The sequence below is a fragment of the Falco cherrug genome, chromosome 7, assembly GCF_023634085.1.
Source record: "Falco cherrug isolate bFalChe1 chromosome 7, bFalChe1.pri, whole genome shotgun sequence".
In the NCBI taxonomy this organism is placed as follows: domain Eukaryota; kingdom Metazoa; phylum Chordata; class Aves; order Falconiformes; family Falconidae; genus Falco; species Falco cherrug.
Genome location: NC_073703.1, coordinates 39,665,286 through 39,809,464, shown reverse-complemented (window position 1 = coordinate 39,809,464; position 144,179 = coordinate 39,665,286). Strand labels below are relative to the sequence as shown.

Below are 144,179 nucleotides of genomic sequence, written 5' to 3'. Positions count from 1 at the left end.
ACATTTCAGTGCAGCTCGGATCTTATTTTTGAAAACACACAGGATTTTGATATATGGACAACAGGAGAATATGTATTTTAGATATAATGCCATAAGTGCTTAAAAGTTATTTCTGAGCTGATTTAACATGGAAAATCTCCAGGTAGATTAATTTTATAGGCTGCTTTTATGGGTGTAACATTTCAAGATGAGAAAGCCGTGCTTCTGAAATTTAGTTTCGGCAGATTTCATTGGCACCTCCATCTCCATCTTTTATTACCTTAAAGTTGAAATTTAATCTCATTTTTTTTCCTGATTTTTACTTAATTCCTGAGTGAAATGGCTGGGGCTGTATTTTTGTGCTCAGGTTCTGTTGCTTCTATTGCTGTCTCATTATTTACACTCCCAAGCAAAAAAAAAATCATTACAATAGAGGTACTTAAATAACTATGCTTAGAAATTACAAGACCTGCAATGCTGATGATTTTTACTGGGACAGGCAGCTATAGAAGGAGGTTAAGCAGATGTCCCCCAAAAGCCTCTTTCCAAATGGCTGAGTTAATTCAAAGTGGTAAGAGCAAGCTGCCCCGAAACCAGTTGCTCTATTGTGGTGAAGGCAGAGCTTGAAGCTGCAGTTCTTGCACAGGCAAAACTTCCGACTGAAACACAACTTTTTAAAGAAATACCTCTTTCTAACATTGCCCACAGGGGCTGAGTTGCAATAAAAGGAGAATGTGGGCTATACAGAAGAACGATGCTTAGTGATGTTTTTGTATGACTCTTAATATGGATTCAGCACACACTTCGTAGATGTGTATAGCGAATGTCTATGAACAATAGTACACATTTGTGTATTATATAGGATTTTGTATTTCTGAAACATACTCCAGAATGCATTGCAACTCCGTATGAAAAGTGGCTTTTATGCATGTGTTAAGGATGCTTTATAAATCTCAATGTCTTAGCCATTTGGTGGGTAGTTTGTTTTTTGTTTTGTTTTGTTTTGTTGTGTTGTGTTTTTTTTTTTTTTCCTTTGACTGTACTGCAGAGATAGTCTGTATTCTGGCCTGATGGCCTGCAAAATTGCTAAAAAGGACAAATGTGTGTTTAGATTTCAATAGTGTAGGTGAGGGGAAAGAAAAAGGAATTATTTTAAATCAGAAGCTGTGTGTGTGGGATGTGTGTCTTTGTGCATGTGTGTGTATGTGTGTTTGGAAATTCACAAACTAACACTTTCAGGCTATGGTCTCAGTTTTTGCGACTGAATTACATACCTTAAAAAATTGGTCTCGCTAATATAAATGCTGAGAAACTCTCAACTATTGTGGTGCCTGCTGTAATAAAGAAATTCTCTGGGAGAGAATGACAGAGATACAAAACACTAAAGAATGATGATTTCTTCACTACCAATACGATTGCATAAATTAGGCGTGCATAAGTTCCCAATGATTTATAGCACTTGAAACTTACAAAAAATAATTACATTTGATGTTTCCTTAGAAAATACAAAAAAGCTGATGCTTTTTCACAGAGTGGATAAAAGAATCAGGAGTTAAATTCAGATTATAGCAGCTGTCTTGTAGACATCTTTGCATACCTTTTATAGAAATTATTTTCTGCAAATTTTCCTTGAAGACATATTTCATTAGCCAAACTTGCATATACTATTTGTTAATTTGGAAAAAAAAATCCTTTTAGTTTTTCTCCTCTTGCCCTTCTCACTGTTACCCTATCAGTGGAAGTGGCATTTTATTGATTGGACATTTAATACAAATATTCCTGTGTATTTGCTCCAATATTTAACTGTTTGCATGGTAACTGGTGTGAAAGTCCCTTGGAATGGTATGGCTGAAATGGGAGAATGAGGAAATGTATTGGCTACGACAAGAAGAAGTAATTGCTTTTCCTCAAAGGATCAGATGTGGTATAGTTGTTTGAAAAACAATCTAAACAACATTTTGTTCACCATTGATTTTAAAAGCATTAAAATTAGTTTTTATGCAGCTATACTCATTAAGCTTTTATGTATACTGTGTAGGGTGAATAGTTAAGAAGCAATAAAGCATTCTGCAGTAAAATATACTTTGCCAGTTGTCAGAAGAAATAAAATACATAGATTCAGAATGTTTGTTTCCTGTAGAATATTGTGATATTTACCATGTTAATTACAATCCAAATAAAGCTATTTTATTTGTGTATCTTAAACAGCCTTGTAGCTGTAGATGACTAATACAACTGTTATTGAAAGTGTTGTGTTTGGAGGTTGCATGTTCATATTGATGAGAAAAAAAGCATCATCCACATCTATCCCTACAATTCTTGCATTTTAAAACTTAATCTCCTCTTAGAAATTAGTGTTCCAAAATCTTATTGTAATTTTTAACCTCAATAATCAGAATGAAAGTGCCATTCTGTACAGTTTTCTTCTATACTCCCTTTAGTTTCTCATGTCAGTATCTGCATTCATACACAAACTGATTCCTCTGATTTTGCTGAAGTAGTTAACAGTTTATTAAAAAAAAATAATCTGCAATACAGCAGCAGACTAGTGCCCAAGGAAAGGAAACTTATTTGGTTATTACTCATAAGAATGTAAGCTTTTATTTTGTATCTCAAAAATGAAGAGAGGAGTATGTGTACAGTGCAACAACGTGCCATCAGAGAGAATAATGCATATAAAAGTGAATTCCTGTTATTGTGTTCAGGTGTGTTTGTGAATAAAAAATTGAATTTTTAAAAAGTCAATTAAAATGCATTTAAATTCTTTAACACCAGAATTCTTTAATGTGAAATTTTTTGCTAGACAGTTTGTCAGTACCGCTGTAAGCACTGTGCTGTGATCATAACTAGTTTCCTCCACCGATGACTGTTAGATGGCTCAGGAATGCATTGCAGCTTCCTGTTGCAAAAGAGAAGACTACTCTTGAAAACGTGGAAGTACTTATAAAGCAAATAAGCTTTAATTAAATATTGTTGTCTAGCATTAATCGCTATAGCTCAGTTCCCTATGGAAATAAAAGTGGGTATTCAATTTGTTTTGATTATGCATGAATTTTAACAGAAGCGTTATTTGTATATTGTTGTGTTCTTCAAGACAGAAGCATATTTGTGTCGGCATAAGCCATTAAGAAGGGTCCTCATTAATGTGAAATAAGAGTGACTCATTTCTGTTGTATATAAATAGATTGACATTTAGAAAAATTAAGTATTACTTTAAGAATAAACAACAATTCATATGTGGCTGGTGTAAGTTTCCCTTTCAGTCTGAAATTGCAGTTATTTTCAGAGTTAACTATGAAGTCGAATACAAGGTGTTTCTACTGTTGATTGGGTATTATTTTTGGTACCTGCTGATTTCAAGGATCTTTGGTCCCACAAGTCAAGATATATCCTTATCCTAAACTAAGGTCTGCATAGTGGGTCTGTGTGTACATGCACAGGAGGGATCAGGGGCGCATCCTGCTTTCATGTATCTTGGAAACAAACTCCAGTCAACAGGGTATCTTCATCCTCATGAAATTTCACTCAGCTTTACCAGCTTAACATAGGAGAATTTCGTAACAACCAGGTCAGGAAAGTCCACCAAAGTCTAGCTCAGAGCTAGGGCACAGTGCCAGACTGCATCCCACCTCATCAGACTCTTGCAGCACTCAACAGGTCCTCTGCTTTTGGCAAAGGGAAGTTAATTCACTTTTGGTAAAAATACACCCTCCAGTGCTGAGCTAATGGTGCCCCCCCTATGCTAATTATTGCTGAGGGAAAAACAAAGAAGAAAAGGGTGGCCTTTCCAACTCAATATTGAAGAACAATTTATGCTTTGGCCTCTAGCAGTGTAGTAAGGAAGGCAGTTTTAATGATGAACGAGGAGGTAGACCATAATCTCTATAATAATGAAGTTCTGCATGACATGGTTTGAGGATGCTTGTCCTCAGTGCAGTAAACTGGTTTTTTTTGGTTTTTTGTTGGGTTGTTTTTTTTTTTTTTTTGTGTGTGGCTGTTCTGTAAGACACACTTTGCCACTACACTACGGCTATGCATTTACAGGAGATGTCAGAGAGTGTTTAAATAATGTGTAATGGCGTGTTGCTCTTTCATCACCTTGGGAAGTGGCTCTCCCCTGTGACAGTCATTATATGCTCAGTGCTGAACCTTAGAAAACATTTTTAATCCTGTCTGTTGTGCCCGCACAGTTAGGCCAATGCATATGTTCAGCACAGAAGCATTATCCCAATGTATAACATGATATTTAGTGCTGAAGCCTGGAAAAGCCGCACCAATACAGACCCTGGGAAAGGTCTGTGGCGGAGGCAGAGCTGTGGGCAGCTCCATCAGGGTAGAGAATAGCCCCAGGCATGGAGCTCTCTGCACCAGGGCAGGCACCCGAATGATTCCTCCCTTAGCCTGGTTTTCTACTCTGCAAAAAATATGGAGGGAGAGGAATAAACAAGAGAAGTGAAACAACAGATACAAGGAAGGACACAGCAGAACATGATTTTTAAAGAGAAAACAGAGTACCATTCCTCTCATTCTTTCACATACAATTTCCATTATGGTTATGGGAAAGGAATAAGGGCTGCAAGACAGAATGCTTTTAGATGGCTGTTCATGCCATCACACCATGTATGATCAGGATCTCAGATTTCACGTACAGTCTACAGAAAGGTACAGGTTTTTAGTTCTGGTGGTTAGACTTATACTTCAGAAGCCCTACTGTGTAGGAATCCTTGACACTGGCAGAAGCTGGACAACAGTGGAAGTACTGTCTTACTAGGTAGCCATTCAGTGACAACATTCCCCTGATAGTCCCTCTTTTTCTTTCACTTAATGGAAGGTAGAAACTTGGTGCTGGGGATGTTGGCTATGTAGTGACTAGGTTGGGAATGTCACATCCATGGGGCACAAGTGTGCTCTCCACAAGTGTGGGAAGAACTTCAGGAATTGTTTTCAGAAGCTGGTAAAACCAAATCTAAGACTTCATCTTCATATCCCAGACTACAGATCTTCCCTAGATTAGTTCTTGCTTCGAGTCTAACAGTTGTGGTTGGATAAGATACGTGTCAGCTTTTTCAGCTAACCAATAATGCTTTTACTAGTTGTAGTGGGGGAAAATCCACCTTAAACCTCCCTGCGCTGTTTCAATGCTGTTAAAACTGTGCATCTGATTTATAGCTTTAGACTGTAGCTATTGATTTTTGCAATCTCTGTTTTTTTGGTTTTTTGTTTTTTTCTTCTTCCTGCTGGATGAAGATTCCCCTTGTATTAACTTCCTATTATCTCTAGAGACATGCCTAAACCATAATCAAGTTATCACTTGCGTTTCTCTAAACTAAATAAAGTTATTTATGTCTTTCACTCTAAGTCCTGTTCTCCAATCTTTTAGATGGTTCAAAGTCTTTCCTGCTCTCAAGTCTTTCCAACCATTATAGGACTGGTCCCAAAAACCCATGTAACTTTTCTGCTTCTGCTCTTTTACTGTATTCTCTTGTTTATTTGTCTAAGGACCAAGCTAGTCCTTTTAGCTACAATGTCACACATTAAGCTCATGAGCAGCAGATGAAAGGGATTAATGGATCTAGGAGTCAATTTTTAAAAGTTTACACCAGAGTGAATGCTATTAGAAAAGTCTTTAATGAGAATGAATCTGTGCAAATATCACTGACAGCACCTCTTCAACATTTGTTTTACAGTAGAGACGGTTGCACGTTATATGTCTTTTGGCAAGGGACTTAAGGATTCTTCTGGGAGCAATATAACATCTACCTTTTGGTATGCTATTCCTTGAGAGATCATATTGTTTCCTACTTGAGTAAGTCTATCGAAACCTGCCCTTGCTCTGAAAATGGGTTATTTTCTTAACACTCATTTTCAATCTTTCTAAACTTGCCAGTAAAATATGTTTCAATGGGTTTGTTCAATGTGGTATGAACACAGACAAGAAGATAGTTAGCCATGGCTGGGGAAAAAAAAATAGAGTACAAACAAAAGTTGAAATTTGCACTGATATGAAACTCAAAATGTTGATTATTTGCCATGATTTCTTCTCTAAGTTATAACCAACTGGTTCTATTACAGATGCTGCTTCCCAGTGTAAGTGAAAGTCTCTGATGAGTAGTGATAACTCAGTGAAAGTATATGGAGGAGGGGGTGAAAGAAGCACAGTCAAGAGGATGTGGTGAGAGGAAATGATGAAAGGCCATAATAACATAGCAGGAAACAGCAGAACATGTGGCAAACATACTGAGGACTGCATGCATTTTATGTGTCAAATTACCTCCAAAGAGGTTCTTTGGAATTTAAAGCATAGTAAGAAACTGTATTGCAAAGCTCACAGGACCTAATTATGTGGGACAAATTAGTCTGCAAGACCTTCATAATCTGTCTAAAGATGTGGGTGTAGTGGTAAGTTAACGAGCAGGTTATTATGAGTGAGTGTCTGAAAATCCAGTTGTGCCACATGTAAAAGAGCTTATGTGCAATAAAGAGAAAACTGCTGGAGGTTTTAATGCATACCTGAAACAGCATAGTGACATAAGGGGGTTAAGACAAGAGGAAGGAGTTCACAGTTGTTCATTTGGGCAAAATGGGCTTAAATGTCTTTAAAGACTGGTAGCAAGCATTATGGGACTATAGTTTAAGAAAGAATAATCAGCAAATTTTATATCATCATAATCAAACACATTTTCCATGGTTTAGATGACTCACCTACTGCCTCTAAATAACTTAATATTTAAAAGACCACAGAAGAACTAAGATCTAAGAGCAGTTAAACCAGATGCCATTCCTGTGATGGTAGCCTTCAGCTGGGAAATTCAGTTGTGAGAAATTTCAGATGAATGGGAATAAAGGTGTCCGTGAGACACACTTAGCAAGGACCCTCACAACATTGTTATGTCAAGAAATGTGGGAGAGAGGCAAAAGCTATAATATGGTTAAAGTAGTGATTTCCTGCAGGAGCAGGAAAAAAAGAGCTGTGGGATAATGGTTGCTTCATATAGTCAGAGTCAAGGGTCTGCAGCCACCATGCAGAACTTGGGATGGACACAATGCTGCTTGAATCATGAGTTTGTACTTGTTGTCTTTGGAAATATTTATGAAAATGGTGAAGTGGGTTGTATGTACCCTTAGCCATCCTTCAATGGCTGGCCCATCTTGATAGTGGTAGATTACCATCAACATTAATTTCTCAATGAGTTCAAGTAGTAGAGCCCCCCCTCCCCACCCCCCCCACCCCCACCCCCAGTAATCTAATCACTCTAGAGAGGCATGCTGAGGATAAGGTTATGTTAGTTTTTCAACATTTATTTAGCCCAAGCTAGTTTAAAGCAGATATTGTTCTGGTTTTGCCACTTAAGCATGACAGGGTATTGCAAGGGAATACCAAACATCTGTCTTATGGTACTGTAGACGTGTACACAGGTGAGGTAAGCAGGGAGATGATGGAATGGTTGTAAATGAATTCAAATTAAGTATCTTACAGGTTAGATATTAGGAAATCTGATTCTTACCTCAAGCTGAAAAAGTGTTAACAGCAAACTTTGAATCATTAGACCTTAGACCAGTGATCAAGCCAATCTGCTGCATGGAGCATTTAGTGTGTTTGAAGTTATGTTTAATTGTAAAGACAGTGAAAGGTAGTTGAAAATTTCTGTTCTCATTGCGTCTGTCTTTTTCTTGTTTTCCACTACCTATTTTTACTGCTTCCTTTAGTTCATGCATCTGGAGACGTGACTGAAATATGGCCCTTCAGTAAATCCAAGAAATTTTTATCTGCTGGGTCAAGATGTTTAGCCAGCTTGATCTAAGACATAAATAGTTTGTAATTCAGCCTGACACACTGTTACATCTCCAGAAAAGCTCAGATGGCATACTCTTTGAAGAAAAAGTTTCACAAAATACAGGGACTAATCCCCAGCATTAGTCCCTGTCTGGCTGGAAGCGTGGTAGTGAATACAGTCCTTGTTATAATTAAGACAATTTCCTCCTGAACAACAAATATAGGTTTGTGTGAAGCATTGCTATCCAGAGAGGATATATCTTGAGAGGTGGACTGTAGTAATTTTTTTGCTTACAATTTTTCTTTGTTTTAAATATACAGTTGGTCATAATTGCCTTAGAAACAATTTGTAAGGATTGTAAGAATGTCCCACTGGTTCAGAAAAATGAGAACAAAATGTTCTTTGTTCAAACAAACAAAGTGTTAATCCTCATTCTAGCTATTGATCCTCCTCAGTGATCGCACTTCAGTCCATTGCCACAGAACCACCTGTCAGCTGGGGAGGCATCATTTTAAGCTTTTTTATCTGGTTTTAAATTAATGTTTATAGGGAGCATACTTACGCTCAAAATGTAAATAGGAGTTTTATTGGAGCTCTTAAACCTCTCATAGTGTCAAGGTAACTGTACACCGTTCACCTGTAGTGCACCTTTCTGTTGTGAAACCTTCTACTGAAAAGATATTTCATTTAAGTCAGACAGCAAGTATTTCTGAATTGTCATATTATCTCCAAAATTCTAAAATGTGTCTAAAATATTTGGACATTTTTTTCATGTGGGAAAACACAAATGTATACATATCAAGTTGCTTGTCTTTTCTTTCATTTCTTAAACTGTCATTTGATTGGGCAACAATCTAGAAATATAATCTATGTTGAATTTTGTAATGTTAAAATAATAAATAAAAATTGTATGGGGTATAAAAAGATGCATTTAATGAATTTGTGAAGCTCTTACACAGCAGAATTTCCAGTAAGTCTGATAGCGATATGAACGTACCAACCCACGTGTACTTCAGGCAATTGCACAAGAAAGTTAGTAAATAAAAATGGAAGCTGGTTTTATGAGTGAATATTGAAAATGATGCTCTCTTATGTAGAGAGCACTAGTGCATGTGAAACCCTATGTGCTTTTTACATAATATGCCTCTAGTTAACATATAACATAAAGTGTCACAGATCTTTTAGAGCTTGATTCACTATGAAAGAAACACAGCCATCTGTAGTGTGAAAGTTTGTGACTCAATTGTCCGCACCTTACAAAGTGATTCAGCAAAGACATATCTGGGCCGTGGAAACTTTTCCTTCCTTTATTCCATTAGTTCTTGCTTTCAAAGAATAAAAAAGATCTATGAAATGCAGTATGCATTTTAACTCTCGCATAGTAAAACAGCATGTAGCTTTAGAGCATGTGCTTTTAATTATTATTTTTGCTTCAGAAGGCCATTTCCTGCTTCTGAGTCATATTTTGAATTTTCAAAGGTGGGTTAATAAATTGTGAAAAATGGCAAGCCATTTTCAAATTGATGGGCATATGGATAGATTACATTAGACAGAAATCTGGACAGACCATTGGAGAAATGTTGTTAGACAAAATGGGACTTCTGCAATTACTTCTAGTCCAGTTGTGACCCATTTTGTAGAGGTTATGCAGTGCTGTTTTTTAGCTTTCTTTTTCTTACAAATGCAAAAATATTATGTAGAGCCTGTGTTAGTATCCCATCCTCACCCCCTCACACAAACTGTGAGCTAGCGTCCAAAGTCATTAGGTTTGGTATTATGGATAACATTCCTTTTCTTTCTTTCGCCCTCCCTCTGTATACATAACACACATAACCTCCCTTTTATGATAAGCTGGTGTAACTCAGCTTTACTTGTTGCAGGCAAACAGCATTCATGTGGATAGGTCAGTAGATAGACCAGCTGATACACAGTAACTGTAAGGACTTCTCCATTTTCTCTCTTCATTTAGTGTTCTCACTCAGCTTAGTTGTGTGAAGACTTTCCCTTTAGGACTCCCCACTTTTTTTTTTTTTTTTTTCTTCTTCCTATTTCTTTTTTGATTGGGGTAGATCCACACCTGACATTGTGAGCATCTGAGCTTCAGTAACTTTAAGTCCCACTTCAAGTCTTACTGAGTTCTAACACTTCTTGACAGATTGGGGCAACCCTGTTATATACCCTCTGGAGAACTGGTAAATTTTTTTGCCCTTCATGATAGCTGCCAAGTAGAAGGAGCTGAATGCACATCTAGCCTCACTTTGGAAATCACCTTGCTTCAGGAACATGCTACTTCTCTCATTTGATATTAAATCTTTGCCAGAATCCAACAGCTTCAGATGAGCCAATTTTCTGAGATAGAAGAGCAAGAAAAAGTCAAAGGTATCCCCCTTTTTTTTTTTTGGTTGTTTTTAATCTTGGCATTCTGTTCATGGAGAGATCATTGTTGCCAACATGTCTGCTGCTTCTCCATCTCTCACCCTTCAGGTTTCTTAAAATAGCTAAGAACACATAGTTTCTAAGCCCAAAAAACACACTTACTGGGAAAAAGGGTCTGTATGAAGTTAAAAAATATATATTTATACTGTAAGCCCTGCAGCCTGGCTTCCTGCCTACGTTTGGGCATCTGTGCTATCTCTGGATACCTCAACTGACACATGCATGCCAGATCCAAAGAAGAAAAAATAAGGGGCACTGCTGGTTCAATGTTGAGCCCATGAACACAGTGCAGTGTCTTTAGAAAAGTAGTTTTTGCCACCATTAGGGTCTGTTCATTATCACAAGCCTCTGGAGGGTAAGGTTCGGCCTTTAGTATCTGAAATTAAAACTTCTTTCATAATACATACTGTCACTTTGAGCAGAACTCATTCATTCATTCATTCTTTTCGTTCTCACTGCAGACAGTCTGGAGTACATTTTGAGGTGAGTGCATCCTCAAGTGCTAATCCAAAGGAAGACATGCAGGGCGTGGCAAGAGACAGACCGATGTCTTAAATTATCATCTAAATTCAGGTATCTAGAGTTAGTATTGAATTCATGGAAATAGAAACAAAAGTTTCAGAAGGGAGCATAGCAATTCCTCAGGTCCAGGTGCAGAAAAGCAAATTCTTCTCTGAAGGAAGGGGATGGGTTTTGTGAAGGAAAAAATCAAACTTGAAGAAAGAATGCTGGCATACGAATGGAAAGGAAAGATAGGAGGATAAATTCTTGATACATATGATGAACTTCAGAAAAGCACAGGGAGTTTGGAGGGTTGAAGGAAGAGTAACTGAATTCAGGATCCAAGATGTGCGCTATTTCATTTCTCTGAACTACTTCTGTCTTCTCCTTTTGAAATGTACATAGATTTCACAAAGGATTTGTGGTCAACAGAGATGAATATTCAGCAAGAAGCAAAGAGAAATTCTTCCCAGATGGAGGTGTATGACTAACTCTCTTGATCACCCTAACAGACAGTCCTGAAAGCCCCCAACAGCAAATGACACTGTGCCAAAAAGATTTCTAGTAGTACTGCTTGCCCTTAGCCCATCCCTTGCTACCTGGAAACACTTGGTGATCAAGGCTTTTGGACTTCATAGGGTTTATGCAACACAGAACTGTAAAAAATATAAAGGCTGTCAGCTCCAGAGATATTTTTATTCTTTCTGCAGGATTCAAGGATATGCAAGAAGTTAGAAAATTTATTGTACTGAGTTAGGAACCAGTTCTGCACTGGCTGGAGAGCTTGTTGAACTTGTGCAATGCAGAGGGTACAGGCTAGGTGGGTTGTGCCATCTGCTTAGAAAGAAAAGGCAAGGGAGAATTTAAACAGCTGTTTGTTGAGTCAGATACTCATCCCTGATTGTTTGTGCCACAGTGGCCGATTACTGCCAAAGAAATGCATCCCCTGTTGCTTAATAGACCTGACCTGGATGTTATAGTTACACCTGCTGGAAACAAGCCTTATGATGTACTGCTCATAAAATGCCAGTGATTCTACTAGAGAAATGTCCTGAAATCAGCATGTTGACTTCATCCTTGTTCCTTTTTGTAGCTAGTAGCAATATAGCAGGAGGCAGCGGGGATATTTCCCAGCTAACTCTGCAAGGTGATTAGGGCCTGAGCATGATACTCCATATTATACTCAGGTTTTCCCCAGCTATTCTCAGTTTTGTTGATATGACATACTACGAGTCACCCATATTCTGCATGAGTAGTGTGTTGAAGGGTGAAAGCAATGCCATATCTCTGCCATTGATGCCCGTTGCTCAGCTGCTGCCATACGGCAGAGCTCAAGCCAGTTGAGCTCACCTTCCCAGTCTGAGCCAGCTCTCATCAGCTGCCTGAGCCCTTTAGGTGTGTTCCAAGGTGTTGCCAATAGATAGCTAACATGAATGCCACATGTGTTTGGCTTTGGGCATTGTGTTACAAGTCTGGATTAGAAACTCCACATGTTCTTCTGAAAGTATTTTAAAGTGTCCAGGTAACCTGTAGGCATCTCTAAAATTTATGTTAAAAGGGAAAATAATTTAAGTAGTCTTTTATAACACACACATCTTCAGCACTAGGTAGCTAAAGTATATTTGTCTTCCTCATACATCCAACATATTAAGACTACGATGACTACACCACTTGTTGTGTGTTAGGTGGCTTGCTCAAAGGTCAGGTGAACCAAGAATGGTTCACACCTTCAAAGTCTAAAAAACTCTGGTGTAGTCATACCCTGGAGGTCATTATCAAACATGAAACATCCATTTGTAGAGTAACGGAAGTGGGTTTGGGTGGTTTTTTTCACTGATGAAAAAGTAGACCTTTGGTTTATAGGTGAGTGTCATGTCAAGAAGTTGTGGAATTGGTTTTGGCTGCAGCCATCAAGCTGTTCCCTGCTGTGGCTATGGTCATCACATAGAGCCCTTAGTTATTTGTGACATTAGAAATTTTTTTCCAGTTAGGTGGTTATTAATGCTTCTGGATTAAATCTGTTTAACAAAGAATACAGAGTACAGTTATATTATACCTGTCATTTGCAAGTGTCCAGTGATCCTCCAACATTGTGTGATTCATGGAGCTGAAAGAAATGATTTGCCTAAAAAACTATTAGTGCTCATTCTGCCTGCAGAACCCCTTAATTCCCGTTACACATGTCAGCATATTATGACTGGGAGCTGTCAAATTCTAATGACTAAAATTTAATTTTTCTGTCTTTTCATGCTGTGTTTAAGAACTATAGGTTGGGAATAATTCCCCAGCTAAATTTCTTCAAATGGTAAACTCAACTGTTTGTGTGTTCTCTCTCCCTCTCTCTCTCTCTCTTTCTAAATTTGTGTTTACATTAGTGCTTTTCTCTTTCCTTATGTTTCTCTAAGAGAAAAAAAATTGATTTTCTTCCCAGAACCACTGTCCATTTTAAAGAACATAATCTAAGTTGACAGCAGGCAGATTTAATGCAAAAATATTTTTTTACCCACTGATTTGATCAAAACATGGATTATTTAAAAGAAAGAGGAGGAAGAAGCAAGGTTAGTAGAAAACAAAACGCACAAAAACCTCTTACCATTTCATGTGGTTAAATAACCTTGACACTGGAAAATATTTTTGCCATCCTCCTTGAAACAGGAGTTTGTTGACACGGTGTTCAATAATAGAGATACAGGACTAATGTTAACATACTGCAAATACTGCACCAAATAGTATCTATTGATCCACCTGTTATTATGCTTGTTATTGAAATGCTGTATGTAAAACAAAGGAAACCAGTTTCCAATTTAAGTCATTAATAGATTGGTTTTGAAATTTATGTTACACATGTCCAACAAATCAAGAATAAAAGCATGTGAAAGGCTGTGTAGTCCATATTGAATTACTCATTCTTTCCACAGTAAAAGCCTTTAGCTAGAGATTGACCAAAGAATTTTAAATATCTCATTATATATATGTCATTGTTCAAAGTGTCCCTAAATGGGATTAAACAATAGTCACTCAAGAGTTTCCTGCAATGCCTATTCCCCGCCTTGCCCCCCTTCCCCTCCTCACCTTGACTTAAATTAAGGCTAATGATGTGTTTTCAGTGTAAAGGTAAAAGAAGGATTTTCCTTGAATGACTTTCCAATATTTTCAAATCTAATTCATTATAAGTACTTCTATCAAATGATTACTTATTTCATCTCATTGTCTTAGAGGATTTAACTCTAAAACACACATGTTTGATATGGACTTAATGACCATGTTATAAAGTGAAACCAACCGCAGCAGTGTTCGCCTACAAATTTCTGTTTGTGCTCAGAATTAAAAATAATGCCAGGATTATTTTTCAAAGAATAATAGGATTTTTTTTAAAACTGCTGTTTCCCCCCTTGTGTTTACTAGTTTGTCTTGGTTGCTGATTCTTCAGTAAAAGGTAGAAAAGAGCCTTATGGGCTGCAGGGGAGAGGGAGGAAAGGGGACAGCAGAAGGAACAGTGGAGATAAGCTATTTTTGGATAAATGGCTACTTTTGACTACCAATTCAATGACATTACACATTTTTTAAAAAAATCCCTGTTACAAAAAAGGTCTCTTTTCCTGATCCTGTATAAAAAATATTTCCACAACCATAGGCATAGTAACACTAAATATCTGTATAAGGAGGGAGGCAGGAAATAGTTTTGGTTTTTCTCACACACACAAAAAAAAAAAAAGAAGAAAAAGTTGGGATAATTAAGGTAGCGAACATATTGCGCTGCTATATTGGTTCAGTCACCTGATCTGTCTCTCCGATCACTATTTGCACGATATACATGGTTTTGACGGGCTTGTGATAGACTGCTGTCTGAAATTCTTTAATCTGGGTCTCCTGTTTGGCAGTGCAGCAGACTTTGCTATTTTGGGTTTTTGAAACAGAGCCATACTCTGGGAGGATAAAAGATAGCTGTGACTCTGTACTGACTCATCAGTATGAAGGAAAGCCAGGTAAACTTAAAACTGACAGTGGTCCCCTTTGTGCTGCCAGTCATGCAGATGTGCAGCAGAAGCGGTCCCACTGAGGTCTGTGGTGTTATACCTGCATGCATGTCTGGACAGATCTCAGAATCAGGCCCATATAGTTTAATTTTAAGGATACCATGAGAATAAAATAAGCATTTAAGCCTGCAGAAGGTATTTGGGGAAATATGACCCTTCTGAGGCTTTGCTTCAGGAGGTGGAACAGCTGAAGTCCCACACTGAGGACATCTGTGCTGTTGCATCAAGGAATGGCTTCATCACTGGAAGGTAGATGCTGCTGAGTCTGTCTTTGGCCTGTGTAGGAGAAGAGAAATTCATTAGCCATTTACACACAACTCGAGTTTCTCTGGTCCTAGATCACTAAAGATAGCAAGGAAAACAGAGTTTTATTAAATAATAATAAAAAATAAACATTTTCTGAGCTTGTACACAGAATAAGGATGTGAAGAACAGTCCAAATATAAAATACAACCACTTCATCTATTCAAATCTATATTTTACCCAGTTATTTGTATTCTGACTGTGAGTCGAGTTGAATGTGGATTTCTTCTTAGTGATCCTGGCTGTACCAGTTGTGGATAACTCTCCAGAGCTCAGACAGGACGGATGGATAGCAGTGTACAGAGGAGGAGAACTCGGGCAGGAAGGACCTTGACCCCATGACCCGTCTAGCTGGGTCTGTGGACATTTCTTCAAAACTTTTTTTCCTGTTTGACTTAAGGATGGAAACTGACCAGCTGGCTTTCGGGGCATGGGTTTGCAGAGGTGTATTGCTACAGGTAGGTAGCATTTAGGAGGTGGGAGCTGCCAGTTCCCTGTTGCTTTCATTTACAGGGATTTATCAGGTCTCTCCTCTGTACTGCACAGGGGTTTTTTTGTTGTGTGGGGTGTTTTTTTGTTTGTTTTTTGGTTTTGTTTTTTTTTTTTTTTCATCCAGAGCATTACAAGAGTGTTTTAAAACCTTAACTTAGCTCTAGGATTTTTTTTTCAGATGAAGAATGAATCTACATCTGAAAGGGCAAGTGCAGTCTGCAAAGTTTATACAAACTTGCTATCAACAAGAAAGATCTCTATATCAGCCTGTATGTGAAAATTAACTAAATACTGTTTTCCTTACTTTGGTTTGAGTCTGTTAGTTGTGGTTATCTCCTGCTTGTGTGCAAAAGGTATGTGAAGAACCTCACATCTTTTAAGGGGCAGGACACAACTGAAGTCCTTGGGGAAGATCTTTTTCTTCAGCAGTTACGCTGGATCTGTCTCTGACATTCAGCTGAGGGTCCAGCAACTTGAACACTGTTTTGATGGCAAAATCCATTTATGATGTTCCCCATTCCTGCTCTGTAGTTTGCTGCATTCTAGGTTGAACAAGACCGATTGTGAGGATGCCCTGTGAAGTGACTCTTTGGCATAGCCCATCTTTAATCCATGCTTGTCACCAAAGAAAAGAACATATTTTCAAGGCCTCCTTCTTGCTCACATCAGAGAAGCCTGTAGCTAATCAAAGCTTCCCCCCTGCCCCTTCTCTCTCTTGTATAGAAATCCAGAAAATTTGTCACAGGATTTTTCTGATTACAGACAGAATAAGAAAAAGACTTTCAAAGGCTGCCTCTATAACACTGGATTATCCAATACTTTATTCCTATAGACTTGCATTGGGTTTGTGTGGCAAAGGGGGGGGGGGGGGGGGGAGGGGGAGCTACAGAGGTGTCTTCTATGAGATGCTGCTAGAAGCTTCCCCTGTGTCTGATGAAGCCAATGCCAGCAGTCAAATCCAAGATGGACCCACCACTGGCCAAGGCCAAGCCCACCAGTGATGGTGGTAGTGCATTTGGGATAACATAGTTAAGAGGGAAAATAAGTTCCTGTATAACTGCAGCTGGAGAGAGGAGTGAGACTATGTGAGAGCAACAACTCTGCAGAAACCAGGGTCAGTGAGGAAGGCAGGGAGGAGATGTTCCAGGTGCTGGAGCAGAGATTCCCCTACAGCCTGTAGTGAAGACCATGGTGAGGCAGGCTGTTCCCCTGCAGCCCATGGAGGTTAATTGTGGAGCAGACATCCACCTGCAGCCTGTGGAGGTTAATGGTGGAGCAGATATCTACCTGCAGCCCATAGGGGACCCCATGCTAGAGTGAGTGGATGCCTGAAGGAGGCTGTGATCCCATGGGACGTCCACACTGGAGCAAGGTCCTGGTAGGACCTGTGGAGAGAGGAGCTCAGGCTGGAGCAGGTTTGCTGGCAGGACTTGTGACCTTGTTGGGGACCCATGCTGGAGCAGTCTGTTCCTGAAGGACTGCACCCTGTGGATGGGACCCATGCTGGAGCAGTTCTTGAAGAACTGCAGTCTGTGGGAAGGATTCATGTGGGAGAAGTTCACGGAGGACTGTCTCCCATGGGAGGGGCCCCATGCTGGGGCAGGGGAAGAGTGTGAGGTGCCCTGCCCCTGAGGAAGAAGGAGCAACAGAAACATGTGATGGATGGACCACAGCCCCCATTCCCTGTCACCCTGTGCCACTGGGAGGGAGAGAAAATCGGGAGTGAAGGTAAGCCTGAGAAGAAGGGAGGGGTGGGGGGAAGGTAGTTTTAAGTTTTGGTTTTATTTCTCATTATCCTACTCTGATTTGATTGGTGCTAAATCAAGCTAATTTCCCCAACTGGAGCCTGTTTTGCCTGTGATGGTAATCAGTGAGTGATCACCCTGTCCTTATCTTGACCTGTGAGGCTTTCATTAGTTCCTCTCCCCGTCCAGCTGAGGAGGGGAGTGACAGAGTGGCTTTGGTGGGCACCTGGCATCCAGCCAGGGTCAACCCACTACAAGACTCCATGGGCTTTCCCTTGCAGGTTACAAAGAAAGGTATTAGGTCCTAAACCAGCTTACACAGATTGTTATCAAAATAAAAACAATAGAAAAAAAGCCTCAGACACCCCCCCCCCCCCCAGATTTTGTACTGTATATCTCACAAATAAACTGTGAATAAAATTGCTGATTTTGTTTTGTAGGAGACAATTTGCTAGCTGTGAATATGTAGGGCAACTGCCTTCTTTCTGAAAGCGCCTGCAAAAATGGAAAGATTCACAGAGTTTTCAATGAACATTTCTCAAAATTTGCATGAGAGTGTGCAATTTCCCTCTTGTTAATCGTTATTTTCCTTCTTGAAATATTTCAGTCAAGTAACAGCAATGATAGTATGACGTGGATTAGCTTTACATATTTGTTTACATTCAGTATTTATATTGCAGTCAAGCATAGCAGCTCTCCTCAGGAACTGATCTCTATTCACTGCCTCCAGAGCAAATTGCTGAGTGCTTTTGTCCTGATCTGGTTCTTATAGCAGAGCTACCCTCACGCTTGGGGTTCTCTACTGGATGGGAACACAGATGATCAGCACCTTGCAGCGCAGGTCTGGGACTCCTTACCCTAAAGACTTTATAGGAGTTGGTCCTCAAAGGCTGCAGTACAGCAAAGATTTCCATGCATTCTGAACAACCCATCTGAGTTCAAGCTAATCTTTTCAGGATTAAGATCCTGAAATTTAAGTGACTAGCTCATGCAGTGTGAGTGGCAAATAATCTATATAACCAGTCTGTGAACAACCTAAAGGCTGAAAGCTCTTGCTCGTGGCCTGTGGATGAAGTAACAAACGCAGAAGAAGACTGGCTTCAGTTCACAAAGAAAGACTCATTAATCATAAACAAGATGGGGGGAGGAGAGGACAGGCTGGTGATGGTGAGGAGAAACAAATTTTCTTAGCAAATAGTTCTGTTTGCTCAAATGTTCCTTTTTTTTTTTTTTTTGTCGGGGTGTAATTTAACTGCATGGAATTTAAAGTTTTAGAGAGGTTGTACTACAGAAGAAAACATGTGCATGTGAGCTCCAATGGCAGTGAGGAATTCTGTGAAGAAATCATAGCCTTAATGCAAAATTTATAGGAGCTTATTTCCAAGTAGGTAATAGTGTACAAATTCCTCAGGACCAAAGATGAGTTAAAGGAAGATGTCATGTGGGAGGACACTGTAGAAAACAACCCATCAGCTGCTACCCCACGTGACAGACCCAGAGGCAGCTCCAGAGCCATTAACACAACTGCCTGGGGAGTTTGACAAGGAAAAAGATTCTGACACTGGAATAATATCTGCCAGGACTTGGCATCTGTGCCCTGTGATGGCCAACCATCCTTTATGGGTACTGAACTCCACTACTGGAAAAAGGAGGAAAGGAGAGCGGTAGCAGAGAATTATTTCTCATGTGAAGTGAAAATTTTCACGGAAATTTAGAGTTTGGACTTAGAAACACAAACAGTTCTGGCTATGCATATTTGTTATTTTTATTTACAAAAAAGGAGGTATCAAAAATATGTATTTGAAAAATATTCTAGGAACTTTTGATTTTATAGGTATAACATAGTGAGTGACAACAATCATTGAAATGGTATTTTTGCAGATCCCAGTCTTCACAGAGCATATGTGACCTGACCCTGTGCTAGCACTAGTTGCTGATTTCTAGGGTGAAAATTATTCTTATCTAAGCAAAGTGTTTGGTTTTCATACACATTTTTCCTGTTTGCAGTCAGACCGGTAATCTGAACATCAGACAAAACACAGTAGTAAGAATGAACTAAATCTTGGCATTTCCTATGCAGACATCACTGATATTTGGGAAACGGGCAAGACTGGAAGCCATTTCCATTTTGAGAAGTGACTTTTCAGCTGAGATGTTGTGAACAGCTGAAGCTTGCACATGGCCTGGTATTCTCTAATACCTCACTTACTGTGGACAGCCTAAACCCATTGGAAGTCTGATCACCTGACAGTTTGAAAATTGCAAATTTTGTCTCGGAGTATGTTGGTTATTTGAAATCTTGATCCAGCACTTAATTCCAATGTCAAAGCTTTTTTGGATGGTGTGGGTTTGTGTTTTTTTTTTTTTTTTTTTGCTACTGAATCAGGCCCTATGAACTCCCTGAGGGAAACAACTGGGTGCTTGTGCCTGTGGTGTCTGATGGCTGAGTGAAAACCTGGTCTGGTAGGTACAGCCTCTACATGCCTTTGATTGAGCATGTACTTTCATGATCTTGTTGTGCTAATATTTCTTGCGAAAACCAGCAAAAATGCTTGTGAATATCCTCTGAACCAATCTACATACAAATGCCTCTGCAGCAGCAGCAGCAGCAACATTTGTCCAGCTCTCACCATCCCAGCAGGACAGCCTGAAGAAAGGGAACGTGCAGTACATGTCCTCACTTGAGCCAGCATCCTCTTTGCACCTTACATTTTGAAAATGACCCCCCCACACATACACTTCCAAACCATTTGTTGTATTTCTCACTCTTGTGATGCTGAAAGAGCTCCCTGCTCATCTTGGCTGCAATTATCATTATGGCTGAACCACCAGCACTGGAAATAAGAGTCTGGCCCTTGAGAATAGAAGGCTATAGCCTCTAGCATGTTGTTCCAGTCCACTGCTGTCTTAACAAGACAGCGTTAGTTTTAGCATAAAATCCATATTTCTAACCTTATGGAGGGGCGAGGTGGGTTCTGTTTTCTTTTTCCTTTTACCAAAACCATCAAGCAGCCTGTCACAAAGTTCATGAAATTAAATGGTGTTTTCCTGTTGCCTTTTTGCCTCTGCATCTGTGTCGTTTACCTGTATCCTGTGAAGGGTGTGACTCACTCTGTGACAGCAAGAAGTACTGAGAGAATAAACCTATCCTGAGAATAATCTGAATAATTTATTATTTCAATGAGATTTTGTGAGGTAAAACGATGGATCCAGTACAGCCCCCTTCTGAGTTTTAAACATTGTTTCTTCGAAGGCATAAATTCGCTTTGCAAAGGTTTCTTGACCTACTGTAGATGGTATTCCTACTTATGCTACGCTGTGACAAAACCTAAAGAGGGAGTCAGATGTGTGCTCTACAGTACTTGAGAATTTAAGTTAAATCTGTAATTTTCCCCCCTGCATTTCCTCAGAGAAATTAGCTATTCTATTCACTGCATAAATTTTCAGGTTTTGCTAGCACGACACTCAGGGTGTTGAATTTTTTATGACAAAAATGCTGTAATAATTGTTGAACAGATGTAAGTGTTGGAGAGTGGGCTCTGGCAGACCTCATGAAACCTCTATTAGCAATTTAACCCTGTCATTACTTGAATGAAATGGAAGTGGAAAAGGACTGAGTTTTGAAGTGTTTCATTCAGACAATCACAAGGGGTTCCCAGGTGGGGCTAAATGACCTTTAATTAGACCTATTCCTAATGAAAGCAGAGACTAAAAAATATGTTAATGAGCAGTAACTTTATACTATAGCAGTATTAGGAGTTTTGACTGTGATGTGTGGAGCTAAGAATAATTCTGGATGGAGATATCCCTGTCCAGTGATCTGTGCTGTCTGAAATGTTCATAGGACCTAATCCTCCAATTTTAGGTCAATCACTGTAATACTCCCCCTGTTCATTATGGCTGAATTAGCAAATGATGACAAGACAAAAAATTTATGTCCAAGAAACTAGAGGAGCTTTAGATTTTTCCACACCTGCCATATAAATAAATGGCTTTTGAAACCTGCAAGGCAACATTTAGCAGTTACACCTTAAAAAAAAAAAAAAAAAAAAAAAAGGGGGGGGGGGGCACATTTATGGAAATACCCTTGATTTTTCTGCCTAAAAAGAGAGATGTCATTAGGGATTGCCCAGGAACTTTGTTGCAGATGCTTCTGAATCAAAGAAGGGAATTAAAAGAAAATAGCATCCCATCAGTAGCGTAGTCTCAGAGTAGGGCTTGTGGGCACTCCAGAGTAACTGAGGTAACTGCCTGTGGTACCTACTCTACAGACAGATGATGTCAAAAGACAGCATTTTTCTGTAGCTTTGTACCTGAAGCAGAGATTTTGTGTATTTGTGTGTGGAAATACAGATACGCACAGACACACGCTTATACAAATATCCACATAAACACACCCATTCCTAAAAATATGGCTGTATTTAAAGCTAGTGTTGGTAAAGAAGCCTTATCTTGAAATAATAACTTATATTTGATAGAAGATAGTAACTAGTAAATTATTACCTATTACTATTACTAGAACCAAATTGTCTGTGTGCTTGGTGGGGAGAGTCAGACATGTACAACTGCACCACACATGGGCAATGTGAAAATATAACATTGTTTTGAGATATTTTGTGATATGCATGTATTATGAATTTTTCAAGGTAGTGGGTAGTTTTGGTGTAGTGAATCCCACTTTGCTATCACAATTTCAGTTAGGAAAGGAGCTTAGCAAAAGAAATAATATGTTAGGATCTAGAACAGAAGTAAAGATGCAGAAGCCTATTCTGAGTGATGTTATCTATCTCAGGAGTTTACTTGCTTTTGGCTTGAGTGTACAAAAGGCTAAAACTTATTTGGGTTTTTTTTCTGTGTGTTAACATATATAAAATCTATGTATGTGCCTGCTCCATCTGCTTTTGTTTTACATGCCCCTGTGGTGCTTAGTGAGGCATGGGGAACTTTAGTGCAGTGGCTCAGAAGTTTTGTGGATAAAACCAGGCAAATTATATTCTGGCTCTAATTTATGGCACACACGATAACATGTATCTAATAGGGCAAGTTACTTAAAAAAAAAACCAACAAACCCCAAACACAACAACAACAACAAAAAAACCACAAAAAACACACCACCACATAAATTTGTCCAAATCTGTGTATGTATGAGATTTGCTAACTGCAGTTCTCTGGAATGGTACTATTTTCAAAGGCTGGAAGGATGTTTGAATGCCTGGCTTTTTCTTTATACACGTTTACCCAACCATTTACATTAGTGAGTATAAACAGAGGTATTTCTGGTGCATCTACATTTTCAGGAACATATTAAAACATCTGTAGGTGGACTGCTTCAGAAACATGCTTTCACAGCCCTTCCCTGTGTGCAACTTATTTGCAACCTGGCATTTTTTCTGCTTCTTTTTGTTGTTCATTCCTATGCTGTGTTCTTAGAGCCTTATAAGTAAAACAATCTTAAACAGGAAACAATGTCCAGTAGAAGTGCAGCAGAAAGATAACAGTCTAGAGAAAATGTCACTGGTGGATTTGATTATGTGTTCAACTTACCTGCTGCCTATTACCTACATAGATATAGCGACTCAAAGAGTTTGTTTTGAATGATTTATTGGAGAGATACTGTTCTCATCCCCAGAACACAGCATTTATAGTTACAGTTTCATTTCAGATTTAATGAAAGAATTGGTGTACTTTGTAAGGTGCTCAAAGTGGTGGCCGTCCATAGGGTGTCACACTGTAAAGCTGATGTGATGCCATAATTTATGAAAGAACACATGCAAAAATTGCTCCAAGTTGAAATCCCCTCCCCCAAAACAAAACCCAAACCACAAAATGTGAATTCTGACATTGCAAGATATCTCATGGCTTTTGCAAATTTGGATGATCAGGTCTTCTTAGAAAGGGCTCATTTGTTTTGTTATCAATTTGTCAGTCAGTATTGATACCTGTTCTTATTTCCCAAGCTTTGAGGAAGCTCTTTCTCTCACCTAGATTCCTAGAGAGACCCTTTGCACATATTATGGCTATTTACGTGATTTGTTTAAACAGGAAGAATATTTAGGAAAGCATGAGATGTTTACAGCTGTCTAGCTTGGAAGAAGTTGGATACCTGAAGAATGGACTTGCAGGTTTGAATCCATAGCTTCTAAATATGAAAATTCTTTCCTCTGATTTCTTGGCCCAGGCATACTTTAGCAACATGGTGGAAGTGCATCAGGCATTGAGCTAAAATTACAGTGTCACTTACAGTACATTCCAGCCATGTAAAAAATGAAATCTTGTCTTCAGTAACTATCCCATATCAGTAACTGTCCTGTAGAACTGGCAGCATGGAAGCCTATGTACAAATGTTTTTATTGCTTAGCACTGCACTAGAAGAGTTAAGAAAAGGTAACTTTACAGATGTATTTTAATTCTTCTTGTTGTCAATAATCAAACAATGTATATTGATAAGAAAGAGCTCATATTATTATCTGTATTGAGGTCATTTTAAGTTCACAGCTGGAAACTGAAAAACCAGAAAAAAGCTGGTGAGCAAACATACTTGCCACTGTGGCAAGGGCTGTATAAAGACACTAGAGAGCAGATGCTGTTGTATGAGCTTATGATGTGAACAGATGAAGAAAGACTTGGTTTTGCTCAAAACAACAGTGCCGTGCAGGTGCAAAGCCAAAACTCTACCCTCATGCTTCCTAAAGAGGCTTCCAGGTCATTTCTGTTCCCTCAAGTATAGTAGTGCACTTGGAGACCTGGATGCCAAAGCAGCTTGTTTGTGCTCTAGAAATTAACCTTTAGTTAACAGCAGTGATGGGCAGCGTACTCTCTGTAAGGAAGGGTGTAGGAATGTGCTACAAGAACAGGGAACAATTAATGAGCTGGAGACCTTTTGCCAGTGACACTGAAACCTGGACACTTCCTAAGCAGCTGAAAGGACTGCAGGTGCGAGTTGACCATCAAGCACTCTCAGTAGCAAAATCCTGTATCTCATGTGCTCACAAGCTGGAAGCTAAAGTGAAGCAGCCCTTTTCCTTTTCTGAAAAGCCTGTGTGCCCCTTGCTTGAAGACTGAAGGAAGGGAAATATAGCATAATGTGTCCCTGAGACCAGGTCATTACAAAGCTGTAGATTAGAAACTGTAAAAATAAGAGTCCTAACGAAATGGCACTTAAGTTAATGAAAACTAGAAGACTCTTGTCATAAGTCAGAGAATTAATCTACAGAAAAAGTTCAAACTTCATTTTAATCATGTCATCTGCTTATAAGGGTTGACTGAGTGGTTAATACAGAAAAAGAATATATTCCCAGAATTTCAGTTGTAATTCAGTCCAGCCTAACTGGAAAGTGGTTTGCATTTTGAAAAAGTTTAGTTACAGATTTTCAGTGTTTATCTTTGTGCTACAGGAACTAAATCAAAGTAGGTTTCTTACATGTAAAAACCAAGGAGGAAAAAAAGACCCAAGTAGTTGAAGACAAAGCTCAGGCCTCAAAGAATGTTGCCAGTAAAGTCATATACACAACTGAAGCATGGCGTGGGGAAAATCCCAAGATCAAACCCTTTTTCCTGAGACCTTTGGCTCAGTACTCAAGTACGAGACCCATTGTCAAACACAACATTTGCATTGCTCTTTGTGCTGGTATGGTCAAAGAAAAGGGCATGTAAGTAAAATTCATTGGTATTTTTGTTTGGGGGTCTAGGTTTTACCTATTTCTTTTTCTTCCCTGTGGTGAGTTTACCATCTCTTTTCTTTGCTGTGATATGATGGCTTTGTTAATTATGATCTTGAACTTTGTTCTTCCATTGCTTCTTGCCAGTCACGCACTGACTTTTTCTTTGGAAAAAACACCTCAGTTGATATGAGCACAAGGGCAAAAAAAAAAGCCAATTTTTCTTCAGTGTATGTGAATTGTGCCTTACCTAAGCTCAGTATAAATCTCCGGTCAGTTGTACTATGTGTAAAGCTCTCTTTATACTGTTGGAGCATGTCTGCATTAGAAGTTTATATTGCTGTAGTTACAACAGCGTAACTTCACTGGTGCAGGAGTCAGTGTAATTAACGCAGGGGGAACAACAGCCCTATTGGCTTTATTCATAATGAAGACTAAAGATGGAGCTTTCAAAAGTGCTGAAGTGACTTACAAGTGCGACTTTCATTGTATTGAAGGTCACGGAATCATTAATCACCCTTAAACAATGACTACACAAGGAGATTTTATCCCCACTAGCCAGAGTACTGTAGTCATATGGCTATGTAGATCCATGGTTTCAGCTAAGAAACTCTATCAAAAGTTATTTTTATGAGATGTATCTAAATAACATAGGCATCCATATTGCAGCAGTTGCACCCCTTGAACTGAAACATCGCAACCCTCCCTGTGAACAAGCACTAGGGGATTTTGATATTCCCGCACCTTGACATTGTTGTTCCTTCTGCTAAACAGGGGTTTAGATCTGTTCACATTTTGTTGGGTTGTTTTTGTTTTTTTTTTGACAGAGCTGAGGGAAGAACCTATAAACCACTGGTGTCTGAAAGAAGATCTGAAATCACCCAGCTTACCGGTTTCCTCTACAGACTGACATGCAGTTGGTCAGCTCTGTCCTCATCAGCAAATGTCACTCAAGTTACAGGGAATCCATGTCAGGTTTCAAGGAAAGGGAGAGCTTTTCCAAGAAGATAACTTTATTTCTACAGGTTACTGTATTTCTGCTAGCAGTGCTAGAAAAGCAAGATTATGGTGTGTGCGTATTTAATACAAAAAGTAGATTTGCTGATATAACTGTTATTTGCACTGTTTATATTCAAATGTCCTTTAAAAAAAGGCATCATCAAAATTTACGGATAGTAAGAGTGTGCAAATCAGAACACTTATCTTCTTTTTATAGACTAAAATCAAATTATTCCTCACATTTTTCTCAGTTACAGAATATTAGAATGCAGTGTGTGTAAATTACTTGGTTTTTTGAGAAAGGTATATTCCAAACCCAAAATTGAATACCACATCAAGACTTTTTAATGTTTTTAAAAATTCTCAGCAATTATTACTTGTCCTACTGTATCAACCTAGTATCATTCCTCAACCTACCCATGGGTTTGGAGAGTAGCTCACATCACAATCAGATTCTTAATTAATTACCTTGTAGCTGGCTATCTTAAAAATACAGGTCAAAAACCGGTATGTTAACCTTTTATTTTTTTTTAACCTAATAAAATAACCAACTTGTTTTGTGACCTGTAATTCTGAATCTGATTGAGTTTTCAATATACTGTAATTCACAGATTTTCTCCCCTCTAGCACTAGGTTTGTATCTGTCACATGGTTTTCAGTGTTCCTAATGAGCTGTTAACAAGCTGTCAATTACCTATGCAAATGAGGCAAGCAGAAATGGAGGGGTTGCTATACCTAGAGTTAAAGTGTGCTACCTCGGATTGTTACGAAATAAATCATTTCAGTTTTAATAGCTGTCTGTACCCATGTGGCTTGTGTCATGTAGGCACTTTTTCATTATATTATTTACCCAGCAATAAAATGCTGCAGGGGACTTTGGGGGTGATTAAAAAGTTGAGGGGGAGGGGAACTCGTACAAGCAACTTCATTCTTTCCTGGTTTGCACATTCTGCTCTTCTTGGGTCAGGCTACAAGGCTGCAAGCTGTCAGGTGCCCTTAGCCCTGCTGAAATCAATGACAATTCCAGAGTTTAGGCCCGATCCTGCCAGAATATTTAACAAGTGTCCTTTGCAATGGAGTCTCACAAGCGCGCAAAGCTAAAGGGAAGATCTAGGAGTTGAAATCTTGAATTTTGGAGAGAAGGGTATGTTTTTTTAGATGTATTCTCAGCCTTCTAAAAGCTTTCTGCAGAAAGGTCTGGCAGGAGAAATCTTGTGCTTTTAGCTGTGTTATCCTGTAAGGAATTCTTTCCCCCTTGCTAAAGTCCATGAAATTTTGCCTTTAAATTCTCTTTCCTTTTGCTTTAGCTTGCAATTGATGCTTACTGTAAAACATTTTGTGATACTTTTTATGAAGAATGTTATATAAAATGAAATTGCATTGTATTTATGACCAGCACTATAATAACGGCCTATCAGTGTTTCCATTATAAGCTCCTATTGTTGAGGGCTTTAAAACTCACCCATAAAAACCCACTCAGGACTGCAGCACGGTCTACAAAGGATAAACAAACCCCTATAGCTATTTTTAAGTTAGAATAAGTGAAATCAAGAATGGAAATTAGGCTTTTAGAGGTTTCCTCTCATTTTGGTATGCGCATGTGTGTATATATATAATTACATTTTAAAAGATGGGTTAGAAGCATGGTTTCTATTATTTAAGAAAGTGTTACCAAAAAGCACCTAAAAAAATTAACAGATTGCATTGTTTTGCTCCAGCCCATACCTAATTAAATATGCTAAATCTTCAGGCAGGATCAGGCTTAAACTCCCAAATTGTCATTGATTTCAACAAGGCGAAGGGCAGCTGAAAGCTGGTAGCCCCAACCCAAGAAGAGCGTAAGGTGCAACCCAGGAAAGAACGAAGTTGCTTGTGCAATTTCCCGTCTCCCCTCAACTTTTTAATCACTCCCAAAGTCCCCCTGCAGCATTTCATTGCTGGGCAATTTGCACACTCAGCTAACTCAGCTGAAAGGTCATTGGCATACATACTTTTCCTCTGTCTTTAGGTCCATTATGTTTAAGATTCAGGGACCTGAAATTGTGCACGCTGAAGCCAGGAGGCCTGGGGTGAAGTAAAGAGAAGTGTTCTGGTAGGAAGCCAGAAGAAGAGGAATTTGAGAGATACAACAACATGAAAACCAGGAAATAGAAATTAATTAAATAAAAATCAAGAATGCCTTTTCAGATGGGCGAAACCCCAAAGAAACAGTCAGTGGGGGAATTAGTAGGCTAAATCTTTCACTGATCAATCCTGATGGAAGCTTTCTGGTCAAAATGTCAGTGGTAACTTTATTTTCTGCTGGTATGTACAATAATCCTTTTGTTCCATCTGCAAACACTAGGGGGTAAATTTTTAGCGTGATGCTTAGGGATTTAGCTGTAGGACTCCCATTAACGATAATGGGAATCATGTAGCTTGAGCACTCTGCATCGTGCTGAATATTTACCCCTCAGTTCAGAGCACTCTCTCGTTGAATTTTTAATTATATTTACAGATAAATTCCATAACCAAATATCATCAGCTCTCAAGCAGATTGTTTTATTAAAAGGTGCAGATTTCCAACTTCATTTTGAGCTGCAACCTACAGTGATTGGTTTAGCAGCTGAGTAATTTTTTTAAGTGTCTATTTAATAATGCTTGATTTGTCAGCTTCAGAGCGTTTGGGAGACAATAAATATTAGAAGCATCCCACCCTGCATGCATACGCCAGAGAAATGCAAAACGTGAATATTCTACCTTGTACCGAGCTTTCAAAAGGTGTATCACGATACAGCTTCTCTACAAGCTCTTTCTGGGAAATACTACTTCTGCATAAATCTGTGGTTAAAATCAGTAGTGGTATACAAACACACAGCACTAATATGACATAAGCGGTATAGTTTTATTTGCATTTGTGAAGATAAATAATAGCAGTCAAAAAAGTTAGGAGATTTGCCCAAGGCCAAAGTGTTTCATGTAAGAAAGGATATTAGAATTGGAGGATCCCTCACTTCTGTGCTCTATAACCTAGACTTACACCAAAATCTAACACCGGTATAAGCAGATATAGAAGAGGTGGTATGCATACTGATCTGCTTAGCTCCTCCCCAAGGCATACTTCCAGTTGCTTTTGCAGCTTTTAATTCTTGAAGTAACTACAACCAGCTCTGCTGTGACCCTGTTGAAGTGACCTGCAAAGTAAGAATGATTCTGCTGTTTTAATTCATGTTTGTCTAGCTGTGATGGTAGAGATACTCTTTGTTTTAAGATAGAGATTAATTTCTTTTCCCAGGTGTTTCATAAAAGAGACTTAAAGGCTGCTCAGCTAGTCATGGAGATCTTGGTGTGGTTATTTTTCTGGTGCAGCTATTCTAGGGGTCCCCATGCTAGTCCTCAGCTACTGTCAGCAGAGATGTTATGAATAAGAACACAAATTGTAACAACTTTTTAGTGCAACTCATGACTGATATATTTCACATGTCACTTTGGCTTACACTAGAGGACTAGACTGATAGGGAGAAATCCTGAAATAAATAAATAAATAAAAAACCCACACAAAGGTGTTTTGCCTGAGCCTTGTTGCCCCCTTCAGTTTTTTCGCATATGATGACTAATTGTCCTCAGTTGAAACAGCTGTTTCAAAGTGTGTGCCGATAAAAGCTTGTCTGCACAGGACGTTGCCTTTGAAGATATTTGGTACTTTGTAAATGGACCCAACAAATCTATAAACTTAAAGTTTCTGCATCAATCAATGCACAGTAACTGCCCTCACGCGAAAGTGTATGCCTTGGCTCCTTAGGAAGTGCGATGTTTTCTGTGAGGGGAATAACTGCATTCGAGCACCTGACTTGAGAGCAGAGACCCTCCCAGGGTATGCTGATACTTAATCCATTCAATATATGCTACAACCACCAAAGTTCAGATAAAATGCATGCTGCCTCCTCACCCTTTGCAGTAACCTACCAGCGTGTGAAGCTGCGATGCAGCACCTCCGCGTGCTCCCACAGCTGGGATTTGCAGTCCCACGTTCCCTCCCCACCAGAGCGGGACTGATGGAGTATCCATTTGACTTTGGTAGAACATAACTGAACACCCACCTTCATTCATGGCAGCAGTCTTGAATCAGGATTGATTCCTTCTCAAAGTCAGTGGAAATCCCCATTATGGTTGATAGCCTGAGATCAAACCAGAATATTCTTTGGGGAAAAAAAAAATGAATAGTGATCAGTCTCTCTTCCCAATGTTGGTGATTGACAGTACAAGACAATGGGAGAACCTCCACAATATTTTCCTCAAGAAAACTTATTTTTCGTATGCTAATCTTGTATCTGAATATATACCCTAATCCTAGTATTCATATCTCTGCCCTCCGTAATCATGAGCCCATCTCTAATGTTTCTTTTGTTCAGAAAAGGTAAACTCTTCTCACTTTTCAGTAGCAGATTACACAAAGGGAACTTTATGGTATATATTACACTCACAAAGCAGTTTTCTCCATCTTGCAATCACTTTAAAGAAAAAAAAAAAAAAAACAACTTTCTTCTTATCTCATCTTCCTTCCTGCATGAATGTCTGAGATAATCAATGAAGTTCCTGTGTAGAGAATAAATTGAGCTCGAATGGCTCCTCTTAAACTGTACAATCAAAGAAAGTGGAGGGTTTTGCTGATGATTTTGATATTCAGTTTAACTTTCTTCACCAGGCTGTCAGCTCAGTGAAAGTGAGGTCAATCTGACCACACTCTTCCTAAAGGATCCTCTTCAGAACCATCTACTTGAGTATACATCTCCTGACAAATCAATGGCAGAATCGAGAGGTATGTACTTCGCCCAGAAACCTGGGGGCTGATTGTCCATCTTACGCAGCCGTTTCGGTGAGTGCAGCATGGGCGCAAGTCAGTACCTGATAACAATAGTAATGTTTAGCATATGTATCCCGGTGATGTAAATGCCTGCCTGAAGGTGCAGGACAACAGAGATGCAGACCTCTGTCCTACAATGTAGAGAGATTCAGATGATGGGAAGTATGTGGGGATATGGGTGCACATGTGCACACACACACACACACACACAACTGTTTCTGTGAAAGGGTGGTAAATGAGTGACACTCGTAAACTAAGATTCTGGAGTTGCTGATTCAGAAATCTGAGTTTTTTACAGGGCAGATATTGGGAGGGAAAAAACTAAGCAAAATATAGGAGCTTGCAGAGGCCAAGAAACCTGCCTTTCCCTCTTTCAATGTGATTTTGCATTTCTTGGCCAGGAACACTTGCTGCGAGATCTGGGGTAGGGGTTGTTGTGCTCCTGAGAAGTTATAGAATGGTGGGGCTGCTGCACAAGAGCAACACAAGTAAGTGTAATGAACGTGACAAAATCCCCCCCAAACATCCTTTTGCTAAATTATCCAGATCCAGACAAATTTCTCAGGAGCGATCAACAGTTTTTTGAACCAATTTGGATCTGTCTCTAGGGTTACTACCCTCAGACATTTACCAGCGTGGGACTTTCCTGCTCAAGATGAGAAGGGAGCAAGGAGGTGAGAAGAGAGAGTAGGAACAAAACTCAAGGGCAGAGATCTGGAGTGCTAGAAAACTGGTTAGCTTGAGAGTTCCTTAAAATTCACACCTGGTGTCACTGAATCTGTGCCTTGCACTTGGGCCTGAGAGGTTTCATTGGTGAATCAGTTTCACCTGATCATGGACAAACCCCCATCACTCATCCTCCGCCTTTCCTCCCATAGGTTCTCTTCTGATCTTGTCTGCATCCTGATGTGAAATGAAGTGGTATGTATGAGAAAAAGGGTATTACATCCTGGGTAATATCCATTATGTTGCTCTCTATTAGCTCTCAGTTCTTGGGAGTGCATTACTGCATTACTTCTTTTGTGCCAATGCTATTCCATCGAGGCCAGTGCTGGCTTACTCAGTTGTATCAATGATTTCTTCTAAGGTGGCCTAGACAATATGTTGTAATATATATTATACTATGTGATTTTTAAATCAGCCTTCAAATGTATTCTAAAAATTTTGCAGCTCTTCAGCCAAATCCTGCTGTCCATCATGTGTAATGATGATTGCTGATTAGCAGAAAACAAATATAGAGGTGATTTTTAGACACATAAAAAAAGATCAGCTGAGTGAAGACAATCCTTTAGGAAGCTTAGGAATGAGAATTCTGCTTTGACCCGTATTGTAGAAAGCTTTTCATTTGTCTTGTAAAAGAAGAAACAAAATACATTAAATAATTTTGGAATTGTATATGGTACAATACAAAAGTGTCAAAAAGTTAAATATGAATTGAGACATATTTTCACTTATTCTGAATTACAATTGTATTCAGATAATTTTTTCAGCTGCATAAATGAACTAAAGTTTATTCCCTCAATTTTAAGAGCATTTAAATAATGCTACTTTTCTGTTTTGTGAATGCATTTTTAGACAACTAAGATCACATTTCTATTCTGGAAATGTTACAATATTTTAAAATAATTTTGATATGTAGAAACATTTAAAAGCTTTTTTTATAAAAAGATTTCTTACCATGCTTATGTTCTTCCCAGGAGAAGTTGTCATTACTGCAATGCTTTTAATATTCCTTTGTATCCCATATTAGCAGTGAATGATGCTAACATACAATTGTTTTTCTTAGCAATGTATATTGTATAGTCAAACTTTCTGTGAATGGTGATTGATATTCATTAACCCCAAAAGTCTTTAGCCTAATGCGCGGTGCAGCGTGATGCAGACTGTGTATGTAGCCAACCTGTCACAAGTAGAGAGGGCAAAGCTGCTGTGTTCCTCAGTACAACTTAGAAAGAATTGCAGTAATCGGCTCCACTTGCACCATTTACAGCTGCCTGGGGGTTGCTCTGGTTTGTGCTAGATAACCTAGAGCATGTACTGTGGGCAAAACTATATCACATTATATATTCCCACAGAGAAAAGTGCTGCCAGCACCCTGTGGGGCAGGAGTGCTGTCCCAGCAGAGGGTGCCTTCTCTGGATTGCCTTACGCGTGCTCCATGCACGTAGGCAATGCAAGGGGCAGGCACAGGAGAGGCGGTATTTCTGAGTGGCCATGTTAAACGAGGCCAAACTGAGGATATGCAAGACTCAGGCATGATTCCCTGTTGCCAGCCGTGCTCCATCCCTCAAACCTGAGCAGGCGATGTTTAGGAAGCTCCCTGCAGTCAGGGAGTCCTGACCTCTCTCTCACTATGACCACTCAGCTGGCCCAGATTTTTTTTTTTTTTTTTTTTTTTTTTTTTTTTGGTGTGTGTGTGTTGGGGACACATTTCTACCCAAAGGTAGGGCCCCACCTGCCTTCTCACCCCAGATTTTCAGTGTTTCATTGTATACTGGCCAAACGATGCTGCCTGTTTATCTGAGAGATGAAGTTTAAGAATAGAAGTATGTGCAAGACAAAAGAGAGGAGAGGGGTGGAAGGAGACAGTACTGATGCTGGTAGGGGTAGGTGAAGAGCAGGAGGGCTGCAGGATGTTGATCAGAAGGACCAATCTGGAAGGCACGTAAATCCATTTAACAGCTTGAAAACGGGTAGCCACATTAAAGGAAGTGGAAATAAAGTCAATTAGAGGCAAGAGGCATTAGTTGGGAGTGTCAGCTGGTGAACGGTGCCTAATTTGATATAGTCTAATCACATAGTTTGGCTATTTGATTACCAAATTGAGATCCAAACACTGCTCCTTCCAAGCAATCACTTCAGAAAAGAGGGTAGCTGGAATCGTCATGAGATCTGATCCATTCCTTAATTTAAATTAATTTTAAATAGCTGTAACACATGGGATGTAAAACCCAAGAAGCAAATAGTTGCTGAGACATGTGAAACATGGCTTTTCAGGGAAGCTGAGGCCACAGGGATAAGGACTGGGAGTTGGGCTAACCTGTGAATGTGCATGTGGAGTTTCACACACGTGTGCACTGGGAATAAGCCTGTAGAGACACTTCCCTGGCTGCTGTGCTCTTACTCTCTTACTCTCTATTGATAGTTACTCCTGTTCAGATGAAATGGGTCAAGAATGCCAGGAATCAGCTCACTTCCCAGTGATTATCCAGTGGAGATGAATTAGACACACATCCGAGGGTTGTATGTACCTTGTACACCTTCATAAGAGCACGGGCAACCTCTCTAGTGCTGTTTACTATCTAGCATTAACAGAAATGGATAGCTAGGGGAAAAGCAGAGGAAACAGGAGACTTATAAAGTGATTTTTTTTTTCCTGACAATCAATGGTTTAGCAATTTCCTGAATCAGAGGTTACATCCAGACTTAAGAAGCTATCCTCTGTGAATTTGTCCAGTCTCTTTAAATCTGTAAGTATTTTTGGCCTCTTATACTGCAGCAGAAAATGTGCACAATTATATGCTCTGAGGAAAAAATGGCTTCCTCTTGTAAATGTGGTGCTTGCTCATTTCATTGGGTGCTCCTTCCTTCTGACACTGTGGGAAGAGTACCAACTATATTCTGGGCTGCATCAAAAGAAGCATGAACAGTAGGTCGAGGGAGGTGATTCTCCCTCTCTACTTTGCTCTTGTGAGATCCTACCTGTGGAGTGCTGCATCCAGCTCTGGGGCCCCCAGCATGGAGGAAGTCCAGAGGAGGGCCATGAAGATAACCAGAGGGCTGGAGTGCCTCTCCTATGAAGACAGGCTGAGAAAGTTGGGGTTGTTCAGGCTGGAGAAGAGAAAGCTCTGGGGAGACTTTACAGCAGCCTCTCAATACCTAAGGGGAAGTACAATAAAGCTGGAGAGGGACTTTTTACAAGGGCCTATAGTTATAGGACAAGGGCGAATGGCTTTGAGCTGAAAGAGGATAGATTTAGATTAGATATTAGGAAGAAATTCTTTACTGTGAGGGTGGCAAGAAACTGGCACATGATGCCCAGAGAAGCTGTGGGTGCCCCATCCCTGGAAGTGTTCAAGGCCAGGTTGGATGGGGTTTTGAGCAACCTGGTCTAGTGAATGATGTCCCTGTCCAGGGCAGAGGAGTTGGAACTAGATGATCTTTAAAGTCCCTTCCAACCCAAAGCATTCATGATTCTATGGTATGATTCTAAGAGGAATAATCAATGCCTGCATGCTTCTGCTGGGCAGTTTGTAGCCTTACACATCTCTGTCAAGTCCCCCTCAGTTCTCAATCTTGCTCACTAAAAAGTGTGAATTTCTTACATTTGTTCTCAGCCATGGTGCCCTTCCCTCGTCTTTTTCTAGCTCTTTTTCATATTTGATGACTGGGTCCAGGCATATTGTTCAAGGTTTTCCTTCCTCTGTCTCATTTGCCTGTCCAGTCGTTGTTATCCGTGTTGCAGGAAGAGGACTTCTCTGGCAATTTTGCCACTGTATTCCTGGAAGTATTTTGCCCATTCTGAAGCTTATCTGAAGGCTGGACACAGAAAGAGCTCTGCCCATATTATAAGCAGTATTTCTAGTGTCTGTGATCTGCTAAAGTGGAACAAGACAGTGCAGTGTGTATCTCCTTTAAAGGACCTATTTGATGTTACACTGTGTCTGTAATCAAACGGGTCATGATTCAGCATGAAATTATCCATCTTTGTGCAGAGAAACAGCCTTAGTGAGATGCTTTGAGTTAGACATGTGCTTAACTATGCAAATTGTTTTAAACCACTGATGTAAAAGGTGCACATGGGACCAGAGAGATGTGAAAACTTTGATTCCTGCTTGCTAGCACATGTAAGTGTGGACAATGCCAAACTTATGCTTCAGAGAAACAGAAAATCACCCCTACAAATGCCTCCATGTATAAGGGAGCTGCTCCAATTTGCACGAGAGCTGAAATGTAATCTAAGTTCTTCTGAGCAGGTAGCTGTGAGTATCAACTAAGAACAAAAGAACAAGTGAAAGAAGTATCCTAGGCAATTTTTGCAAAGAATTTCTGTTTTTAGGTTGGTCTGCGGGATCATCAGGATTGGACCTTAACACTAGCAACCTCCAGCAGACTGCAATGGCTCTGCCTTCAATACACTTCCACCCCTGTGTGTTATACAGCTGTAATACTGAACACACGAGACAGACAGCTGCCCTGAGGCATTCTCTGTAAAAACTTTCATATCACAACAGAACTGAACGTACCATTATAACGCCACGTCTCCTCTTCTTCGTGGTAAGAATTGTTCTGAAAACCAGAAAATGTCATGGAAGTGTTATAATAGACACATTCAGAATATATGGGTGAATTAGTTGTCCCCAATGATGTATTTAAGCTGTTCCTTCTACTATACATAGAGCAGGTTAAATATAATTAACGTTGGTCAAAGGGTCTTTTTTCTTTACATACTTTATGAATGTATTACCACAATTATCAGGAAGGAAAAAGGGAAAGTGTATTTCTTAATATCTGCTGGTATAAGCTCCTCTATGCCATTTCCATCGCAGCACATTTTTGCTCTCAGAGAAGCATGAATATTTTCTCTTTCCCTAAATCCCATAATTGTTTTATTGCTACATTAAAAAATGTAAATAATCATTCCCCTCCCCATAATAAATTAGACACAACCTGTCTAGCTCTGAAAATGAACATTTCAATATCTTCAGACACACAATGACATCATATCAATATTTAAAATCATTTTATGCATGTATTCCAGGTTGTCCAACTTCATTAAGGGCATTCATCAGCCCTCAGGCTACAGTGTATTCCCATCGGAGTTGTAGGCCTCAGGCCCTACCAAACAGAAATTTAAACTAACTTGCCTTTTTAATTCACATTATTCTCAAATATTCTCTTTTTTAACCCCCTGCCATGACTAAGGCATTTAGACCTGGCTATGATTTTGTGCACATCAACATTTAACAGACAAAATCCCAATTTTTATGTCAGAACTTGAGTACATGAAAATAATAGTCTTTCCCCTTTAATATCTCTTCTCTTTCCCCATCTGTCCCTGTTTCCTGGGTGCAATAATAACTGTGCTTCTTTTAATGTTGTATGCCAAGTTAGTAATTTGAGCTACAGGTTGATAGGGATATGGGGTTGTTGGGTTTTTATGTTTAAAAATTTACAAACATTTCAAACATATTAAGTTTCATTCTTTTTATTTCTCTTTCCAAAATAATTAAAAAAAAATCCTCTTGATCTATTTTTTATTCAGCTGAGGATGCACAGCATGGATAAATATCCCTGCTAGTGGCATCAAACTAGTATAAAAAAACTATTTTATTAGTATAAAATTTCCCCCTACCCCTCCAAAAAACCCAATCAATCTTCCCATTGTTCTGGTCTATGGGATGACTGGGGATCTGCTCCCCAAGATGTTTAATGACCTCCAACATTCCCAGGTAAAACTCACACACACTGCATGACACAGGAAACAAAATCATATCAAAAAAACTTTCTTTGCTACTGGCCAGACAGTGTAGATTTGGCTGCTGATTTAACCTCCCAGATTTGTGTGGAAAGGATTTAAATGTCCATAATTTGTTACAAAAAAGGATGGAAGCGTGTAGAAGTAGCCAGCTTAATATAATTTGCATCTGGGGATGGAACAAGCCTGAGAGAGATATTGGTGACTGAAAACGTAAAAGTTGATGCAATATATCTTAGAGTTAATAGCTCTTCTGACCAATATGTTCTGACCATGTTATAACTTTGTACGTGGCCAGAGACCTGGCAAGTGTAAAGACCAAGGAAAGATGAAAGAAAGAGAAATTAAAAGAAAAGAAAAAACCTAGTGACTGCAGGGCCAGCTTTTGGATCTTTTTTCATAAGTAGCATTTTTTTAAACAATGGCACTGCTCTCGATTTCCTTCTGCCCTCTGCATCTCTCTTCCCTCTCCCTTCCCGCCTTGTTTCAGTGTTCCCGAAGCCACTTTTTTCCTTAGTCACTCCCTTTTTTTGCTTTGTTCCTCTGGCTTTCACAGCCCTCTGGATTGAAGACCTCTCTTATGGCACACAATGCAGTCTGTCAAAGTAAGGGAAGTTCAACCTGCCCCGCTTGCCTGGGGTTCCTTTGGTGGTGGTACAACTAATCGTTGTCAATGCTTTATCCTTATAGAAAGAAACAGATACTGTCTCTCCTGTTGAGGTCCTGGATACAATTCCCATCCAGCAAAGCTCTGAGGTTCAGTTTCTCAAAGACATAGAAATCCACAAAAAGATTCAGCCTCCTAAGGCCAAAGTTTTCTGTCTGAAAACACTATTCAGCTCAAGGCAAATGGAAGTGAGTCAAAGGCTTCCATCAAGCTGTACCTCACCACAGCTAAGCAGCAGCTTGAAATATTCCCACTGCAGCCCAGAAAGCTCCACAGTGGCCTTGTTTGTTTTTTTTTTTTTAACCTAATTATTATCAGACTTACTCCTTTAAAAGTACCCAGAAAAATGTCCCGCTGTCCAACCATGAGGTGCTCTGAGTCATTTTGCCTCCTGTCCCAGTGGGGATTATCCTTATTGTGGTGGGGTCTGCTGTGCCAGGCATGCCAAGATATCTTCACTTTCAGGGTTCACCTTGAGGGCAGTCCTAGGGGAACGTGCTGCTGGTGACAGCCGCCCAGTCAGTGAAGACAGTCTGCAGCCTGCTTGTTTTCTCTCTACAGTCACCTGCCAACCTGATTATGGAAGAGTTGGAGTTGCTGGAGGAGTTTGTGTCCTTTGAAACTACTGGCAAGTACTGTGCAATAACTGAGTTGGCTTTCTTCCTGGAGATCTTGTCGTGGTGTGGCCCCTTCTCCACAGACTCCAGGGCAGACTGACCAACATACTGCAAGAACAAGCTAATCCTAACATTTCCATAGCTAGCCAGACCCTATCTGCACATGTTAAAAAAAAAAAAAAAAAAAGCTCGAAAAGAGAAGATGCTTGAGACAGGGAACGACCCTGACTGTTTAAGTAGATCACTGAGAAGGGAGAGGGTGCTGGTGGGGGTGGTGAAAGGGCAGTCAAGATTAGATCTCTGGGCATTATTGCAGTAAGTTATATAAATAATAATAACAACAGGACAAGAGAAAGGGAATGGAGGATGTGAAATAATCATGGTAAGGATCAGGGTGTGAGAAGAGGACTTTGAAACAGAGCTGGGAAGGAAAAGAATCACTATTGCATGGGATGAAGACAGAAGACAATGGATAAAGAGGAAGAGATGTAGGGAAAGTGCAAGCACACAGGCAAAGAACAGAGAAGAGGAGATGTAGAAACACAGATTAATCAAAAGAAGGAAAATATTAGAAAAACTGGAGAGAGATTGAAACCTCAGAAAGTCCAAATTTGAAGCTAAGTGAGGACAAAGAGGATGGAAAAGAAAAACATGTAAAAAGAAGGCCCAATAAAGAAATAACTGTAGAAAATATATTTAAAATAAAAGAAAAAGAAAGACAGAAAGAAAGAAATTCTGTGGAGATGGAGAGAGAATATGAGTGGGAACTAAGGGCAGTTTTCTTTTTTCTAAAGTACTGCAAGCCTTCCCATAAAAAGGGCTATATAAAAACTTGTCATTACTGTTGGTTATTTATGGCTCCTTTCTCATCAGGCAAGCTACACTGATGTAGTTATGTCCAGGCCTTGGAAAAGGATGGTGCCACTTCTGATGCTAGTTTAGATAAAAAGGTCTATGTTTATGTTTGCAGAGAGAATCTTATTTTCCTTGGTGGTGTGGCATCCTTATAACAGACCTGCACAGTGCAAATGAAAGGAGTTTGCTGGACTGGTGAAGCAATGTTTTCCTCTGGGTCTGGGTCTCCATGTCCACCCCCTGCCAGGACAGGTAAATCCCACACATGTAGTACCTGTACATATTGTTGACAAGTCTCTCCCTCTGTGAGGGATTGTGGGTGTCATGGGGATAAACATTTTGGGTCAGGCTTTGAGGTACCTTGGGGGAGGAGTGTGCATGGGGGAGGTTGCAAAGTGCCAGACTGTGCTGCACCTGACTATGGCCAAGGCATTTTGCTCTCTCATTTTCATGAACACATAATTCATTCATAAATTTTTAAAGGGGAAAGAATCATTGTTTAATGAACTTTTGTGAAGAAAACAGAGCGAGAGAGAAAAGAAACACTGTGGGCTCCTTACTCCCTAGACTTATGACCTGCATAACTTCAATCATTGTGTTATTTAGACAGCTTTCCTATTTAGCCAACATTAAATTTGTATGCTCCCACATGGTTGAGTTGCTACTTTTATTATCCATGCAGCTGAGATACTCTGAGGGAACATGATGGGTTGGGAGGAGGAGGGGAGGTGAGGACAGCCATCTCCAAAATGCAGTGGACATGTCTTTCTGGCTCTATGCTGGTTGCACTCCAGCAGGTACAAGCTGACGGGAATCGGCAGCAGCAGCCATGCGAACAAGGTCAGTGTTGGTTATTCTGTGACTTTTTTATTCTTCTGAGCACTCTGAAAATGTGGGTGTGCATGTTAAAACTGCCCTATGAGGCAGCTCTGACATGTGGGGCTGCCTGGCACAAACACAGCACATAATAACACAAAGTATTTGGCAGCATTACAGGGCTAATCTTTACGTAACTGTTCCCGGACAACTTCTCTGGTGTGCTGAGCACAAACAAGCTTTCCATCAGCCTTCGGCTGCATGCAGATTGTCTTGTGTCACCTGCTTCTCTGCTGAGCAAAGAGTGGCTGTGGTCATCTTTTGCATTCATAACTGACTCTCCCTAAATTGCCTCCTTGTTTTCCAAGGCTATTTATGAAGAGGTGTGTTTGTCAAGAACGTCCCCTTTTGTAGAATTTTTCCTCTTAAACACAGATGTATGCAGGAAATTATGTTGTGGATTGTTTTCAGGAGAGCAGTGGGAAAACATAGTCTGATTTTTCAATGGTTGCTCCCCTGTTGATTAAAGTCATAGGAGGAGGGATATCTTTTATAGTTAAGACTATAAAAGTCCCTGGTGTGGGACTTTGGGGACCTGAGATTGGAATTATAATGTTGCATTCCTTCTACCCTTTGCCCCTCTTGTCAGATTTCAATGTAAGCTCTTTATGATTATCTCCTATGGTTTTGTTGCCTGGTTCAGTGGGGCCTGGTCTCCATTAAGGCTTTTGTGCTGCAGACAGCAACACCAGGGCGCATACTGGCAGTAACAAAATCAGGGAAAGAAAATAATGACTAGAGCTTCCCAAGCACCTTTGATGGTAATGGGTTTCCTGCTCTTGCACGAAGGTGATCAGGCACAAACCTTTTCTTTGGCAGGCAGAAGATGAGTGTTTCTAGCTGTCCCCTGACCTCAGGTACCGCCATGCATGCAGCGCCACGTGGTGCCAACTCCCCACCCACAAAAGTCCTTGATTTGGGTGCTCTTTTCACTTAGCATTATGCAGCCACAACACATGTGCTGCTGCACAGCAAAGCCATGTGGCAAATATATAAAAGTATGTACGTTTCTGAATGCTGGAAGAGAGCCCTAATTTTGTTGGCAGCGAAGCTGACTCTCCTTCTTTCCTCGGAGTGGGGCCTGCAGCATTCCTCAGTCCCACAGACATAAACCCTCCCTGGATTTCTCCCAGTGTGGCGGCGGGCTGCCAGGCTGTGTGTTCGCCCTCGGCAGCTGCTCTGGAAGGGGCAACGCCTCTGCCTTGATGCTCAGGGAGACCGAGCTCCTGGCTCTGGGCTCGACTTGCTGCCTCCAATTCGATGCAGGTCAAATCCCAGACCCTCTCCCGGTTCTTGATTTAATCTTAGCTTGCAAGGAAATGTTGCATACCAGGAGGGAGGCAAAGCAAAGGGAGATTGCCAGACCCAAATGTTCCATAGCCGCAAAGATAGTTTCTAAATACTGAGCTTTAAAAATCATTTGGTTTCTGTGGGGAGGGGTGAGAATGGGGAGATCTCTCTATTTGCCTGCTGGGATTTGGAGTCTATAGTTTCCTGGGGATCCATTTCCAAGTTTTTATGATTAACTACAGAGGCTAGAAAACACACTCTTGTTTAAATGAAAGCTGAAATTCCCCCTAGTCCTACACACTGAAGATCTGGAGCTTTAACCCTGACTAAATCACAACAAAATCTTTAGAATTGGCCTGTGCAAGGTATCTCTCACCAAAGAAAGAAAAATCCATACAAAAAAAGTTGTTATGGAGTCCTGGGCAAGTGCAACTGTTAAGGGAGCAGGCACTCAGATACAACCAGGAAGGAGAGGAGGCATTTTCTGTGATGTGAAGGAAGTTCATGTAGCTAAAGGTGAGGAGATAGGGTCACCATGGTCTATTCCCAAGACCATCCTATCGCTCCAGTGGTGTATTGATTTGTGGATCTCTGCAAAGCATACAGACCAGGTCAGAGATGTCCCTATAATTCTTTTGAATCCCTTGAAGGTATGGATTTTTTTCTTTTCTTGCCTACTTTTTTCTCCATCTCCCTTTCACTTTCATTGGATTTCAGGATAGGAGGTGGTTAGTGTTATTATTTTAATTATTCTCCTCCTTTTGTTTTACATAGGGTTCAATTTTTAAATCATTCATGAGTTTGCCTACACTGATAGAATGCTTTTTGATTTGCTTCCAAAAAGAAGCGTATGTTAAAAAAAAAAAGAAAGAAACTGAAGTGTTCCATCCTTTCCAAATGCAATGCTTAACTTTTTTTTTTTACTTTTTTTTTTTTTTTTTAAGAGCACTTCATTTTGGAAGTGAATAGAGTGCTCTGGGCACGGGGCACTGCAGACCAATTTAGATTTCCTAGATTGCTTCAATAATCTGAAGAGTACTCCAGCCATTTTTAACTATTCTCCACCACATGCCTGCAGACCCATTCATTTTTTGACTGAAGTGACTATACTTAGGATAAACTCTGCCGTTCGTTTGAAATTTTTCTGTTCTGCATACCCATAGACTTAAAATTCCAACACAGAAATTTAATACAACATTTTATTGTAAGAATGTGTTAACATTTCAAGCCATAACATTATTGGTCAACATTTTATATGCCGCACTCCCTGTCTGAAACAGGCACATGTCATCACTGCCAGTTTGCTGCAGGAGACGTTCCCATAATTAGGCAAGTGAATGTTAACAGTTTTGGGTTTTTTCGCTCCCAGTGTTTCTCCTGTATTCAGCCCTGAGATTCAGTTTCTTTTATGGGTTTTCAATCCACGGATTAAAATGCTTTTGCAGATAGTTAAAACACTCACTACCTTTATGGCACACATATTTTATTTTCAGTTTTGGTAGGAAGTGACGTGCATGACTAAAGATCTCACAGAGCATCAGTGGCAGAGGCAGGAAATAGTAAAAACACAAGCAATTTTAATCCTTTTTCTCTTTCCTGTTGCACACACTGCACTTGTGTCATATATGGTATAACACTGCCTGGTACTTATACTGTTGTATCTAGACTGTTACTTGTTGCTGTTCTTCAAGGAGCACTTATATTTTAAATAGCTCCCAGAAGAGAAAGTTTATGAGCTGTCCTTGAGGATTTCATGCAGTAATTCCCTCCCCTACCTTTACCTTGCATATAAAAAAAAAAAAGTTATCCTTAATTCATATTTCTGTAAAAGAATGTCTGCATTTCTAAGAAATACAAGCATCTTGTTCCAGGGAGGGTCTGTGCTGCTTTAACTAATTAAGGCTTAACAGTAGGGCAGTGTCATGCTATACTTTACAGTCTACCTGATATCTTATTGGATTGTGATCTAGCATTAAAATTATTGGAAGGCAGCAGTTTGCACTCATCTGCTGCTGGCATAACTTTTTGCTAAATGAGTGCCCGTCTTTCACAAGAAGCGTTAAGAGGGCATGGAGGAGACATGAACGTGCTCTGGACTGTGACCTCTTGGCAGTCTTGTGCTGCTCCTGGGGAAACAGCTGCCCTAAGGCTGGTTTTGTAGTCTTTCTCCTGCAGGGAGAAGCTTTGGTGATGCTTTAGCAACTCTGTGGCTGAGACACTATAGATAAGACCATGGCTTTTTTTTTTTTGCTTTTGTTTTGTTGCAGGTGCAGGAGGTGCAGGGCACTATGTATGTGTAGCCTTAAAGGCCAAATACTTGTACGGATTAAAGACTTTTTTGGATTGTTATGGCATGAGCCCAAGGACAAACCAGAACTGAGATTCAGGTTCCAGAAAATGTTCTACATCAGTCTGAGCCTGTTCTGTGCTTTTCTTCGGCTGATTTTGCAGTTCTCAACTGTTACTGAGAATTTTGATGAGAAAAATAGTCTATTAGAACATGAGTAATTGATGGACAGTGAAAAATATGGTAAACATAAAAATGCTGTTACTACTTAATATTTACTGAAGCAATCTGCATAGGAAACTCATGCTGTTTTCAGGAATCTTGCAGGCCTAGGATTAATTCTTCTGTACTAAACACTTTATTTTCTTACCTTACAAGATTTCTTTCTAAATTTAGTGTAGCTCTAGGAGCAAGAGAGATGGAGAATCCAGAACCTGAACTTGTGTGGTATTAGGATTTCAGCTAATGATGGCTTTTTCCTCTGCATGGCTGTCTCTGCCTTTTTGGAAAGACTATGCTGTTTGCAAGGTAGCACCTTTTGAATGAAATGTTAACTTGGTCCTAGCCACTTACAAAACCTAAAGATCTCACAGCTGAAAAAGTGGTATCTTAATCAACTTCTGGCTGGGTGATTACATTGTCCCTACTTACTTTCCCTGAAATTTCAACTGGGTACAATCTTCTTCTTCACTTAGAGTCATCCTTTTTTATGTGTTGCTTGCTCTGTTTCACCTCTGATGAAGCTGATTTTCAGGAGTAGCCAAAGAACTTCCATTGCCTACACAGAGCTTTGTGGTCTTTTGGAAAGAAATTCTCGAATGTATATATATTAAATATGTGTTCTTGCTGGTTTGCTGCAATACTGTGGCATAAGTAACAGAGAGACAGCAAAATTATTTTACATAGTTGATTAATTTTGAAGAAGAAATCAAGAATATTTTCCTTACTTTCTCAAATAATGCTTCTAAAGTTAGGTTCTGGGTAATGCTCAGTCAATTCTTCATATAAATACTAAGATAATGTTATTGTTAAATCATATTTACTACCCTTGTACTTTTAATACCAAAGACAGTTTCAGAAACCAAACCACAATATTGTTCTCTTAGGCTTAGCTTTGCAGAACTCATTTTTCTTTTAATTTGCCTTTTTGTTAAAAAAAACCCCAACCCAAACTAATGTAACTCCATGGACATCAGTGAAGTGCAATATTTAACTCCAAAGTAAATGAAGAATCGTTATAGGCCAGAGCTTCCTTCAGAAAGTTATATGTGAAGGCAGCATTTGCTAATATAATGACGTATTATCATTCATCCTTGTACCTGTCCAGTTAGGCATAGATCCATCCAAGCATAAGATATAGTGTAGGAGGATTCCATTCTGCAAGATTAAATCTTCAGTTAAATGAACCTGAAGTGGCTTAGGGTGTGTCTAGGAAGCTATCTCACTGAGAGTAAGTTAAAGAGAAAAGAAGGAGGAGGGCATAAGCATGTCTTCATAAGGCTATGTCTACAACCTAGAGACAACTCTGTATTTCATACTGATTTCCTTGTACTTCTAAGCCATTGGTATATTTTTCAGTCTAATATATAAAATAAGAACAACCTCAGTCTACTCAATAGAAATACATGACTGTAATGCAAAATAAGAATCAGTCCTTCCTGCTAGACCTGTTAATTTCCCCTAAAGTATCAGTAGATTTAAACTTACTAAGGGTCAGGTAACAACCTCAATACATAGAAACAGAGGACACAGTCTTCCAGTCACTCAAGACTATGAAGAAAAATAGAGGAACTACAGGGAATTATTCAGCTTTAACCCTCCAAATGACGCCTGCTTTTAAAATGTATATTCGTTCATCAAAATAGCACCTCCAGTTTTGTTTTCTCCCCTGTGCATGTTCTCTGTCTGTAATTGTCTCTCTGCCAGTTATACGGTATTGGAACTAAATGAGGAAAACTTGCTAGAGTCTGTGTAGAGTCTAGATGTTTTCCATGGGGGAATGGTTTATATGATGCTGGTTCCAACATGGCGTTCCTCATTGCCTCCATCCTTGGAGATATTTCAAACCTGACTGGAAAAAATCCTGGGCAACCTGCTCTAGCTGACTCTGTTTTGACCATGGGTTGGACCGGATGATCTTCAGAGGTCTTTGTCAATCTCAGCCATGCGGAGATTTGGTGACTGTCAGTGGTAAGAATGACAAAACTAAATGGTAATGTTTCCTTGCTTTCATTTTGACAGGCTCTGTGACAGTTTGCACCAGGGTTTCCCAACCAGCAACTTCAGCCAAAAGCAGAAGTGCCGGGAGATATGGGGTGACCATGTCTGCGTGACTCTAGACAGAAACAATCCCATGAAGAGGAGGGGACCCAAGAGGTGGGAGGGAGACAGGGGGGCATAGAACAAGTGACAGAGAGATAGGAAGCAAGAAAAGGGACACAAGGTGGAACTACAAGCCCAGTTTGGGGGAAGGGAGCTGGATACAGAGGGGTGTTACAGATCGCCGATATTCTCAAGCAAGGCTTAACTACAGAAAATTTGGGATTTGTTGGTGAAGCCGTAATCAGGGGAAGAATATATATTGGCAAAAGGAGTCTTTTTTCTTCTAACTACCTTTTTGAGTGACATAAGCCATGCCAGTAAAGGGATTCTTGCATCTATACAGAGGGTGTTGCTGTCGTATCTATATCAATTAAGGGTGTGATTTTTTTCATGCTTGTGACTGAAACAGCTTTGTCAACAACACTTTATAATTTAGACCTGGCTTGAGAGCTGTCCTGGCTCTTGAGCAATTGCAGAATGTTGGGGATTTTAGAGTGAACTCCTTTATTGTTGGCAAAGAAATAAAGGGACACAAATGCAGCATAGTAATTTTGAATAGGTTTTTATATATATATATTGTTATTCACAGCACACACAGAATTTCTTTTTTGTCTGGAAAGGTGGTGACTGAAGAAGCAAAAATAGCACCCTCATAGCAGTTGTGCAGTTTCATGGCAGGGCATCCACTGAAATATAAGCTCTCTTTGTAACCAAAAGCTGAAAGGTTCCTGTTATGACCATATCCTAGCTAGAAAGGGCTTCTGATATAGCTAGACTGTCAGACACTTCCATTGGAGGCTAAGTTTATACTGGCACAGAAAGCTGATAAACTGATACAACTTCCTGAACAAGATAAGTATAGGGCAACAGTACTCTTTTGTAGATAAAATGGCATATACATCAGGGGAGTTGCTGCCATAGCGGTGCTGGTTAGGAGAGGAAAGTGCGGTTTCCTTGCTCTTTGTCTTTTTTTTTTCTCTTCACAATCTTAATCAACATAGCAAAGCCAGCAAAACTCAACTGCCAGGCTGGTGTCTTTCTCTATGTAATTTATTCCACCCTGAAAAAAGCCAGCTGTTTTTGTGCAAGTCTTGCCTTTTTTTCTTACCGGAGATCCCTGTATTCGGTCAGAACAATAGCTCTGGTGTGGCTAAAGTGATAACTCCAAGTATAGTGACATAACACTGTTTAAGGAGGTGGTTTCCCCAGAGGACAATCCTAAAATCCTGCTGATACTGAAAGAAAACAACCTGCCTTCCTCCCTCCTTCTTATGCTTGCTCTGGAGCTTGTTTGATGCCCCAGTAAGCTATTCCAGTTCACTGTACAGGCAGAAAATGAATGCAGCAAATAATGATGCACATTTTTCTGCCAGTTTAGTGAACCAAATTGGTTAGCATGGAGATCAGATGAGCACCAGTGTCTCTGCAAAGCAAGAAGCAGCAGCGTACATCTGAGATCAAGGGATATGAGTTGAAACATTCTTTTTTTCTTTTTTTTTTCATCAGCATTAGATTAATTTAACTGTCTTGCAAAACTTCCTAATGCTGGCTTAAACCTGGGTCACAAAATGATAAACCAGCATAAGAATGTCCATCCACACTGAAAAGTGCATTTTTCCAGCTCATTCTGAATATCAGGACTCCTTAAGCCTGTCTGCACTAGAAAGTATTTCTCAGTGTGGCTTGACTGGTACTCTCCCATCTCTCTGAAGAGATGCAGTTTATGAAAGTCACTTGCTGAGGCAGCTCAAACCCAATTCCAGGAAAAGGACTTCCTTTTGATATCAACATCACCAAGTCTGCCTTAGGCTCCTTGTTGCCACAGCCATTTTGATCAGAAAAGGCATTTCTTTTCAGGCTCGTGTAATCAACAGGAATTATTGTTGTACTAGTAAAACAGTAAAATGGAGACCAAGTTAAAAGCACTGTACTTTGAGTGCTTCTGCTGGATAATAAAGTAAGTGTTTCCTTGATCATACAGAAAAGGGACTGTTGTCTTTAAGATGGTGTGCTTAACATTTATCAGTGGACCATGCAGCAGTTTCTGTTAGAGCGGCAGTTGCAGAAAGTGATGCCTCTTTTCCATGCAAGGTATTCTCTTTCCATAAAGCTATTAGCTTTGTTTTTTTCTGTAAACTGATAGACTGTCAACCTTCACATCAGTGAATACTTAGGGATTTTTTTAATTGCATGCATTACTTTGCTGCTACCTTGTTTGTTATGTATGCAAAATCAACCCTCCTTAAATTTTAATTGGCGAATTAAATGTGTTTGGCTTGAAGTCCAAATGGGGGTAAAAAAAGTCTGAACAGAAAACAGTTTGGAGAGTAAATAATAGAAGGTTGATTTTTTTGTTAGTCCCAGAAAACTCTTTGGTTGGAAATATTCAGGCAGCTGCCCCATGGCAGGGTAATATTTGTGAATGCTGGAAGTTGCACAGATATTAATAAGAATCACTGCACATCTGCAAACTTCCCCCTAACAATATACAGTCCATTGGTTATTATTAGTTGCTATGTAATACTCATGCATCTAAAATCATCCAGCATGAGTGGGTTTGACCAATTTCTCCATAACAGCAGTGACTAAATTTGGTGGATGCTGTGCCTGTTATGGAGCAGAGGTCAGGGTATTCCTTACCTTTAACTGAGGGGCTCTTTTTAATGGTACTTTATGTGCCACAAATGCTATGTGCTCAGCACCAGAATAAGAGTGACTAGCGAAAAGGTGAAGCAAACAACCCACAGTCTGAAGTGGCTGGGTGAACTATTCAACAAATACCTATAACAAATAAAAGCAAAATCCATTTGCAAATCATTTGTTAATCAAAACGAACTGAATCCTTAACTGGCATAATTTGTAGCTAACAGTTTGTGAAGCTCTAACGGGCAAACAAACACTCGAAAGAAATGAAATACCATGGCTGATTTTAATTAGATTTTTTTTTTTTTTTACTATTAATGCACCCAGAGATATTAATTTGCTTCTCATTATGAGTGAATTAACTGAAAAAATATGAGCTGTGAAACTATTTATTTATTTATTTATTTATTTATTTATTTATTTATTGTATTACAGAAATGGGAACAGTCACCTACCAGGGCAAAACAACCCACTACCCATCCCTTCAGCCACGTGTAGCCTAAACCAGCAGTTCCCAGGCTGTTGTCATTGCCCAGTGGTTTTACACAATGGTATAACAAGATGTCTGCAGAGGCTAACTGAAGGTTATCAGCTTACTAAATCTGTGTGGTTACTCTGATGGCTAGAAAGTTGGGTTCACAAGTTTGGGAAACAGTAAACAGGAGACTTATTTCTCAACCTTCCTGAAATGTGAAGAGTGCTATCACAACCACCCAGTATGTGTATGCTTTTAAATGCTTGTATTGGGAGTCTTAGAGGTGTGCTAAAAGAGACATGAATGCCCTTAATAATATCAACTGCAGGTGCTGTTTGAGCAAACATTTATGTGTTTCTCTGGCAACTGAGATCTTTATGTGAAAGCAGAACTTTTATTCAGGTCAGGATGTTAGGACCAGAACATGCTCTTTCCAGTTTTATTGAGTAGTATGTGAATCACTATATTTCGGTCTTTAAGATTTGCCCTGATCCACTATTGAAGTAGAAACCCAAGTGGAGTAAGGCTCATTGTAACTTATCATCATTTTATTTTTCACAGTCTCACAGTGTTTGCCTGCTTGATGTATACCCCCACTGTCTTTCCCAGACGTGGATGCAAACTGTAGGTAAGGGTGTGCACACTTTTTTTTTTTTTTTCTTATGGCTGCTGTGAAGTTACAGTAGCAATATAAAGACGACAAGAAGTTCATGACAAGATAAAGGACCCTCGTATGATTGGACACTGAGAGGTGTACCAGACTTTCTCCTTTTGCTTGCCACTTCTCTTTTTATTCTTTGATTAAAGTCTTTTTCCTTTACTTACATCCTCCATTAAGATGTCTCAGTGTCATTTAGGGTGTTAATTGAGAGGAGGTTTAAGCTCATCAAGGCGATTATAAGTGATAGTTAAAAATTTCTATATATGGCCTATGCTGGAATCAGCACAGTAGGATGCCATTTTTCTTTTATCTAACTGACATTGGTAATAATAGATGAAATTATTACTAAATCGCAGCTGCAGAGATGATATCATGATTTTTTTGTGTAATCTTTGATGAAAAATTAATTTTTGAGAGGGATAATTTAAAATGATTTAAATAGTATTATACTGAAGTCCTTACTGGTAATTAACACCAATCTTGTCAGAAGTGAATCCACTTTTGCAGCTGTTTCTAAAGATACCTACAGTATTTGTAACTTTTCTGGGAATGAAATTATAGTGTTTGGACTTTATTTTTACTGCATAAGGACCATTAAGAGAAAAGGATGCTAATAGAGAAGGCTTTGTTCTCCAACAGGGCCAAATTCTATTTTGCATTTGCACTGTTTCTCTATGTGTGCATTTAATTAGCTATGCTCAGCATGTAAGCAGAGCTTAGTATATACAAAGTAGACTTTACATGGTATTTATATGTATGTGTTCGCATGCCAGTGTACACATAGATATGTATATCTTTATGGGTTAGCTATATACGTATACACAACTTTATTTGTGAGGGGTTTAATTGGTTGAACAGATGGCTGATCAGAAATGCTTCTTCATCTTCATCAGTGACTCGTCTTTCTTTCTTTGCATCGACTTTCATCACAGTGGCAAAAAAGTGCTCTAACGAGAAACAGCTGAAAATAGATTTTTCTTTGTACTTTCATCATGCTTTAAATGACAGAAGTGGATTTTTTTGTCCTATATATAAAGACCTGCAGGAGAAGGTTAAAAAAGGAAATATAGTGAAATCTAAATAGAAAAATTTGAATGAGAATATGGGAGAGCCTCAGATTATTCCTCTTATCTTCATATTTTACTTTCTTCTTTTTTAAAGTACATGCTGATTTTTGACAAGATATATAGTCGTGGTTATTCACACCAGCTACAGTACCTGCCAATCAGTTTTTCTTTTCCTTGAGTTTGGTGCAGAAAGGGGGAGGGAGGGACAGTAGTTGAAAGATGACACAATGGCTTAGAGGACTGTTACTTTAGGTATTCATTAAAATAGGAGTTACATGGCCAGCTTCTGCTGTTTCTGCAATTTTATTATATTCAAATCAAAGTCTGGCTTCTGTAGGCTTTATAAAGGAAACGATGTGCCTTATAAACACAGTGCAGGGTTCATGTAGGAGTGGTTCACTTACAAGCAGATTCACGGCTTGAGTTTATGTATAGATAAGTGAATAACCTGTCACATTTTTAATTTGAAAGAACAAGTTATCCAATATTTTCTTTTGCCGGTATTGAAGTATTTTGCAAACAGTTGCTTTTACTTTCTGTGTTCCGTTATTGTATCAGCTTTGCAAATTGGTAAACTGAGGAATGCTTTGACTGAGGGAACTGAGAGAACATGCAGCTGGTGGGGAGTCACATGCAGGAGTAGAACCTGGGGATCCTGGCCTCCTTTCTCCAGCAGCAGACCCAAACCTTTGGAAAAGCTACTTTTTGCATTTTTAGATCTGTTTGAACTGCAAAATGGAAGAAAGACCCCTTGGTTTCACCGTAGTAACCTGATGGCTTTCTCCATGTAAAGGCTAGTTTTTGTAGGCTTCCTCCTCATAAACTGGGTCAAAGATCTGCCCTTGTGCGCAGTGCAGCTGTGGAGGGAGCACGGCCCACAACGAGAGTATGGGGGCCCCTGAGAAACATTTCTACTGCAAGATGTGGTGAAGCCTGGGGCTGCAAGCAGAAGGCTTTTCAGCAGAGGGAACAGCAACAGAGGAAGACTGCAGTACTTCAGTACTGCTAGGAGGGGTCAATCCAATGCAGATACTTTCAGGTGAAAGGGAGAAATGTGTAAACAAGGAATTTCTGGAGGTTAAGGATGTGTAGGGAGCAGTAAGTATCTTACAAGCATGAGATACAGGAATAGGCAACTTCTAATTTCTATCATTAAAAGACTTTCTGAGAAAAAGAGAGACTGGGGTTCAGGTACAAGTGTACATGACCACCATCTGCCTCTTTAGTTTCAGTTCTTTGGACCAGGACAGTCGGGAGATAAGAGAAGATATTATTAGAACTATCACCTCACAGCTTTGATGTGGCTGGTCGTATGCTTAAAAGAGCAGTCAAAAATTGTGCCAGAATTTTCTTTTTCCCCCTTAACAATTACTGCAAGATGAGGAGGATGTTTGTGTGCTTGAAGGAAAGAGAAAAGATGCTGGGAATAAGAACAGCAGCTTCAGATTTTCTGAGCCTTTCTTTTCAGATTGTGACCCCTTGTTTGCAGGCTTTGAAACCCTGATAGGAAGGGTGTGGGTTTAGGAGGAGGTAATCTTGGCTCAGGAGGTCCAGCAGATGGTGTTGGCAAATGGCACTGTGGGCTCCTGCAGTGTGGTGCAACACTCTGGAGGTGGGTAGGGGAGCAACGAGGTTGTGGGAAGCAGCTGGTGGCAAATACACTCAAGATGGCTCCAGTGAACAACCACAAACAGCTTGGTAGGGTGGAGAAGGAGCAGCATATAGCTCAGAGTAAGTGAACCAGTGCTGCGTTTCTGTCCTGCTTCAGGAGGATGTGTGAGAGGCAAAGGTGGGTGGCTGACAGAAAGGAGGGTAATGCATTGCTGTCCTTTCCACCTTTACCTTTGTCGTGGTTTAACCTTTGTGGGGTAAATCTTTCTTAATGCAAGCCTAAGGACTTAGAACCCAGAAAGGCTGCCATTAAAAATATGTATCTTCATGACTGGCAGCACTCAGTTCCCTTTCATAATGGCATAAATCCATAGGCCTTGCACTGAAGACTGTCGCACCCTGAGGAACCAAGTATAAGTGAGAGCTGGTCAGGGGACTGAGCTGCCTTCCTTCTCTCCCTCTTCTCCCTCTTCCCCGCCCCCCCCCCCCCCCCCCCCTTCTTACCATCTCTTTTGATGGTAATGAAAATAATCCAGGAAATTCACATCAACCGCTTCTTTCTTCAGAGAGATTCGTAGCTTGGAACAAGTAGCAGGCAGTTCTTTCTAATCTATTGATGCTGATATGGCTTCAGCTAGAGAGGTTTTTAGGTGATACTTGAGGATAAAGCAAGAGCGTGGGACTAAAACAGGCAAGAAACATACACTTGTGTTCTGACTTGTTCAAAGCACTAAGACAGGTAAGAGGAAGGGATGTGCAGCATTTGCACAACAGGTAACACCAGCTAGCAGCTAGGATATTACAGGCGTGAGTTTATGCAAAACAGCTTCACACAGCTTTGCCAATGTATCTCAATCCAGAGCTGCAGTATTTGTCGCAGCTGTGGACCTTTATCTGCAAAGCCTTACAAAACTGATTAACTTAGTTTTATATATATATATTGCAAAAAGATTTTCTACAACAGTGAAAACAAGCAACAAGAATGCCACTAGTCCCCTGCATTTCTCACAGGCTCATGATATCTCTGGATGTTGTTTACCTTGCCTCCCTATCTCATAATGTTTTTCCTTTACTTCATAAATACATAATCTTAAGTAGTAACTATGAAGTAAATGGCTATTCAGGCCTGGTGGTCTCAGGCTTCTGGCTGCAGATATGGGGAAGGTACACAAAAAACACTCTTGGTCGGCTGAATAAGACATCCTCATTACAGTCCTTGAACTAGGGTCCATGCCAAACATTCTGTGCTGTTGCTTCCAAGACGGACAGATGGGGACCTTATAAAATAAGACAGGATGCTCCTTCCTTGCCAATGTCTAAGCATGCTGTCTCCATACCTGTTCCAGGTGTTGATGTAAAGGAGCAAGGTGACTCTCTTGCACATCATGCATAACATGCTCGGTTAAACAGAATTGAATATGAATTGTCACATCTTTTGCTGTTGCAAATCAGTGCCATAGTCCTTCAGTCCCTCCCTAATTAGAAAGGAGTATTCATTTAACAACTTAAAATTGAACTTCTTGACATCATATCTCTATACTTTAGGCTGTAGGTTTGGGTTTTTTTTTCAGTGATTTAAAGATAAACAAGGAAAAAGTGAATGTCAGCTTAGATTACATTTTGGGTACTTTTTTAGATGTAAAAAGGCTTGACAGTTGTGGATTGTGGTGGGTTTTTTTCCCCACTTTCTGTACCTTCTTTTCCCTGTTATATATCCAATTCCATTTACTATCATCTATGCCTGAAATGCTGGTGAAATGATGACATCATAACAGTCTAAAAGATAAAGAGAGGAATCAATCAAGGAAAGTAAAGGAGTTTTACTGATAATTTATGTTACTTTTTGTTTTTTTCTTTTGTTAACACCACTGAGCTGTACTGCAGTATAACTTTTTGGAGAAGGTAAGTTTAAATTCTTTCTTCTTTCAGCATCCTCTTCAGTCATCCTGATATGTATTTTTAAATCGCTAATCAATTCAGTGATTAAAATACAGGAAAACCAAAACTGACATTTAAAAATACCTCAAAGAAACAAAACCCCCAAACCTCACTCAAGTAACAAGAAAAAAAATAAACTTTTTGGCATTCTTCATTCATTTATCATGAAGTATGAGCTATATAAAACTAACTCTGGGTAAATTATTCGTAGGTCACCTTTTAAAGAAGCTCCTGAGATAGTAATGCATCCCCTGAAATGAAATGACAAATACATTTTCTGTGTTTTATATGAGGCATGCTTATACTTTAAAAACATTTTTACACTGGTTTTAAGGAATGATAAAGATACTTCAGTGTTACGTGATGTTCAGTTACTCAGCATTTTCTGGTGATCTTAACTACACACACACACACAAGTGCAAAAACAATCCTGAAAATGCTTTGGCAGACTTCACATGTTAATCACTGCAGCATGGTTTCAAACTAATGAACGGAGTGCAACTGTTTCTATATAAATGTCTTGCTCTGGAATATAAGTGAAATAGAAATTTAGTGTAGTAGTTTGGAAGACTGATTAATATTTACATTTATCAGCTGAAAAGTTGCAAAATCTTATAAAAAGGTAACTTTTACGGAGTACTTGTTTCCCTGTTAATGGGCAGCACTTAGCCATCTAAACTCAGTCTCTCCTTCTCTCCCCTTCCTTTCTTACCAGAACAATTGTGTTGCTGACTGTAATGACAAATTCATGTATGTTTTTTCTTATTGTTATGCCATTAAGATGACTCATTTGCAGTTAGACTATATCGCTTCCTCCTTTTGAAATGTATTTTGTTATTTCACAGTTGCACTTTACTTTTTAACATAATTTACTTGTTTTGTGTATTTTTAAACTCCAGACGTAGTGCTAAACCCCCTATTTATTCTAAGCTGTTCATGAAGAGAACTTATATGCATCACGGGATAGGTAGATGTACCCAAACATTCATCACCAAATACACTCCAAAGTATTGTTGTTCATTGTTCCCTTCTACATATTCAGGAGATATTTGATCCAAATGTATAACAAATATGAAAACATATAAAAGCTTTCAATTTTCTATAAGGAAAAGAAAATATGGAAAAATAGTATGGTGTACTATACTTAGGGGCAGTGGTTAGGGTATCTGTGCTGGAGAAAATAGCAAAATGCAGTCTGTCTCGTTTCTTGGAATCTTATGTTTAATACTTCTTCAGTATGAAAATCATGCAAAATTACTTGAAAATGGCTGTCAAGTGTTTGATCATAGCAGTGTAGAATCCCCAAGAAGAAAGAAGAAAAAATATTCCAGTAAAGTTTTGAGAAGGTTTGAATATCAAGTAACAGACTGGGCTGCTGTCTTCATACTTCTGGTGCGTTTTTAACTAGGCTACCTTGTGTTCTTTTCTTTCCTTTCCAAACCCAGTATTTAAAAGTCCCATATGGCAATAGATATTGCTGGAATAGAATGAATACTGTTCTGGAATCAATTTGATCTGACTTAACTTTCTATATTTTAAAATGCAGCTGAAATATTTTGCCTTCTCTATATTTTCTTTTGACCTGATCCTTAACCCCTCTCCATCCTTCTCTCATCTGCAGCCCTCCATATGGCTGTTTATGTAAAATGCAAAACTTTCTTTTTCAATCCTTTACTTATGGGCGGGCGGGGGGGGGGGGGGGGAGAGGAGATAGTATGAGTTATTCTGCCCTATGGCATATGTGCTTAGATGGCAGACGGAGGGAGACTGGAGGTGACATATTCTATATGTGATAATACCAGACCATTAGGTGTGTGCCCTTCATTAATAGGACAACGATGAGAAAGAATGTGAACAGAAAAAGACCAGAATTTTACTTGGAACTTGTTGATGCCAGAAGCATTATTTAACTTTTGAAGAACAAAGTTGATATTTGAGCTTAATTTTCCCTTGTGATCTGGACTGATGACTCTGCCTTTTACTGGCAGACCCTTATCACAGGAGTTAACTCCTGCTCAAGGTCAATAAAAATCTGAGCGGCGATACTGTTAGGGAATAATCCCAAAACGTGCTTGTTTTACTTCATATCCTGCTTAGCAGAGACTCCACTGCTACTGACTGACAGCTCTTTTCAGCCATCAGAGATTTTGTGTCAATAGGTCAATAGATTTAATATCCTGGGGATATCCCCTTCAGATTGCTGATCGGCACCTTACAACAGCCAAAGGCCTGACCTCGGACCATTTGCAGATTTAAACTGAACCAACTGGATGTCAAACTAGGACTTTGGGAGCCTAATCAGTACAAGGTGCACAGTCTGGTAGTACAGCCATGATCTGAACTGGGCAGATGCTGAGTTCACCCGGACCTTTTATTACCTTCTGTAATGAAACTACAGAGAAAGAAAACCATATATTCCTGAGCTGTTCTTTGCTGGGCAAAAGTGTTTGTAAAGCTGGACTAATATTTACAGCTGTACAAAAGCTACATAGATATGGAAAACTAATTGTTAGCGAGGAAACTATTTTTTTTGTTTCTTAATGTATTTTTAATAGTGTTTTTGATTGATACTGCAATATGCCACATGTATACTCTCTTCTTGCACCTAGTGTCATACAGAAAGTAAATGTGACATTATGAGTGGCTAAGAAACCACATAAAATTTCATCAGCTATCTAAAATTTCTTATCATATCCATAGTTATTTCAAAATATTTTAATAATAATAATAATAATAATTTCCAGCTTTCTTGAGAAACCTCTAGTTTTGCCTGATTTCTACTGGAATCAAAGCACAAGAACAGACCTTTCTCAAATTTACTTTGGTTTTATTTTTTTTTCCCTCCCAAGGTGGCTTTTGTCTTTTTGTTTTCATATTATAAGCCAGATGATAGTGATTTTAAGGTCCAAAGACATTGCATTCCCACAAGTTTTAGGAAAATAAGTGGAAAAACAGAGACGGGATACCCAAATCAGGTCCCTACTGAGAAAGATACACCTTTATAAGCTAAAATGCATTTTTAGTCAACAGAAACTACGCATAGGATAGAGACATTACCAATGGCCCAGTTACAGTAAAAGCTTCAGACTCAGCTTGAACCCCATTAGATAATACAAACATAAGTCAGGAAGCCATCAGCTTCATGAGTTGTATATCTCATTGTTTCCTTCTGCGAGTCCAAAGGAAGCTCTTGTGCAAGGTCACCAGAAGCTCAAGGATGTGTCACTGACAGCTTGAGGGGAACTGGAGTTGTTAGCATGAGTAGCACTGTCACAGGAGGATGTTTTTTCCTCTGTTCCCAATGGATCTCCAGAGCTTCCATACACTAATTAATGATGGAGGCTGCTGTTGTGGGAAAATAATATAAAGGCCCAGATTTTCTGCTGCAGGCAAGGAGCAAGGAGTGCTAATTGGGAGGGAGGTGTGAGCAAAGATGCCACCTCACACTGACTGATCATTAGCTGGCTTTTGTCCCTTGCCATGAGTTAGAGCAATCTGAGGTTGACTGTAAATTATGTGGACTGCTAGTGGCACCAAAGGACCATTATGTTAGCCAGGCCTTGCTGGTGTGTGAGACATACTTACTCAAATCTATCTGCCAGGAAGCAGAAGTGGAGAACATCATACTTTGATTTTGAGAATGGAATAGGGACTAGTTTGGACAAGTGGGAGGAAGCATTAGGTCAAAACCTAAGCCCTTTATTGGGGTTTCTGCTTTCACTTAAGTCTTAAAATTGTTCAGAGGCTTAGATAAAGGGCTCTTTGCAGTAGGTATTGATGAACATAAAAGGTTCTCTGTTCGGATATAGAGCAGTGCTTTAACTCCTGCTACTGTCTGAGTGGAGTGGGTACTGAATCTGCTGAACATTCCATGCAGTGCATTAGGCTGTGGCTGCAGAAGAAAATCAAACTTCTCAGATGTTCTGCTCTAGATAATCTCTTCTGACCAATCTATACAGTGTCCCTTTGACAAGCTCCTTTGTGCTGTGGTCTTCTTCCCCTGCAGTTGTCTCACAGGCCTGACGGGATTTGACCAATATATATGTGTACATCAAGGACGACAGGAAGAGAGAAAAGGCAAAAAAGGAACAAATTATATGCTCTATGTCTAAAAAAACCTAAAGGGCAGTCAAAGATATGGAAGTCTTACTCTGAGTAGGGTTTATGAGATTTAGCAGAAATGTGAGCTGTCCTGTCAGCTTTGCATTTGATTTTTTTCCGATCATATTCTATCACAGAGAGTCAGTGCAGAGACAGAGTCATTACTGTTCCTGCATGTTATGGTACTTTGGCACTAGGCCATTCTGTGCATACATGCCAAGATGCTTTTATAAAACCATTTAAAAAGCAGTGCTAATTAGATATTTAGAGGACTAGAAATCCTGAAGGTTAAAATACCAGTGAAGCAGTTATGACCGCAAGTGTGTGACATAAGTAAGCCCATAATGGGCTTTCTTCACTGGTGAAAGCAAACGCTATGATCCCTACATTTCTTTTATAGCAGAACAGCTCAGACTGTTACATGTTTTTATGTGTGTGCTACTATTCCGTACATTTGTTTTCATTTATTATCTTTTTCACAGTTGTATTTAAAGCCCCCACCATCGTACCTGTTACTGCACGCATGAAAATACAGTCTCTACCTTAAATTGCTTGTAATCTCTTAACCTTTCAGTTTACAAATATATTCCAAGGCTTATTTTAAGATAGCAGATAAATGTTACTAATGATGTAGAATGAATGTGGGCATGACATGAAAAGATTTTTATTTATTTTTTTTTATTATTTTCATGTAACATTTTCCATATCCTGCAAACTTGAGTGTACACTGGGATAACTTTATCTGGGCAAAAAAGATGACCAAGGAGAGAAAGTCTACTATGTCATGAATGGCTTGGAGAAGGTGGAGATGGAAGATACGTTCAAAGAAGAGGAACTAGGAGGCAATCAGTTAAAGGACTGGGGAACAATTTACAAAGCAAAAAGAGGAGAGCTGCTTGTACTTTCCCACAAAATTGTGACTGCTATTAGAGAATATTGTGAGGACCAACAGGAGGATTGGCTTAAAAAAAAAGATTTGACAAAGTCATGTAGGTCAAACACAGAGTTATTGTGTCTTCCTTTTGGGATTATTAGAGGCCTCGTGTAACTACCTAAAAGGAATTTGTAAGTTGCCAAATCATGGAAGCAGGGAGGGTATACTTAGGGAATGACTATCCTATTACATTTCTTCTCTAAACATCTGATACTATCAGTGGTCAAAGAAAGGACACATGGACCTTTGGTCTAATCCAATTTAGCAGCTCTTTTACACAAGACACTGATCCCTGTGTATAGTTGTGGCTGACAGCCCATGTGAATAGTGGTGATAAGGTTTAGTCCTTTTTTTCACTCTGTGAATACATTTTAAAGACCTTAGTCCAAAGCTAGAGTGGTCTGAGAATAGAAGAGTTAGTAGAGCAAATATTCCTGCAATGTGACATGAGGTTGCAGCCATGGAGCTGGGCCATCCATCCTCCTCTCCCCCTTTAAATTGTGTCTGTGTCTGCCCCTGCCTTCTCTGGTTCATAGTAAATGTGACTTCTGAAACGTGAAAATTAACCCAGGAAGCTGAACAGAGCTTTTCTTTGCAGCAGCATTTGGCCACCTGCTGTATTAGCCTGGTCTTACACCTTTGTGTAGAATTCACAGCCCCAACAGCCCCAAGACTGGTAGTTGTTCATCTTTCAGCTTGCTTGGATTGTAACTATTAAACCTCACCGACTAACTTGTGATTTGGTTTTAGGTGATGGGAAAAGAGGCTGTTTCCCCAGCTGAGTGCAGAGTACAGCTGAGAAGTAAAGGCGGGCATAATTCTGTTATTTGCCTCTATGTTCTTTGATATTCTGACCCCGCTGTTCTGCCTCCCAAATAACTTGAGACTCCCCTAAATAGTTGCAGAAGGTGTCATAATCACTGGAAAATGACATAATCACTGGAAAATCACAGGCATGCAAAATCCTTCGAGCCTGAATGGTCTGAATGGTAATGAGTAGGTTGCTCATATAGTCATTGAATTTTTCCTGGGTTTTTCACTTTTTCTGGCATCACTTGCACTGTTTTTTCCCCCTCCTCGTGTTTTCTAAATACCTAACATCGCCATAGGCTTGCCAATGTGCAATCCACTGGTGCTTGTTTATGCCAAATACCTGCAGCACACATATGCTTACATATACATCTAAATATCTGAAATGGAGGGTAAAATTATTGTCTGGGCTGTGGTGATTCAGCCTCACTGTGTTTGCACTGGCACACCAGCAAGTCTGCATGGACACAAGCACACACAGACACAGGCACACACAAACACACATGCAAGCACAGGAATGGCAGGGGGAGCAGAAAGTAAATTACACAATTACTAGACTAACGGAAAACAAGACGATAGGATTGTACTGTTGTACCTGCAATGGTGTTTGATTCAGAGGCTTCTTGCTTTAAATGACATATTATCAAAGTTATCCTGTATGGATCTCTCTACTTTTGTTCCCCAAATTTTGTAATCCTCTTTCAGCTTGAAACCTCGTTTTTCTTAGCTGTAGAGTATAATATAATAAAACAGGGATGCATCCATCTGTGAGTTGCACTTAATCTGATATGTGCACTGTGTATACATATACATAATACTTTTAGATAATATAAAAATGCAGTACCTATATAGGCATATGTATATATGCACACACAAATTAATACTTTGATGTATTTAGCGTTTTCAACTAATTATACCTTGCAGTCTCATGTTAATTCCCATTTGAAACATTTGGCACTATTCCTCCTAATTCATTTATATTAATGAGGGGAGGATCCTCTGAGCAATAATCAGTTAAAAATCATGACTAGCTTTGTTAATAAATACCAGATTGGTACATGATACTGTATTGGCTTGTCCTTAATTAGGAAGCACTGGAAGGAGTACCAAGAGGGAAATACTCATAAATTTTTCTTTTAAAGTCTAACTGCTCTCTTTCTGGTATTTGCATCTTTGAAACAGAGAGAAAAATGATAACTTTGAAACTTTTAAATTCTATTTCATTTAAAACATCTTATCTTTTATTAAGATACACGTTTGATACAGAAGTTTTTCCAACCAAGTCCATGTAGAAAAAGAAAAAACAAGAGAAACATAAGCAACATTGCTAAGTATTAGGTAATTGAAATACTTAATTCAAATATTAGAAAACCAGAAGTTTTATGAAGCGTTTGGGGAGGCTGGATGGCTCAGGGAACTTGTAATGAACTAGTGAAGTCTTCATCTCTAAGTGATTGATTGCAATTGCATCTAGAAAAGACTAGAAAGTCATTTGTGTAAGCCTGTGTGCAGCAGTGACTGGGCCCTGCTTTCACAAGCCAGGTCTTCCTCTCAGCTGGGAGCCCAGGAGTGAATGGACATCAAAGCAGTTTTGGCAGATGCTAGCAAGGACAGGCATGCAATATCCTTCGAGCCTGAACGGTCTGAATGGTAATGGGTAGGTTGCTCATATAGTCATTGAATTTTTCCTGGGTTTTTCACTTTTTCTGGCATCACTTACACTGCTTTTTCCCTCTTCTCGTGTTTTCTAAATACCTAACATCGCCATAGGCTTGCCAATGTGCAATCCACTGGTGCTTGTTTATGCCAAATACCTGCAGCACACATATGGTGATCTTATCTGTAATCAGTAATATGAGTTACCAACACAGGAAAAACTTTAACTAACAATACTTACGTTTTGAGATCTACTGAACAACAGAAAGACAGGGACTGATGACGTTGTTTTATGCTATGATGGAAACTGAAATAATCACTTCTTCTTATCAGGATCTTTAGAACAGGTTAGTTTGAAGCCTGAATCATGGATGTGCTGATTTGGAGGGCAGCAGCACTGGACTCTGCTCCTGCCAGGACAGTGCTGCTAGAGACAATATGCCAATACAAGCCTGGTTCATGTTTGCTAGGTGAGTTAGAAGATGACCTAACAGGGAACTGTACCTATATTGCTTATACACTCATTTTATCTGAAACTCTTTTTCAGTCCATCCATACAACAGCCTTGCAGCCTTTCTTTCTGCCACATTCATTGACATCTGTACTTTTGGAAGAGAAGTCTTTGCACTATGACATTTGTGGGGGTGGGGAACATGGGATGGTTAGTTGTGGGCAGGCATTTGGCTTAGTCTAGCTGAGCACTTCTGATCTGAAAGGCAGGAGACCAGCATGAGATACTGCTGTCAATTTGTGAAGTTGTGCCTCCATTTTCCCCTCCAACATTTGTTTGTCCAGTCCGTTTATCCTGAGACCAGATAGAGGCATAGAATGTTTCTTACAGTGTCTTTATACAGCTCCTGACACAGTGAACTGAACCTCCATTTGAACCTCCAAGAAGTGCTAAAGAACAAAATGTCCTGCAATGGCTACAAAAGGAGAAAAAACTCAAGGTGTAGTGTGCAGAGACTGACGCCGTGGGAGGGACAGGACCATGGGACCATCCCATTTGGGTGTGAGGAATGAGTTTCCAAGGCACACAAGGGGCAAGCCTATTGAGAGGAATTAAGTGAGAACTGGTATCCTCTGATATGGCTGTGCTTAATAATATCTTCTGGTATGGCTATGCTTAATGGGGATGAACCAAACCCTTAACTGGTGGTACAACATGGCAGGCCCTGGGCACTGTGGGAACAAGCGGAGGGCTGTCACGATAGGGTACAGTAGAGATACAGTGAAAGTGGATCTGTTTTGAAAAACTGGTTTTCAGATGTTTCCCTGTATCAATACCCTCCAAATATCGCTTAACATCCATTACATCTTCTCCTTTTATGTCTTTTCAACGTCTACTGTCTTTTTCCCTTTTAAGACTTCATATCTCCTGAACCAATACTTTCAGAAAAGCCGCTGTGTTTAGGATCAGAAAGGCCTGAGGAGGTAATTGCTGAAAGCAGGACAACATTTTATGGGACTGGGTTTTCTCTTCTGTTCTAACAAAATCTGAGCTCCCGTTGGTCTTCTCTTTCTCTGCTGCTGAGACCCCACGTGAGTTTTGTCTCGGGTGGTTGGGAGGGAAGTGCCAGGGGACAAGGGAGAAGAGGGATTGCTGGGACTGGACAGTGTGGGGTGGGTGCTCCACTGAGCACTTCCCGATCCAAGCGTCTGGTTACACGAATCATCAGTCCTGCTTATGACTAAAGAAATAAACATCAGTACACTACGGATTTCTAACTCTGTTTAGCAGTCCTGAGCAGAAAGTCTCACTGTTTGTCAAATAAGAATGAGGAAAAAAAATAATAACTGTGAAATTAATTAATTTTTACTGTTTTTTAATTGCCCTTAACAAAGGATAAAATATTTCTAAATGACAACCTGAAAATTGTTTAAAAAAATGACTTGACATGATCCTTTAAAATTTACCCATGACAGGATGATTGCAAATGTATATCAAACAGCTGCTTCAGATGCAGGTAAGCTGCTATTGAAAAGAGATTTAATCCTAACTGTTTATGCCTGCTTTTGATGATAGTGCAGTTGAGTATTGTGTTATTTAATAATGCATTCAAGCACCTGTTTAGAGAAGGTATATTCCACTATGGTCCAAAATGAAAACAACCCCATTACTTGTCAGGGTTTCATTCATAATTCTTGTATCATGCTCTGATTAGAGTATACATTGAACCTCAGATGAGCATTACCTAAGGCACATTGAGTTAAATGCACTGTATAAACTAGGCACAAACCACAAAGCTACCTTTAACTTGCATAAAACAGCAAGTAGAAATTGATTAAAATATGCATTCTACTAATATAACGGCTGGTCTCAGTATAAAAATTAATTAATGTTAATAGTACACAATCAAAACTGCTTTTAGAAATCTTCTTAGAACATTAACTAAAATGTTCATCTTTTTAATGCATTTGACTGAACCTCTGAGACTAAAAGCTTTGCTTCCTCCATGCAAATGTGAAAAAAAATCACAGCCTGAATTTTCAAGTGGTTATTTTATAGCAACCTCCCCCAGCCATTTGCTTTTGGATTTCTTGTTAACCTGAGCCTGGTCCCAGGCCATGTGTGAGGTTGTACTATTAGCTACTACAGATTAAGGTGGCAGCCCTGGGAATCGAGGCCAATAACATATGCAGATTGAGCCACAGAGCAGAGAAGGAGATAACTAAATGAAAAAAGGGGAAAGGGCATTGTGTTTAAAGAAGTAGCTCAGCGATATTCTAGGCTGTCGGCTCACAGTTATTCTGAGCACAAGGTATGAATATTTGTCAAAAAACCCTCCAGGACACTCTCTTCCTCACCGCCCTGGTTTGTTTGTTTGTTTTTTACATTTGGGCATTTTACATTCACTTTATTGGGGTGAATTTTCTTTAGCCAGTTTCATTTCCGAATCATAAAACTTTAAAGAGTCACTGCTGTGGGCACACCAAGGGGCTAATCCTCTGGCTCCCACTGCATCTTGTGAGAGGCGCCTTGGACTAGCCTTGGACTTTGAGCCTCCAAAGCAGCAATTCCCTTTGGATAGTGTCAAATCTGTCAGTAGCATTGATGTCTGTCTCCAAGAAAAAGCCTTCAGTCTGGGGTTTGAGTAATAATATATGTGGTTTTGATACATGTATTTAATGTATATACACACACATGCGTGCACATATATGTATGCATATATATAAACTTCTCACTACTCACAGGTACTGTTTTTCCTGTTCTTATCCTATTTGTCCCCTCTCCTTCCTATTCCATCTTTTCCTCTCCATTTTTCTTGTTTCTCAGAATCCACCTCAAACCTTTCTGAGTTTCAGGTCCTTTTTTCCCCCTCATTTCCCCAGAGACGTCTCCATCTTTCTAAAAATCTAGAGACTTAAAACCAAAAAAGGGCTGGCCTTAGAGATATGCTACCAAAACCTACAAAGAGAGCAACAGCTTACATTGTAAAATGGTTTTGTCCAGACCTTATTTGCCAAGAGCTCCAACAAGAGTTCCCAGAAACCTGGCACCTTGACATATGTGGTTTTTCACACTTCGAGCATCCATCATATTTTTCCATTTATGTTTTTAGCAATGTGTGGGGATGCAATTTAATGGCATATTTTTTTTTAAAAAAATCTTCATTTGAATGATATAAACATAAGCAAACTCCCCACTTTGTGGATGTGGTCAGCAGTCCTGGAAAACAGGAACGCAGCATTCAGTTTCCAGCTCCTGCATGAGCTGGAGACAGCTGCTTGCACTCCTCATTTTCCAGCTTCCCCTTTTCAGAGGAAAGGACCACAGGTTGTTTCTCCTTTGCTCCATCTCAGTTTTGTGGAAGTAGTTTTGGTTAAGTTCTTCATTTCCCTGAGGAAACTCAGGGAAGTTTATCCAGAACAAACCATCTCCTGCCTTCAACACCCGCTCCCCTCTGCCTGTGTGCTAGTAAGATCAGCTTCGTGGTGGCTAATTGCCATCTTCTCAGCTTTGCTTTGGGTACATATTTCATTGCCCTGTACTTTCTTTACAGGTGCAGCACATTGCCTTTGTTCTCTTCTAGGCTTACAGTGACCTGGGCCATCTCAGCCATGAATATCTGTCACTGCTGTCAGAGAGATCCAAAGTGCTGTTCCTCCACAGAGAGATACTCTCAAGGCAATCCCTGATGCTGTCTGTTCCATGCTTTTTTCCTTTCCTTATACATTTTAATAACCAAAACATTAACATACAGAAACATTTCATCATAAGCCAGGTGAGAGCTAACTAGCCCTTTTTTTAATTTTAATTTGTTCTAAGTTTCAAAGACATCTTAACATTGCAAAATCTGAACAGATGACTTAAGGAGATATTATTAATGGAAATATTAAGCAATTAAAATCAAACCTTTAATGTAATTGAACAAAATATTCATCCATGCTGCCAAATGGAGTGAGTAGTTACAGGTTTTGAGAGGACAGATGGATGTGTGGCAAGCCATCTAACTTCCTGGGTAGCTAGAGATATCAGCAAGCTACCTAGAAAGACATGGCTAACTGGACCTGTGGGAGACTCAGGGCTAAATGATCCTAAAAGGAAGATAGCTTTCTTTCAAAGGTATTTACTGTCACACATTAGAGAAACTGCTAATCATTAAAGAATTATCTATAAGAAGAAAATGCAATCCATGGTTAGGTACTTCACAGTTTCTGTCTGGGATGATGAATTATTGGTAGCCCTGAGAAAGGCTCCTTCCTTTTCATTATTTCAAAGCAGACAGAGATGAAATCGTAGGTGATGAACGCAGCTAAAAGATTGGTGAAAGCACACTGTGAAGGGGGTGAGCAGCAAGTCTTCTGGCTTTGGCTTGAACCTATTTGAGAACTGGTAAGAGCCTCACTGGCTATTCCAGTGGCATTAAGCAAGATTGCTACGAGATTCTCCGACTTAAGGAAAAGCTCATTCTTTAAAAGAAGTGTTTAGCACAACACTGGTCCAATGGAGCAAATATTTGATATAGGGAATCCTTGTACAATGTGCATTTTACTTGAAAGTTTTACTTGGTCATATCATACCAAATTACATAAAATCTAATATGAGTGGAAAAAAATCATAGGTTCATCAGTCTACTGTCTTTTAAAAATAACCTGCAATAGATGTTTAAAACAAACAAAAAAAAACAATTAGAAGAAAGCAAAGTAGATTTTTCCCAAATACAAGTCTCCAGGTTTTGGTAACGTGTTGTTCAAGGGGATTCTGAGCTGAATGGGATGAGTGATGTCCCTTGAGAGACTTCTCTTTCATTGTTTCCAACTGTTCTCTGAAACTGTTTATACTTGTATCATCCAAAACATATTCTGGCAAGGAGTTCTGCAGTTACATCAAAAGAGATACTTCCTTTGGTTATTTTTAAAACTTAAACTTAATATTTCACTTCAGATTGGCCATCCAAATTACTTTGGTTCTTGTTTTGGTTTTTTTAATTTTATTTTTTTTTTATTATAATAGCTAGTTTAGGACCTGTCATCAGTTATTTGTACTTCAGAATTTTTTTCTTTATATAGACTTGCATTTGATTTTACTTGCCATTTCACTACCTAACAACTCAGCATCATATTCTTCTTATCTAAACTCAACCCTCTGATTACCAGATACCTAATCTAAGCTAGATCTGCCCTACGATAGGCATGTAAGAGAAACACAGTGGATATTTGGCTGAAAATGCCTTTGTTTTATTCACTGCTTATAGCATCTCTGTTAATTAATTTATCTGTAAGGTTGCTAATTCTGGAGGTTTTTTTGCAATATTTCCAACCAATCTGCCCAGCAGATAAATTAGACTTACTGCTCTGCAGCTTCCTGGATCCCCCTCCGCACTACAAAATGCCTTAAAAAATTTGTATCATATTTCCCACCTCCATTCCTTTGGTACTGAGGCCAATTTAAGCACTAGGTTACACACCACAGTGAGTAGTTTGGCAATTTCATATTTGAGTTCCTTTAGAGCTCTTGCATGAATACCATCTGGTCCTGATGATTTGTCACTATTCATTTTATCGATTTGTTCTTAAACCTCCTCTACTGACACATCAATTTAAGACAGTTCCTTAGATTTGTCCCCCCATAAAGAATAGTTCCAGTGTGGAAACCTCCCTAAGCATCTCTGCAGTGAACACTGATGCAAAGAATTCATTTAGCTTTTCTGACATGGCCTTATCTTCCTTGAGTGTTCTTCTTACACCTGTAGGCCTGATTGACTCCCTGGCAGGTTTCCTACTACTGATGTATTTGGGGGAAAAAAGAAGAAAAAAAAAAGGTACTATTATTTTTATGCCTTTAGCAAGTTATTCTTCAAAATTTCGTATCTCCTGCATTCTTTTGGTTTTCTGTTTAGGTTGCTACAGTTTATATTATTTTCCATTTTCCTTTCTCAGAAAACATAGCAGGAGACACAACAAATAAAAGAAGCAAACAAGTAGGTTATTTGGAACAGAGTAAGTGAGACAAAGTAACAGAAATACAAGATTGTTAGGTATTCTCGAACAACCAAGAACACCAAATGTCATTGCTTCCCTGGTCTCCTCCAGATATTGTGAAAAAGGTGAATTCTACTAATGAGATAAAATTATTGCTACCTAATATTTGATAGATTCATTAAGGGTCTTGGCAAAAATATATTTATTTCTAATTTAAATATTTTTATCAGAATTGAGAAAAGTTGCCTGATATTTCTCATATCCATGACTCTGTGAAAAAGCCACATCAAAGGGCAGTAAATTTTTCTGGTTTCATTTTAACAGAAAATGAAGTGATTTCAGACCAAAGAGCTATTGCAATAAGCCTCATAATTGTATTAGTAGCAAACTTTTATTGTTTGGATTCAAATGTTTTCATCCAGCTTTCAGCTCAAATTTTCAGTTCCATTAATATGTTCTCTCTTTCAGTTCATTGTCACTCTAGATTTTCAAGAAGGTTTCATTAATGTCAGCATCTTATTGTCTTCCTTTTCTCCCTCTTCCTGTATTTTGTTTGGAAAAACAGAAAATAGTTCAGTGTAAGTGAACTGTATCTGAATTCCATCAACTGAGCAATAAACATACATGAGGACTTGTGCACATAATACTGTTGTATATTTGCTACTGCAGTGACATAAAGATTGCAGAAATAGTGCAAAAAAGATACATAAAAAGGAGAAAGAAGGCTGAGACAAAGCCAACCATGGGTTCCCTACTGATAGATCATTTGCAGTAAATATTTATGAGTATGCCAGAAATTTGGAGGAGGAGAAAACAGGAAAAAAAAAGTGGCTGAAAATAGATCTTTTCCAGCAATTCAGCTTATGTTGCTCACAGAGCTTGTTATGAATCCAGGCCAAGGACAAAGACCCAGGACAAAACAGTAGGGCACAAAGATAAATCTTTCCCTCCTTTTCCTTTACTCAGTGCAGAAAAAAAAAAGAAAAAAAAGTGAGATAGTCTGAACTATAAACCTCTAAGAGGTGCTCCACATCAACACCAACTACAGAGCAACGTAAAAAAAAAAAGTTATTTGAGAAGTTTTTAAGGGGAAATTCTTTCCTCCATATGGTTTCTCATCTTGACACCATGCCTCGTGGTCAGTTTTGACATCTAGAAGGTCTTTGTGTGAGGCAAGGGACTTAAATTTACATCATATCTTTAGCTTGAAATTTACTGCATTAGCGTTCTTAATAAGAAACTGGAGAATATTTCTGCTTTCTCTTTGCACCTTGGAAGGGCAAAGAACAGTCATCAAGGCAGCTGTTATGGTGCACTCTTGAACACAGGAGCATCAGAAAGTTTGTGTGGCTGGTTATCCACTGGTCGTTTCTCCAGCAGAGCTTTTAATGGACAGAATTGGTTGTTTGCAGTTATCTGCCATTTTTAAAACTTGAAAGAAGAATAAATATTATGGAAGAGTTTTCAGGATTAGATAGATCAGGTAGAAAGCCTCCATTTTGGACAGATACCTGAGGCAAGGCTGAGAATCACAATTAGGGGTGTAATTCTTGTTAACAGACTAGTGCAAAAATGTTCCATTTATTCTTTTTTGTGTGCATAGCAAAATTTTACTGTGTGTAGGTATTGAAAATGGATTAACATCAACTCTTTGCTGACTAGATTGTGTCTTTCTGAACTCAGAGGAAGTGGTGGTTGCTCCTGTTTAAGGAATTTGCCATTTCAAGGCAGTTACAAGCACATGTAACTTGGTTGTCTCAGAAAGTAACAAAAATAAATATTCACCATAAGATGATTGCTTTGGGAAGACACCATTTGTTAGAAATATTGCTTCTTTCTAACAAATTAATGAGAATATAAATGAGAGCTAAATACTTTTTATTTATTTGTGTTTACCTAGTTTTCCTTTGAAAAACATATAACTTCATTGCCTAGGAAGCAAATACCTTTCCATTATAGTGCAGAAGGAGGCACAGATAGTGGGGGGAGAGGCCAGCTAAGCTGACGCTCCAGCTCACATAACCTGTAAGTGGCCACACAGCTTGCAAGAACCCTTGATCCAGAAGGCATCAGGATCTGGGTCTGAGAAAGGCTAAGCAAGGTATTAGTATTTTTTCATGCTAAGAACAAAAGAGGAGGAAAATTAGTTACAACTTCTGTGCTTCACTGCTTTTAAATTATAAAATTACACATTAACAGTTAGTGTTCAGATGTTTGAAGTACATCTACATGTACATCTGAAATTATGGATGCTCTAACATGGCAAAACAGATCTTTTTCAATTTAGTGCTTGCAGTATATTTAAACAATTAAACATCAGATTTCATAGCAACAAGCTTTTTCTCTTTATTTTATTAATTTATTTTGCTTGAGAAAGTAATTAATCTGTTGCAAAAGCACAGAAAATGTTGCTGTTGGCTCTGTACTGTCTAAAGTTCTAGAGAACAACTTATTTTTAATTTTGCTGTGTATGATTCCGTATAACATAAACTGTTAGTAGTGCTGCAGTGTACAGTGTCTCAGTGGATCACGAGTGCGCTTAGGTCTCATTGTCAGGGGTAAAAAAGCTTATGGATTCTGTACCATAATAAATTTTTCTTTGATTCTTCATCTCAGACACTATGGATTGTTTGTGAATACAGTGTTGTATTGGCATGATAGCACGTAGAGGGTTTGATGAGTCAGACACCTTAACTTGGCATTCTACTGTTAGTTGTTTCTCCTGTTTACAAGCGAGTTACACTAATTTAATGATTCTACAACTACATAGAAAAATTACCAGACCACTTGAAAATCCTCTACCAGCATTCTCATTCATATTAGAGTAACATTCTCAATTATAGTAATATATGCCTGATGATTCACTTTATTGCAAAACTTAATCTGGATTTCTTGTTAATCTACCTTGTATCAGTGTTTAACACCAAATACAAACAACTGTCTCAGATATTGATTGTAAGAAGTAAAAAATAGTAATAATCAGATTTGATCGTTGCAAATTAGCCTACTATCAGTAGGGACAGCAACATCTGGTTCACTTTCTGAGAAGGGATGAATAAATTTCTATGAGTTGGTAGGTGACAGTGATAGTGACAGAGACATCAGTAACCCATCTCAGGCCCAGACAGTGATCATCTCATTGCAGAGGAGTATATGCAAGCACTTGCTAACTGAAGAAAGTAACAGCTGCACTTCATTTACAGAAAGTTATCTTACCTGATTTATTGGCTTGCACTCAGGACAAGCTTTTCATCTGCCCTCATCTGTGAAGTCAAGTTACTGTAATGGAGGCCACCAGCAGGCTAAGAAGGGAAGGAATTTAGAAGTTTGGGAAAAATGCATGTCAAAATCTGTTTAAGACAATATGAAAAACTGCTCACGTACATACAAATAGGTGAAAATTCTTTTTCAGCTTTATTTACCTGAGAATGAATTTCAGTTTGAAGAGGCCTTTATGTCGTTTCAGGCAAAGCACCTAAGATATAAGCAATTTTCAACAAGAGTAGTACACATTTGTCTTTATAACAATTTGTATGTAACAGCTTTTATGCAAATGACACTAAAGTGGCACCTTTTTTCTAAATTGGACATTTTTATGGTTATAATTTTCTTCTGTAATAACAGCAAAAAAATGGCTGTCCCAGTGGAGTTGAGCATTTCATCTCTAGTGCTGTTTTGTGAAGTTGGAATGACAAGTTTCTTTCATTTGCGCAAAGAATGACAAAAAAAGTCTTTTTTGTCATTCTTGTCTGACTTGGTTGAGGCAGTTACACTTGGAAGCAGCACCAGTCCCCTGACACCAACCTCTTCTCTGCCAGCAAGAATGGTATCATAAAGTCATAATAAAACTTAAAGGAACTAAAAAATATTGCATTCTCTCTGTTTCTGCTGTTTGAAGGACGTAAATTACTTTGTTAGTTTAAGCAGTAGCTGCTTTGGTTTGGTCTTTGGCATTGATTCCCACTCATTCTCCAGATGTCAGACAGGTGACTTTTACAGACCATGGTCTTGGATTTAATTAACTACGATACAAGAGAATTTATGTATTTCATGCAAACATCCTAGGGCATTAGTATAATAAACCAAGTAAAATAGGCAGGTTCTTGTTGCTTAATTGCTATGCAGTTCTGCAACAACGATGTGAGAAATTCTGGGTATTTAACAATGATTAAACTCTATCTCAGTTACCAATTAATTAGTGATCTGTAACCAAGAAACTTTGTGATGGATGATTTTACCCCCGTGAAGTGATAAATTGGTAGACTTTAATTGAGGCGTACAATAAGGTTAACAAAGTCAAAGTTGAAGTCAGTCTGATACTTCATTCCATAAAATAGAATCTAATAAAATATAATTAACTGTACTATTTATTAAAGAAACGCACAAATGTTCATTTTAATGTGAACAGCCAATAAATGCTAAAAAACCCTTGTGTCTTTCTCTGTAAACTATGTATATAATAGCTATATACTTTCTATATATGAACTAGTTAAATCTGAAGTCTTCTTTTAACTACTTTTCTGTTACTGCTGATTTTTTTTTTTTCTACTACTCAAACACTGCCAGTAGCGCTCCTTAGCACTCTGCACATTGGCTTGGATAACTAGCACTAGGTTAGGAAAGCCCATACATACCTGAGTGCAGCACTTTTTCAAACAAAACTGTCTAGCTGGCTCAGCCTGGATCCACAGACCTTGTCCTTCACCACACAGAAGTGTAGGGTCACATGGAAACAAACTCATGGTTCAGCTACACCTTGAATCCCCCCAGCCCAGAGTAGTCTTCCTGCTGCTATCCCCAGCAAAGGCTGTGCAGGAGTCTATCACTGCGTAGAGCATAGCTACCTTCCTTGTCTTGAACACAAACAGAGCAGGGTACTCAGTCAAGATTATGTATTTCAGCCATTAGGCACCAATGCTACATTTTGAGGAACAGAGTTGTCCACTGCTTAGCTCAGCCTCCTAAATGAATGGGAGAAAATCCCAATGCAGGAGAAGAAAGGCCCAGAAGAGCCCTCTGCTTCTCTTCAGCTTGGACTACAGGCAGGGGAGGCAACCTTGCTGGCAGAGGATGCTTTAGGGGTAATGGAAGAGCCGCTATCATTTTCTGATACAAAAAGCAGCCTTCCTTTGGAGACGGGAGATCAGAGTTCAGACTCCCTGTAGCACAACCAAAACGTTATGCTGCTTGTAGTTTGCCACATTTGGCACCTGAAACTGATCTTAAAGCTGCTGTGGTTGTTAATCCATTTGTCCTGAAAAGAAAAGTCACTGGTGTTGATCCTTTCTTCCAAGAGCCAAACAACTACAGTTGGTTGTCTTCATTTAGCTTTTTCAGGTCTGGACGTCTAGCATGGACAACTTGCTCCACTTTCAATGCAGAAGGTAAAGCTATCTTTGAAACAAATCATACGTAGTTTGTGATTCATAAGTCACTTGGTACTTGGGGCATGACATAAACCTAACCTTACTTATTGTATTAATGAGTAAAGTTCAGCACTTCTTTTTTTTTAGAATGCTTATAGCCTGAAATGGTTTGCATGAAAAATATAGGGTGTTCTCTCTCTGCTCAACAACTCCCGTCTTTAAAGTTCCTGTGTTTTGCATTGTACATTCCATTTCAGCGATACAGTATCTATAACATATAATAGCTGAACTGAGTCAAAAGAGACTTGAAAGATCTTAGAATTCCAGCTAAGGCAATGCTTCAAAGCAATTAAAGCAGTAACTGTGTATGCAAAAGGATTTTCCTGAGAATAATGACTGGGGGGGAGGAGTTGGTTATATTAATACGTATATTAGAATGTTGACCCTGAAATTTTACTTCTAAATCCCTAGAAAAAAACTCTGTCCAGTATCATTAACATTCCTATAGAGAGATACGGGTAACCTCCATCCTCCTATCCCAGAAAAAGAAAACAAAGCATTGTGGATACAGCCAAGCAGGTGAAGTGTTTTGTATGTTTGGGGCCCTCCCACAGAAATCATGTCTTATATTTAATCGTTTGGATTACTTAAATAATTTCTCAGTTCACCATCTAATTTATAAATATCTGCTTATGAAGAAGCACTTCTGGTATTATGGGGGGATGTTAATGTGTTATTTACACTTAGAAACACAAACGTCTTTTTCTCAGCAAAATATCAAGTAAATACTTTGCGCATGTAATAGCATCTTTCATCTGAAGACCTCAAAGCATTTCAGCTTTTACAAGTGGGCAAACTGAGGCAGATAACTCATGAGGCTGCATTTTCAAGGTCACTCTATATTTTCCTGGTGGAGCTAGCAATAGATACCCTTATGCATTGATTACCAATCCTGAAGCAAACCCCACTGGCCCATTGCACTGCATGAGCACTAATAGATTATTAATGTTCTGAAAGTCTAATGGTTTATATAGTTTTAAGTACCTTTTGGGCTTTATAATTAAGAAAATATGTGTTAACATTACTATTAAAAATATATTTTTTTGTCAAATATTCAGTAGAATCAAGTTAACAAATGCTCGCCTTGCTGTCCCTGACAAAGAGTGATGAAAACAGCTCAAACAGGATATTGAATGAAAGGACTGATTTCATAAAAAATAAAGATTATTTTTAAAACTCTTCTAAATAAAATTTTAAAATGTTTGAAGCACTACATCATCAGTCAATAAGTAAGCCTAGAAAAGGATGCAAGTTTTAAAAAAAGAAAATTTATTTTTTTTATTTTGAAAGTCCTAATCACCTCAGACCTAATTAGCATTTGAACCATAGCCTCTTTGCGCTTTCCTGGCAGCGTAAAGGAACCTGGAAATGTGGGTATATGTTAATATTCTCTTTCGTAATGGCCCCAAAAGGTCTTAAAAGTCTGGGAAATAGATATTGCTTCAATGTTACCTTCTAGATTTCTTAATACTTAAACTCAGTAGGAAAAATAAAGTAATATGAGTTCTTCTGACAATGTTTTCAGTTTCACATGCTATATTTACATCTGACTGAAAGGCTTTTTGGTGCAACCTCTGCTAACCGGAGTGATCACTGCATCATGAATAATCAAATGAGATTAGCCAACTGTGTCCAGGTCCAATTGTCCTATTATTGTCTACAGAAAAAAACATCCTTTGATTTTAGACTACTTTATAGTCTACTACCATAATCCCTGCTAGCCAATCACCAGAAAACCGTCCAAATTCTGGTGGTTTTTTTTTTTTCCTTAAAATTTTGAATGTTCTTTATCCATTCTTGTTTATCTGCTGTCTATCTGTAGCGTTCATGACGGTACACTATCCCTATCATCCTGGTGCGTTTTGTGCTTTGTTAATTATGAAAATCACATGGTGATTACAAAGCCTTCATGTGCAAATCAGAAAACATGATGCACAGTTACACATAGCCATATACTGCATGTGTCAGTCACTGCAGGATCTCAGAAAGAAAGCTCACGATTCCCCTCACATTATTTCTCAAAAGTATTAGTTTTCTATAGCAAGGTAATGGACTGAGGAAGGGCACAGATCCTCATCTCTCTTACCTTGATGTAAACTAGAAACAGCTCCTCTGAGATCAGTGCAGTTGCTCTGAATAAGCAATGGAGATCAGAATCTGGCTCGGGAACTTTGCATATTCACTATTAAATTTGGAAAAGGAAACCCCTGTCTGTCTCAATTTCTCAAGTGCTATCTGTATGTTACCAGGCACATGCACATTAATTGTGTGTTTTAAAACTTTGTTTGGTTGAACTTGTCATCCTAGGCTAAAATTGTGTGACCCAACTTGTAGTAGCTTTTGCAGTGAAGGTATCATTTACTGTTGGGTATATTTTACTGTGCTGTTATAGATCTTTTCACTCAACCAGCTGTCTAACATGTTGAATAGTCTTTCATCTTGTCAAACACTTCCATTCCCCTTTCTACAGCTTTCTCAGCCAGCATGTACACACCTAATCAATCTAATGCCACTGTCTCCAGACTTTAAAACCAAAAAGCACTGCCCAAACTACTTTTTTAAAGAGACAGTTATCCTTTTCCAGAAAATTCATCATCAAGAGGACTGATAAATCGTTAAATGAGAAGAAACACTTCTCTGAAACTGTTACTCTAGGTCTACCCTTAGAGCCCCAGTTCACTCACTGAATCTGTCATTCAGTAGAGGCTGTTGGGGGCTTCCCTTCACACTGATCATGTATATATTAATGTAATTTAATTTAATAAATATCTTACCCATAGAATTGAGCTTAAATCCTCTCGCTTTTGCTTACATATACTTTTCTTTTTTGTCATTTTTAGACAAACAAGATTAATCTGTCTCAATCTGTTCAATGCCATTTTTTTCTTACCCCCACCCCCCCACCCCACCACTCCTTTATCCTTCATGAATGGGAACTCCATTAGTAGATTGATATCTACATCATACAGGAGGCAGGTGAAAAAAAAAAAAGCCATTGCCATTGCTTTCAGGTGCCCCCTGCTATGTAATACAGTATATACCTTATATGGTATGGAGTATTCATTAGGGCTGCTTTTATTTTTATTACTTTTATTTTTATTAGACATATTACCTCCTGAGACTGTATGAAGTGAACCATGTCACTGGGTGAGATTACTACTCAGTTAATAGCGGTTCTGAAATCAGTCAATTGGGAATAGGCTATGTTGCAAGAACCTCTAAAATGTGTATATGTGCATTGGGGGACAGGGTAGCTCTCCGAAGGGGAAGGTTTTTCTTCTGTTACCGGATTCTCCGGTGGAACATTTTTCAATTGCATGCTCATTTCTATATGTGCTTTTAGTTAAAACAGATAACAACACCTGAAACAAACACTTTTATAGCCAGCAGGTATGCATGACATAAAGAGGCCTGAACAAACAGGTAGAGGTGGGTGCTTTGTATTTTCAGTCTGGTTTTGAATTACTAAGGATGGAGGGAGGTAAAGACACTTCAACCTTTAAGCCCCTTTGACATTCACAAAGTGCTAAAAGTCAGCTGGGGTCTCAGCTCTGACAAATTTGCATCTCTTTGAATATGACGCTTGAAAAGCCAAGCCGCTAGATTAAATTTTGCCATGGAGAAAATGAGAAAGGCTTCCATCTCCCAGGTCTACTGGGAGGATCTTTATGGTTGATTTACTTTTTTTAAATAAATGTTTCTTTATGTGTTTTCTCTAGTTTGTGTCCAGCCTTCCTCTATCATGCATGCTGTAACTTGTGCCGGTTATATCAGCCCACAGTAAGTCAACCTGGGCAGAGTACAAGGTGAAAGAATATTTCAATTTAACTGCATACCCCTTCTGTGTTTTCTGATTAAAATTTGCAAGCAAACCTTGGAATAAACTATACCTGACATGACTTCTAAAATAATTTACGCAGTTTATAAACCAGGGGCTAAATTCTACAAACCCTCTCTCTGCCATTTGTATGCACGAGTGCTGCAGGTTTGCACAAGTGGGCCCAGCTATGTAGCTGAAACCTTGCTATAGAGGACAGCAGGCAGAATAATGATTATAGTGAACCCACAAAAATAATAAACTGATTGCCCATTGAACAAAATCTACTAAAGTATGAATTATCTAATGAGCTGCTGCTGTGGTTCAGGCTGACTTATCCTGCATTAAGTCAACGATGACACCGCTGACTCCTGTGGACTTGTGGCAGGAAGGGTGAGGGCAGGATTTGGCACTGGTTTAGGTGTGGAATTGTTTCAGTTAATGACGAATTAAAGGGTGTAGAGGCAACTATTTAGAGCTTTATGGAAGCCTGTAATATGGATTCTGCTTACTTGCTAAGTATTTATGACAACTCCCAAATATATAACCATCTCAGGAAAAAAACTTTTCAGAGATGTTGAATGTAAACTTTGTTTTAACATTCATTGAAGAAATCCCAAGTACACTGCTGTTTTCCTTGCATTATTAAAGAAGGCTAGTGCTTGAAAACATACCAGATTTTACAACAAAACTTAATACCCCTCCCTTGTATCTACATTTTCTACTACAGGAGTCTCATTATTTTGGGGATTTCTAAAGCAGAATAAACATTTTTTTTGTAAGCCAGGAGAAGAATCCCTCAATGCTTTACTTTTTGTTCCTTCAGTATATGTGAAATGTGTTTATAACAAAGATCATACCCAGAGCCAGTAGGAGATGTTGTGTGTGAACGTGGGTTTTTTTCCTTACACAAAAATTGTTTGCAAACTCTGTACACAGCATAAGTTATGAAAAATCACATATAGGTAGTTTTTCCTTTTTTATTTTTATTTCCTTGCTGGGTTCTTATAATTTTCTGGCAGATCACATTACATTAGAATGAAATGTGATCTGTAGTTAGGACTTAGTGATGCATCCTGCAGCTTTAACTCAGTCACTTGGGTTCCGATTTAGCCCAACATGTGTCTCTTGAAATAACTCAGGAGAGCAGATTGATGATATACTTAGCAGAGGAATAACAGCGTTGGAGACTGCCAGTACTAAACAATCCAGTTATTAAATGTATCTAAGCATCTGAAGAAGTCGCCTAACTTTCTGGAGAAAAAAAGGAAAAATATCTATCTAGGAACGCAACAAAGCTCCTGTTGATGTTCATAGGAACAGTGAGGTGTACAGAATACTTTTTAAAGGACTGTACTATGTGTCCAGTTACTGAAAACTGATCCTGAGCATCTTAACCTCAGACTCTTACCATCATATCAGGGTCTCATTCAGCTCTGTTTGCTTCAGCTGACACCGTGGCATTTCAGTTGCAGACACAGAAGTATTCTCTCTTCAGATGAGGAAATTACTCCTTTTCATCAGCCAAATGGTTTAAAGCTTTTATATAAGCTTTATTTATCCACCCACATTTTCTCACACCTTTCAACATCCCTTACTTTTGGTAGCTGTGTTTTCCCCTCTTGAATCCAGCTGCTCCCTCAGTGGTCTCAGGCCAGCTCCCACCCATGCTTGCCCTGATGCTCTGCACATTGTTCCTGCCTGTTCCTTCATGTCATTCCCTACTTTCAGAGACAGCACCTGAGTGTGGCATTTTACTTCTTGGAGCATGCTATCAGCCTCTGGGACTGTAGCACTTGGATAGCAGTGGGACCTGCCAAGTGCATCCTTGCTGATGGAAGAAAAGCATGCCAGTCCCACCCAGGCATGCACCTCCATGGAGCAGGAAAGCTGGGGTGTGCAGCAACCCCCTTGCCACAGCACCAAGCCAGCTAATGCGGGACGGTGACTAAACACAGCCTAGTAGGTTCAGCATAGCCTACATGTTTGGTTCTGAATTAGGCCCCTAGCTCCCAGCAAGTCCACTTCCAGCTAGGATAATGACTTGGATGCCTTTTTCTTAGAGAACGAAAAAAGTGAGTGATCTGGGAGCCTCTGAGAAAAGCCCTTCAGTACCTCATTTGAATAGATCCTTATGCGATGTATTGGAGTTTCTAGGACAACTCCCTTCCAAATGGATCATTACAGCGGTAAAAGCCAGTTTATTATTTAACCAATTCAGGCTGAGTGGAGACTGGAGAGTATTAGCACTTGCATTGATTGTAAGTAAGAGTCTAGTAATTAATGATCAGAGTTTTCAGCAACAGTCTTGAGGAGAGAGTGCAATGTACCCAAATAGGTATGACTGAGGAGGTTTTAACTGAATTCAGAATAAGCCTGAAGACAAGGGCAATGAAGAGCAGGACATTCCCATAACCCATTGCCAATATTTTGTCACAGATCTCAAGTACTCTTAAATGACAAGTGGATTAAACTAGGCCCTTTTGATCTGAGTTGACACAGTAGTTTTCAGCCCTTATATGCTGCTTATTATCAGTAGATCCCAGAATATTTTACAGAGGAAAGCAGTTGGCCCAAAAGCCTCCTGGGAATTGCTGTGAGTGGTCATAACGCATACGGAGAGGGTGAAGAAACGTATCTGATAGCCAAAGTCTGGAGGAAATACACAGATACAACTGGAAAAGCCCACCCTTGTCTTCGTCCTGCCATGATGCTCTGGGTAGAAATGGTCAGGCTGTGGTGCTAAACAAATACCATTGTACATATATAGATATGCACGGTGGAGAAGTGGCTTGGAAACAGCTCTTTAATACTCTGCTTTGAGGGGATCTGCTAAATTCTGAAGCTTCAGGATTTACTGTGGTCACATTTTCATGCTTACAGCAGTAGGCATGTTTATTTATTTTAATGAAACCAGAGATGATTGAAAATTCACATGACTCCAAGACTTCAACATTTAGAAAGTCCTCCTTTTTCCTACAAGATTATATTCTAAAGGGACACATTTAGGACACATTTCATCCACCCTGTGACAGTTATACAGCTGTCTTTCCTTATCCAAGACTCTTTTAAAGATTAATTTCTTCTATAATGCTTAAAGTACAGGTTAAAAATAATAATAAAACCCCCTAAGTAAATAATTAATAAAATCATAAATATATAATCCAATTAAACAGAAACAACAACAACAAAAATCCTCCCAGATCGTTTTCGTGCTTGAGCTCTTAACCATGTTATATATTTTCTGTATTTGTCCTTCAGATGGCATGGTCTTCAGAGTACTAGCTTAATTTCTGATTCATTCAGCAGAGAGTACATGGTCAGCATATAGCAAAAGAACACCTAATAATACACAGATTTGTGATAGGTGCAGATACACACACCATGTGTACTTCTTAAATGGCTATAAATCTGAATGTGTGGATGGTTGCTCACACATTTAAAATCACACATGTAAACAAATGAGGACAGACGCACGCACATGCAACGCTATCATCATAGCACCCATCCCAGGGTTATGCAAATCGGTTGCTTTGCGCACGTGTGTGTGTGTCAGGTAAAACAAATATCCACAATCTTAAATTAACTCTTTCCAAATAATAAAAATCTTACTATTAACATGACACGTTGAAATTCAAATGGACAAGTTTATGTTCCCTTCTGCCCCCTTCTTTCTGTTTCTCATTCCCTCTCTCTGCCTCTCCTTCTCTCTCTCACTTTACCTTCCCAACGGCACTATTTTATTTCAGAAGAAAACTTATGAAAATTGTTGAAACACATACTACAAAGCATTTGCTTTTTTTCCCCTTTCTTTTTTTTTTTTTTTTTTTTTTTATTTCAGCAGATAGCCCCCAAAAAAGGCAGGGATGTCAAAGGCTTCGAGTCCCCCCTTTGACATTCACGCAGTGCTGAGAGTCAGCCGGGGTCTCAGCTCTGACAAATTTGCATCTCTTTGAATGTGACGCTTGAAAAAAGCCGGAGCTGCTAGATTAAATTTTTTTTTTTTTCCGTCGAGAAAATGAGAAAAGCCTCTATCTCTCCGCCGAGTCTACTGGGAAGATCTTTATTCTGATTCTTGTTAGAATTGTTTATCACCCTGACAGACCAGACTCGGACGAGATAAAGGCGCTGCTCCATCACGGGGCCTGACAGTGGTAGGACATGCAGAGAAATGAAAGGAGCAGGGGAAAATATTATTAATAGATGCCGACTTGATTTGCCTCTATGGCACGTCAAGGAAGGAAGGGAGGGGGGAGCCATGGCTTGATTGCAAGCCTATGAAGTTCTGTCCAAAAAAGAAGCTATTTTTCATTAAGTGATAGAAGGGCTTTTTTCATGTTCTTTCCTGAGGAGCTGATAACTTATGCAGTTTATTCTAACCCTGCTGATTTCTGTCAGGGAAAGAAAACTCCTGAAAGATGGCTCCAGCTCGTCCTTTTCAGAGAAGGAGGCTGTCTTGTCAAAAATGGTAGCAAAGCATTAAAGCCCTGGCCTTGACTCCTGCAAGGTCCCTCGGATCTGATGGGTGTGCATGTGTTGGTGAGCATGGGGGGTCGGGGAGGGAGGGCGGCATTAGGTATCCACTGTGGCCCTCTGAGGGAAAGAAAAATCAAAATATATATGCAGAGCAGTGCTTGCACGTATGCATGTGCACACATGCAGCACATATACGGAGGCTTTGTGCATTTGAGCATACATGCAGAAACACGCGCTCTGCTGCCTAATTACTCTGCAGTTAGTAAAGGTTTGTCCAATATGAGCATGTGTTGAATTTGAGAGCTGAAGGCTGGGTGTAGAGTCAGAGCAGCCTCACTCAAAATGAACGTTAAAAAATAACCAGCTCCCTGCTACCTGCTGTATGTCAGGTCTCACATAGAAACATGACCAGCAATACCAGCTCAGGGGCTCCTGCAGCGATGCTGACTCTGCTGTGACTGTCTTGTGTTCTGGGGAAAAATTGCCTCTATGTGAACATTATTTCAGGTTTTTTTGGATGGGGGAAGTAGGAGTGAGAAATACTATTTGTACTCATTATGGCCATGTTATTGTTATTCTCGGGTCCTTCACATTTGCAGCTCTGACCATTTTGGGCATTCACTGCAATCACAGTGCTGCATGAACACAGTTCCTTGCTTGTAATTACCTTGTTCTTCTCCAGAAAGGATTGTGTTTGATCACTATCCTAACTGAATTTTTAATTCTGTATAAATTAACTACTGGGGCAACTCTTGCCACAGGGCAAGAGAGTAGGTCTGTTTCTGTGAACCTGCTTTTTGAGATTGCTTCCTTCTGGATGCATCCTTCAATGTGTTGAGCATCTCTAGAGAAGCTATGAATGCTGCTGAGCACTCTGCTTTCGGTAGCGTGGGAGTGCTTAGCAGCTCAAGGGAATTACTCAGCGCTTTGCTGGTGGAAAGACTTTGGCTTCTTTTCTGGAAAGCTCATGGACAGTCTGAATGTCAGGCAGTCCACTTTCTCGTCTTTCACATTTTTCCTAAAGAGCTCTTTCTAGTAAGACCAATATGCTTGTAGAATCCTAGATCTTTTCCATTCAGGTGGCAATAAAAGAGGAATTACTGAAGTTGTATGTAAAAGTTTGAAAAAAATTAAATACCACTAAGTGCCAAGTCCACACAGTGATATGTCCATAGAATTTTAATCTTCGTCTTCTGTTTCTCCTGCCATTTGCTTCCCTTGTTTGCTGCATCATATCGACAGCTGAAGGGAAAGTTTTTCACTCTTTTTTTTTCAAAGTGCTTTAAGAATAACCGGCAGTATCTATTTAGCTAACTCTCTGCTATGTCTCTCCCATACAATCAGTGGCACAGTCACATCTGGAACTGATTCATTTTAAGATTCAGGTGTAGATGATAAAGGGTGGCTGCTTCGAGGCAGTCCTGAAAACACCAAACTTGGAACTGCACAGAGTCTTAGGTTAAGGTGTTGCCCAGTGTGGGGTTAGGAAAGATTTTTATCATATTTGGGTGATCTGCCCAGCCTCTCCTGAATGCTGCTTTTGATACACTGTAGCTTTTCTATTAAAGATCCTAAGCCTGCCATAAAACTTCAGGCAGCTGGATGTGCCTGGTAGGAGGATTATGGACTGCTGTGTGCTAAATGTATGTGGCAAAGTTATCCATATGCTGTTATGAGACCGAGTTTGAAAACCCAGTTATCCAGCCATCTATTCTGTACTACACTGGGTGAGAATCCTCATGCAAATCAATTAATTTAAAATTGAGGACACTTTACTTCTGAATGGTTGTCTATGTAGCAGAATAGCAATAATGAAATGTAGGGGTGCTGGAGAGATTGACTAGGAGGAACACAGAGGAGAGCACTGACTTTGCTCAAAAGATCTCATGGTAAATAGAGGGGATCTGCTAGCTGGGAAGGGGAAAGCAGCTCTTGTAGGTTGATGTTCTGACATGCAAAGACACTGAGAGCCTTCAGCTCACGTCGTTTCTACATTTTCTGTGTTGTGTATTTACTGGACTGATGCTTGTGAATTCCCAAGAACCTTGTGTGTGGTTATTTGTTCTGACTTCAGAGGTTACAAAAATATTTTGAGAAATCCTATGTTGTCTGTGCGTGAGGAGTCTTCTGGTAAAACATGATGACCAATTACAATAGAAAGCCCCTATAGTGAAATCCTAGAGGTAGCGGGTGAGCTCAGGGTGATGCTGTACTTGGTTCTGGACAAAGCAAAAGACAGTCTACACACATCAGACAGCCAAAGGATGGGAGAAAAGAAGTATAGTGACTACCTTTTTATAGCTCAGGATCTGAAAGCTATTGGTACTGAGCAGCCCAAGATCACACAGAATGTCTCTGGAAGGGTTGAATGCTTGAACTGAATCTTTAGTCCTGGTTCAGTTTCTCAACCACAGCACAGCCCTTCCTCAGCCCAGTTCAGGGTGGCCACGGTCTGTTTTGGCTGAGCCATGCTCACCATATCATGTTTGTTGTAATATAGACTTGCAAAACAATTTAGAAAGGCCCCCTTTTTTTATGACTACAACCAATTTACCAAAATTCTGTGAGAAAGTATAATGACGTAGATAGGGATTTGCCTCTTTTTTTAACTGCAAATGTTTACATTGCTCCAATAACAAAAAGGGATATTGTTAATGAAACTTTGAGAAGGGAGGTTGAGTTATGCATCCCCAAAGTCCTCCATTTGCATAGTTTTAGAAAGTGGATATATTTGGCAGGCGTTCTCTTTATTCAGCCAAGGGTTTGGCACATGCCAGAGTACAGAGGCTGAGTGAGCATCATGCAGCAATTTAAACTGAGAAAACAGATGTGGTTTTGCATTTTCTTATGTGTGGAGTCTCAGGCTACCATGAAAATCTCTTGGGGTAATCAGCACACCCAAACTGTTCAGTTCACATGTTGATACCTTACAGTTATGTTACAAAAGGAAATAGTTTACTAAACTTTTTTTTTCTATTTATTTCCCTATTTAGTTATGTTGCTGCAAATTAACTCAGTCTTGTGGATAATTATAATTGAACTTATGAAGATTCATTTTATTTCACATAATCATCCAGAAGTTTGGGTCCCTAAAAGAATTATCCAGATCTTTAGTTCTACAAGATGGGAATGAAAGAAGGTGACATCACATTTTTTGTAATAATTCCATATGAGCAGACTGCAAAACTTAGAAGAAGGAATTTTTCTTCTGGTATTTCAGCACTCTGAGTCTGAGTAGGAGCCTACACAATGTGCAAAAACTAATGAAACAGTGAGATAGCTAAGCAATGTTGAACACAGCACAAAATGTTTGCTTAGAAATCAGTTCAAATATAGACTAAAGAACTGGTGATTGGAGTGCAAATTTAACATATGGGATTTAAGACCTGGTCCCATATCACTGGCAGTATTCCCTTGATTTAAATGCATGTCAGTTCAGGTCAATAAAAGGCAATTACTTTTTTTGTATGACGATAACTATAAAACCCTGAGCAATGTCTGGAATGTGTTTGTTGCTGATTTTTGTCTGAATCAGGTGAGGAAAATAGTAATTTTTGCATTATTATACAGTCTTTTACTAGATCATGTTAAGTGCGATGGATTCAATTTGTTAAAGTAGGAAGTTAGGGCTATTAAATCACTATTTTTGTGTAATTATGGAGAACACACACATTTGTACTTTATGATAGCTATTGGTTTGCTAGATTTTTTACAAGACACTGTGGAAACAGTACTACTAACATGTTCTTAGCACTACAGTTTTAACGGAAAAAGTAAGTGTAAGATCGCTTCAGGGCAATCTGCAAACAAGGCTTAAAAAGTAAGAGCGAAAGTAGCTGTCAAGTTACTAGCTGCCCAAGTAAAATGCACTCATCCACGTCCAGCATGGCTGCTGTTGGGAATGTTTCCTCTTTAGTTCCTACTTTAATCAATCTAAGTTGTTTTCTCACAGAAAGTTTTGCATATATGGTTCTAATTTATAAATGTGTCCCTAAAGGAATTAATTAACATTTTATTTTTAATATCACCTGTTACTAGAAGGGAGTTAATACTTCATATCTATTTGTCTATAAATTTGACCTTTTTTGTCTCCTTCTGAAAAGAGCTGCAATCAGGCTGAAGGTTTTGCAAAAAATGGTGTCAGCAAAAATGCTTTAGCAGATTATATTGCCTATTTCTGACATTTGGAAAGCAGATTTCAATAGATGTAATAAATGTAACCGTCTATCACAACTGTCTACTTCGGCTCCGGTGAGGGCCAAGTTTAACAACACCAGTTCAGGGAAACGTATGTGCAGGTTCATCTACTTCTGCAGAGCCTACAAGGAAGTGCTTCTGGGACGCCCTGATTACTGACAGCATCTTAGATAAAGGCTTCATTAATCTCTTCTGCTTCAAGAACTCATTGAAATTTGATTTAAACTTTGTTTCTCCCCACATATCAAAGTTTGGAGAGGTCATTCGAAAGAAACATGTTAGGGCAGCTGAAGTGGCTTCTTACAAATAGCTACCATCCCACTCTAAAAATAGCATAAATAGGAGAACTGTAAAAAACCCTCTCTTAAAACCAGTTTCCAGTATCCAAGTAACTCAATTTCTGAAGTCATCAGCTTCAAGTGAGGAAAGATTGACAATATGTGTGCTCTTTTTGTGGGGAGCAAAAGAGTGGGGGAAAGCTGTCCTTTGATTTTGGTTCATATTCAGGGAACAGCCTGGGTTAATAATTTAAAGGTAGGAAGTTAATTTATGCATCCCTGAAATCCTCCTTTTGTGCAGTTTTAGAAAATGCATACATGTGACAGGATATCTCATTGTTCTCAGGATGTGTTATCGTGTATATGTGGAGTAGCTTTAGTGCGATATGAAATGCAAATTTGCCTCACTTTGTTCTTGCCACTTTTATGAATATTAAAAATATGGATAAAATAATTGTGAACACTTTTGGAAAAGGTCTTTAGCTCCTGATTTCGGTGCTATAAAGATTTTATATCTGTGCATTAGAAAAAAAAATTTGAAAATTTTACCAGCTTATATTGACATGAATGTAAGAAATTTAATTGAAAATTTGCATTTTGAGTGCATTCTGAGTGGAACCTTATGATGGCATGATACTCTAGTGCCAATAAATAGCACAATAGCCTCTCAGGCCAAAACACTATAGTTCATTCAAGTTAAGTCAAACAAAACATAGCCATTTAGGTGATTTTAGACCAGCACTAACCTCCTTTAACATTGTGTTTATAATAGACAAGGGGTTAAAGAAGAGGTTATCCTAGACAGATAAGGCAGTTAGCAACACAGAGGGTACCACCAGCGCCATCATTCTGAGTGCTGTAAGACTATTCCTCCCAACACCAATCCAGTGGATTAACTTGACAAGAAGCCTTTATGGAACACAGCTTCCATTCTCACTAGCAGATTCCTAGTTGTAAGGGTGGCTCTAAGGCTGCCAAAGCATGCCTTGCTTAACATTGTTAAGTACTACCTTTGTAAATTATTTCTGATTATAGAGATATGCTGAGCAGTGCTCCAGACACTGAAGCCATGTTAAATCAACAGAACAGACTTGTTTAAATTATTGTGGGAGACCAAAAGGTCAAGTCATTATTTTTGCATATGATTCTTTAATGTAAAAATAAAAAACCAGAGACTTTGCTTCCCCAGCATTCATTGATGTTGTACCTGTGCATTAAGTGCAGACTCGAATACTTCATACAGCAAGAAAAAGAATTATGGTGTAAGTACTAGAACAGACTATTGCTCCACCAGATTATGGAACTGGTCTTTTAATTTAATAGCAGTGTAGCTGGGAAGCTACAAGAACAGAATCCTTGGTCTTATTTGTTTAGATTATTCAAATAATAGGATGAGTAATATTCACAGCTTGGGCTGAGATTCTTCTCTACTTTAACTCTTCTGAAAACTGGACCTGTTTCAGGAATTAAATATCTTTTCCTCCATGTGGCTTTTAGGCTGCAGTTATAAAGCTTTTCATCAGCATGTAGTGACTTTGCTCATTTCTTTGACAAAAGGCTGATAATCTGCACTAATGCCTTTGGCTGACTCATATGTTTAGTTCCCAACTGACTTTGACTGACACACTGAGGAATATTAGCAATATGGAAACAAAGGTTGGTCATGGAAGGAGACAGACAAGCATGCTGGGTGAAATCCTGCGTATCTGTACTTCCATTAGAGTTTATTTCTTTCTGAGGCTGGACTGCTTTTATATTACATTCCCTTTTCTGCTAACACAATTTTCAGGTCCTGGGCTGTGATCCCTGTGGTTAGAAGCTCCTCTCTAGACAGGTAGTTCTTCGGATTATGTGTTCTCAGATGTAAAGTTTCCCTTGAGTATGAACAGAGCCTTATCCCTAGAGGGCAAGATATGAAAAAAAGATTAATTTTCCTTTGAAAACCATTCACTTCCTGCACGTGGAATTACAACCACTTGGCTAGCTATCTACTTCATGAGCAAGGAGAGGGCCATTTCCAGCTTGGACTGGGTTTTTTTCTTCATTCTGATTTTGGGATAGCGCTCTCTGGGGTAGTTTAGTTCTGAGCTTCTTTTCCATAGTAAACACTTGCAAAAGCTCATGCAAGTGGAATGTCACATCCACATCTGACATCAAGTCCCATGCAAAGCAACTATTTTTGACAACAGCAACAACTGCATGTAGACTACACAACACCTTTTATTCCATGTATCAATATAAGAATACATATCCTGAGACATGAAGATGGTGATGAGTTCTGTACAGAAGAAATTGCAAATAGTGTAAATCTTTAGGGCTCATAATAACAGGTGCCAAAATGCTAAGATGCAGCTAGACATAAATTCAGAAAGATAAACATTGGCTGAAACTAGCACATGGACTGTCTCTGAGCAAAAGGATTGGAGGTTGAGGGTAGGTTTTGCTATTAATTTAGACAACCTTTAAAATAAAATTTGATAGAAACAAAATTCAACTAGAAAATTTTAAAATAAATTCAAAGCAAAAATTTGTCATTTCAAAGTTTGAAAACAAAGTGTTTAGCTTCCATGGGCAATTAGAAATTATTTATAGGGAAAAGGGGCACACATGCAAGTCAGCAAATGTTTTGAGTCAAGATGATCTTACCTGTGCAAAAGTTAAACCTTCTGCTTAAATACTCTGATTGCATTAGGCAAATGTATTCCTTCAGTTTCTAGGTGGGATGTCCACAAGCACAGGCAGGGGACTGGCTTTGCTTTGTAGAGATGGCACAATATAAAACTTTTTTCATAGCCGGGAGAAACGATGGTTAGTGGACCTCAATGGAGCTTTTGGAGTTATGCATGACAGAGGCCTCCAACACATGCACATTTAGTTATTGTAAAACAACAGTCAGAAAAGTCACTATGTGAAATATTTACTCCTGTTATAAACCCAGTTTCTTTCCTGGAGAAAGCTATACGGTCTTTCACATACGTGGGATTCAGGCAGGTGTTTAAGCTTGACTCTAGTTTATTGGCAGGTGATTTTGAGGAACAGTGCACTTAATAAAGAAAGAAAACATTAAAGAATTCCCACTTGGAAATACCTACCTATCTTAATAAGATAGCTTTACATAAAAATCCAAAGCCTTTTGAGATTAATGAGGCCCGTTTACTTTCCATTTCATTTTGAGCCCTCTTTACTACATGAGTCGAATCAAAAGGCTGAGAATGTCAGTATGGGAAACTGAAAAAGAACTTGATAAAAAAAGTAAAAAGCCAGTTATTGAGTTGGACTTGAAGTCTGTCTATCTCCCTGCCTTTGCCAGGAGGTGATTGGGAAGACTGGAAGACAATTGTTCTTTTCATTTAAAAAATAAAATGGAGAAGGAAAGAAGAGGTCTGTATCTCTGTGACTCCAGGGACAATTGCATACACATACAAGCAAAAGTATAAAATATGTGCAACGTTACACATCAGTTTTCAGTGGTGCAGTGGTATTGTATAAATGGAGACATAAACCTGTCAATTCTGATTTTACTGCTGGGAGTGCCAGATGCACTGTCCAGGAGCTCAAACACACCAGCCTGTGCCACCAGCACAAGAGACCATGTCAGGGCTTTTCTCTGCTGCTTTCACTGTTTTCGCACTTGATAGACTCACATTCCCACAGTGTAAGTGCCATGGCCTCCCTCTGTGAGTTTTGCTGCTTTTGATAAAGATGGTATTGTGTATAACAACATTCATGTTTCTTAAGAGTTCCCATATCGGCTGTAAGGAACTCCTTAGGTGCTGACCTAAAACAGATGCCATGAGTGCTCTTTTTTTCTACCCTTTAAATGTTTTAATGGTTTTGTGTTTTAATTTTACCAGTTATTTAGTCTAGTCATTATATCCAGCTTCTCTTTCAGGAGGAACACGGGAGACATGGAGAGGTAACCTTCTCCTTTCTCTCTTTCCAAAGGCAAATTAAAAGAAAAGCACAGGAAAATTTATGTGCCATAGTGTAACTGTGGACACTACTCTGCTTTGTCAGGACATGTCAGCTCTGTTTCAAACATCGTACAAAAGCGTTGTGCTGGGGCTGCCTGCCACCCACTTGGGGAGGTGCAGTGATCTCTGGTTCCTTCGTTGTCACCACTAAAATGGCCGTGAACAAGGCTGACAGCGCGACCTGGAACCCACAAAGGTGTCTGAATGTATAAAGATCTCAGGATGAAAATAAAGTGAAGATAGATTCATCTTCACTATCTTTTAAAAGACAGTTACAGAAAAGAGATCAAATTAGATAGCAAGAAGACTGGAAAGCTAGAAGGCCTGTAGCCTAGATTCTTGACACCATTAAATATTACCCTATGTTTGCACAGTTTTTATCACCTCTCTGCAATGTTTCTGTTCAATCATGGAAAATACAATGAAATAAAAAACACATGGTGGGATTTTAAAAAGCATTCCTGGTTTGTTGGTTTTTTTTTTTTTTCTGAGACTCTAAGCTAAAAGTTACATTGACAACTGGTTGATAAAGTTTGACGTGCCATAGCTCGGTCTTTTTGAGTCATAGAAACTCCACAGGAGTTATCCTTCCATCAGAAAAGGGTATTACAGCTATTACAGAAAAGGAGAACAAAACAAAGCCCATATAGACGTACTCAAATCCACCATGCCATGAGAATATCACTTCCCCTCAATGACACTTTGCTGCAACTTGGGCAGCAGATTGTGTTTGGATTGTCAGGGAAACAGTCGGGCCATTATTGTTGTTGTTTAATTTTTGGTGGTTGAGGGTTTTTTTTCCCCTTCTAGCCAAAGTATTAAAAAAAAAAAAAGAGAGAGGGAAAAAAAAAAAAAAAGAAGTTGATTTCTTCAACAAGCAGCTGCAATGACAGATGGCTGATGAATGCACTACCAGCAGTTCCAATGGAACTCGACTCCGTGGGAGTCGGGGCACTGCGCACCTTCCAAAGGGCGCCACGGTAGTCGCTTGGGAAGGGGAGTGAGAGTCGGAATTTCTAACCATGGTGAAAATGTACTGAAGGAAGAGAACATGATGACAAGGGGTGAGAAAGGGAAGGGAGTGATTGAGATCCATCCAGCTGAGTCTTTATCCCCAAGGATGAATTAAGATGAAATAGAGGCCTAGAGCCATAAAAACTTCAGGAGTACTTTAAAAATAATGCCTCCTCTGCTAAAACATATCATCTTAGCCACCCACTTGCCATTAGGCTTTGTTGATCTTTCTTCCCTAGCCCCCACATGGACTCCTCCTCTCTATTCTTGCTATGCACTGTTTTCCTCTTTCCAGTTCCTCTTTTCCCACAGCTATCTCTTCATAGCCTCATGACTGAAATGAAGGAAATGGCTAGGCTGTTGCTCTTCTCCAAGCTGCTTCCTGGTGCCTGTCAGATGTCCCCCATGAGTCTTCTTCAGCACCCCAGGGTCTGGCAATCCCTGATCAGTACCGCCAGGTGATCTTCTGTGTAGTGTTCTCCTCCATAGTACTCAGACTGGAAAAAAATGGTTTGTCCTGGGCAGTTACCAGCTCTTTGTCTGAAGGTGCCCCACTGAAATGGGCAGCTAGCAAAATTTATGATCTTCTAGTTGGAGCCCAATGCCAGGTGTGGGAATTTCTCCTCTTACTGCCTGTAAGTTTTAGCTCACTGCTGGGGCAGAGACGCAACAGGGAAGGAACATAAGCCCCACTCTCTGAAAGGAGTCCACAGGCAAATGTAAGTAGACAGTTTCCTGGAACAAGCAGAATTTCATAACCTGCAAGAACCCACCCTGTCATGGTCCCCAGGACAGTGTGGTTCCCCCTTTCTTCACCTCCCTGAATGAAGAAGGAGATAAGAACTGGTGGCAGCTGGAAAAGCAGTAGGGGTTTGCAACAGGGCAGTGAGTAAACGAGGAACAAAACTCCTCGAGCAGTAAATGTACTGTGTAAACATAAACAATAGCAACAAGCAAGACATATATTCCAAATACATCTCCAGTGAGAATCAATTATGTTATATCCAATGAATCAGGGGAGGGAGCTGGTGAGAGAGAATGGGGACCTATTATTATTTTCAAGTCAAGTCAACCAGCCAAGTCTGCAAACAAAAGCATTTTCTGTCTTTTTCTCTCTGTCTTGTTGATGGCCTCCCCTTGTCTCTCTTCCTTGGCATATTTCCTGCAGTTCCCCCGCCCAGCAGTAGTTATATACATCTGAATAACACTGCAGTTCAAACACCAAAAGAATTGTTTTCCTATGGTTTCTAAATGTCTTTTCTATTTCCTTGTATTCATAATCCTGGCATAAGCAGTACTTATCAAGGGGTGTTCTACATCAGAAAACTCAAGCATGAGACTCTGTGTGTGTGTGTGTGTGTATGTGTATTTGTGTGTGCTCATGCATACATGAATATATGTGACCAGGGAGGCAAGAAAATACTGCTGCAGATCATTAATGAAATAATGATAGGTACTTCTTTTATACCTGTGATTGTAAAAAAAAAGGATAGGTTTTATTCTTATATCTGCACATCACTAACTAGTGCTAACACACACACAGAGGTGTGTTTTTTTCTCTGCATCCCCGAAATCACAAAGTGGGAAATGAAAAGGGGAGGAGGAGAAAGAGAGAATTGCTGGAAATGATTGTCTCTTAGGGTGTTCTCTAATAATGAGAAAGGAGCCCCACTTTGAACTCTTGATTCTTTGCCAGAGAACAAAAACCTTAAAGCATTTTGCTACCTTTAATTGTATTACTCTTCTAGTAATCAATAAAGATAAAAAAGGATCGTTCTATGTACAATATGAAATCACACAGGGTCTGACTATGTGGAGATAGATTCCACTTATCTGTCTCTAGGGGTAGCTTCTCTTGTAGTAGAAAACTCAATTTTTATTTGGATTTTAAAAATGTTTCAAATTATCCAGTCAATGCTACATGCATATTAAAAGATTTATTACCAAATATTCTCATCTTGATGTACTGGATCTATGCACCCAATTCCCACTAATGTTAATGGAACTGCATCTGTAAATCCCTGCACATCAAAGCAAGACAGTACCCATAAGTATTGCAAATACATAGGTAGCTAGATAAATAGCACCAAGATTAACCACCTCTGGCATTACTGTTTTGGTTTTTTTTTTCTTCTTTGTGTAAACGTTGGTCTCATCTTTCTAAGAACTCAAGATGCAACATAAGAAACTAAAGGCACCCTGGCCAAGATCCCCCCCACTGCAGCAGGGGCCCTGGAGGGCACACCTGACTGTCGAGCAGCAGCACCCACCCCAATTGAAGGGGAGAGCGAGCGGGGCACCTCCACAGAGTGACTCAGATTTTAGGTGGGCTGAATCATGCCCGGAGGTGCCTGTTCCTCTGCACTGACTATTAACCAGGGGCGTATAACGTGCCGTTAATTTAAGTACCTGAAGGGAGATAGCTTACATCAGGCCTTAAAGTATTAAGCCCCCATTCCTATCCTCTGGTATGGGGTGAGTCGAAGGCTCTTGCTCAGGGAATAAATAGGCTGCTTACCCCCTGCTGTGTGACTATTAGCCCTTCATGTTACAGGTGGGAAAAGAGACTGGAGAAATGGCAGCCATCCCATCTCTCATTCACACCGATATTAAAAAAACACGTTCATACATCAAAGCCAGATTTTCGAACATGGGTTCCTAGAGTTTAAACCTTAAATCCCAAGGTGGAATTCATAAAAAGCAGTTTGAATTTCACTGCCCCAGAACTTGAGTTTGGGTTAATTATCTAACCTTAGGCGTCCATGTTTTGTAATGTTTCTATCACGTTTTAAAATTAAGAGAAAACCAGTGTATTGTTATTATTAATATTATTAATAGCCCTATTAATTAAAATCCCTGCACATATGCCAGTGTAAATGGTAATTAAAATAGATTAAATATACTAACAACAAAGTTATGTAAACAGCACATACCATGTTAGAATTCAAAACAAACAAATGCATATCTTAAAGTGAAAAAAGGGATGGGGTAGAAAAAGTGATTACCGTGGGGCCAATAACTATATTAATTGCTAGAAGAGAATACAGCTGCAATAAAATCACAGGGAGTGCGTGCTGCACTGAAAGATGGCGGGACAATTAGAGCACAGACAGGCTTATAAATAATAATTTATAATATCTCTTCTGAAACTTCCATTTCTTATGCCTAGATTTGCAAGTGCCTAACAAAGGAAGCATCATTAGCCCCATTAGGCAGAGGAAGGAGGAAGAGGCACAGAGTAATGAAGTACAGTGGCCAGAGTCACCCAAGGGTATGGCTGCACAAACAAGTTACCGCAAGTTAAATTAAGAGTATAGATTAACAAAGTCAGCTGCTCTTCTCTAACTTCCTATTTGCCTGCTCTTAACCTGTGGTAAATGAAACCCAGCTTACCTCAGGTCTAATGAGAGGGCTAAGCCTCCTCTCTGGCTGCAGGGAGAAAAAAGCGAGTACCTGGTACCGTAAAGCCACGTGGGCTAACTCACTCTAATGCCACCTCCCTCAAAAACCTGGCTGGTCTCTATTTGTGAGATGGCAGCGATCATTTTGTGAGGTTCCGCTAACGTTGGGTTGAGTGTGGTATATAATTGGAAAGGGTTGATGGGAAAAAAACGGTACAGGGGGTGAGATACGTCGTGCAGTTCAGCGCAGAAAAGTCAAAATCTGGTGCAGATCTGCGATGTGACAGTAGGGTTCCAGGAAAAGCAGGTGGTGTGGGAACGCAGCTCCCCATTAGGACAGGGCTCAGAGAGAAGGGGATCAGTCATAGCCAGAGCCTGCATTATTTAAGGCTTTAAAATCCGAAAGGGCCAACTTAAAATCAATCTGCCACTTCGGAGGCAGGCAGTGTGAAGAATGCAGCGTGGTGTAATGCGTTCCTGCTGGCTCACAGGGCTGAGCACACGTGCTGCCGCGCTCGGAGCGAGCAGCGAGCAGGGCTGAGCAGCCTGGCTCTAAGCTCTGCGAAGAGGGTATTACAATAATTGAGCTTTCTGGTAACAAGGTCTGCATTGCTATATTTGTGATAGGCATGGGATAAACTAAGCACGCAGCCGGTGCGTGCAGCATAACTGGAGGAAGGGGGGAAGGGGGGGGAAGAGCCTCTTTGACACCAGAGTTGGAAACAGGCTTCAGCCTAAGCAATGGCAAAACTCCATTAACTTCGGACTGAGCCTGTGCTTGCCAGGTACTTTTCCAGGAGCACTGTGGCCTAACACAGTACCAACGCGCACCCAGCTCACGACCTGTGAAACACGAGTCTCCAAAGCGCAGGGGAACATAATAGAAATAATTCCAACCAGTACCGACCCCCAGCACCCTGTTTTTAGGAGCTCAGAGAAGAAATATCTCCAGCTGCGTGAGGATGCCCCTCGCCTCCTCTGTAGCTGAAGCAGAAATCAGGATGTTGGTGGCATGGGATTACATACAAATTTCACTAAGGTATTTAGTCTTTATTTTATTTTTCATCTGTTTGGTTATTTGTGGATTTTTTTCCCCTGCCCCAAACTTACTGCATTTATCACATTGTAAAATCCAGGAGAAGGTCTGGCATAGAGTGCATTTTCCCACGTGCGCTTTCCTGTGAGAATTTTTGAGAATTTTCATTCTCAAAACCCTCTTCATCTAAAATCCCAAATCCTTTGTCCAATCACAGTTAATAATATGAAGCTTGCATCAGAAAAATACTTATTTTGCAGCGTGAGTTTCACATTCCTACAGGTCCTGAATCAGGCAAATGCCTAAACTTTCACTTGGCTGTGGAAGCTGCAGTGACACTGGCTCCTCTCGGCTCAGTTGCTCTCTCCGACCCACCTCACTTTCTTTCAGCTGTTTTCTGGTCGAGGCTTGATGCAGTAAGTGCATTTAGAGAAATCCAAAGGGCTGCAAATGTACAAAGGAAAGTTATTCTGGGGAAATGCTGCCCTGAATGAGGTGGGTAGGCAGTTCCTCCGCACTGCCAGTATAATGGCCTCCTGGGCTTTCTCCCTATGGCGAGGTCTTTGGCTAGTTGGTGGGAGGGCCAAGTACTTCCAGAGCCAGGTCACTGTGTTGGAGACCTGCTATGCTCTTTGCCAGTGCCTGCTGTGCTCCCGGGAAGCCCTGACAGCCCTGCTCTTACATCAGTGTTCTCACTTAACAGATTTACGTCAGGTCACAGAAACCGGGGACCCAGATAACTCTTGTGGCTTAAACTAGGCACTTATGGGCTTTAGTTTTGCTGAGCTTAGGTGGTAGTGAGCTAGGGATTTGGAGATCAAAAGCTGAAGTTAGACAAGATTTAGGTATGCAGGTCTTCTCTGGATTGAGCCCTTCGTCTAACCTTTTTGGCTAACAACATTTACTGCTCAAGAATAGGCATCTTGAAATTCTGTGGTCTGCCATGTCAGCCACAAATTAGAGATGGAAAATACATGAAAAGAAATTATTCATAAATAGGTATATATATATGTAGAAACTTGTGTGTGTCTGTGTGTATTTGTACACCCTGAACAAAATGAGGGATTTTTGCACAAGTAGAAAAGCATTTTTTAAAAACTAATGTATGATACTCTTTGTGAAGTCTACAGTCATAACAGGAAATCATGCAATTTCTGCAGAAAGATTTTATTTAAAAAAGCAGAGTGCATCTCATTGACCTACATTCAGCTTCCCCAGCATACACTGTACCTGCAGAACTTTTCTGCAGAGATACATTGTAGATACAGATCAAAGGGAAATGCTGGTGTCAGAATTGTCTAAATGTCCCTTTTTGGGCCTGAAAACCTAGATCATTGCCATGCATTTGCTCTGACTTTGTAACTTTAATCAACCTGTAAACTGTTCCTTGGACTGCTGTCTTTAAAAGCCAGGTAGGCTGCTTGTGGGGATAATGAATGTCTGTATCTATAGAGCAGACAAATGAAGCTCTCTGTTGCCTCAGAATGAAAATACCTAGTTTTTAAAGAGCTATCTGAGATACACTGCAGTATGTAACAGTAGCAAAATAAAGTTAGCATCTGTGTTAAAAGAACTACAACCCCCAACCAGCAAGATCCATCCTGTCCGATGTATACCCTGACTGTTGTGCAGAACATTTGGTCCCCTCTTTAAAAAAGGCCATGGGGGTGTTAAACAACGCCTGTTGGGGTGCTGGGTTGGATTACGTGAACGTGTCTACTCTGAATTAGACTGAGACCTGTCAAGTAATTTCTCACAAGACCACTATAATGGGCCTTGATTCACAAATGTGTATGTGAGGGTATGGAGAGCTGTAGTACGAGACAAGGGGGCTGCAAGCTGCAATACCAACCACTGCAGTGCTGAGCTTTTAGGTACCATACTGCCTGGCGAAGGTCACACAGGGACACGCTCCCGCTCTCTTCCACAGTGCCTGATTGGGTATTAAAGAAATGAAGTTGAAAAAGGAAGCATGCAAAGAGGGGAAGGGTCTAAGTTACCCTTTAGAAAATACAAAGCATGTGGAATACGAGATATTTACAGATCCACTTGGTGCCTGTCTCCTTGTTGTGCAATCAGGTAGTTGCAGGCTGTAGCTTTTTCAAGCGCAAACACTTTGTAAACAGATAATCTCTGTAAGATTGTCTTATTGCTAGACACCTTCATTAATTTGTCTGGTGGTGTTTCCAGTTATGACATACTAAAAATACTAAAAAATCAAGACAGCCATACAAAATTTCTAAATTTCTATCAACAAAAAATCGTCACAGAGTTGGAATATATCCTCTCTGTTTACAAAGATATATTTTCTTTTTAAATTTGCTAATTTTTATTAGCATGATAGGTGAAAAGACAAGTTACAAAATTACTCCCTCCTCCAAAAGTAAATATTTCAAGCTTTATAGAAAATTGGTTAAAACATGGCATATTTAGGGAAATTAAATGTCATATAAAAGTATAATCGAGAAATTACTTTGTATCACAAAATATTACCATTTCCAATGAGTTCTAATTGTTACCAAATCTCCAAACCTGTAAGGCTCTGGGATGTAAATCTCAGCTGATCTGAAAGGATCTTGGAAGTTACTCAGAACAAATTCTGTTGCTTCAGTGTTGCATTCCTGTCCTGTCATTCTGGTAGGCTTAGCCAATCTCCAAGGTCTTTAATTAACCCTTAACCCTTCCCTGAATTGTAATTCCTTTTTTTTTTTTTTTAAGTAGGAATTATTTTGTGCTACTTGTGCATTAAAAACTTTAGGTAAAATGAATGTCATTGATAGTTCTCTTTCCACACTGGGTACTACATATTCTTCCTCCTTGCCCTTAAATATCTGCTCAAGTCAGCTTGAATTTCTCCTGACTTCCTGATGGCTAGTCACAAGGCAGCCATCTCATGAATTCAGCTTTCATGGAACTTAATCATCAGCCTCTTCCTTGAAGTTACACTGGCAAGTAGAAAACATTTGCCAGAGCACGTCATACCTTTCATGGGATTCTCCTTGGGTCACACTGGCTATAGATCGTAAGAGTTTTACACTTTTGTGACTTTTGCACAGTCACTTGTTGCTAGTTACCCAGTATGAAGGCTAGCTTATAGGATCTGTGCTACCTCACTGAAACATAAACCAACTCACACGACAGTCATCCACATCGGTAATGCAGCATGTAGGAATGGCACAGGCACATCTAGGTGAACCAACAAACATGAATTTGCTTTGGTGTGCATAAAGGAAATACTCCCTTACCAGATAAGTCCATGTACTTCATTTGTACTGAAGAAGTCTAAAATCAGGCACTGAGGATCTATTTTATGTTAAAAAGGGAGTGGGGAGGGCACAGTTCCAGAAAACAGGGGAGTGGGAGGAGAATATAAGTACTAGGAGCTTTATTTGGGAAGTAGCTAAAATAGAAAAAATGGGTAAGAGAACTAGGAAAGGATTTTTCAAGAGAGGGAAGACTGCATCTTGAAAAGACCTAAAGACTCCTAAAGAGAATGCATTCAGTAGCTGCATGACCATCCTTAAGCATTCAAACACATGGCAATGAGAAATCAGGTTGTAGGAAATTTGAGATTGTTTTTTAAAAAAATTCAAGCCACATTAATAATGGAGAAAATGCTCCAATTTATCAGGTAAGATAAGAGTCTTATCTGTTAAAAAGGAGGAGGTTTGGGGCTGTAGAGTTTAGTTCTCCCCTATGTCTCTAATATATTGATGTTTGTTGCCTGTAGATTGTGCTGCAGGATCTTCTAGTTTTTTATGGGATCAGGGAATCTCTTTGCATTCATTCCTTCTGCACTGGCTTGTAGGTCAAAATTCTGTTGTGGTTTTTGGGCCAGGTTCTGTCTGCTAAATTGACAGGTTCATAGGTATCTGTCTTGTCTGTTAAAGTAGGACTGAGTGTTAGTAAAAGTCGGAATATTCTGAACTATTCAGCTGGTAGTTTGGGATAAACTGTGTTAAATCCATTCAAACTACAAATTCCATTACTTATAATTAAGGTTTTTGTATAGGTTCATAATGTACACTAATTATTTATGGATAATTCCTTACCATTTACATTTAAATTTATGGATTGGATGAGAGTACAGGTACATGTGTCTCTGCCCCAGAACAATGTGTATTTTGTCATTCAGGAAATGCTAGAAGGTCCAATGTCCTTATGCCACAAACTGATGAAGAGTTGCCTTTTGGGGAGCAGCACGTCTATTTTTTTAAGGTTGTCAACTAATCCAAATCACCTCAGTTCTCTGCCATATTCTGAAAGAAAAAAAGAAAAGAAACCAAACATATATTTCAGAAACTGCTTAGTTCTTGCCTTCTGAAAAACAGTCTCCATAAACAACCTTCAGCTTGAGCATCCAGAACTGAGGCACCTGAATATCATCAGCCACTCTAAAAATCTTGCACTTGGGCAATGACTAATTAAAGGAAAATGGTCTTTCCAAAACTGGTTGAAGTCAATGGAATATACACAGTGATTTCAAATGACCTTGGGCCACATTGAGGAGGATAATTTGGCTGCTATGAGTCAAATTCCCTTGTTTTGGTGTATTCTGCAAGTGATAAAGTTTGAGAATTAGAGCACTGTCAATATGTGCTGTAAAACCACATGTCCTTTAAGAGGATAATGCTCCACTAGACCTTTTCCCACAAATTACTGTATATAATTGGACCTAAGATCACAAAGAGTGCACATTTACAAGATAAATTGAAAATTAATGAACAAATAATATAGTAATTACCAAATCCTTATTATTTGAAGAATATACACACTATGGGGTCTATTTCTTCCTCGATGAGCATGTGTAACCCCCATTAATTTTAATGGGAGTTAAGCGTGCACATCAAGGGAAGAATTAACTCATGATTTTAAAACTGACTACTAGGATTAAGACCTGCACTTTTGGCTTTGAGTTTAAAATGTGGCATATCTTTTGATATTTATCTCTTTTTAATTGTGTATTTGTAGCTGAAGCAATTTGCAAATCATTGTTATCCTATCAGTACAAGGCAAAGATAAATTGCATTATATACCCTACTTCTTGGACTCCTTGATGTTCTTTTCTGATTAAATTGAACTGTACCAGCAGTATCGTAATTAATAATCTATGCTGATCAAGTTGGCAGTGCTAAGGCCGCTTGGTATCTGATGGCAATGAAAAATTGTTGAAGCAAGGTGTGTCGTTTGTTTATTTTTTTCAATAATGTGAGAAATATACAATTAATAATACTGAGTCATTAATATTGTCAGATAATGTGAAACCTGCAATTTAGGTCTGGACAAGGGAAAAAAACATCCAGTTTAATAAGACTGCTGAGGCAATTCATGAACTATGATGTTAAGCCTATGTAAAAAGGATTTTACTCCTTGGAAAGAGATTATAAGACTCTCAGATGGAAGCTTTCAGTCCCAAATGAATTAGATGCTGGTGCCAGTTGTTGTTTCTACATCTCAACTCAGGGCAAGGATATTTCCCTGTGCCCTTCTGCAGTTGTCCATTAATGAATATTAGTGAAATGGCTTCTGTAGATTTTCATAGTCTTTTAGATATTGACCCGGGTGTTGTTCCCCTTCTTAGAGCAGGAATTTAGTCTTTTTGAAGTGTAAACCAAAATGGATTAAATGTATACAGAGAAAGAACTTCTAATTAATTTAAAAAAAAAAAATCCAAGGTTTTGCTTTTTTAAATACATTATCCAGTTCATTTTTTACACTGAAGCATAGCATTGTTGTAGTGGCAAAAAACTCAAACATGAATAACAAGGAGGTGACTAGTGTAATCTTAATGGCAGAGCTGAATGAACTGCAAAAAGAAAAATAACAAAAGAAGTGGTGGAAAACAAGTTAAAACTTTTAAATTCTTTGCCTTTTATGTTGGCTGGTTTTCTTGCCATAATTAGAAAATCCACCCTAGTAGCAGATTGCAGTATATATGTTTATTAATCTGTCTGTTGCTCTTTACACTATTGCAAAGTAGAATAATTTTTCATTTGCTTGGCTGTGTGAAAGTACAACTGAAGGAATGCACTCACAAAAGCATTTACCCAGAGGTATAGTCATTAGATAACCCTTTTAAATTTCCCTTTATTTTGTTCATCTATTCATTTAAATCTAAATGTTTCAAACTGTTGCAGCTTCTAGCTGCCACTCACACTGCCTCAATCATTTATGACCACAGTTTAGTGCCATTTTGAGCTGGGGAGCCTGGTTAGGGGCAGAAAGCCCTTGGTCTCAGCAGTGAAAATCAGCCAAAATCATTTAAATCCTATCAGCTTTATACTCTCAACAGTAACTTGTTATAGAAGGTTCTGTATTTCTGCACTTGCTATAAGATACTACCAAAGGACAGTATCAAAGGCGCTCAGTATCATTAGTCAGTTATGACAATGTTAAGTGAGTGCCTCTCCTCTGGTTATAGAGATTATATTGGAGATAAGTTAGCTTCACTGTTTTTCTGCATCTGTTGATCAGAGGATGAGAAATCTAGAAACTGATCAAAATGAGAGTGTTCTGAGTGACATCTGTAACAACTTTTGAATAGTAAGTAATGTGAAAAGGGTTCAGCAAGAAGTCTCTTGAGAATTTTCACGAGAGAAAAAATTATTATGGTCTATCAAAATGAGAGTTAGATGCAACAATTAAAAAAAAAGTAAAAGGATAGCCAGAGCAACCAATGTATATTAACAATTTTGAAACAGGCAGTTCAAGATGTATGGTAATTACAATGGTGACTTGTGCTTGTATGTTCAGTCAAGACAGAGTTGCAAAAGGGAAACATATTAAGCCTTCATCTTAGAAGGTACGTTTTTAGCACTTTTTTGTCCTTCCCCCTTAGATGACATGTGGCTAAAAAAAGTCTTATTGGATGTCAAAAAACTGTTTTATAAATAAGATCTCTCCTTACTGGGTGGTGAAGGTTAGAAAACAAGTAATTAAAAATGAGTCTCTGTTTCTGGAACGATTGTTGGGTTTTTCTTGTTTTTCTTTTTGTCAGATGTTAACAGACAGACTTCTAATCTTGTTCAGATATGGTTGGTTTTTTATTTGCCCATGAAAAATAAGACCCTGAACAGTGCAGCCTTTCAGCAGATACTGAGACCTTCCTGGCTTCATTGCATCTGCATGTGCTGTACCCCTGTTGCATCCTCAGAGCAGTTACTATTGCAGTGTGCAGTACAGCTGAGGGACAAATCTGTTTGCCACTGTCTGCAGAGGCATTCAAAAATGTTACACTCAAAAATTTCTCAGCTAAATAAAATATGGCCAATGTTACTTTGAGGCTACCCTATCATCTTTTAGAGGTTGTGACAATGTAGGGAGGTCCCTGATGACTGGAAAATGCCAAATGTCATGCCCATCTTCAAAAAAAGGTAAGGGAAAGAATCTGTGGACCTACAGGCTGATCAGCTTCAATTCAGTCCTAGGTAAGACTATGAAGCAAATCCTCATGGAAGACATTTTTAGGTACATGAAAAACAAGCATTTGGAACAGCCAGCATGGGCTTATCACAGGCAAGTTGTGTCCAAAGAACCTGGCTATAACAAAGTGACCAGTGGCTCTGTGGGTGAAAGGAAAGCAGTGTATGTCATTCACCTTGGCTTCAGAAAAGTTTTAAAGACAGTCTCCCATGGCATCCTTGTATCCAAATAGGGGCTATCTGAACAGGGTAGGCGGGAGAAAACTGAATGGGTCATCAGACATAAAGGATAGTAATCAACGGTTCGAAGTCTGTAGCTAGCTCCTCAGCAGTCGGTTCTGGGGACAGTGAACAACTAGGATGGTAGGATAAAGCCCACCCTCATCGAGGTCACGATGACACAAAACTGGGGGGCCACTTGATATGGTGAATGGTCTCACTGCCATTCAGAAGGATCTTAAATTAGATAGAGTTGTCAGGAATACCATGACATTTAATAAATATATAGGTAAAGTCCTACACCTAGTTGAAAATAACTCCAGGCTGGAGTGCAGAATTGACTGAGTAGGAAGCAGGTCTTCCAAAATGGATGTGTGTGTCTTGGTGGATGACAAGCTGAACACGAGTCAGCAGGATGCCCTCGCCGCAGAGAACACCAGCCACAGACTGTGCGAGCAAAATGCAGCCAGCAGGTCTGTGGAATTAATTATTCCCCTCTGTTGGGTACCTGGGAGGTCACACCTGGGACAGAGTCTGTCTTTTGGGGATCCAGCACAAGAGACAGACTGACAAGTTGGAGGGAGACCTGTGGAGGGTCACTCAGCTGATTAAGGGAACGGGGCTGAAAATGTATGAAGAGAGGCTGATTGAACTTTGTTTGTTTAACCTGGAGAAGAAAAGGCTAAAGAGGGAATCCAGCTAGAGCACACATGCAGCTCAGCTGCAGCTGAAGGGACGTGATGGAGAAGTGTCAAACTTTTCTCGGAGAGTTACAGCAAAAGGATGAGAGACATATATATGAGAGGTCACAACTTACAGGAAGGGAAAATTCAATTAAAAAAAAGTTTTCACAAGGAAAGTGGTTAAGCACTGGAAAAGTGTCTGATAGAGGCTGTGGGGTTTCCATCCTTGGGAATTTTCACACTTTCCCGGAAAAGATCCTGAAAAACCTGGTCTAACTTGGAGGTTGGCCCTGATCAGTGCTGGCAGTCGAACAACTTTCAAATGTCATTTACAATCTAAATTAATCTATGATTCTATAATTTCACAAGAAAGTAACTTTCTTACTTATTTTATTTTATTTAAAAGACAAAAAAACCCCCAATGTTAAAATGTATAGCTTGAGATATAATTTCTAGAACCAAGATTCATTTGGGTTTGCTATTTTTCTTCTTCAGCGATTTTGGTTAAGGGTGGAAGGAAAAGAAAACAGAAGAGAAAAAAATATATATTCATGACAGGGACTTACAACTATCTCTGTAGTTATCCAATTATTCATAAACTAATATTTCCACAAAAAAAATTTCAAGATTAAGCACAAATTTTAAAAAAAATATTCACTAAAAACCTGTGAATTAACATCCAGCTTTGTGCACTGGTGAACCCAAGCTTATTAAGTGCATTAAATGCACTGCTGAAGCCATTGCTCAAGAAATCTGTGATTGTTAGAATGCAAAAATTTGTGAATAAAAGCAAGACAGTATAACTTAGAAAGACCTGAGCAAACCCACTATTTTTTAAAAATTTACTTTTGCATAATTGCTTATGTGAAACTCATTACCTTTATTATTACTTTTCAGAGGAGATGAGAGTACTATTAAGGATACTTTTTTCACCTGAATGTGGTTGGTATTTAGTAAGAACAGCTGTAAAATCCTAGTGATTGTGAAAGGAAAATGGTATGCTGTGTCGGAAAGCAGAAGTGATTCTTTGCTGTATTTTTTATTGGCTTATGATTCAGACAGCCATTTGCTGAGAACAGTATCCAGTGCCTGGTATTTTTATTTGGAGATTTGAATGAATTAATACCCACACAGAACGCTTGCTTCCAAAAAATCCTGGTGTCCTTTTGTAATATTTATAGTTCTGCCTCCGAGTTTGAAAGGATGGATTGCATGTGTTATGGTGAAAAGAGCCCCCAAAGCCACTTGAATTTCCAAACTGGGTTTCTGCTGGGCTTCAGATAATGACCTGAGTTTCTGAACAAAAACCATCAAGGTTTCAAAACACCAAACCTCAAAATTTGCCCAGCAATGACTTGATTTAGTGCCACTGCAATCATTTGGCTCTTTGCCATTGCCTTCATTAGGCTCACTATCATGACCCAAAAGGTTTCTAGCATTAGCAGGAGAAAAAGATATTTAGGAAACCCTCAACTTTTTCAGCTGTGGTGTGATTTTTTGACAGCACTAGCTTTCTCTCTTTTTCCAAGCAGTTTGCATTTGAGGGTCTGACATAACAAGGCTGCCATAGCAAGACTACACAAATATCACGGAAAGCACCAGGAGAAAGGCTTTGTATAATCTTCCCTTATTCATCTGAGCCATGTAGTTCTTCATCAATGACACTGTCAAAGTTTGTATTGCGCTCACATTGGAAGAGGAAGCTTCATCCTCACAAACCCAATAAAAGTTGATTACATACACATGATATCTATGGATTAGAGGCAGGACTCTTGGATCCTTTACAAAGGAAGTGTCATGTTTCAGCTTCCATAGGGGGGGTTATGGACATGTGTGTGTGAAGTCCCAGAGCTCCATATAGTCCCTTTCAGCAAAGATCATACAAACAGAACCAAGTTCTCTTTAAAGCACAACTGTAGCATTATAGTTAAGAAGAGTAAAAAATTCTCACTCTCCATCTTCAGGGCTGCCTGAAGGCTGCCAACAGAAATTAATGACTTTCATCAAGGGGCAAAACACTGTAGATATTCCTAGTTAATAATAATAGAACAATAAATTATATTAGTCCAAGCAATTTGGAATGGCAGTTTGCGAGGAGAGGGATGGTGCCTGAACTATGACTGAAGGGTCAAATATTCTAATGGGACCAGCTAAACATCAAAGACAAAAGTCAGATTTTCAAAAGCAGAATTCAGCAGAAAAATCTAGAAGATGTGATTCATGGTAGCATAGGTATAAGAAACAATATTATTTTCCTTTGGAACCAGCAGCTCACTTGAAATAAAAAGCTTTGTGAAAGAAGGTGATTATACAAGCATGTGGACATACATGAAAATAAAAGGGTGAGAATCCCAACAAAGAACAGTGTTCTCTGAGCAAAACATTTCTGTTCTTTGAAGTGGCATTTCAGAAAACATTTTTGATTTTCTGTCACAATCCATCATATAATTATAATATCAAAATATAAAAAATAAGTGATTTGACCAAGCTGACATAATTCTTCCTCCTGAGAATTTTTATTCTCAGAAAATTTTGAAGTCTTCAGGATTTTGCAATTTGAAGGATATCCAGTTTAAAAAAAAAATCAGACTCTTTCCCAAAAAAGAAATTCCATTCTTTTTATATCTGAAATTCTCTCCTTCAATCGTTTTTGCTTGCCTATAAAGACACAGAGCCTTCTCAACTTACTCAAATGTTCGGTTCCAGAATATGTGTTTCCTAAGTAGACATGCTTTGTAAATACATTTCTTATATTATAGTCTCCCAGATTACTACCATGTAGACTCTTCCCAGCACTTTCAACCAATTCCTTTTTAAAAATGAAGCAAACTCCACAGCTAATTGATGAATCCCACTGAAACGAGCACCACAGAGCAGGTTTATTTCATAAAGTCAAACAAAATAGCCTTTTGTAATGATAGAAGAGGTTTTGGCATAGGCATAGGTGTAATCACCAAAGCCAGTGTAAATCAGATTCTAGAGGTTAAAGGGAAGCACCTGACATTGTAAAATGTGTGATGAAATATTTTTCATATAATCATTATTTTCAGAAAGGTAGTCACCTTGATTGTTACAATACCTAGTTGAAGGTAAAAGATGAAATATACGTAGCAGTCTGGTATACTGCTATAGGGCCAGGTTACCTTTACTGAATCTAATAACGTCCTTCATTCCTCCTATTAAGTGGGTGGGAAAGAGCAGCTGGTCTTTAAGTAGTCAGACCGTTGGATAGATGGTAAACTACATGCAGGAAGAGGAGGAAACCTCTTTTGCCCCTGAAGTTGTAGGCTGATCATGCTCTCCATAGGTTACTGCAAATTTAGTGACAATTGTTCAGTTCTAATCTGTTTCAATAGCTGCAGCACTCTCCTCTGAGATGCTCTGAGACATTGAAGATATTTAGATTTTCTTACGGCGACTGTTCATATTTTCTTTCTCTCTGTTTTTTCTGCATGAAATTTATGAAAATGTCTTATGTTTCAAGACTGTGGAAAATCACAGGTGATACCCACGCTTTTAATGCTGTAGAGAGAAAGTTCTTGGGAACTTTTTACACTATATAATTGTAATCTGCATATATTATCCACAACCTTCAAAGCTTAAAATTCATTAAGTATTCTAGGTTACTGGGTACTATACAAATAAGTACAAATATGGTGTGAATCCCAGTTCTCAAATGAAGCACCACTAAGTCGTATGTCTAGATGCTGAAATGGACCCGCGACCATGTGAATACTGATGTTGAGCAGTTTCATACCAACTGGGAAGCTTGCTGTAAAGCAGTAAGTCTGCCCTGCTCCTGGGGGAAGGAAAATTATCACATACGAGATTTACAGATCCTTGCTTGAAAAATAAACCCTGAGAAACTTTAATCTGAGATTTCTAGAAATTTGGTAATACCAAGTTGCATCTAGTTGGAAGTTATTTATAGCAAATAGCCTTTCCGTGGAATACTTTTTTCACATCGGTTTTAAAGTATTTTCCCCCTTCTTGAAAAGGTACAGTTCTGAAATTCAGGCCATCAAAGCAAAAAGTTCAAACATCACTACAAAATATGTTTGAGATAAAATATTAAACATTCAGTAATAAAGCCACATAAATGATTATATAACTCCATAGGTTAAACATGACCCACTTAAACAAATAGCTGGGGCTAAAAAAGAGAGTTTGTAAAATCAGTGTATTTATTCCCAGTCCTCTGAATGACATATGTTTAAATTGATCTCACTATCAACTCATATCTGCTTCAGCACAGTCATCTGATACCTATTTAAATGAATCTTGTCTGAGGTGCAAGATCACTCCTGGGTGACAATTCCATTGCACAGTGGGATGTATGCTAATATAGCTGAACTCAGGGATAAATTCTTGCTGATCCTGATTTCAATGAGAACAGGAATTTGTTGACTCTCTAAAATGAGAAAGATCAAACTTTGAAAAAGGAAGCAATCTGCTGAGATCTTCATGTGCCTTGATTTCAAATACAGTCCTCAGTTTTTAGGGCTCCTTTTAAATAGGATAGGTTACTAGAATAGGGGAGTCTCTGGACAGTAATCCCAAGTCACTTTTGCAAGGGAGAAAGAATGTGGAATAGAGATAAGTAATAAGGGAGCAGAGGGAATTGTAACTTAATTGATAATTAAAATATAATTAAAATACATTAAAGGATGATCAAATAATTCCATATATGTAAATATAAAGTATCAAGCAAGCTGTATATATTGGCCTTATTTCAAGGGCACTTTGCAGTTCATTACTGTGAGTAAGCTTCTGCTTAAGTGCTTTCTTAAAGGGATTGGTCTTAAGTTCCTATTTAAGTGCTTTCTTGAAACAGGGCCGACATATAAGTCCATGCCATTGTACTAAGATACTCTGCCTTCTCTCACTACAGTCACTTATTTCGTCTTGACCATAGTGCAACATACTCCTCCAGGTAGAAGCCATGGCTCTACATTTATTGCTAGAGTAGTCTTGCCAGCTCTAAGTCCTGAATGGGTTTTTCTGGGTTTTCTGGTGTTTCTTCAACGAGCTGTGTAATACTACTAATACAAATAACAGTTAATAAATCAATCTGTTTCTTCCAGGAATTTTGCTAGGAGGCATTAACCCCTTCTCACCATCTCCCAGGCCACACCCCTGCACTCTTTACAATGAGTGCAGCATATTTTTTATTTCTTCAACTGGCATTTGCAATCTGTCCTGACATAATTTACACATTTACACATTTTACAGAGCAAAGCACAGTCATGCAATTTAATTCCAAAAAACATAAGCATAGGAGACTCGGCACACTCGATTAGCAAAGCATATGATCGAGTTTTGCCAGTATGATATCAAAGGCACACGTTTGATTTGAATTTGTGTCAAAATGTACCTGCTGCTCTTCATTTCAAAACAGACATGTGCTGATGTGTTAGCCCATATTCACACACAGGGGGCTTTTATATGCTGCAAACTGCACGTGTAGACCAGTGTCCTTTATAAATGCACTTTCTTTCCCTTCCTTTTCTCTTATCTCAAGGCAGCTGGTCTCCACATCCTTAGGGAGAGGGAAGGCCTGAGACACAGAGAAGGGGAAAGCAAGAAATCAGTATTCAACTTAATAAAATAAAGTTCTGACCCAGATAAAGTCATCTGGGTTCTTCCACTGATCATTGCCCTATTGAGCCACCATTCCAGTTCTATTATTTCTTTTAAATAGGGATTTAATGCTCATGAATGGAAGGTGAATGCTTGAAAATGAAAGGTGATCACTGCAGTAAAGGACAAATCAATACAGAACCAAAGTGCTCTACTTATCCACAGGGCAAACTAAAGTGAAAGGAAATGTCTTCAAGACTCTCTCAAGCAGTTGTACTAATAGAAATGATGATTAAATTCCCATAATATTACACTAGGACTTAAAAAAAAATCAGTAATTAAACACTTACTAGAAAAGGAATTGGCAGCTACCTGGACTGTGGGCATTTTGTTGTTCATTTTCCTTTAGCTTGATTGAAAAGAAAGGAATTTGATTTAATTTTGTGAATTTTTAATTAATAAAGATTGATAGCTGCAAAGAGCAGTTTTAGAAGGACCAGAAAAAAATTACTCCCCTGCAAGTTATTTAAAGTTCAGTTCCTAGGAATGCAAGGAATTGAGTACTTTTCTTGAGTTCTGGGTCACATAAGCATAAATGAGTATATTTGGAATAATAGCTGGAAAGTTAGTTTGTTCAGTAGGTGTGAAATGGGCTTTTTTTAACCTCTAAATGTGATTAATATTGGAGGTTGTAAATAACATGATAGCAAGAGAAGGGCTCATGTTTACAGGTAAAATATTTTTTAATTCCATGGAAATTGCAAAAAATGAAAATAGAATTTGGGCCAGGAACTTTCTGTGCTAATCTGGGACTGACATTTGGGGGCGTTGGTGTCAAAAGATTTTGGTTTTGGGTCATTCTCAGCAGTAGATGAAACAATGAAGGATTCACTCTCTTTGATCCTCCAGCAAACCCTGATTGGTTGGAAGCAGGGAGATACAGTTAACTTCACAAAGTCAATAAATGTGGCCATCTGGGAGAATGCAAATTTAGACAAATGTGATATATGTGGGATGACACTTTTTCCTTAGAACATGCCACACCATAAAAGCATTAAAAATACATTCATATGACCCAGAGCATTTGATTAAAGCCTTCAATATGCAATACATTCAGTCCCAAGCAAACCAAAGGGGACAACTTGTACCAATTCCAGACCCAGTTTCATTCAGGTTTATTTTTCTACCTCCTCAGCCTCTTCTTTTCAGCATCTCGGTCTGTGTTTCCTTTCAATTCAAATAACCAAGTGGAATCTGTGTAAAAAAAACACAATCCATTGTGCCACAACTCCTCCTTTATGTGGAAAATTGTTTTTCCTCTTTCAGTTCTTTACGTTTCATCCTGTCGAGCCACAGGCTTGAGAAAAAGTTAAGTATCTTTGCACATGGGCAACTTCTCCTGGGAGCAGTCCCAGTATGTCTGAAATGAGTAAAGCTGAGCTGATTAGGACCTGATCCCTGCAGCTACTGGTAAGAATACTTTTTGTTCAGCAGTGTGTCCTTCCCCAACAACAGGAACATCACTGGGACTCAACTAGTTCCCAGACAGGAAGAAATCCAAAGCTGCTCACAGCTCTTTCCCAAGTAGCACAATATGCAACGCTGTTATCGAACACCCCCCAGACAGAGAACTGCACACTAAAATTTATCTGTCAATGTGTGTCTAGATCCTTATCATTCACAGCGTGTTTTGGCATTATATAAAATGCAATGTATCCATAGACCGGACAGTGTCTTGAACATGCTCACTCAACCAAAAACCCTAAGAGTCTGTTTTAAAGCAGTGGGTGAACTAACCTGAGCTGAAACACTAAATCTACGGTGGCCAAATACCTCTGTTTTCTGTTCCACGGCAGGCAAATGAGTAAAACCAGGGATTGCCTTTTCCCTGCAATGTACACAGCTGGACAAACATATGGTACATTAAGATTTGCTCCTCATGTAAATACCTCCTGCACTGAGCACAGGAAAAAAGTTGGGGAAAAGTGTGTGTCAGAGCAGTATATCTGTGACACAGCACCTCCTGGATTCACTTTAGATGGAAATTGAAGGTTCAGCCCAGCCCTTACTTATATTTTTCTTTTTTGTTTGTTTGGTTTGGGTTGGGTTGGGGTTTTTTTGTTTGTTTGTTTGTTTTTTTAAAATATTTTGTTTTGTTCTGTTTTGTTTGTTTCTGGTTTTGTTTTTTAAAAAAGTAGACATAGTAATTCTCCTTAAAACAAACACAGAGGACTTGTCAGCTTCCATTTTTTGTAAGTTTTATTTTTGGCAAATTACCTGACCATTTGTATTGAACAAAATAACTGAAAGCATGAGCTTACAGACTTTATTTATATTAAATAGTTCTTCTAGCAATAGTAGAACTAGCTACAGGATTAAAATTTGTCTAACTAAACCTTTATTTTGTGTGATAGGAAATGTAAGATAAGGAAATAGATCAAGCATCCTGAAGTGTGGCTCAAGATTGCTACGTAAGAAAAGTTGTGTTTACTTAAAGCTACTTGTTTTTTCCAAAACAAAACACTGCCCTGTGTGCCTGGTCCTCAGCTGGTGTAACCTGTCATAGCTCCACTGCCACCAACAAAAGTGCCTCTGTCCCCACATACGGCTTTGCCGTAGGTGACCAGGCTATCACATGGTGGGCATCGCTGTAATACTGAAAGGAGGTGGCAGGCTGGAGGCATTTACATCTGATGGGGAGGCCTACTGGAAACCAGGGTGTTAAGCAGAAAGCAGAGGATGTGCCTGCTACTATCTGTGTTTTAACAAGGTGAGACAGATGTAGAAAAAAGTGAAGGTTTCTGAGTAGGAGAAAAGGGATGGGGTGGGGGACTCTCCCTTTGAAAGGGCAAGAGTCCCAAACCCAGTTTCTTGTAAAGTCTCTTGTGATCACATCTACCTGTGGTTAGAGAATTAAATATTCCACAGTGCCAACCGTGCACTCATTTGTTCATACTTTCAATTCACACTGGTCCTTTAATGGCTCTGTGCAATAACATACACAGTGCTAACCACCACAGCCTACTTCATCTGCACTTCATCAGATTAGCATTAGGTTGAAAACTCCAAGACAATATAAATGAGATCAATAAATAGTGCAATCAATCTCAGCTAGTTTTAAGTGTCCAGAGAGAGATTTAAACAGAACTCCTGTAGGCTGACATTGCTTTACCAGCAGAGAGAACACCAAACACATTGTATTGATGCTAACACGTGTGTTGCCCCTTATGATGCTTCTTGCACTTAAACAGCAAAGCCAACAACACTCTTTCTGTTGATTTATGGATGCTTTGGAATAAGTGTTTAAAACATTGTTTGAATATGCAGTGATAGAAAAAAAAATGCATCTATGCAGTTCTTCCTTTTCTTTAGTTTTCCAAAAAGGTTGAGTTTTATCTTGCCTTGCATTTCTTTTTACATTTCCCAGGTATTCAAGCACAGACTGAATAATCTTTGTCCAGTTCTGAGTGCATTGTCAGTGACTAAGGGATAATGTATATTTACAAGTTTTGCAAAGGAAAAAGAAGAACCCAAAATGCTCCAGATGAAGAAAACAAACACAACATCCAGATTCCAGAGGTTTGAAAGAACAGTGATAACAAACTTAGAAAAGCCAAGCAACATAGCACAGTCACAAGTTCTACAGAAATTAAAGATGGAATTACTTGAAATTCATATGATGAAAAACATATAATACTGGGGGCAGGGGAGTGTGGAGTGGATCTTTTGCATGGTATGGGTTTGGGACTATTCTTCATCACTTTGTCTTCACACTGAAAACAAAGCAGTTGCAGCAGCCTCAGTCTGGAATGATGACTCAAGCCCTGACATACGTTCCAGAGTGAAACAGGGCAAGACAGTTCAGAACATTCCAGGTTTTGTTATTATTGCAGTTTCCCCAAAATGGCAACAACTCTTTCACTGGGCTAAAAGAATCTTCCTTTGCTTGACAAAACTCAGAGGGAGCTTGTTTTTTGAAAAGTGGCAAAGCAGGTAGGACATTTTTATAGCCTTCCTTTCTTTTTACCTTTTTGTGACCCCTAAGAAGTCACAATCCTCTCATAGTCTAATCAGCATGGGGAATTGCAGGATGAATGGGCTGGAAAATTCCTTTGCAAGGCAATAATAATTTTTTTTTTCATATATGAATTCCAGCTTAGTTCTTAGGAGCTTAACAAAGTGAAGTCATGGTTATTGTTTTTTAATTTTGTTTGGTCCTTCATAGAGCTTTTCAAAGGCACTGGCTTTTGCATAAGTTGTAAGTTTACGTTAAAGTCCTATGCTAGTCTGTGTTACACATTTTAGTGCGTTCTGTACTGCCCTGGGAGCTAACCCCCTCCCCCAAAGAACTCTTTCTCAGCCCCTTCATCTGTAACCTTTCTGCAAGTAAATGCTAATTGAAAAAGAAAGAACACCACTAATCTTGGAATTTAAATGCATTTAACAAAACCAATCTCAATCTAAATTGTTGTTTCACCATTCCCTTTTCCCCAACAGATGTCGAGAAACTGCAATTCCTATTAAGAACACTTGACTGTTTACTCAGCAAGAGAACTTCAGGCTCAGGCTGCATCAATCTAAATGCGTTTCAGGACGTCAGTCTTTTGAAAAGTGCAGACTGTTAGTTGGTTATTTTTAAACGTAATCTTCACATAAAAGAGTTGCTGCATTTTTTCTTTTCACTTTGTCATCCCTCTATCCCTCCTCACGCTTTTATTATTATTTTTTTTTTTAAATTATGGCATCCAACATAGATGTCCTGAATTTTTATGTCCCATTCTGTTTAAGTTTCTCTTCGTGTTGCTTTATTTCATTTTTTTCTTCCCTTCTTTTCAGCTTTGACTGAAAGGAATATTTGTAAAGATTGTGAACATTATTGCAGGAAGGGAAAAAAGATTCTAAAAATGTTATTTAGTAAGTATGTTAGACATCAAAACATGAATATGTTTTCTTACTGAGCTTTACAGTAAAGCCCCTGTGGGCTTTAACCACAGACTTAAGTTATCTGTGCAGATAAAGACAACTCTGTGTGGTTTTGTTGTTTTGTACCCTGAGCATCGCTAGTTAACCATGACCAGGAAAAGAGACATCTGTCTCATTTCCCCCCCACACCCCGCTTTTTTTTTTTTTTTTCTTATCTCTTCAGATGATCCTTCAGTTAGCAAATGCAATATTAGTATTTTCAAATATATCCTCAAGTGATAATCACTGAAATGTAGCTTAGGTCTCCATTCTGCAATTAGTGTCTGGCTGTAAATGTGCATAGTTACACTGGTATGAATCCCCATTTAGCATGAGTCCTCCAAGCATGTTTTACTGTAGAATAAATTTCGGTTGATTTACTCACCAGGTTTCAAAATAAGGTGGGTCAAGTCCTTCACTTGCAGCAGGGGAGCTGGCAATGCTGCGGGCTGCAGGCTATGCTTTGCACCTGTGTTGCCACAGACAAGTCTGTGGTGGCTGGGGCAGCCCCACCTCTGGCTGTGTGTTGCCTGAATGGGGATGCTGCTTTTTTAAGGTGTTTTGAACATCCTCTGTTTTCTCTGTTGAAAGCAGGTGGAGGGAATGCTCTGGACCACAGAAGGTCAGGCTTAGCTACATGGCTCTAAATCCCACTATTCTTAAGTATTGCAATGCAGAGAAAGTCAGCAAAAGCATGGGGGAAAGGGATGCGGGTGAAAAAAATAGCTTAAATTATGAATGTTAACAGGCAGCAGATAATTGGGTGCATGGGTGGGTGTGTGGGTGAATGTCTGAAACTGAACTTTTGAACTCTCAAGCAGAAACCTGCTACTTGCTGGCTGCAATCTGTATGGGCTGACTGTAAATTTTAATAGCATCTGGACTAAATAAAAGTGGTACATCTTGAATCCTCCACTTAATAAAGAAGAATTAAACACAACTAGAAAGTAGATGGCTGCTCATCTGTTGTGCTTCTGTATATAGACTCTATAGGTAGAAAAAATGGGGGACTTGGGTTGCAGAAAGAAGACCTGGTGCCAAAACAAAGGGTTGCTGGAAAGAAGTAGTCTCAGGAAGAAGAAGGTGGCCCAGAAAGAAGACTGGAGGAAAAACCCTGGAAGTGAGGAAAATCTGGGGGGGTCAAGGAGATGAAAACAAATGGATTCCCAGGCACAAGGACTGACCAGCATGCTCTTCTGCCCAACTCTTCCAGGCCAGCAGTGATCCCTGGCTGGAAGTGAAGTAAAATTTTAGCAAACATAATGCTGGGGAGAGTATGTATAACTGAGTGTGTGAAATAATCAAGTTGGGTAAAAGCTCTGATCTTGTTGATTCTTGAATAAATCCAGTGTCCAGATCCACCATGTGTTGTTGGTTTTTTGTCTCATTTGTGACAGAAGAGTGAGGAATGCAGAGAGAAGCGTAAAAAAGTGATACTCACATGTCATGAGCATTGAATATTGTTTTGAAAATAGGTGTTTCCTTAAGATTTCTAAGAAAAATGCAAATATATAAGTAGAAAATCAAATAAACTATGGAATTTGATTAAGATTCCAGTAAAGATTGCAATACTTCAAGATACCCTAAAATGGAAGCAGTTATAAGGAAAAAAAATAAAATTAAGCCAAATGAAGTGGAATACACAAGGAAATCTCTCACAATGGCACTCTAATTGATAATTTTGCAGTTTTTACCCCAGTTCCATATCCAGAAATCCATTGGAGCCATTTACTAGTGGGTAGAGTAGGCAGGAAACCATTTCCCATCCTCAACATGTCAAGATATTGGGGAAAAAAAATCATTGTGCAGAATGAAAAAGAAGAAAGAAAATGTTGAGGAGTTTTTCATGTGGTTTTCAAGTCTTTTTCATGGAAGAATGTGCCCTTCCAAGAGTTCACTTGGTCTCTGAGAGCTCCAGAGCAAAGTTAAGAAAGCTAAACTGAAGTTTATTCTTTTCTGATGCAAACTGCAGTGGAAACAATAGATTATTTTATACTCCAGAAATCTGTTATTTAAAAAGTTGTCAGTGTTGACAGTGTCTTTAGAATTTAGAAAACTATCAAACATCACAGAATTAGCAACAAATCTCTGCGGGTGCAATAATCCCCTCTCCCCTGAGATCCCTCAGAGCAATCAAAAAGACTAGGTTAATTAATGGCCCATGCAGCTGCTGGACATCTCTGTCTCCAAATTCATAACCCTGGTGTGGACACTCAATACCTTGAGTCATGCCCGAATACGTATTCAGAAGTCAATTTAAATGAAGTCCTAGTGAATTTTTAAGCTTGAGTTCTGGACCTAACATTAACATTGTCTTTCAAACTGTGGGAAGAATTTTTCAGTGTCTAAATTCTGTTTTCAAAAATGATGAAAGCAGTGAAGGTTAGAGTCTGAAAGGAATTTGAGATCTCGAGATGAAATCAGTGGTAGTCATATAAATAACTACTCAAAATCTAGCCTAACCATTAGGCAGCAATCAATTTCTGGTTTATAGGGTATCTGTTGTGAAACATAAATACATTCCCTATTCAGTGGGCTCTTCAGCACATCCATCTGCAACAGGTCCTGCTGTAATCTGTCACCCAGCTAACAGTGCTGGATAGCCATATGCCATTACAATGCCATTTCACTTGTCAACCTTTGTTTTAATGGAAAGGAGGCTCACTCCACCAGTGACTTGAAGACCAATGAAAAGCAACATGCTATACAGCATAAGTAAAGAAATGGGATTTGAGTATCAAGCTCCCTGCATTTTGGAAGTCATGAAAAGGAAATCAAATAATAATTTGGCAGGTATATATTAAAAGTTTGTGGTCCCATGATATCACGAACTCTTTGCACCAACAAGGGGTATCTGCATGGGTACAAAGGGTCTGAATTATATATACAGTTTCTCAGAAAAGTCTGTGCCATACAGTAAGTTTGTAAAACCAAAAGCTGAGGGTTCTCCGGTTTCTTTGTATGGCTTTCTAAATTGCAGTAACAACTGATCATCCTAGCAGCCATGGCAAACACTAATGCCTATGCAATAAGGGCAATCTACTTTTGAGACACTGCTGTTTAGATTACATAATTTAAAATTCAAAGCCGATATATAGAATCACCAGCACTTTCAGTATAGTTAGAAATGTTTTTGTAAATCAGATATTTTATTTTATTTTATTGTCCAAAAAATAGCCTTGGAAACAAAAGTAATTTTTTGAAGAGACAATTATAACTGAACGATTTTTGCTTCCAGAATGTTAGAACCAAAGGAACTGAGGTTTGTGGTTATGTTCTGCTTTTCCTTCAACATCAGCAATCCAGGTGTTTGCTTGCTGCTTATATTTGGTTCAGCAAATACATTCATTGTGGTCACTGTAAGGAAAATTCCTTTCTCTGTGAGTGTGTTACTCACCTGGGTTCCCCTCTGACCTTATTTCATAGCATCGCAGTCCAGTGAGAGAGTAAAAATTATTCCAAGTTCTTGTTTTGCATGAAGGATTATCATCCTCTTTCAAGCCCTGATGTTAAAGGTCAACTTGTAGTGTTTTGTTTCATTCTCCAATATAATTTCAGTTTAGGTTTGTGCCTATTTATGGGCTCTGTGGTTGATTCCTTTCCTCATTCCAAAGTGAGAAGACCCTCAAATGCCTGCTCTCTGCTCCAGTAGCGGGCTGTGGGGAAGAAACAGCCTCTGCAGAGGGGCAGTAACAGGAGGAGGACGGCTGGGTCTCTATCCAAATAAGCCCCCGGCTCCTGCATGCCAGGCTGCCCTCATGGCACTGGGACGAAACGTGAGAGCCTCTCTGACCTGTGTGGCAGCACACCAGAAGCTAGAACCTGCCCCAGCGTATTGCTGTCACTCTTTTCTCTGCGTGGTGTGGAGGATAAACAAAGTGGCCTTCCAGCTCTGGAAGTGCACCATGAAGCATCCAGCCTGAGACTCAGGCACAGCCGCCTCACCCTCCACAAGAAGGATCTCCCAACAGCATTGCAAATAAATGTTTCAGACAGAAATGTTGAACCTGGAACCCATCACAGCTGTTCTCTTCTTCCTGCCGGAAGAGGAAGCCAGTACTTCTGGCTCAGTGATCTCCCCAGCCACATTCTAAAGGTAATTCAAATGGGAAATTTGCCCTAGCACACAGTGAAACACATCTCTGTTCATCTAAAAGTACTCATTTCATTCATTGTCAAGGGCCAAACCCCAACTTTTTCTTGCCACTTATTAGTTGCCATGTGAGTTACATGGCTATTTTTCTTTTTGGCCCCAAGACACTGACAAAAGACCTGAGGAAATCTGTTATTGCTGTGGGCAAACCAAGTCATCTCCCACTCTAGCAGCACAAATAAAGTGCTGCTCATACTTCTTATCTACTGAGGTTTCTATCCAGAGTGAACTGATGCTTTATTTCAAGGTCAGTTTGCTGTATGTTTGCAAACTGCAATTAGAAGAAAATTTTCACTTTAACAATTAAATTTATGCTCAGACACAGCAGTAGAGGGCTAACCGGTAATGGGTAAGAAAATAACGCTGAAATCTTTAGGAAATTCACTTTAAAAGATCTCTTGGTTCACGTAGAAGTAAATACCTGTACGTTTGATAATTATTCCAACTACCCCAAATTTGTCATGCTACAAATTGTCTGAGAATTTTTTGGAAAAAGCCTTTTTTTTTTTTTTTTTTTTTTTAATTACATTCTTCATACACCGTTCCATGAAAACAGTCAGAAAAATTTTAAATCAGTTTTACTTCTCATAGACAATAAAGATCTTTTATTTCTGGACCTGGGTTTAAAAATTACATATGTTTATGTTTCATTTTTATTCTGCTTGGCTTTAAGTATGTACTTAAATGTTTGAATTAAGACTTTGATAGACAAAGCAGCAAAAAGCAAAACAAACAGGTTATTTTAGCCACCTCACCTTTGCAAATCAAGAATCAGACCAGTTTGGACCCCAACTGGTATTTTCCACCAGTGGTAGCACTAATGCAATAATTCTAATCAATTAATTCTTATTCTAATTAATCAATTAGAATAATTATTTAATAGCAAAGTTTTAAAAACAAATTGTACAGTAATTTACAGATGACTCTTGCAAGGCATATCTTTATTACTGGCTTCATTTAAGGTGACAGTGAGAAAGGCAGAAGTTTGTCTGGTGTTACAGAATCAGTTACTCTGGTTGGAACTAGAAATTGTGGCTCTTGTGTCATGATCAAAACCCACAAAACAATTTAAAGACAATGGACAGTTTACTGGCCAATGTTGTTCAATGAGTGAATTATATTCTTACCTTGTTCCCTGACTAGCCCAGAACTTTCTGGAGTCATTTTAGATTGTTAAAAGTAAAAGTTTACCTGTTTGGTGAATCAAATTAAAACCAAAAAGAATTAAATAAATATGATGAACTTTCACAAACGATGAACTACTTGTAAAAATTAGTATGCTTTCAAGAAGCATTTGATTTAATTTAAACAGCAGTTCAAATTAATACTCTTCTGATTTAAAACAAAGAATAAAAAAAGGAACCAGATCTACAAGGTATTTACCTTTTTTATTCCTCGCCTCTCCTGTAAGGGTTAGTAATGTGTACCCCTCAGAGAAATACTGGAGGGTTCATCTTTTATGCCAAATGAGGACCCCATATTTCATGTTAGGGAGCACTCACTCAGAGCAATGCCCACATTTTTTATGGATGGACTGTTCATTCACTTGTGTGAATAAAATATTCAGGGGTTCAGAACTCATATCCTTTTTCTTTAAGGTACTGCACAATTGTGGATAAAAGATAATATCGCAGTGAAAAACACTGCTAATTACCATTTATTATTATCCGTTACTATTCCCATTTATATCTCACTATTTTTAACTTGCTCATAAAAATTTCTATTCCTACGACTTAGTCCAGATTGTATGATAATAAGTGAATAAATAATGCTAGTGCTTTCCTATCCTGTTTTCCTTTTTTTTTTTTTTTTTTTTTTATGAGAGCAGATTTCTAGATGTGATTCATCACTTTGTGTTCCCCACCCCTCCCAAAAACACAGCTATAATTCTGTAGACATTGCTAAGTATCTGAGGTGAATGTTTGGTAGAAAACTGCCAGCATGTGACAAACAAACAAATACGTAGACAAAGTAAATACAAATACAATTCATTCTGCACATTTTGCCAGGATTCTGGGAAGATTTTTTACTGACCTGAAAAAGGATTTAATATTTTTTTTTTCTCATGTGCTATTTTCTGTATGTTGTGTCACACAAAGCATATTCTGTACAATCTGTGAAGCCTCACGTTAGACAGAGTGAAAGTTAAGTGAATTTTAGGAGGATTATTTATTATATTGCAAATCACAGCCTGGCGTAGTGCATTTCTTCCCTGAAATATGTTTTTAGCACTTTGGAAGTCCCTTTGTATGCATCTGAGTCGATTAATTTCTCTGCAAGCATACGTGCTACTCAATACACTTGTTATGTGTTTGCAGCTCTCAGTGTGTAATGAGACATTTTTGCTGTTGCTGATAATTCTGTAGATTCCATTGTACCCAGACATATGGTGTCAGTTGTTTGAGGGCTTTAGAAACCCTCGGATTGGCTGTGATGTATAAACGCAATAATCCCCATAGAAAACTTCGGACTTCTCGAACCAGAGATTAAAATCTGCATGTTCACTTGCAGACTGGGGAGTTTTAAAAACAAACGGGCCCTTGTAGATAATTTAACATTAATGGCCCGAGTCAACAAGAAGTGCAAAACATTCAGCCCCCAGGAAGAGTGATACAAAGTCTGAGCTGTGCTTCCACAGGGTATGAGCCAGATGGAAATATGGATAACCAGCATTTTATCAGTATTCAGTGTGTATTAAATTAGTGTTATTAAAGGACAACTTTTAAATACTTTAATAAAGAAGACTGATGATCTGCCTTCCCTCTGTAGTCCTAATCCAAAGCCAGCGGCAGCCAGTTGAAAGACCCCATTGATTTTGATGGGCTTTCTATTGAGCCTTATGTCTGCAAGCTGGATGAGAGGCAGCTGCAGGGAACTGGAGGGCCCTGGTTTAGCAGATGCTCCTGCCTTCCCCTAAACCCATGCAAGCCGCCACAGGTCCTTCAATGCACATGCATCTGGGGTAAAATTGTTATTTATCACAGTCAGTAAGAGTTTTACCATGGACTATGGGTTGATTTCAAATTTTACTCCTGTATGAGCAGGCCAGTTTATTTTACTTGCTGTTCTGCATATTAAATATCCCCGATGAGGGTCTTCTGCTTGCATTGTCCCTGTGGGCCTGTAATCAGCAGAACTGGCTCTCATGTGTCTATAGCCCTGTTACCTGGTTTGGACCATAAATAGAAAATTTCAGGTCTCAGGGCCTCGGCGTTAAGTGTTTGTTATTGTAGATGCCTAAAAATTCAAATATCAGACAAAGGCTGAAATTTGAGTGAGTAAGGACCATTTTGCCTTGCAATGTCATGGCCTTCAACAGTGTCTCACCATGGCTATGCCAGGCTGTGATATAATTTCCTCAACATGACTGACTATGGATAGTGTTTGAACAAAGTAGCAATAACATTTCCTCCATCCTCCTCATACATTTACTTTCATGCACCGTGGTAAAGATTTTTATTTATTTTTAATTAATTAAATTTAATTTAGTATCACATTAGTGGAGTCTTCCAAACAATTTAATGAACTACTGGCCCTCAACTTATTTTATTCGTTACTTGTATAGCTCTTGTGTGTAGGGCAGCAGTGCTCTGAGGTCCACTCCGATTGTTGTGGTTGCAATACAAACACAGAGTTAATCAACGGAACAATGGGTAGCAATGTCTAACTTCATTGCTGTTGTATATTGCAGGAGTGCCAGAACGGGTGCAGCCCAGCATTATGTGACCAACTAGAAATTATCCCCATCTTTTTCTTTCTCTGAGAAGGCTACTGAAAGCTTTTGGGTGAGCACTGGCCAGCTGCTGTCCAACAAACAGAAGTCAAATACGCAGCACGAGAGGAAAAATCAGCCTGGTTTTACAGCCTTTGTGTAGGTGCACAAAGAAAGGTAAGCAAAACGGGAAAGAAAAATGGGTCCTGATCTTTAGTTTACCTTTAATTCCTTTAGACTAAATGGATCCTTTAGGTTATGCCAGGAATAATACATCTTTGGCCATGAACAGATGCTTTTCACTTGTAACACCTGTCCACTTGCAGTCCCTCCTAGCATTAATGCCAGGGGAATTTCCAGATGAGCTGTTTGCAAGTTTTTCTTTTGTTTGTTTCTTTGGTTGTTTTTTTTTGTGTGTGTTTTTTTTTGTTTTGGTTTGGTTTTTTTGTATGTGCTACTGGAACACCACAAAGGGGAGTTACTTGGGTGGAGGATTGACTTCCATTCATGTCTATATTGTTTCTACCCTCATGACCTTGTGGAAGATGTCCAAATGAGCAAGTTCCACCCAGAGTTTCCCAAAACCACAAAATGAGGATTCTCCCTCTTTTGAAGTTGGGGTGGAGGAAGAGGAACTGAGCCTTTTGGTCTCTTTTTCTGAAGACATCCCTATCTCTCAGCTAAAGTTCAAAAGATTATTAGGGGTATCCAGGTGAAGCACTCAGACAACCAAAAAAGTAGTTTATTCAATGGGAAATTTTCACCTAAATGTAATTTTACCCTCAAAGGATTCTTTTTTAGATGACCAAACCCAAAAATACTAATTCCACTGGAATTATCTAGGTCAGAAAAATACAATTCCACAGTTCACTCAGACACAAAGGTCAAAGGTTGCTTGGGAGGTAAAATTCTCTCTCCTTGTTGTTTGGATCATCAGAAGAACAAGTTGTACTGTCTGCTCTGATTGCCACCACTGCAGTCTCTTGTGTTCATGTCAATATTGCTGCTGTCTGGAATAGAAGAAAATGGCATATTTGACAATGGGGACCTTCCTCTTTTGAGCCCAAAACAACCTAATTTGGGTATGTAGTCTATCCTTTCCCTCACATATGTAGGCAAGAGACTGTAGCTGATATCAGAGGAGTTGCACATGATGGGTTTTATTCTGTGAATAGAAAATATTTGGATTCAGAGTGGTAGTTACTTTTTGCATGCAAATGCCCTGTTTCTCTAACATAAAGGGCTCTATAAGTTGCAGATAAGTGTTTTGTGAATCAAGCCCTAAATCCTCTCTTTATTTTAACTGGAGACTTTAGCCAGTGGATAAGCACCATCAGACATTATTCAAACATTTTATGGCTTGCAAAGGAATTATTCTTTTTTTCTTTTTCTTTTTTTTTTTTTTTTTGTTTTGTTGGGTTTTTTTTAACACTTTAAATAAGAGAAAACAAACAGTTTCTTTGGAAGTGGCCTGGTTATGGATATCTTCTTTCCACCCCAGTGGCTTGATGTGACTGTTAACCAGCATTTGGCTGTTTTATAACTGGTACAATTATTTTGTCAAAGGTTGTAGGGTTTTTTCTTCCTTTAAAAAAAAAAGTTAGTTTACAGTTTATTAACTTAGATTACTGCTAATAGCTCCCATGGGTCTTCCTACTGAAACAAGGACCAGGATAACTGATTTCTTAAGACCAATCTGGAAGACTTTAAAACGCATTAATAGCTATCACTGAAACAGCAGGAGGAAGAATAGTCTGTCATTTGGTTTTTTTGTTGTTTCTTTTCTTCCTGTTCTCTGTATAAACTTTTCCCCAAAACTTTATCTATTTATCTATTATCCCCTCTCTCTTTCTCTCCCTCTTTTTTTTTTTTCCCCTTCTTTTTCCAGCTATTAACAGGCTAAGTTTTCAGTGAGTGCAAATAATCAGCAATGACTCTTTTTGACTGTTCAGGGAGCACATTAGCACATAAATAGGAAACAAAGACTGGTTCTAAGATGTTTCAGGGAAAAAGTGAAATGATACTTTGAAGTGTGGAGGCCTGAAGTCAAAACACCCTTTTTGAAAAACTCTAGAACAGTGTGCAGTATCATTCATGCTTAACATTTTGGTTTTAAACATTTTGTCTTTTTTTTGTGCATAAATACCTCTAAAATCAACACACAGAACTTAAACACGTAGGCACGCAAGTGTACTTTACATGCCTTCGAAGGCAGCAAGCATTTATTACATCAGTCTGCCAGCAGGAAAGGTATTTCCCTTCTTCCACTTCTTTGGCATGGCTCCTCCAGTTACACCTTTCTGTCCTGTTCTTCACCTTCCAGGCCAAAAGATGAATGCGTGGACAAAGGCTGAGCAGAGCTGCTTACTCAGTGTGTCTGAACTACTGTCTGGGAAATCTGCTGAAGTGTTTGACAGAAGGCTTTTCCTTACTTTTTTTCCCTTGCTGTAGTTGCTATAGTGAATAATGGAGGAAATTTTATTTGCTCTGGAAGGACTGTAAGTGGTTAAAACAGCTGCGCTGTTTGTTATCCAGGTATTAACACTGGAGTACTCAGCACCAAATGTCATGAGGAAGTGATGAGTCTATATCTGCAGGAATAAGAGTGTGGATATAAACAGGGAAATTATAATATTCTGAGTGTTCTCATCTTTTCTATGACTCGAAGTTGTGGTGTTAGGCAGTCTGGAGCACCAGCCATCCAGCTCAGATGCTGGATGAAATTTCATTTCTTCCTTCATTTCTTTCCTGAGTAGTGGGAGTCATGCACTAGTTACATGTATTGATTTTCACGGTTCTCATGCACTGCCCGATCTGAGAAGTAACCTTTATTATGCTAGGTGGTATACAAAGTAATTAATTATTAACCTTTCCTCATAGATTTTATAATTAAAACATTCTTATTTCTATTATCTGGAATCAAGAGGAATTAGGGTGGGGATGGGAAGCAGGGATACTCCTCTAATACTGTGTCTAATGGGAAGATGCACATAACTCAGTGGTTTTGAGACCTGAAAAGATCAAGCAAGTCCAGCTTAGATGTTCCAGTATTGTTCTTCCCACTGCTTTGCAGAGAGTTTTGATCAGATGCAGCATCGCACACACGTATGAAGTAAACTGAGACAGTTACTAAACCCACCTGCTCCTGTCCTTCAAAACCAGGAACAGGTATTTGTTAGCATCACACTTTGAATTGTCCATGATATTATTAACCAGAATGCAGCATGTGAAGAAAAGACCTAACCTACCTACAGCAGTGGTGTCTATATTTATAAAACAAGAAATAAAGAGAGAGTATGGAGCTACTTCTTAAGAATAATTTCTAAAAATTTTGCACGGGAAATAGATTAAATTATGCAGAGCTCAGTTATTGGCATCATCAGGTACTATAAATCAACATAGCTCCTTCAAAGCTGGGTTTACCATATTTACAGAATGGTGCTGAGGTCTGTATTTTCCTTAGCTGAAAAGGTTTGCAGACACATATTTTCATTACAAGTTGCTTCCAGGAGTTTATTTCCAAGCTCTTCATTGTTTCAGTAGAAAATATTTTTCAGTCCTGAATGGGGGTCATATCAGTGTCCTCTTTCTTCAGTACGTTATGATTTTATTTTGTATTGATTCACAAATGTATATTGAAAGAACCAATGTTACAAGATAGGCAAGTTACTGCATAATCCTGTTTTCCTGGAATGAGTTTTGCATATAGTTCTCTGGTGTGTGAAAAAATAGGTCCACTTTGATAAGAAAATCAAAATGTTAAAAAAAATGACCAATGGATTTATTGGGAAAATACATATGTCATTTTCTACTACCAGTTCTGTTTGACACTTGGCTGTTGATGTTCAAGCAGTCCTGTAGTAAAAGTGACTACTATGTATGACAGTATGGTAATGAAATGGCATACTTTTCTGTTACACTGAAATTTCAATAAGGGTGGAATTTTGCCTCAAAAAGAGGGCAGTGATCTTCTCACAAACACTGTCCTTTGTCCTGAGGCACACAAAATCCCCAAATCCCTAAAATATTTTATCTAAAGATAATTTTGCACCAGCCCAGGCATGAAAAAGAAAAGTATATCAGATGCAGCTAGAAAAGTCCTGTTGCTCAGGGAGAAGGTAAATTAAAGGTCTCTATCTTATCTGTATTTCAATTACAATTTTATTTTTGGTCCCTGGCAGTGCAGACAGTTGAAGTCTTGGGAAGTGGAAACACTCACAGGTGTACGAAAAAAGAATCTTTAATGGTGGAGATGTATATATTTGAACTATGTTGCTTTTCATGTGGGGTATACATGACATTTTTTTTTTAAAAGTGGGCTTTTATGGAGGGACCCATCTGTCTGAGTTCACCTGAAGATTCCCTTTTTTTGTCTTTTTTGTGTGGTTTTATGTTTTTGTTGGGGTTTTTTTTTTTTGGTGTTTTTTGTTTGGGATTGTTTGGTTTTTTTTTCTTAGTAATAATGACCTAGTTTAAGAATCTGCAGCTCTGTTTGGCTTATTCCAGGGGTCAGACCTAACAAAACCAGTTGTGCAAGGACCAAAATACTTAATCACAAAGGACTTGATCCAACTTCCATTGGGGCCCATGGTGCATATTTGTATCCAGTTTTCTGGGAACTGGGTGACAAAGTCTTGAGACAAATAACTCTCAGCTCTTGGGCACCTGGGTCCATGGGTAAAGACCAGAAACTTCCATCTCTTTTTGAGCTGTTCAATGATGATGTAAGTCTCATTCTTGCTGAAGGTGTTACCATGTCATCGGCTGCTTTTGCAGCTGGTGCTGTATATCCTAACTGCATTACCAAAGACATCCAAGACTGAACAAGCTCTCATCACAGATATGAAATTGAACTTCACTGGTACCAACAGTGCAAAAACGGTCAGCTGACACCACCACTACTGCTGAGTATGCAAATAGCTAGTTTGTCTTCAATAATAAAGCATTTATTCCTGCAAACAGAGAACCTCACAGGTATAGTTTGGAACTGATTTATCAACATATTCTCATGGCTCAGCAGGCAACAACCATAAACTTGGTTTCATGGGCCAGGCAGGATATGCAAGTGAATCTTGTTCTTCAGAAGGACCCTAGCTTAACAGGAGGATGACATAACATCCTTCCTTTGCCTATATTTCTATCATGAGCACCACGGATGGGCAGATTTTTGTGGCTTTATTATTATCAAGAGACTCTGGGAGACTGGGAGGGACCGGTGGTAGAAGAAGCACTGTCTCTCATGAGCTAACCCCACCCAGGCACTGGAGTTTATTTCCCTTAGGTGAAGAATAGTTCAAAAAACCCAAACGCCGCTGCCTTGGAAAAGTGGTGAAGCCTTTCATATTAGTACAGACAAAAGAAAGGTGAATGAAATGGAGCTCACCTTTATGGATCCAGAAAGGCTAAGAAAGATTGTTAAAATCCCTTAGTAGATTTGGGGTAGATATGAATCTGAACTGGGTTGTGATAGCTAAGACTAATATGTTCGGAGCTTTACTGCAGACAATTCTGGTCTTTTTCGTTTTCTCCCAGATAAGAAATGATCCTGCTGACTGAGTTTTCAGTACCTTCTGATTTTAGCTGCATCAATGTTATTTTAAAGTAGAGGTTTAACATCACTGTAAAACTAGTGAGAGAGAAAGGCTAGAGAAATGCAGAAAATTATAACAGTGAAAAAAATGTAAAACCCCAAAATCTTTTCAAGTCTCGTTATTATTCACTTGCTTTAAAAAAATAGGCGTGAACAAATCCAAATCTTCTAAAATAGGATGATTTCATGTCTGGGTATGCACCCATACACACACATTTATACTGTCTACTACTTATGCAAATACAGAATATTCACATATTTGTGCCTGCGTATATCAACATAGAGTCCACATATATGCAAGTCTTATTTGCTTTCTTCTTATTTGGGAAAGGAAGACAGAGATGAATTCTCCATCTTCTGCCACTCCTCTTGGCAATATTTTCTTGTGTCTGTCTCAGATTCGCACACAAATATTTGCTAAGGCATTTTCTAATCAACATGAGATTTGAACAATTCCATGACTCGTTGCATCCGATATTTCATTATCTTCGGCAAAATGTGTATTTCCTCATTGGTATCACGGAAACACATCAGGGTTTTCATGTGACACAGTTAAAATTCACAGTGCATTCTCAGAAAGTGTACCAGGCAAACATTTTAGGGTCTGGTGGTGTCCTATGGAGAAAGACCTGCAGAAATCACCAGGATAGAATGATGAATGGATTCTGGAATATTATTGCAGTTGAAAAGTATCAGAAAGCTATCTAATAGATCTTCTACTGTTTAGTGAACAGGACTCACATTAGGTAATGGCAGCAGAAAGCATTAAAGACAATTGTATATGATGTAGTATTCGGACAGATTTGTTCACAGTGTATAGTCATTTGCAAATGGCATTTTGCTGTTCTTTGTTCTGTAGCAGTGTCTAATATTTCTAAACATTTTTAGGCTCTCTGACACCTTAATGGTATACAATAACAGTATGCCTCCCTCTTAGAAAAATGGATACTCTCATTTTTCTAAACATTGTGCCTTTACCTTTAACCATTTCCATTTAAATGCAAATTTCAATCATGTCCACCTCTCTGTATTCCAACAGAAACCCAGGAAAAAGACTATACCTTAAATCCTCATTTCTCCATAAAGGGAGCTGTTTCCTTCAGATGTGTCACTCCATGTTATCTATCTTCCTTCTCATTTTACACGTCATCATTGTGGCAAGTTTACCTTGCAGAATTTACAAATAAAAAAGTCTTCTTTTTGGTTTCAAACTCTGCTGTTTATATGCACTAAAAGAAAATGGGTATTTGTAGTTATCTTTATTTCCTTTTAAATTCTCTGACATAACCTACTGACACGGAAATTTCCAAACCACCAGTCTTTGAATTATTACTAGCATTTACAACTGCTTATACACTTGAAAGTTTATGATTTCCTAAACAACTGTGGACAAATTAAGTGAATTTGTATCATAGGCATGGATTAATCTCATAATTATTGTTCCAGTTTAAAGGAAATAATTGAATTTCAGGGTTAAGGATAAAATGTGATGCTATGAAACATATGTGATACTGGTGTCAGTTTCCTGAATGTCTGTTCATATGCAGCTTAGCAACACATTTGAGCAATTCATTAAGGTGTCTCTGCTTAGTGAGTCTTCAGAGAGAAAGTTACATTTGAATCTGGCGTGTAAGAAACACTCAGAAAACAGCCAACCAAAACAAAACAGCTCTCTCCCTCCTCCCCCTTCACCAAAAAAAAAAAAAAAAAAAAAAAAAAAAGCACACCCTTTATCTGTTGTTAGTCCCTCTTGATTTACTTTTGACAAGAGAGGGCACTGTGATAACATTCTAAGGAGTGGACATATTTGTATACACTTGCCTCTGAGACAGAAAGGAAGCCAGGGATTAACCCCTGAACCAATTACTTTACAATATAGCAACTACTTCAACACACAGACAGAGAGGGGAGAGAGACAATTTAACTAATTAGTGCAAGTCACAATGTTCTTTACAGGAATTGCTCCGCTGGAAGAAAAAATGTTGAGTGGGCTCATAGGCAAGACGATGTCTGCTTTGGTGTGTATTTATTAATTCTCACTTTGAGTCAGCTTTTACTGGCCGAGAAATTTAGCTGAAGATACTTAATGTCTGCAGTCCTTCAAGAGAACTATAACTCCTGGAAAATTTGCACAGGTATATTGTTTCAGCAACAGTTTATTTCTAACCCTTTATCAAATGCAGCCGTGTGCATTTCTAACTCCCCAGCCTAGTTCTGATATATGAGGGGTTTGAGCCCACTCTATGCAGGTCAGAAATATCTTGTGTTTGTCATTGTAAAATTAAGGGTTAAGTGGTGTAGCTGTGATATACAACTTGCCTTGCAAATAACTTGCTTTCCAAATTAACTGGGATGGAAGTGATTTTGAGCACAATTTTTAATGTAGATAAATAAGCTAGGAGCACTTCATTTCTGAGGTGGCTGAGATTGGAGGAAGGAGGCAATTTAAGACTTTGAGCACCTGCACTTTTAAAATCATATTCTTTTTCAGTGTCGCAAGTTGGGTACCTGGAGCTGTTTGTTATTTTCAGAAAATGTTGTCTATCTCTGGTTTATGAATGTAAAACTGTATTGTTGGTAGGGACAAGACATTTTTCTTCTGCCTTAGTGCCATATGTCTAGTGCATTCTTGGTGAGATATTATTGTTGATGAGAATAAATGTCATCTCAAGGAAAACAAAAGTTTGAGAATGTTATTTGCATCTTAAATTTTAATAAATGTCTTGTGGATCCTTAATTCCTTTTTTTTTTTTTTTCTTTTCAAACTGCAACAAGTACTGCAAACATTCAGACACATAGGGGTTTTCATAAATACTGTCGTGTTAGACTTTACATGAAATATGTGCGAATCCACAAAATATATTTGTATTTCACTGTACCTAATCCACAAAATATACTGTACTTCCAGACAGAAGAAGATAGACTCTTACCATGAGCAAAGATGATAGATTTGGTATTAATTTGATTATGCAGGCCTTTGGGACTTTGACTTTGACTTTAGCTGTTCTGGGTTGACACCAACAATTTGCAAGTGATGCTTGGGAATGATTGTGCTCTGTTAAAGAAATTTTACTTACATCTGTTTTTAATACTACATTGGGGAACAATACTTGTGGCAGGTTGAGGAGTTCTGTGACTACCTTGATTTTCTTATTCATGCAACCTCCATACCAGAGGTTTTGAAAACAGGGGAAAAGCTCCTTTCCTTTTCATAACAAAAACCTTGAAGATATTTCCCTTAATTGTTAGTTCTTTCTCCAAACTGGGAACACTCCCTCTCCTATAGGAAACTTGGGGGAAAACTGAAAAGAAATATATAGTCTGAAAGCCTTGACTTTCTGGCTATTTATTTGACTAAACAAGATTCCTTTTTTATTATACTTCATAATTATTTTTGTTTCTTTCTATTTCATGCAGGTTGGAGCAGATGATTACATGATACTACTTCAGCAGCAGAGACTACTATCTCCGATAGAAATGACAAAACCTTAGTTGAGTCTATTTCTCTCTTGTATTTTTTTCTTCAGCTTTTGAGCTTGAAAGATGTATTAGCTAATGGGAAGTTCCCTGCTCTCTGTCTTGATCCAGAAACAGACAGATAAAATTAACAGACATTGCTTGAAGATTAGCTATCATTATGTCTAGCTTTGACACATGTGGCTAATTGAAGGAGTACCAGGTACAACGGGAAATGAAGAATAATGGGTAATACTTAGAAAAGACTTGTTTCACCTTAAATCCAATACAAGTGTGATAGTGCTTAGATAAACTGAAGGGAGTTAAGATTATACAGACTCTTCACGCACTGATGACTGTTTAAAAGTGCATATCCCAGATGGTAATTCTTTGACAAATGTTTGTTTTGTTTTTTGGGTTTTTTTTAAGTGACAACTGATAGACCTTGCTGTTAACAAAATTATAATCCTTTCCTTTAGCCTGCTGCAAAAACTAGTTTCTTGGATACTTTTTGTTTATTTTTGCGTTTTGGCTTCCCTTGACTGACTTGAAAGGTAGGCAACTACAGATATGGATCTGAGTGTTTTAATAGTTCGCGTTTCCACATGGGCCACTGTAAAAACAGGATGGAGTCATGGAGAGCTGAATTACTGCAGAACTGAAGCAGGAAAAAAAAGGGATTATAGATCTAGACTTTGCTTATGTCTCATCTGTGCTTTCATCTCTCCAACAGTCATTACACAGGTGTGCATGACAGCCGAACCAATTTTACCAAAGTGCAAGGCATGCACATTGGCTTCCAGGACCTTGTGAGTATTAGGCAAAAAAATGGCAGTTATAGTGTCACTGTAAAATCCAAAGACATAAGGAATTTGATCTGATATTTCCTATTTGCACAACTTTCAGGAAAGTGTATTTAAGTGAATAAAACATGATCTAAAAAATTATTCTAATCAAGAACGAGTGGAAACTTCAGAAAACATTAGGGCACCTAATTTGAAATACAGTGCAGAACACTCATCAGGATAAATTGCTGGATTTTATGAAATAAGCCAAATTTCTTCAGTTAAATACATAGAGATTCACACTGTTCTTTTTCTTACCCCATGGTATGGTAACGATGCATGCAGCAGCGTGTGTGCATGGTGTATATGTGTAGGTGTGAGTGTGATAGGTGAATTTAAGCAAGCAGTCTCTCTATTAGATATTTATACTCAGCATGTACGTAGCTCTAGCACAAAAAAAAACCAAAAAACAAAAAAACAAAAAACAAAAACCAACAAAAAACCTCAAACAAACCAAAACCAAACCAGAAACCCCACCCACAACCAAAAATAAACCAAAAGGAAAAAAACCTCAACCCAACAAAAAACCTGTGCAAGCTCTAGGCTTTAAATTCACCTGCACAGTGGTATGTGGTTGACTGGCAGGTTGAATTTTGTTATAAATAACGTTTAAAAGGCACTGGCTTTCTTCCATAAGCAATACAGAACTTTTCTGACCGACATGTAAGGAGGCAAGTATGTGAACTAGTCACTCAGAATGTAATCATTTGTATGGATATTTTCTTGCTTCCTATTTTCAGTTTTGATTGTCTAAAACTGTGTCAGAATTATTAGTTACTTATGAAAATGCTATAATGTTGATGAGCTTTGGTTCGCTGCTTGCCCTAATGGGTAAAAGGAGGCAATTCTATTATATAGGTGAAAGGTGAGCAGCCAGGTCAGCAACTATCCAAATTGTCACAGCTAGTGGGGTTCTCTGAGTTTATTCCAACGGAGATGTTGCACCACATAGAGTTCATGATCCGCAGTACAGGATGTCACACACAAGAGACGATCACAATTTCTTATGACATCTTGTACATCTTAGAACAGAATTTGACTTTTCAAAATTAACCTGTTTTAAGATCATAAATTGTGGCAACCATTCATCTGCATGGGGGAAACATCTGAAAATTAAATCCTGAAGTGTGATCCATCTGTTTTCGCTGTCAGGCTCAGCCCCAGGAACTCCTAAGCAGTTGCTGTTGTTGCTCCTTTTTAATAGGGTAGGACAGTAATGCACAGCCCTCCAGATGTGTCTTGATCTTGTCTTGAGATTCACACACTTGACATCAGGTTGACACTGAAAACCCGTTCTGAGGCCCGACAGAATTACAGTGCCCTTCATAAAGAGGAGAAAAAACTTCTGAAGCTTAAATGCTGGAAAGTTTTCAGTAACCAGGGGATTGCTCCAGTGTAAACTCTGGTAGCCTAGCAAGACTTGAGGGGGAAAGGAGGGAGCTTTTCTGAGTTCTAATGTAGCACAGTACTTCTTCTGGTCTCCTGAAGTCTACTTATTGAGTGCTGGATCACGTGACAAGGAAGCCTGTGTTGGATTATATCAGAAATATAAAGATAGATCATTTTCTTTCCCCAAAAGATTAGTAATTATTAACTCAATAAAAAGCAAGGCTTTTTTGCCATCACCTGTGGGTAGGAGTGAGCAGCAGATAATCCACTGTCAAAGCATTTCTAATTTTAACTAGTGTGGGTATTTCTCAGATAAGTGAAAAAAGGTAGTGAAACTGTGCATTGATACAACCCAGACAATGAGCTCTGGACCTACTGTAAGTGCTGATAGTACAGACCCAATGCCATTCAATGCCTAATTCATTTCAAATGACCATATTTAATGAGATCTGAGTCTACACTGCCCTGAGCAGAACACTAATATACCACGAAGCACTGAAGTGCACTCATGTCCCATTCACATTACACAAAGCAGTGCGAGCGTGGCTCCAGATGACAAGTTGACACTACGGTTCCTTTTCTATTCCTTAGAAATACCAGGTGCCGTGCTGAGAGGCAACCAGCTTTACCTTTTGGAAACCAGAAGGTTTGATTTCTTACTGGCTGCAGTGGACCTCTGGGGACAGTTCTGTAACCCATCCGGATAGAGCTATTTTCATTGGAAATGTGCACAGAACAAATAAAAGGGGATATATTTCACATCGGAATATTTCTGATAACTGCTACTTTAAGAAGTTGACATGAAGGGCTGCCTTCATCATCAGAGAATCGCGTGGTACAAACTGCCCTGCCTTAATCACAGCTGTCATAAGAAAAGGAAATAGATTTTTAGGGTCCAGATAGGATTTCTCCTTGAAAATGTCAGGAGTGATTGATGTAAGACACAAGTAAAAAGCTACTCACTAAACGTGCGTTGTCTACACTTTTGAATCCTGCCTCCCCCCACCCGATATGGTGTTGTCATGATTTTAACAAGTCACAGGAAGAGTTAAGCTGTGCTTTCTGAATAAATTAGTACAGTCACAAAATGACACTTCCCTGACCTTTGCAAAAGGTGGAGAGTATAACGGTAAGACATACAGGGCTGTTAAACAATGTTGTTTTTTTTTTAACCACTCTGACAAAAGGTGCAAGCTCTTTAAAACAGTTTCCTAATGCACTTCAGCAAGAGAGCTAACTGACTGTCATAAGATGACATGCGTAACACAGAGATCTTGCTACACATTTTGATGCAAAGGAACACCCTGTTAGTTGAAAATCATTGCTAACTGGATTCAGATGTTAGAGATGAAGTAGATGGAGCACTGTACATTTGGTAAAGCTTAAAGATGCTTTAAAAAAAAATCATAAATCTTTAGCTGTGGCCTTTTATCAGCTCTTAATTTGTCATGGTATTTTAATTACTTTCAGTGTAAAAATTTTAATCCATATGTTAGGGGAGATGATGTTTATTTCTTGCTTCTTCTCTTGAAATATAGTTTTTAAAAGTTAACGGGCCGGGGTGCATATGTGTGTTTTAAAAGCTTGCAATGGGCTACTCCAAAGTTCTTTTAGCTCCATGTTATGCACACATTCAGAAAGCTGTACTCATCACTGACTTTGGAAGTTAAAAATTCAAACCTTAAAAGTGACATACATTTGTTTGGGTGGCTCCAGTTTGGATGAGAGCTGATTTTCAGAGGACTCACGCTTAGCATTGCTGTACGAAGTTGCATTTTAATTGTTTCAAGAGAGGTATCCAAAAAGGTAAGTATGCTATCTTTGGCTTTTGAAAATAAAGAGAAAACCTGATCTTTTATGTGGTGAGAGGCTGCTTTCCTTCATTTTTTTTTCTTCTTCTTCTTTTTTTTTTTTTTTAATTGTGGGGGGTGGGGGGGGTGGGGGTGGTTGCTGCCCTTTTAATCACCTTATTTTCAGGACTTACATGTGTGACTGCTGAGACATACACAAAATATGATCAAATTGGTACATGAGGCTAAGGGAAGCAATAAGGTATTCTCAGTACTGCATGACTGCAGTTAAGTCATTTTGAAATCAATAATCCCCTCGCAATTCACTGTGCCACTTGACTGGACATACAGATGCAGATGCCCTTGTAAATGAGTTTACATCGCACTATGCTTGTAGCCATACAATCTTTCTTCCCTTCTCAAGTCTGTCCCATTTTTCCTTGCTCCCGTTATGCATACGAAACTCAAATTAAGATTGCATGTAAAGTTGACTAGCTATTCCAGGTTATTTATTGGAAATGAAACTATATAAGCATACAATATATGGTTTGCTTAAAATTGATTTACCTAACTCTTTCCATAGTCCCAGGAAAATACAATTGCTGTTCAGCAGAGAATTGCATTGCAGGGGAAAAGAAATAGAAGAAAAAGAAAGTATCAATAGATAATTTGCAGCTAGTTTATGGGGGATCTCAATCTGGTAATAAAGAGGGTAATTCATCAAGTAGAAAGACACAGAACACTAGATTTAAAATTGTCATTAGTTACAATTAAGTAGAGGTTTTAGGATGAAGGCCGTGTGTATTTTGAATTTGATCTCAACACTGGATGGACACAGGCTTAGATTGAAGTCCAGGAGGTTGGTAACCTCTGAGGAATGCCTCGGCTGGTTTTCATTACCACCTCGCATTGTCCAGCCATGGTCTTTCCTCCCCCTGCACTGCCCGTCTGTCCCTACCCCACCTGCCCAGGTGGTGACAGCAGGGCACTCTGTATTAGCCAGAAAGAAACCTGTAGTGTCTTAAGACTCAGCAGTCCCAGTCCCAGGCCGCAAGGGAAGAGGGTCTACAGAGGGTCTGAGCTCCCCTGTGCTACAGCAGCTTGGCCCTGAGCGATGTTCGCCCTATGGCCTGTGCAGTGGAAGTGCGAATCATGAGCGATAAAGGATGGCATGGTTTAGCAAGCTTCCTAAACTGATCTTTAAGGCTATGGCATCACCATTGACATCATCAGTGTGCATTGTAACACCATGAAGGGTTCAGGGCCCTGAAAAACCAGACATGATCTGGCCTGGCTCAGCATAGACAGAGCAGGTAAGAAAAATGGCTATGGCTCATCATAGTTGCTAACCTGCTTTAAGCAGGACAGAACTTACTAGTCTTCCCTTGGGCCCATCTATGCCAAAAGTGCAGATGCTCTGAGTTTCCACATTTACTTTAGATAGCATAACATAACCACTCAGCTTCAAGCAGGTAGAAAACAACAGACTACAGAAGGGCTGTGTAAGACTGTACATTTGTTGACGTGAATGACCCAAAACATGGCAGTGGGCATTCTCAGCCAAAGATGCATTTATTTTGTTGTTAGATACTATTTTCCACTTTCTGCAGAAACAATAGGTTCTTATTACTCTAAGTTGGCATGATATAGTGTGAAAAATCAAATGCTGCTTCATGCAGACTGAGAAAGTCACACACGTTTTCACTCTGTCTAAATCTTTCATAAGAGCTCCAGTCTGGAGAGGGATCTACCAAACATCTTGTTTTCTTATGTATTAAAAAATGCCTCTTTCATTATTCATTTGACAAAAGGCAAAGGGAATGAGATCTACTGTCTACACTGATAAGCCAATGTTTTTCTCAACCTGCAGAGATTTACCTGTTCACCTCATAGTCTGTCACTAAATCCCCCACTGTTGAGTTGGGATATCTTCATATTGCTTAGAAAAAGACCATCCCAAGTCATAACCTCAAATCCTATTATCCAGTTCTAAGACTTGAACATTTTTTTTTCCTGCCACACACTGGCGAAAAAAAAATAAAATTCTGTCCTTGCTGTGACTTGTTCTAGATAGCCGTTATGGCCAACCTAACATTTGTGTTATGTCTGGTTGCATGGGCATCACTGAGTCTGGCACAATGCAAGAAATCCAACATTCCATGGAAAATTTGAGAGAGAGAACACAGAGGAGGAGAAATCCTGCACTCCAATAAGATAAAACTGAAGCAGACCTAGGGAGAAAAATCCAATTTCATGCCTGTATTTCAACATTCTGGAATTTGCTTCTTCATCTCTCATCCATTTCCCCAGAAGTATGCCAAAATTCTTTTTCCTACATGAATGTGCACATGCATCCTTCTCTCTTCCTCTGGTTTTCTTTCTCTCCATCTGCTTTTCTCTTTTTCTCTCACTAATCAGAATTAACAAGAGAGACCTCAAAAAGTTTCTAGCCAAAAAAAATTCAAATTACTCTGTTTCAATGAAATTACTGTGCTCTGACAAAACAGTGGGTTTTGGATTAAGGTATTTTCTGTTAACATTTTCCTATCAATTCCAGTAAAAAATATAATCATGAGAAACTCAAAGTGAAGCAGAAAGTTCAAATTATATCATCATCAGTTTCCTCTTAGAAAATGCCTATCCTAGCTGTCACATACCTGAAACTCAGCTAGTGTTTTTGTGCTGAAATACTAAAAAAAAAAATATTTTTTTTAAAACTTCATTTATTTGTTTCTGCTGACCTATTAAAGATGCACACGACAGTGCTTTATTTTACTCTTCAGAGAGTTTAAAATCTATGTATATATCTCTGCTGGTGCATATGTGTCTGTATATATGACTGAAATGAGCAATTTGCTTGACTTTAAGAACTAGATGCCAGACCACATCTGAAGAACTGCTGAGCTTGCAAAGTGCAGCACCACACTCCTTCCATTCTCTCTCTCTCTCTCTCTCAGTGCTAGTAGTTCTGGCCCTTCAGTATTTTTAACCATTTAATGGTTAGAAGTTCAGAGAACAAAATGGATTTTCTTTATATTTAAGTAGTGTGTGCTCTGTGACTGGGGTTTACTTCCCAGACTCCAAAGCAGTACTATGGACCTTTCTTGACTGAGCAAGTTACGTTATACAGTCAGCATTGCAGAAACGTTAAGACTGAGACTCAGTTCTGCAAAAGTTCTCAGCACTGGGAAACAGAGACTTTCAGAAAACCTGGTTATGGACAAAGCCGGAACAGAAGTTTTCAGATGCTTAGCATGCTTGAAAAATCCTATCCTTTTATAAGTGCTTAAATGAGTTCCTGCAAAATATGGCTTTAACTATATGTGTTGAGAAATTTGAATTACAACCCTGCATTACTCTTTGCCTATACCTGAGACACATTTCTGTTGTACTGCTCTTTCTATCAGTTAGTGTTAGTATTTAGTCACCATGATCAAAATTAGGGTGTTCTTATTTTGGTGGTATTTTTCCTGATATCTCATACAAGTAGTAAAAGTCTTGATTCTTCCAGATTTGCACAGTCCTTGTCAGTCAGTCTCTGTCCTACTGGTCCAAGACAGCATCCTGACTTTCCGGGCGTGTCATCTGGCAACGCTGGTTGATGTCTTTGCATGAATCTAAGGGAAGAATGTGCTTGTTCAAAGGAAGACTTTGGCTCTGTGAGAAGCAGGCTGTGTGCTAAAGATTTGTTACTCCATAACAAAAGGGGGCCACCGATTTGCAGACACAGCTCACACTGATGTCAACGAAAGCTGCACATAGAGTTCAAGTGTGCAATGAGGCCTTTCACCTCTAATTCATCTCAGGGCTTGCCTTATTCCAATATACAACTTTGAGCTGAATAAGATTGGGATGGATTTTTAAAGATGTTGGCTGCAGATCCACTCTGACAAGAGGTGAGAAAATCCTTGCAGTTCCACGGACAAGTCGAAAACCTGCCTGAGCAAACTGCCAGTTCAACTGTTCCTAAAGTGGCCACAGACCAGGGAACTGCTGTGCACAACTGAGTGTCAAATACTCGCCTGGCGTGTTTTGGCATCATTTCATTTGCTTCAGCGGAGGCATGCTGATTTTCATTAGCTAAAGATCTGGTTTTAAAGTGCACATAAGTATTTTGAAGTCCCATCCTCAAAATTCACAGGTTCTGGTTGCTTTTTGGTGTGGGGTTTGGTTGGTTTGTTTGTTTTTTTGTTGTTGCTTTTTCTTTTTTCTTTGGGGTAACAGTTTAGTTTCACTGCATTGTTCTTATATGTTTTTCTTGTTCTTGAAGAATACAGACATAATGAAAATTGTAGGGCCAGGGCAAAGAACACTATGTTAAAGTGTAGATTCACAAGAAAAGCACCGCAGTTCTGCACTGGGAAGTACAAAATTTTATTAGAGTAGCCACTTTGCATAGTGAGAAAAGCATGATCTTTTCTGCCTTTAAATGTTTTTTTTTTAATATATATTTATACTCACCGCATTGCAGACATAAATAGCAGTCACAGAGTTGTGCTGTTGTTAAATCAAATAAGGAAAATCAGAAATGTCCTCAAGAGGGCACATGGCAGGGACAGGGGGAAAAAATAAGTCAGAGTGCAAACAGCTCTGAGGTCTTTAGAGACCAGAGCTTTGAGCCAAAAATAATGCAAATGAGTGTATGCCTCTACAATAGTCCCCTAGATAGGCAAGAATAAGCAGGCTGTGCAGTGGAGGACATTCTACCTCCTTGGCCAACGATGCTGAGGCACTGTAGGTGGAAAGCTAGCAAATTGTTGCAATGTTTGGTTATTGTTATTTTGGTCATCCTGGAGCAAAGTGGACAGAGTGCAGGAGTCCTGGTCTTCTGTAGTTCCCTGAGGAATTTCTGGAGTTGAAGTTTACCAGCTACTGATAGTCACTGGTAGTGGTAGCAGAGTTGACCAGATCTGAAGAAACACCTACCCATCATCTCACATTTAGACAAGATTCCTCCCTGACAGCTCCGAACTATATTCAGTGTGGGCACCACACCGCTTGTCAGCTTGCACCACCTAACTTCAGGGCTCGAGACAGCACAGCCTTTTCATCACAGGGCTCTCTGTGCACGTTATTTAAGTGCTCAGCCAAGCCTCTGTCCCTGGGACACTGACGTTGTTGCCTTCCCGTGAGCTACTCTTTGAGTTCCCCTCAGTTGGGCTTTTTGAAATACGCAGTATACTTCTAAAAAAATTTAGGTGTGTGTCTTGTAGGGTTTGGAAAGTTGAAATATCATCCACTGTCAATCCAGCACTGCTCACAAACATTGCGTTCTCTCTCAGGATCGTTAAAGACCGGAGCAGTCACCATAATTGAAAACAGTATCTGTTAGGCATTCAGGCTGAGCTGAGGGTCTGTTTTCCATGTTAATAACTGCTAAATTAGTTGTGTTGTTACCAAGTGGGGAACTAAGACTAAGGTTTTTCTCTAGCATTAAGTTACCAGTCCCTGTCCCGCACTGTCATTTTGGTGTTATGCAATTGGACAGTCTCCATGAAAACATTTAAAAATAAAACCAGAGCGTGCATTTCCACAAAGCATTTTGCATCCATTCTTTCCTATAGAAGGCTGAAGAAAAAATCAATTTTGGTAAAACATTAGATCAGTGGTTCAGGTTGTACAACACAGAGCATGAGGTAATTTGTATGGCCAGTCTGTCCACCTACATTAAAACTGAGCTTGTTTGAGCTGTACAGTGGAGCCTAAAATGAGCACCCATTGGCTTCACAACTCTCAGTCTGTATAATTGCAGGATGAATTCTGTTGTGAGCAATTCCATTCCATCTTTAATTTTCCCTAGCGGTTGCAAATGGGAGGATCATTCACCTTCTTGACATAAACTGTTATGTTTTTGTGCATTTTTCAATAGCTGCCATATTAACAGAAATGGATGCATTCTAGCAGGAGGTAGAATTATTCAGCCACATATGTATGTTCCTTTTGCTTATACATTATATTATATTCTAATTTTAAGTGATTGTCATTAATTTACTAAAAAATTATTTTTCTTAGTTCAAACTGAAAGCAGAGATGCCATTTTATAAGCACTGAAACCAGCCAGGCATCCTGAATATTTCTTTGACATATTTTTGTGTATTTCTAAGTTGCTTCATCAGTCATTAAAGCTCAGCTTGCAGTACTTAACAATTTTGGCCTTGATCCTATAAGCACGCATATGCCTTGCTTTATGCATATAAGCACTCCCATTGAAATCAATATTCATCCACATTACATTAAGTACACGCATAAATGTTTGCAAGATTGAGGCTGCCATTTTTTTTTTTCTACTTTTTTTTTATTCATACTATTTCTGCCTGGCGTCTATTGTAGTCTTTTGAGTAAATGATTCGTAGACTGAATGGGGCTCTTCAGATCTCATTCCTCAATGAATGATACAATTTCTCATGTAGTATCAGGACCCACTCAAGGCTTTTAACTTGTGGAGGCAACATTTACTTCCTCTTTTCCAAGGCTTCCCCCAAGAGCAAAATTGAAATTTGTGATAATGACACCGAATATTCAAGGAGTGTGTGCAGGGAGGTGTTGAGGACTGAGGGAAGCTAGTAAAGGCATGGTGGATGAGGAACCAGAAAGGCCAGGGCAGGTTTTGGAGAGCAGTGTGTGTGTAGGAGTGGTCCATGAGGTCTCAGTAGAGCTCTGCATTGCAGAAGGAACCACGGAGAAGCCATGCAGATTTTGGGAGAGAGAGAGAGTATTACTGTTCTTGGTGGCTGTATATATCTTGTTGAATCCTAAGTTGCTTGTGGATCATTTATCTGCACAATCAGTTAAAAAAGGCTTCAGGAACGGAGGGAAGGAAGCATGATTGAGAGATTGAATCTTGGAAAGTTTCAGTACAAGTCATCTGTTTTAAATGTTAGACCTTACCAGAGCAGATCGCTTTCTATTAATATGTTGTATTAGGATCATGACGGATGACTTCAAAGTTGGATGAAACAGAGGGCTTTATGCCTTTCATTAGATCTTGTTTGTCAGGATATTTAATATGTTATTTTTCAAGGACTATGATTTTTTAAGAAAATCTTTTATGTTAACTCATAGCAATTAGGAAAATTTGTCACTTAAAAAAAAATTAAAAATCAAATTTCTTTTCTGCCATTTGTGCTGGTTGTTCATTATCTACCATAATGAAAGAGAGGCCAATCATTTTTACTACTGTTTACAGTCAATTTATCTCTTAAGTTTTCATGTAACAATACTGGAATCTTTGGCTTACAATTTGGTAACACAGTTTTGCCTCTTTAAATTTTTGAACCCGCACTTAAAAGTAAAATATGGAAACACTTTTTGTTTGTGGTCTTACAATTATATTTGTAAAACTGAAATACTATGGTTTACTTGTACCTGAAAATATTTCTGTAAATCTGAAGAGTTATGACATTTTACAGTTGTTCAGCAACTTAGGACTTGCTCATCATTCATTGTTTTTCCACTTTTTTTATAGTGTGGGGATCTTTATTTAAAAATTAAGTTTGAATTTGGTCCTCCAGTTTATTGAGTACATGAGTACAGATATTCATCAGTTATGCCCTGCTTCATCTGTATGCATTTCACTACCTCGGAATTTTAAAACTAGAGAACTGTGCCTGAAAAGCATGTGCTTTTTCCACCTGTGCCAGTTTTTTTAAACAGAAGAAATTCCGTCTCCCTACAAACTTTGTTTCTCTTAAATCTGAGGCCTGTGTGGCTACAGCAAGGGTACTATCTTTGACATGAAGACATTGATCATATCTGACAGATTTTTGCCTTCTATAATAAGCAACATTTCTCATAATAAGACATAAAATTAGGACATGAATTAACGTGACACACCACAGAATATCAGTGAGTACAAACTCAGATTTAAATTTCCAAGCCTTTAGGGGTTATGTTAATTTTTTGCACCATTAAGTAGTTTCCAGTTTTAATCCTCATTTCTTCTTAGGCAAAACCACAACAGAAGCATACAATGCATTATAGCCCGCGCAGGCGGAAGGGTTCCAGCGGTACAGCTGCACTCCTCTCCTCCGGAGGGCAGTGAATCCTGCAGGCACTCCTCCATCCCTTGAACTGCTGCCACCAACATCGGGCCTTTCCAGAGATTCCCAGCAATGGGGTGGTGGGAGCAGGGAATCTCTGCTGGTTGAAAGTGGAATTTGGCTTCAATTAAAAAAAGAAAAGAAAAAAAGAGAGAGATGGGAGGGGGGTACTGACTTTATGAGTTATACACTTCAATTTACAGGCTTGCGTAGTACTTATGACCATTAAATGCTTGGAG

At 39.0% G+C, this 144,179-nt stretch overlaps 3 long non-coding RNA genes across 11 annotated transcripts; 2 read left to right on the top strand and 1 right to left on the bottom strand.

Annotated features, from left to right (window-relative positions):
- The first annotated feature begins 30,475 nt into the window (after positions 1 to 30,475).
- On the top strand, positions 30,476 to 40,433 carry LOC129736514 (uncharacterized). 2 transcript variants are annotated; one of them, XR_008733227.1, is made up of 3 exons: positions 30,476 to 30,723; positions 31,647 to 31,689; positions 39,501 to 40,433. It is a non-coding gene; the product is annotated as an uncharacterized LOC129736514 (long non-coding RNA). The 2 variants fall into 2 exon arrangements; XR_008733228.1 differs by lacking the exon at positions 39,501 to 40,433 and adding an exon at positions 35,828 to 36,039.
- Positions 40,434 to 49,520: 9,087 nt separating this feature from the next.
- LOC129736499 (uncharacterized) lies at positions 49,521 to 116,206 on the bottom strand. Of its 8 annotated transcripts, XR_008733201.1 has the most exons (8): positions 115,352 to 116,206; positions 95,058 to 100,360; positions 71,905 to 71,957; positions 71,699 to 71,784; positions 60,996 to 61,127; positions 54,772 to 54,806; positions 53,122 to 54,092; positions 49,521 to 53,016 (listed from the first exon to the last, which is right to left on the bottom strand). It is a non-coding gene; the product is annotated as an uncharacterized LOC129736499 (long non-coding RNA). The 8 variants fall into 8 exon arrangements; XR_008733202.1 differs by lacking the exon at positions 60,996 to 61,127; XR_008733203.1 differs by lacking the exon at positions 60,996 to 61,127 and having other exon boundaries at positions 53,122 to 54,806.
- LOC129736500 (uncharacterized) lies at positions 109,988 to 114,734 on the top strand. Its single transcript, XR_008733205.1, has 2 exons — positions 109,988 to 111,474; positions 113,432 to 114,734. It is a non-coding gene; the product is annotated as an uncharacterized LOC129736500 (long non-coding RNA).
- Positions 116,207 to 144,179: the final 27,973 nt, after the last annotated feature.